Here is a 121,896-nt window from a genome sequence, read left to right on the forward strand (position 1 = left end):
TCTGAGTTGTTTCTATAGCTTTGCTACAAACATACAGCACACTGCACGTACATATTTCTGATATTTCGATTTTTTTTGAACGCCATATCCAACTAAAGTAAACCACACCACCCATATAATATACTTATAATTCAAAAGTTGTGTTGCTGTGTGTGTCCCTATGTAAGCTGTGATTGATGAGTGTTTTTTCTCTAATATGTTCTCTTTATTGACAGTAATGGGCTGATTTCAACTCGTGTTCAAGATGGCGAGAGACAGAAAGTGCATCCTCTGTGAAACAGTCCACGCCTCCAAGCAGGTAATTCACCCTCATACATGATCTACTCTATTCACATTTTGATTTAAAATCTTTTTATTTTATTTTATTTGAGAAAATGAATTTATTTTTCAATGGTGGTCAGTGTTCTACTGTGCATCTAAATTCCCCCTTTAGGTGATCAATACATTTTAATTAAACAATTAAACAAGTAAAGGTTGCAGGAAATTGACAAGTTTGGATGCCTAAACAGAAAAGCTTCATGGTCAATGTGTATCTTTTGCAGGAGATGGATGAGCATATTAGAAGTATGCTGCACCACCGAGAGCTGGAGAAGGTCAAAGGCCGGTGAGTTGTTGTTGCACTTCTCCAAAAATACACCACAAGGCCAGGTATCTAAATTACTTTAATATCACGTTAATATTTAGAAATTGATGAAGAAATTATTACTATTATAGTTTGGACTTCAAAAATTCAATACAGAATTTGTAAATGTACTAGTATTCAAATGAAAGCTTTAAATTAGTTTGAAGAGTTTTATCCAAATATATTTGGGTCATGCGGTACAGTACGTTGGCACGTGTTCCTCAGGGTTATCCGGCCAGTTGATATAGGGGCAGCTGTCTCGACCGTGGCACATATATTTAGACACAATCTCGCCGGAACAACAGGCATGACCGATAGAAGGCAACTGGCTATCTCGTGACGGCCATGTAGATTACTAAAGGTATGCGGCCTGTCGCTGCGTTGGAAGGATCTAGACTGGAGCAAATACCAAGTTAAGGGCTGGTGTTGTTGCTAAGTTACTGGGATTTCATGTAAACATTGAAATGCAAAGATGCCATATTTTGAACTGATGGTCGGGTAAATGTGTATGATGTCCTAAGTTTTGGAAGTATGATTGTTTTTTCTTCAAACGAGTACATTGCAATCGGGATAGCTAATTTACAAAGCTGCAGTTTGATACAGTGCTATATGTGGTTTGTGTGATTCCTGCAAATAAATTCATCATTAAAATTTGAGTTTGCATGTACGACTGCAGCTGAGAAATAAATGTAATTTTTTTTTGTATATTATTTTTATGCTATTATGCTTTGATAGACAAAGCTAATGCAGGATAATAAGAGACAGAGACCCAAGGGCCATGCACAAAAAAAATAATGCGGTTCAAGCAGAGAGAAGAAAAATAAGAAAAGATTTACAAGACGATACATATCAAAATTAAAACGTATCCCTGTGTCATTGGTAAGGAGATGCCAACTGGCACGAGAGGTCAGAGAATGGCAGCGGGCCATGACACAGATTTGAAAAAGAAATTGAGAAGGCAAAGTCACTACCCTCTTATCAAGAGTCACAGGATGGAATAGTTGGGAGAGGTTTTGAAGTGGAGGCTACTAGCAGCTGCAGGGGGCTCCAGTTACACAGGCTTTACATGGGGTTGGGCAGCAGGATGCTAAGGCCTGTAACACATGCTGGCCTGGATGGGTAGGGTGGGGGGCTGGGTCCTGGCTCTTGAGAGAAAAAAGTTAGCGGTCAAAAACAGACATTGCCTTCTGTAGAGTCTCAGAGCGCAGCGGACACCATCATGGAAGCGCACTAGGCTGAAGAGAGCCACCGTGCCTCGCTCCCCCCTCTCCACGCGCCCCGGTGCTGTGCTCCACGGCTGGACATAAACGGCTAAATTAAAGCCCGTCTGCTCCTATTGCCGACGATGAGGGAATGAGGAAAGGAAAAAATCAAGATCAGGAAGAATCATATATTTTTTAACAAGGGAAAATTACAAGTTAGCTTACCTCCTGATCTGTGACAAACTAGAGAATTTGGACGAGCTATCTTTTTTTAAGGATTGTTGAGTATTCTCCTCTCCTGATTTTATTTTGACTTTTAAGAAACAGAACATAGAGCCAGTTGTTGTTGTTGGAGGCTCTATAGACAAGAAAACTAAAGCAGACCAGACCGTATCAGAGCAATGCCTGAAGGAACGATTGAACGCCCGCTCTCGCCTTCCCTCCCCAGGGACTGCGGACACGAGTGCAGGGTGTGCAAGGTAACGGTGGTTAGTCTCACCGATTACGCCAGTCACATTTCCAGCCCCTCGCACAAGCAGAATGTGGAGGCTGCGGAACTAAAGCATTCTGTGAACGACCTCGATGAGGACTACTTCGATCAGGCTTTGGTGGAACTGATTGAGAAGAGAAAAGAACAGATCAGGTAAGACCGTTTTGCTATTTCACTTTTTATTATTCAAAATATTATAGGGTTTAGGTTGGGAAAAATAGTTGACAGTGTTGCTTTAAAACAACAACAAAAAAGTTGGAGTATTTCCAGAGTATATACACAGATTAAGTATGTGTGAAAAAAAATACTTTTTGCATTCTTCAATGCTTATGATAAACTGTTTTTATTTAATTATTTGTGTTGCAAATATAAGAAAATGGTTATTTTTTATATTTCAGGTTTGTTTGTTAATTGCATTTGAAACCCTGCAGTTTATACAACTTATAGAGGGCAACATTTCCATTGCAATATTTTGCAGAAACATTACAATTCTGGTCTATGTTTATAACGTTATGGTTATGATTTAACAACAAATGCAATGCTAACTGATAGCTCACAAGCTCTCGTTTGTGTGTACATACACCATGTATAGTCATATTTTGCTCCATGGTGCTCACGGGCCTGTTTTAGCTGCAGCTTCAAGTTGAGCTGCGGCTGGAGTCGTATGTCAGGTCTGCAGCCTTAATAAAAAGCGTGACGGCATACACAAAGTTCAGACAAGTTTGCTGCCCTTTAGGAATTGTAAAACAGACTGAAACCTTCACATCAGCCCTGTGAAATAAATAAATACATTGAATTGTGAAATAAATTCAAATTTTCTTTTGATATATCATTTAAATTATAAGAATGTAAAAAACAAGGCAAAAGCTGGCTTTCAACCTTCAGCTTGTCACATGATAGATCTTTTACCTGACAGTGAGCCAAGAGATGTGGTTGCTGTGGAGACTTTTTTAGATCTCGTTAAACAGATTCCACTGTTTCTGTAATGATTTTTGGTCAGTTTTCTCTTGCAGACAAGGAGTCTTAAACTTGCATTAATACATTGTGGCTACTTGAGGCAGTAGAAACAAGCTGTGAAAACACATTTGACTTTTTCAACCATCTTTCAAGTTATTTGGAAAAATTGCTTGCAAATAATAGTTTTTTACACATCTTTCCATTCATTCATGAGAAATGGAAGCCTTCTGTGGCTAGAAAGACTTGGTTTGAGCGCAGTGAGAGTGAACCAAAATAGTAAAGTTAGTTGTTGGAAAACCATAACAAAGAGCTTAAAGATGTTACATTTCTATAGAGCTCAATGGTGATGGCACAGTCAGGTGCTACTTTCACATATAAGGAGTCCTGCAATCCATTGTGAATATAAACTTTTTTTTTTTTTTTGAGAGTTAACTTCTTTGATTACTTTTGTAATTAATCACATTTGTTGTAGACATTGTAGCTCTGATACTTGGTTTTCTCAAGACTGACCCAAGAGCTTTCCTATGTCCGAATATCATTAACAAAATTTCATTATGAATGGATATTTTCTAAGATTAACTGTCTTTGGTTTGTAGAAAAGACAAGGAGGCTGCTGCTGCAAAAGTAGCAAAAGAAGAAGAGGAACGGAAGAAAAAGGAAGAGTTCCAGAAGAGGTTACAAGAAGCCAAGGAGCATTACCGGCGTGACGGTGCTTGGCAACAGCCATCACAGACAATCAATGGATCCAATCACCAAACCTCTTGGTACAGGGGCAACAGCCGGTATAATGCCAGAGAACAGGGGGCCCGGCCCTGGCACAACAGTAACCAGGGAAAGAGTGCCACCTGGCATGCTCAGGAGCCCCCCAACCTTTACAAATGGTCTTCTGCAGAGCTCTCGGGTGGGAGCTTGCACAACCAGGATCGTTCCGGCAATAGGCAGTGTGATCAGGCTGCATTATTTGGCAACCAACCAAATCGACTGCCTTGGCTCAGCAACGGGGGCAGTAGTAACGGAATCTATGGCCGAAACAATATTTCCCAGTACCCACAAAGGGGCCGGTCGAGCCTTTTAGGGGAACCTCCTGCCCATTTAACTTTTCCAAGTTTTTATACCCAGGCTCTTAACCAAAACAAGGGCATTATTCAAGGAGTTCAGCAGGCAGAACGGCTTCAGAATGGGGAGGGACAAACAGCAGAACCTGACCACAACACTAATAAGAGCTCCAAGACCTTCGGTAGCAATCCAAAGCTGGACAAGACTTGTCGCTGGTCACCATATCCAGTCTCAAAAGGTGTTGAATCTGTACCCCATAAAGATACCAACCCATCGAACTCATTAGAGAAATACCCAACAGTCCCCAAACCCCAGAAACAAAACAAGGCTCCAGAAACCAGTGCCTCGAACAGACAGTCCCGACCCGAACAGAAACCAGTGCAGTCGAGTAGTAAACAATGTGTTGAGGAGAAAGGGAAGCATAAAACAAGCCCCAAGGCCAAACCTACAGAGAGGAGTAGCAGCGGCAGTAGAGACAGCAGTTGTCATAAAGATGAACGCCAGGACTCTACATCATCGAACCCTTCCAATCAGAAAACGAAAAAGCCATCGCCACAGAAAGATTGGAAGACTTCCTCACTTTTGGGTGGAGCTCAACCCAGCAGTAAGACCTCCCCAAGTCAAGTGCCCGCACAATCAAAATCAACCACATCAAAGCAGAGTGGAGTCAGGTCCGTGGCTCCAACAACTATTGGCCCGCTTAAATCCAGGCAAGAACGTCAGCTCCCAGAAATGCTAAAGAAAGCCAGACAAATTGTGTGGGAAAAGAGGGACTCTTTAGATAGCTCCAGAAACAACAGGCTGGAGATGGCTTTGCACATTGTGGAGGAGCAGCAGCAGAAGGATCATCAACAGAGTCAGATTGGGGTGAACAAAGAAAACAGCTGTAAGCAGAATGCAGCTAAACTAAATTTACCTGACTTAGTTAGGCCAGAAAAGCCACAATTGCAATCTTCAGACAGTAGCCAGTTTCTACAATCACTGCAGGTTAGCACGTCTACCATGGAAAGCTCCGAACCGGCAGCTTCAACCAGGGAAGAAGAGGAGGGCAGGAGTAAAGTGGTGAAGGAAATATTCCCTGTGGCCCCTGAGGAAGCCATGCAAGCAGTGGAAGCTGGGCAGAGCTCAGAGAGTGACACCTCCAGAAGTGTTGAAGCACAGATGGCCTTGGATGGGTCAAATACATCAGCTCTATCCAAACCTGACCTGCCTCCTGTCTTAAAACGTGACCTCACCAAACACATCAGCTCCAAGAGTAAACCAGGCAGCCACGAGCCAAACCTGAACATCGCCAGACGAGTGAGAAACGTGAGCGAGTCGAAGAGAAGCGACAGTGAAAAGGATTCGGGCCTTAAACCGACCGTGCGCCAGCTCATCAGTTCCTCCGGGTCTCGACGCAACGTGAACTGGGATCAGGTCTATCAGGAGGTCCGGAAGAAGCAGGACAAAGGCAAAGGCATGCCAAGGTAAAGTTCTGATCTTACATTTAGAGATTGACATGATATATTGTTTAAGGATGCCCCGCTGAAAGTCGATGATTAGAATCATAGGTTGGATGCCACGCAGTCGACGTATATTCTTGAAGTTGTGCTGTTGGGTTATTTTTATTTACAATTAAGCCACAACAGTACCTAACAGATGAAAACAAACTGACAACCCGCCATCATTAGTTTATGGTGCACCCCTAAACGCATGCAGACAAAACTGAGTTTTCAAAAGATCTCCACCCTGGATGGTGTTTCCTGAATGCTCTGTTTTCAGTGATTTGCCATTTTCTTTGTGTAGATAGAAGGAAAAAAATATATAAATAACTCCAATGCACATTTCTGATTGACAAATAGTAACACTATTTCTATACTGAACAAGCAGATCCGATTCGACTGAGAAGAGTCGCGGGCAGCCCTTTCTTTTTTTAATGTTATTTTTGGTGAGCTCATTTTATGTCTTCTCTGTCTACTGTCCTCCAGGTTTGGGATTGAGATGGTGCAATGCGAACAGGAAGACCACAGCCAGGAGGAGGAAGAGATTCCCGTTCTGGAAGGTATCCAATGGGAGGCCTTGATGGACGTCTCGGCTTCCGGTTCTTCCCGAAAACGCTCGTTATCAGAGAGCAGCATCGCCCCGACAATAACCCACTCCATGTTTACATCCCAAGCGTCAAAGGAGACGCCTCTAAGAGAAACCTTCAAGACAGAGCAGCACAGATCCTCCATCTCTCCCAATGCCAAATTCACCCAAGAGAAGAAGGATACTCAGTGCCAGCAAGAGGTGGAGCAGATGCTGGGTCAGTTTGAGGCTAAAGCACAGAAGCAGAAGCAGCCGGACACACTGACCTCTGCGACAGTGAAGGCCCTCCAGCGGTCGGATTCGGTGCTCGGGGACAGTTCGGGGACGGAGCAGTGCGACGCCCAAGGAACAGGGAAGAGGCGAAGAGCAACTGGGGTGAGTGAAGGAGAAAGTAGCTGGATTTACATCACTATGCTTTTATGCACATTTTGAGGTATCGTATCAGAAAATGGTGATGGAAAAGATACATTTTATAAGAAAGAAAAAAACTAATTCGCAAAAATCTTTAGGCACGCTTGAGGTGGTATTCCAAGTATACGTTGCCTATACCGGCATCTTCAGATCTTACTAGTGTCGTTTATGCGCTCCAACCACTCGAATGAAACGCTAAGAAGCAGAATGTGACTTGTGTCTTTCTTCCTTGTAGGATGTCCCAAGTGCAGAGACGTCCAGCCTGGAACACAATAACAAAAGAAGGAAGGTCAAATCCAAAAAAGGTCAGTATCTCTGAGTTCAGTTGTCTTAATGGAATCATGTTTACAATTATATTATCGTTTTATGACAGTCAAATATGTGTTTGTATGTAGCATTTGTATGTAGCATATTACATACATTTACACTTTAAGCTAACGTAAATGAATGATTTTATTTCGATACAATTGAAATCAAGCTGAATTAAGATCACAAAGACTCCACAAAACTCCACCGACGATTCATAAGTATCTTTTGTCTCTCTGTGCAGAGCGTTCCCAGATTGACCAGCTGCTGGCTGTGTCTCTGCGGGAGGACGAGCTGAGTCGCACCCTGCAGACGGTGGACACCAGCCTCATCCAGGCCCGGGCCGCACTGGAGGCCGCATACATGGAGGTGCAGCGCCTCATGGTGGTGAAACAGCAGGTAAAAAATGAAATGTATACTACAAAGAGTTAATTATTTTACAAGTGGACGTTTTTCATTTTCTGACGGCTCGTGTATGTATTTTTCTTTTATGAAGATGACTGGAGAGATGAGCACACTGAGAAACAAGCGCATAGAGCTACTAAAAGGAATGCAAGGTAAGGACATGTAGTTATGAAATACATTAGTTTATATACAATAAATTGTCACTTTTACTACCAATGACTTCATTTGAGATTTAATGAAAAATGTGAGATTTTGAAGTTGTAGTGTCAAAACACACAAACAGTACATCACATTTGTGGCTGTTGTCCCAGAGTAACCCATGACAACCACAGTAAACACAACTGAAACTGACACAAACCGTGACATTTTTCTACAGGTAGTTGTATGGAGGAAGCACCTCAGATCAAACTGAAAGAAGAAAAGATGGATTCAGTAGAAGCTGAAGTCCCACACATGCCCCCCTCTACCGCTGCCCTTCCCTCTGTAACGTACACTGCCGCGGCCCCCAGTCCCAGTCCTCCTGCCCACCCCGCCTCCCCTCCCTCCTCCAGCCATCCATTCATGCCTATAGTCATCAAGGAGGAGCCTCAGTCGCCGGTCCATGTCAGCTCAGAGCCAGACCCTGTGGACATTATAAACCACTGCGCTCACAGCACCACTCCAGCGCTGCCTGGCCCCCCTCCTCCTGCAGCCTCTCCACCAGGTAACTACATTTGATGCCTGATACAAAATCATTGACAATGTTTAGAATGTTATACACATTAATAGACAATTGTGGGTTTTTGCCACTTGTGTCAGACACTTGAGGGAAAATAGAGAAAATGCTCAAAAAGTGTTCATGACAATAATGTGTAATGTCTTCTGATCCAGGAGCATGTGAAACTCTTGCAGAACCTTCCCTTAACTTCCGGCCATCTCCTGAAAGAAAGCCCAAGCTGCACCAAACTAACACTGACCATCACTGGGAGAACTTTGAAAAGGTGGCTTTACCAAAGGAGAACCAGTGGCAGCTCTCAGGTCAGTACCTCCACTCAGCCTAGGGATGATAGAGAGAGCGACACCAACAAGTTTATGAATTACAAGTCCAGCTCTCCCAAGACATGGTAGAGCTTCCCCAGATGGCCCCCACTGATCTAACGGTGAACTTAGATTCAGAGGAAATCCAGAATCGCTAAGGGAGAATAGAGAAAATGCTCAAAAGAGTCCTTTATTCATTTCTGTTCAGCGTTCATGGCAATAACATTTGATGTCCTTTTGATCCAGGTGCATCTGGAGTTCTTGCAGACCCTTCCCTTGACTTCCGACCATCTCCTGAAGAAAATCCTGAGCTGCACCAAACCAACACAGACCATCGTTGGGAGAACTTTGGCAAGGTGGCTTCACCCACTCATGAGACCCAGTGGGAGCTTTCAGGTTAGTACCTCCACTCAGCCTATGGATGAAATAGTAAATAAAGCATTAAAAATGCCCCCCATTTGTTTTTTAAGTTACACTCAATAGCTTTAATGGAGAATAAAGAACTAGCTCCAAAAATTACTTTCAACTTCTGTTCAGCGTTCATGACATAACATTTGATATTTTGGGATCCAGGTGCATCTGAAACTCTTGCAGACCCTTCCCTTAACCTCCAACCATCTCCTGAAAGAAATCCCGAGCTGCACCAACCCAACACAGACCATCACTGGGAGAACTTTGTCGAGCCCGCTGACTGCAAAGAAAGCTTATCAGCACAGGTTGATACAATGGAGAAGTCCATTCAGGCAACAAGAAACTCTCTCACCCCGGACTCAAAAAGTTCCATAAAGCTTCTGTCGCCTAGCAGGAGGGGCTCTGAGGTCGGGGGCGTTGTTGCTTGTGCAGCTACTCATTCATTTGAGCAACCATCTGTCCCCTCAACACTGAGTCTACCGCCCTCTCCAGGTGAACTTCGTAGTGGAAAGCGTGTGAGAAAGCTCAAGAAGAGGAAAGTATTGAAAAAGGCCCAAGGCACAGAGCAGTTTGAAAGCAGTGACACTGAGGTTGATGGTGAGATTTCAAAACCAAGGTGGCTCCGCCCACGCAGGAGACCCAGTGGCAGCTCTCAGGTCAGCACGTCCACCCAACCTACGGACGATCGAGAGGGTGACATCATAATGGAAGGAGTGGACGATGCCTCTAGGCAACTGTGTCCAATCGCCAGGGTTAGAAAGCCCTCCAAAAAAAAAATGTCGGAGCTTCCCCCGTTGGCCCCCACTGAACTAACAGTGCATTTGGATTCTGAGGAAAGCATGGAGGTCACTACAGCTTGTATGGAGTCCCACATAGACGCCCAGGTTTTAGCCTCACCACCAGCACAGATCCCCCACATCTCCAGACCGGAGCTTCAGCAGAGACTGGCCTGCAACGAGGTCTCCTCCACCAGCGACATGGACATTTGTAGATCCTCTGAGAGGTGAGTGTTCACCTTTTTAGAAACAGCCTTTGAAACTTAACTCAAGTTCCACCTTTCACTTGTTGTGGAGCTTTCAACAGCATCACACTGGAGTTGTTCATAATCCTGAAAAACTCCAGAACAAGAGAATAATTGGAAGTATAATTTGAGAATGATGATGTATGTAAGAGCCAATAAGGTACTTAATCAATAATGAATATTATGCACTTTAGTAATGTATAAATCACAAAAAAAATGCAATTAAAAGTAATGCACTTTTTTTTTTACACAGAACCAGAATTTCTAACTGCTTTTATTAGACTGCAGTTATGATCTTTTCTATGGTGTTTAGATAATAAAAAGAAGCAAATCACACATCATTTCCTCCTTTTCTCCCCCACAGTGACATGCCTTTCCCTACCACATTGCCCAACACGGTGAAGACTTCATCAGGTATGTTCACCTCTGGAGAATAATTCATATAATCAGTCAGGTCAGGAGTTATGTCTGTCTCTGTTCAAACTGCGTCGTAAATAATTTCAATGTGTTGATATGGGCACACATTTTTAGACAATGTCTCCTAGATAGACATTCATAGTATTTTACACACACATTTTGGAAAGTTGAAGAAATTGTGAGACAGCAGTAGTGGTCTCGATGTTTGAATCCATAGCCAAAGATAAAAATCGCACTGTGTTCGTAGGAACCCGAATTAGAATTGCCTTGCTCTTTCACCGGGTTAAAATAGACTGCGGAGTGGCCCAAAGTACTTTTTATGGGCAAGATATTCATAGAGCTGTTAGATGACTTTCAGTTACGATGAGAGCGTGGCGATGAACGGACACAGCTTTCTGTGAATGTGTATATATTTAAACCTGAAGCATATTGACCGCTGGTGGTCTGCCACCTCAGTGCAATGTTCACACTCCTTGGGAAATTCATTGGACACTTTTTAAATTAGGCACTTTGATGACCCACAGGTGACATTTACTGCATATAGATGAACTAGATTCTGTGTATTTGAGATTTTTAGGAGAGAGTTTATAGAACTCTTTGTATTTGTGCTCATGCTCATGTGTGTATTTCTTGTTTCACAGATGCGTCTACTGACCACGAGCACAGTGATAATGATTTGCCCACTGAGGGCGTGTTTGAAGGCCACCAGGAGGCAGTGAACGCCATGCAGATCCACAACGGGCTGCTGTACACCTGCTCTGGAGACCGCACTGTCAAAGCCTTCGACTTAGTGGTGGGTGTTGATATATGATATATAAAATAATATATATAAAAAATCTATCAGACAGCTTCAGCTAATTCAGAACGCTGCTGCTCGAGTACTCACCAGGACCAAAAAATTGGATCACATCACCCCAGTTCTGAGGTCTTTACACTGGCTTCCTGTCACTCAAAGAATTGATTTCAAAATATTAATGTTAGTTTATAAAGCCCTAAATGGTCTAGGGCCAAAATATATTACCGATCTGCTGACACGTTATGAGCCGTCCAGAGCCCTTAGGTCGTCTGGGACAGGTTTACTTACACTCCCCAGAGTTAGGACTATACAAGGAGAAGCAGCGTTTAGTTTTTATGCACCAAATCTCTGGAACAGACTCCCAGAGAACTTGAGGTCTGCTGCAACTCTCAGCTCTTTTAAATCAAGTCTGAAGACTTTTCTGTTTCCATTTTAACCTGTAATTTTTAAATGTTATTCATTCGCTTTTAAATGTTTTATTAATTCGCTTTTCTAATGTGTATTGTGTATTTTAATCTTGCCCCTGTAAAGCACTTTGAATGGCCTTGTGTCTGAATTGTGCTATATAAATAAAGTTGCCTTGCCTTGCCTATGATAAGATTTGCTTTTTAAGATAAGATAGTAGGTGAACTCTAAAATCTAAAGTATACAAAGATTTATTAAACCTGCAGTGTGTAGAATTTTGGGTTTTATTTCCTAGCAGATTTTGTAGAAAGTAATTATAATATCCATAAGTACATTTAATTTAGTGCATATGATTGCTGAGTGCTGATTTTTTTTTTTTATTATTATTTTCTCCCTTAGAAAGGGTCTCATATATGTCCATATTTCTGCATATTTTGGACCAAGGCCTGCCTAGTGCCGCCATCTTGAAAGTGTCATAGTTGGAATGCCATCAGGTGCATTGTTTAAAATTTAGAATTGTTCTTGTCCTTGAAGGCCACTGTAGCTTCTGTTATTATTCGAAAGGGTTGGGGTTACCCAGGGGGTGTTGCATTCTCGAACTTTGTAGAACTTTCTTGATGATGTCATATTACACACTGCACCTTTAAGAAATACAAGTGTAAACTTTTTTTTTTTAATATTGTATTGTATTGTAAATGCAAAGAAGCAGTGCCTCATAGAAATATTATATAACTTTGTGATGGTGACAAGTCATATTGCACATTAAAGTACTAGTACTGCACATAACAGTGACCATAATATCTCCTTTATAACTTTTAAACATGATATAGAAGTTAAAAGTACTAATTGCACGTAGTAATGAATTGAATTCTCTACATGATGTTGAATTGATGAAGAACCTTTTTCTGCTTCTGTATTTGTCTCATATTCAAAATTGTATTATTTGTTGTTTCAGAGTCATAAATGTGTGGGCGTGTTCGAGGGTCACAGCTCTAAAGTCAGCTGCCTGTTTGTGTCCGCCGCTCCCTCGCTGCAACATCGCCTTTACACTGGCTCCAGTGATCAGATCATCCGCTGTTACAATCTCAAGGTGAATACACAAATCTTCGATTGTTGAAAAATGACACCAATAATTGATTATATAGGATTTGTTGGGTATACAATTTATTAATATTATAACTGGACAGTTTTATAAATAAAAAATATGTTTACAATTTTTTTTCTTTCAAATAGTCAATTCCTGTCAATTCATTTGTGTTCTTGTCCACAGACGCGAGAGCTGGAGCAGCAGTTCCAGATGCCAGACCGAGTCCTCTGCCTCCACAGTCGCTGGAAGGTTCTGTACGCTGGTCTGGGAAACGGCACAGTGGTGACCTTTAACCTCAAGGTGAGAGATTTGCAAGTCTTTACCACTGCTACAGTAGAAGACAGACAAATGAATTGATTCACTGAGAAAGGAACCAGTTAATGAATCAATAGTGAAATCAAAGTGGCAGACCTTCTGTGTGTGTGTGCGTGCGTGGGTCGGTGTGCATGTTGAATTTCATATTTTTAATCAGTTCCATTGTTTGTTTTGCTCTGATTTTGTTTAGACCAACAAGCAGATGGAGGTGTTTGAGTGTCATGGCCCCCGTGCGGTGAGCTGTCTGGCCTCGTCACAGGAGGGAGCGCGGAGGATCCTATTGGTCGGTTCATATGACAAAACCATCACCGTGAGAGACGCAAAGAACGGGCTGCTGCTGCGCACGCTGGATGGGCACACCAAGACTGTACTCTGTATGAAGGTAGGCTGAATCTCTGAGCTGTTGATTAAAGTATCTATCTATCCATCTATCCATCTATCCATCTATCCATCCATCTATCCATCTATCCATCCATCCATCCATCTATCCATCCATCCATCCATCCATCCATCCATCCATCCCTACCTACCTACCTATCTATCTACCTACCTACCTATCAAGATAATATTAAAATATTCAATCGTCTTGTTTTTTCTCTCTCAGGTTGTCAATGACCTGGTCTTCAGTGGCTCCAGTGATCAATGTGTCTACGCACACAACATCCACGTGAGTCCTCCTGTTTATCTCTCAATACACAATAAGGGTCCGATGGCACAAAGTTGTTTAATTCCAGTGCGTGAAAATAAAACATTGTAAGAGAAGCCAAATGCAACATGCAATCGAACTCAGATTAAAAATGTTTGAGAAACCTCTTTTCCTAATGTGTATTTTCTCTCTCCTTTCCTACACAGACAGGGGAGGTGGTGCGGGTCTATAAGGGCCACAGTCATGCCGTCACGGTGGTGGCCGTCCTGGGCCAGGTGATGGTGACCGCTTGTTTGGACAAACTGGTGCACGTCTACGATCTATGGGTCTGCATCCTTAAAGCAATTATATTTGAAATTTGCTCATTTGAATTTGGTTGAAAAAGTCACAGAAAGACACCCAAAATTTCAACTTGTTTTTCTTTTCTCTCCACAGTCTCACGACCAGATGCAGGTCTACGGTGGACACAAGGACATGGTCATGTGCATGGCCATCCACAAGACCATGGTGAGAAATCTGCTTGTTACAGTGTTTTAATGCTAGCAAAACAAGACAATATATATACAGCATATAGGAATTGTTCATATATAAAATAATCATATTGAGATAAGATTATAACCAGATATGATATGTTTTTCTGTAATGTGTCATCCAGTATGAACAGGTTTTGTTGGAAAGCAGATGCTCAAAGATAAATCATTTACTAATTTTCCTTTTTCCTCTTTGTTTCAGATCTACACAGGTTGTTATGACGGCAGCGTTCAGGCCGTCAAGCTGAACCTGATGCAGAACTACCGCTGCTGGGTAAGACAATATATCATGATTATGTACATGTGGAACGGGATGAGACGCAACACTATTTGCTTATAGACACATTTTTTACCTCTGGTTCAAACTATTATTTTGTTTAAATGAAAACAAGCAGCAGAGTAAGAGCAATGTTGTGCAGTATTGCTGGTGTTAGCCCACTAGCCATCTTTCTCCTACAGCTTATTCTTTAAACTTTGTCATGTCCCACCTACTTATTATTGCAACACCACCATGAGTAACTTTCACATAGCGAATACACCTCAAACTAGTCTATTTAGATCTACAGATGTCTCCCTGATTACCAGTGATTTAAAGTTGACTTTTGTTTTACAGTGGCATGGTTGTCCGCTGGTGTTCGGGGTGTTGGAGCATCTGCAGGAGCATCTGATCCACGACCACACCAACGTCAACGTCCAGACACTCAAGTGCCGCTGGAGAAACTGTGAAGAGTTTTTCTGCGCTCGCAACAACTCAAAGCAGGTATAAAACACTTTTTTTTTACTCCACAAATTCCAAGAGTCTACTATCATTTAAAGGTGCTACGAGGAACTTTTTTATATTTTCTGAAAATTTTCACTCTGATGATCATGAATGACATGTAACAGCAAACAAGACCATCAGTGCAAAGAATGCTATTCGTATATAGTTTTTCTTAATGCCTTTGTCATGGGTACTCTCACTCAGGAGGAACGACAGTTGGCGTAGTAAAAACACTGCCGCTTTTGTCCAAAGGGGGTGCAAGAATGAACAAAAACTGAAAGTTCCTCGGTGCACCTTAAAGTATTAAAAGGAGTGACTTCAGGTTCTAAAACGTGTATATTTCTTTGTGTATTGCAGGGGATGCTAATGCACATGAAGAAACACCTTGACGAGGAGTTTGAACTGGAGCCTTAAGGGCTGCTGGAGGGAACCTAGTTTCTCCCTGGCCCTCTTCCCTATCCTGCTATCTTTACCCCCCCTGACCCTCTGTTAACCTCCCATATTGGGGGGGCATGTTCTCGGGACCCAAGTAACTTAGCAGCGCTCCTGTCGAGCCTGACGACTCCATCCTTATATGTTCGGTGTTGGAATCCAACTATAATACAATCGTGAACGGAGAGTTGGTTGTGCTGTTGTCGTTTTTTTTAACGTTCTACAAAAAAAACCCGCCTTCCCCTCTCTCCGTATGTCTTTCTAAACCGCTGCAGTTCCTCTTTTTCACTGACCAAAGTAAGAAAAAAGAAACTCAATTTTATTGAAGAAACTTCAGTGTTGCCAGTATCGGAGGCGGATTTGTTATGATGTGTTCTGTTGAAACTGCACCCAAATAAACAATATTCAGTTTGTGGATTGGTTGGCTACCATATGGCATGGGGCTAAGAGATGTTTTTATCGTTGTCGTGCAGTTGTGGTGTGTCATTTTGAGCAACCTAGAGTTTATTTTTTCCTTTTTCTTTAATTAAGTTATTTAATTGAGTTACTCACTCAGACATAATGTCATGTGAGGTTTTTTTTAGAAATTCACAGTGTAGTCTCCGTGATCAATTTCATCCGTGTGGTTATTTCTTTTAAAATGACACGATTTATTTTGAAGAGATACAGAATTTATTTCATTTTTGGTTTGGTTTTTATTTTTTTTATATATAAAAAAAATTAGTTTCTAACAACTCCTTTTTTGTTTTGTTTGCAGTTTAGGGTTTTCACTTTTTTCAATTAAAATTTTTGTTTTGTTGCTCGGTGATATGAAGGCATTGAGGGACATTGGTGCAGTGTTGTGTGACTTGGCCTGAGGTTGCCATTGAAGAAATTTAAAAATTTTGCGGTGATAACAAAACCAAGGCGTGGTGTTGTTGGCGTGTGTGTGTCTGTGTGTGTGTGTGTGTTCCTACTTCCTACATGTGTTTATCCGTGTAGGTTTGTTCTTCCTAAATGTCTACGGAGAGGTTTAACCCCGTATTATTTTCCTATGAGTGAGTGTGAAGTACGCTTTTTATAATAAAATTTGAATTTATTTCATATATTTGGGGCATCGAGCAGACTGTGGAGCTATAATATCTCCCACAGTAGGGATAGTTTTCTAAATGAAGTGTGGAGGTGAAGGAAGTTTTGAGGAGGTTGTTCGATGGAGGAGCTTGAAGGGAAGAATTAGGATTCATCTCCCATGCCATACCTCACCCCCTAAAAGCAGACAAGTTGGTAACACAATGCCAAGTCGTTTTAAAAGGCATATTCAACCAATTTTAACCATTTTGAAAAAAGCCCAACCGATGCTCTCTTTGGCAGACTTTGGTGTGGTTACAGCTCTCTTGGTTGGGCTCTCTTTTTAAAGAGATTTAGTTCTCAGCCCAGTTTATATTGACGTTCTCACAGCCGCCATTTTCCAAACGCGCCTCATCCGTTTGTTATTTATGACTAAATGAAATCGTGCAGTTTCACCTCTGACCTGGCATTCCTGAGTTTCTTCATGTTTTTCAGTTGTTATCAAAGTTGTGAAGAGATATTTTTTATGAAAGTGCAATTACAATAATTGTTGATGATAATACAATAAAAAAAATGTTGCAACATCATAAAACAGTTTTGTGTCTTCTATGTGTTGCCTTGATTTGATTTGTAGACTGATTTTAAAGGTGGAGTCTGCGATTCTGGAGAACTTTTGTTGCTCTGTAAACTGGTATGTAAACAAAGGGTATCAAGCGATCTTCAGAATCACTGACTCCACCTTTTAATTGAATCCTTATGTGTCACAATAGCAAAAGAAAATATTCAGGACAAAGCACATTTAATGTTAAAAAACAACAAAATACCACAGTTTCACATCAAATCTACTGGTATAACGCAGTCAAACCAATAACTACACATTTATTTATTTGGTTAAAATGGTTAAAAATGCAGTACACTCATTTGAACAAAGCCTAAATAAGAAAAAGAAGAAAAAAAATCACAAAAAAGCTGCAGTCCACAACCCATTAGCCATATTTTTTCAAATCCATATTTGAACCTTGAAACGTCGGTTGTTAAAAGTAAAAAAAAATAAAATAAAAAAATGGTCAGCTCCACAGTTTAGTTCTTGAATCTCATCCATCCACATGCAGAGCTGAAAGACTGGACAGTTGTTGGGGCACTGGTGGTGGTGGTGGGTCCTGTTGGTTGGAGCTGAGATGGACAAAATAAGCCTGAGTTTGTCCACAAGGGAGCGCTATCTATATAAAACGTTTTGACTGATTCTCGAGGCCCACAGAAAAGTCCAGCAGGTTTTAGTTTTATTCACAAAAATAAGTGATTAAAAACAGTGAAGTTGGGAGTGAGGGTACAGTACTATCAGTATCAAGAAGACTTGAAAAAATCCTATAGAAAGAGTTGTTTGTGTTGTGAGGAAATAAAACATGTAGCAGTGATTCACGTTGTTTATTGGCTGTCCACCAGAGAGCTCTTGTTCACTGGAATGAATACAGGAAGAGAATGCCCTTTTTGCTGCTCAGTTTGATAACAGTAGAAGAAGAAGATGACAGAAGGAGCTCTGTGAGGTATTGTGACAGAAAAAAAAGAGGTTGTGTGTGTTTTTTTTATGCCTGAGAGAAAAAAGTACCGTACAAGTGTTTTAACGTAAGGGTATCTTTAAAAAAAATATATAGACTGATATTTCAATGATAATGGAAGGACAGGAGCCAGAGAAAAAGAAACCTAGATACTAATAAGAGTCAACTAGGAACTTAGGGGGAGTAGAAAGAAAGAGTAGAGTTGCTGGGTAAGTGAAGTGAGATGAGAGCTAACGACGATCGGGCACACTGAATATTGAGGTAAAGGCTGGCAGGTTCTGGTCCTCGTGTGGAGTGGAGCTCACCTGGGTGAAGATGGGCCTTTATATCTAGGCGTACATGGTCAACTGGAGCCACTGCGGACGGATGGATGAGACATTTTTATATTTTTGAGAACTGTGTTTGTGTGTGTGTGTGTGTGTGTGTGTGTGTTTGCGTGTGCGTGTCTATGTGTTTAGAGTGGAGAAAGCTCTTACCTCCAGGACACTGAGTCGGATTGAACCAGCTCCGTCCGTATCAAAGGCCTGGAACGCCCCTGGAAAGAGAGAGAAAACTTCACGCTTTCACATGTGTCATTCAACACAATGATTATGCTTTATACAAAAGGATACCTTGCGGTTAGTAGGATTTATTTCATGACGGTAAGTGCATGCAAGTAAACTACACACACCTTGGTTTCATAGGAGCAAAATGTTAAATACAGTCTTATTTCTCCACGGTTTGTTCACATGCTATCCTCTACAAACAACTAAAGTGGATTCCAATTAAAAAAAAAAAACACTTGTAATTGAACTCAAACATGCAGAAAGTAATGTCTAAAAAAGTAGGAGAATTATCAAGGATGTTTTAAAGGGACACACACCAAAAGAAAATGTTCATTTGTTATCTGACTTACTGAACATGGCTTCGAGCCGAACCAGACAGCTGATGAAGCTGTCAAAGTCGATGTTCATGCTCTCGTTGGCGTAGCGCATGGTGATGATGTCATACAGCTGGTTGTTGAGACGGAAGCCTGAGCGGGACACAAGACACATGACTGTACAGTGACAAGGAGATTTAGAAGGATGAGTTAAAACTGTAAGTTCATCTTTAGCACAGAGTGAATGAAATGTATCCTACTGCTCTACACACAGCACTTTGAAATAATAATGCTGAAAATAACAACAAAAAATCAAAGATATGGCCCTTTAAAATGTCATGCAGTTAAAATAAGTCAGGTGGATAAACCCCCTGCTTCTGTCATTCTTTTTTTATATTTTACGGATCAGGTCCAGGCTGATATATTGGTTTGCCAAACCATAAATGGGCCAACTTTAAAATATAGCATTCTGTAGCTTTAATCAAGTTTTAGCAAATCTGTAACAGTTTTTTCTATCATTTTCAATTATGTAAATGTCCAATATATATTATCATGTGGGAGTGATCACCTGCGTCATTGACGGCATTCCTCATCTCGTAACTGTTGATGCTCCCGTACTGGTCGGCGTTATAGTGCTTAAAGATTCCCTGGAAGACAGCAAGTAGGAATTTGGTATTGTGTAAGTTATTTTAAGAAGATGGAAAAACTTTGAGATATGTTGATGATTGATAACGCATTCCCACCTGCCACTGTTTGATCTTATTCCACAGATGTCTGAACTCCTGGAGGTTGAGTCTACCTGTCCCATCCATCTGAACAGAGGCAGTTAAGGCCAAAACATCGTGAGACATATTAGAGTGGTCAATCAGAAAACAACCTGGCAAATTCTCAGTTTTGCTCAGTGAGGCCAAAACTGACAATTTGATTGTCTCATTCGAGCAACAAAACAACGTTGGCTTTCCCAAAGAAATGATGTTTAAGGTCACACATTTTCAGGAGTAAATACACACTCGGGTTAAAGGCATGTTCGAAAATGGAAATATTTTGTTGTTGAAATTTAAATATTGCTGCGTTTTGTGCTGTGAAATGAGGCCTATAGGGTTAGGCCCATTGTGAGCGACCATCACAGACCCTGCCATGGGTCTCGGCAGGTTGTGCCTCCTACAGACAACACAGCCGCCCGATGCACTCGATACAAAGGATACGTCCATCAGAGCAATCATGCTCCTGCAGCTCTCCAGACTGAAGCCCTCTGTGTTCAGGTCCTTATCTGGATGCGGAAAGTAAAGTAAAGTACAAGAATGAGACAGTTCAGGCTTAGAAAAATAACTTTCCAAACAAACTATTTGTTCAATTTAAGAATATTCCAGTAAGACACGTTTCGTAGTAGTTAATTTCACTTCAAATGCCACAAAAAGATTGTGAAAATAAATATTTTGCTTTGACAAAAAGAAAATTTAAGGTATGCATCTCATTGATTGCCAGGTGTCTCCGCTGGTGAATGCTACAGATAAATATATGACATTCTATAAGGCATTTATTCTCCTGTATGGTGTCATTGTGTGCTATGGTGGGGTATAAATATTGGAATAGACTGAACCTAAAGCCTGAGTATGTAAACATGTTGATTATAAAGTCTGAAACAGTTTAGCTTGATTGATCCAGACTCACGTTTGGTGATCACTCTGTTGAGAACGTTTTTCAGTTCGTTGGCTGTGATTTCCATGTCCTGTGAGAGCGGCCAGAGAGGTGCAGGAGACAGTGGGACAAGAAGAAGAGGAGACAGCCATTAAAATTTGATTTTAGATCAATAACTCAACAACAACACATATTCACAAACAAGTTAATAAGTTCATGTCTGTAGTGATTTAAGTGGTAGAAAAGAGGACTGCATTTTTAATAACGACCTTTTCTGTGTGTCTGTAAGTCAAACTCTCCAGTTCCTCTGTCCTTGTACTCACATCGCCGGCTATCTCCTGAAAAATCGTCCTGAACTGCTGGTCCTCCTCGCTCTCTTCCCCCGCGGAGGCCGGCGCCGGCTGAGGCGTCAGGGAGCGGCACAGTAGAGAGAGATGAAGGGAGGAGAGGGGGAAGGAAAGAAAGGAGGTGAGGTCAACATACAATGCAAAATTGAATTCATGTATAAGAAATGTTGTCTGTATTATTCAGCATAAATTATTTAGCACAACCGTTTTAATTTAGCATGTTTTAATGTGACCGCGTTATTGTATATAATGCACTGAACAATACTGCCTTTGTGCAGCTTTTATGCAAGAACAGATTTGAATTGCTTAGATACAGAATGAGGATCTGTAAAATGTATCGATTGGTTTGAATGAATGAACAGAAGAGAACTATAGCTGTTGGAGAAGAGAAAATGTCAGCCTCTTGGAGAACTGTGGAGCCCTAAGAAGGAGACTTACCACTGGATGATCGGCCTCGATCCTGTTCTCTATCTCCCTGGGTGAAGACCAACAAACAGCAGTCACCATGGTGACAACAACATCTCATCTGGAACACAAGCCTGTGCACTCCTGGGTTTACTTTGTTACAGTTCAATATGTCTGAAATCCTAAACTCAGTGTCCAGACAGCTAGACTTAAACAGTATTAATCAATAACAACATTTCTATAGTCCCATACTCACATTGGACTAAAATGATTCCTGTGAATAAAATGTGTTAGTTTAGTTCAGTACCACCTGTTGCTTCTTCCAGACAAGATTTCTTGATTTTTGTCTTGTCGGCAATCCTGGTTGTAGAAGGCGTAGTTTTTTAATTTATTTAAAATTTGGTGCCTGATGGGATTTAAGTAATCTTGTCAATTGATTATGACTAAAAAATACTGTGTTATCATTCCAACCCTCCTGGTAAATTCTGGTAGGTTAAATCTAAAGCCATGTTTGACCATTCAAAGGCCATCCTAATGAGCCATTTGCTGCACACATCCATCCCACAGCCTGGTTCAGCCCGGTCCATCCGAGTGCAGGCAGGTTTCTCCAGACGCTGTCTGCTTGGCGAAGGGGGGGGTGTGTGGATGTTTGTGGAGGCTTGAGCATGCAGTACTGAACATTTTCAAAGATTACCGGAGCATGCCCAAATCTGTAGTCGCTTGTCCTAAAAAAGATTCCATAACAGCTTCGAGCTGCGGCCGATTTCTTCCAGTTCTACAAATCAAATCGCCGTTAAAATTGTTTGTTCTTGGTGGTGACTGCACCCCCCCCCACCCCCTCCCCACACCAGGCACCCCGACAGTCAGACAAACCCCACCCGCATTAACAAACACACAGACCCACAGTGTACAATGCACATGGAGGGTGAATAAATCCCCATCACAATTTGAATTGACTAGATAATTAAAACCTGACGATCTCTTTATATGCTATAATACCTAAAAAGTACTATCAATGCAACAAATGAATTTTGTTGGGATACATTTGAATACCCAGCCCTACTTAGAAACAAAGAATCATCATCAATTGAATTATAGAAAATGATCTACAAACATATACATGTAAATAAAGTGTAACTATATTATCTTAAAACAGGTGTCAATAATCAATACCCCATCCTGCCCCCTCCCACTCACTCTGAAGTGTTCCTCTTTTCAGAGAAGACTCTTAGGATGAACTCTCCCTCCTGGTGGGGCTCGTAGGTGGAGGGGATGATGACGTATTCCCCGGGGCTCAGCCTGAAGCGCTGGGTCACCTCACGCAGGTTGATGTAAGACTTACAACGCGCCTTGGACGAGTTGAACAGGAAGAAGTCCTTCTGCATGTGCTGCTTGTTACCGTGCATCTGGAGGGTGTGTGTATGTGTGTGTGTGTGTGTGTGTGTGTGTGTGTGTGTGTGTGTGTGTGTGAGTGTGAGAGAGAGGGGAGGGGGCGGGGGTCACAATGGCAAAAGGAGGGTAGAATATGTTGAATAAAAACAGTTCCAACACTCATCAAGGGCTATTGTATAGAAATCAAAACAGTGTGTGGAGTGTAATGAACTTGCAACTGCTGCTTCACTCGGACTCGTTTCCTTCATATTCTCCTTACCTCCTTTGGCACCTGAGGAAAGACAAGAGGCAACATCAGTGTGTGTGGCATTTAAGAATTCAAATAGGGTTGGGCAGTTATATGGTAATATCACCCAACCATTCAAATACATTTTTCTTATAGTGTCAAACTTATTATGTCTGTGAAAGAACCGGAAACATTCACATCATCTGCGGTTATTACTCTATTGGCTGCTACAATGTGTTATAAAAAAAGAGTTTCAGTACAAACACTTGAACAACTTTTTGTTAAACTCTTCACAGTAAACAGCAGGGTGGGTGCACCTCGTAGATGGCGAATCCGATGGTGAAGAGGTTGGCTCCCATCTTGCGTTCTTTCCTCCTGTTCTTCTGCATCAGAGAAACCACAAAGGTGCAGAACACCTCGTTATCCTCCGGGTCATCATCCTCCTCCAGCAGACGCAGGCGGTACTGAGGGTTGGTCCAGAAAGTGTCTGCAATGTTATGAAGTCAATGTTATTTTTAAATGTTTAAGATAAGTGTTTTTCTGTTCTTTAATGCCTGGTTATATTTGGTGATATTTTTATTCAAGCATTGATATACATATACGCTATTTAAAAAAGGAGACATTCAGGCTGTTTCTATAAAATGATGGTGATTTTAGTAGACAGAAAAGAGTGCAGAGACAAGTTCCTTGCAATACACTTGATTCTAATTCTGAAAACTATGTTGATACATCAAAGGAAAAAGTGAAACATTTAGATACACCCTGAGCGATTAAGTTCTTCTGTTTATGTTGTTTAAAATCCTATTAGAAAGGAGTCAATTGTTTGTGGTACCTGGGTAGTTCCTGCAGCCTCCGGCGGAGCAGCCTCTCACCCAGCGACCTTCGTTCACAGACACGGTCCACTTGTGAATCTTATCGTCTTCCAGGGCGTCAGGGGTCAAATTACAGATCTCAATCTTGGTGTAGTTCTTCTTGAAGTCCTCGAATGCCATCCTAGATGGGTTGAAGAAGACATCGGGACATATGGTTACTATATCTACTATATCTATATCTACAGTTCAGCTCCTTTTCATCTGAATACTAATAATAAAACGTCTTCTTATACTGTATCACTGTAGTAACACACTAACACTGGTGATAACTGGTATTTGGATGGAGTTCAACACAGAATTCAAACCTGTGTTAAAAGTAAAAAATGTGTCTTTTGTTACATTCATTATTAAAAATACAATTTGCCTCCTTCACATTAGATGGCAGGTAGACATGAGATCCCGATAAAGTAAATCCACATTTCATGGCTAGAGTAAAACTGTTAAAAAACGATGTCACACGTACCAGAACTCTCCGTCCTCTGCGCTCTGGTGCTGCAGCTTGTCCTTCTCGGTCTTAGAGATCGTGGCCCACTCCTTAGAGCTGGTGAAACATAGTTAAGATCGCCTCAAGTTACAATAGAATCGGAATCAGAAAATGCTTATATAATAATCCAGTTTCACCAATTTTAGAATAGACATATAAACTTAGCACAAAAAATTAAGGACATTTCTTTGTTGTTACAATGCCTCTTGGCAATAAATTGTCAATACCGTTGAAAAGACTGTTTATTTCCCCTTTTAAATGTGCCACAATGGTAAGGAAAATGCATTTGTGGGTTGAGTAGCAGAGTTGAGTATGTGGGTTGCGCCCATGAAAAACTTGCCAGATCTTCTCTACCAATGCCAAACAGCTTATAAACAAAACAGAAATATATACAACCCTATTGCACCTTTTTCAAACTCCTACTTTGTAGGGCTGAAAATAAAACACATCATGAATCAAGTTGGTGATCTAACTCCTTACTTGTCACTCCAGGGGCCGTTCCACTCCACCTGACCCCATGGGTTCCTGAGACGCACCAGACGGACTTTAGAGTCCTTGTGCTGAGAAGGTTTACACTGTAGGAGAAAAACACATTTAAACTGTGACAGTGTATTTACTTATTTTGCTGTTGCTGGACAATTAAAAGCAGCATTAGTGACTTTCAAATGAACACTGGCTATGTTACTGTGTTCTCCTTCTCAACCACTGTTGAGCTGGAACAATTCACATCCCCTTACACACAATCTAATGAAAAATGTGTATTTATTTTTTCCAGTCAGCGAGCATGTTTACCTCCTCCACGGCCGTCACAGAGTAGGCGTGACCCTTCACCAGTCCCGTCGTGGTACGAGTCTCAAAGCGAGCAGGAACCAGGGACTGAAGATACAACCAACACAGGTTTTAGCCATTCATCGAAAAAGAGAGAAAATTTGAAGAGAGACATTTTTTGAATAAACGCTGCATTTTATATAATTATCAAATGAAAAATGATACAGATAAGACATGTCAGCATGCTTGCAGATGCAACAGACTGGCCATCCTCTCAAGTTACATAAAAATTCTCAGGTAAAAATGTCTGACTCACATCGATGGAGCAGCCCATGAGGGAGCCTCTCTCCAGAGCTTTCTTCATGATCTTGTAGAGCTCTTTGGGAGCTTCCTTCAGCTCGTAGAACTCAGTGACTCCTCCGGTGAAGTCCTCCATGGCCTCCGTGGTGTTTCCTCCCTTCAGGGCCTCGTAGGAGCCGTGAAGCCTGGGTGGAAGGGGAAGAGCATGGATCAGTCAAATAGAATACATTTTGACGTTTTTTTACTAACGCCTGTGTTTGCAATAGTTTGCGATAGATTGCAATGCTCTGTGTCTACCCGTCCTGTTCAGAGAATATACAGAAGCTACGGTGGCCTTCAAGGACAAGAAGCTCAAGTCTTTCCATAATATCAAGTGATGAGGTGAAGATGTACTGTGTATCTAGTCATTCATTCTATAGCACTTCTTGGTGCTATAGAATGAGGTGCATTTCCCCAGGACGCCCACTTTGTGCTACTGTAGAAACACGGCAGTGCAACATGGCTGCAAATAAAGTGTATTTAGCTATAAAAAAAATACAGCAACAACTTTTCTAAGTCACAAATCATTATAAAACACAATAATACATAATGCAATAGAATTTTTAAAAGTGCTATTTGTAGTAACTAACTGTAGTTGAGTCTGTTTTTTCATACAACCTTAAACACCCAGAACAAACTCTCTGCTATGTAACAGGTGGCGTAGTACTGACTTGGCGTAGGCCTTCTCCAGCAGGGCGCTCCAGAACTCGTTCCTCTCAGCAGACTTGGTGAAGACCAGCTGGTTGTTGAAGGTCGGGATGCGGTCGTCAATGACAACGTCCACCCAGTCGCCATAACGCCAGAACTGAAGGAGGTTAGGGAGGAGAAACAATACTGAGCATCATGGGATGAAAAGGATTATTTATCTGTTTGCAAATAACTTTTGAAGTGATCCACTGAGTAATGCTGTTTTGCTGGTTTCTGATTGTGTATTATAGATTGGAGACAATGTGTGAACCAGTGGTGACCCCCAAAGTTCAATGGAAGGAGCCAGTTTCGAATGACAATCCGAACAGTCGCAAAATGTTGTTCTGAAACAAGGAGCATTCTAATTCGGTTATATGGGGGTGCTAAATGTCTGATTTGACATGGATGATTACTTGGTTTCTCCCCAAAAAATCATGATACATAACCTTTCATGGTACAACAATCAGCCTAAACTGCTGTTAATACAAATTTGAAAATAAATCATAAGCTTCTAAGCTTCAATCTCCCTAGTGTGTGTGAATGGTAGATTGAGTCGCAATAAAATAAATTTCACCCCTATATCCTTTTGCCACCTAAATTAGTGGCAGTGGGAAAGGGGTACTAGTTTAAATGTTTTCGGACCTGGAAGTGGAAGATGCCTCCATAGCCCTCTGAGAAGCTCTGCTCCAGGGGAACCACACGGTAGAGAAGCTTCTCATTCAGGGTGAGACAGGCGATGGCAGCCAGCAGCCAGCAGTCACCTGGGCACAGAACATACTTTCAATCAACAATTCTAAATACACATTTTTAGTTACATTTTATTACAGCAGCCAACATAGCAGTTAGTGACCACAGTCTGCATTGATTTAATCTAATCTTGGGCTTATTGATTATTTCAACATGTGTACTTATGGAGTTCAAAGTGTGAGGCTAATAATGTGTTCAGAAAAGCACAATTCCTTTTGTTGGAAATGTGCCGCCATTGTACACTCAGAAAGAAAATGGCTGCCAAGCTAAAGAACATGTACCTCGGCGATTGTGATTTTCACACACAACAAAAACAAAGACCTAATAATAGTTGATTTTTTTTGTTTTGTTGGGAGGAAAAGACCACCGCTTCGAGCTGACGTTTGTGTTTTCCGATTGTCCAGGTGTGTGTGTGTGTGTGTGTGACAGGCTTTTAGCCGCCGGACTGGAAAACAATGTAATTTTTTCAACAGGGAATGGTTAACAGTGTCTGCCAGGACCTTTGTCCCTTCTGGTTCCCCCTTTATTTGCAGTCTGAACTGAACAACAATGAGAAGTGCTGCTGGTTGGATTCGCTTCCAAAAGAGTAAGCACAATGTGGGGAGGCCGCGGCAGGCAGAGAGGCCGTGTGCGGGGGATACACGGGATGTTTGCTACCCTGTTATCCACCCAAAACTGTGACTGTGAATGTAGAGTGGATCCATATTGTACACACACCTCACACAGTCCCGTAACACTGTCTGTGAGGTCCAAGCAGGTTGTTCTTTACCCCAACCTGCCCTGTGTGTTTTTGCATCAGTCATTGAGTCGCAGCAATACCTAAAATATGCCACCAAACAATGTCCGGACAGTAAAGAGATGTGTTCTTGTTATTTTAAGTAATTAGCATGAAGCTAATGCTCATCGTATTAATCCTCATTGAAACTTTCCTTCCCAACCCAAATCCCTTCCCTTATCTCATTTATAACAAAATGAAAATGAAGAAAGTGTCAATGTTTACGCTGTGATAGTGTTGTGATGTTATGATCACGACCAAAGTGTTCAAAGAAGCGTCATTTACCCAGATCTCCCTGGCAGATGTCTGTCCTACTGGCTCCTCCAACAACGAACTGAGGGTTCTCACAGATTTCCTGTTGACAATAATAAACAAAGAGTTAACTGCAGCGCAAGGATGGCACCAATAATTGATCACATAACCTCTTTACTGTATATCTGATTTTGTTAGTCTGAGGTCTGAAAGCTGTCATATGCTTGTGAGTAATGTTGTCTTTAGAAAGATATGGATTGAAACATCCATTAAGGGGTAAGGGGTTAAAAAAACTAACCAAAACTAAGGAATCAAAGGCATATTGACACTTTAAGCTTTGAGCGGCAATACAGTAACTTCACAAAATCCACTGTCCCATCTGCTTCTCCAAGTGAAGCTAGTTTTTCCATGCAGGTTTGATGTTGCTGTGTATCAAAAACAACAACCCTAACTCCCACATGTAAGATCCATCAACTATTTATTTAACTTTGCCATCAAATCAAATCAAACAGCATCAACGTGCCTCTCCATGTGCCAACACACCCCACTTCTCCCCTCCTACCTTGGGCCTCTTCCAGACGATGTTCTTGACCTTGTTGGACTTGTGTCCCAGCTCCTTGAAGCCCAGAGACTCCACGGTGGCGGGGAAAGACTCATCCTCAAACAGGCCCTTCCTCTGCTCGCACTCCTGCTTCAGGGCGGTAAAGTCCTGGCCGTTGAAGCGTAGGGGCTTGGTCAAAGTCCCTTCCCCGTCTCTCCTCTCTCGCTCCCGGATCAACCGGTCACAGAAAAAACCAGACGGTGTATAGGGCATCTCGTCTCCGTGGGCTTTTTTTGTTTTTTGAAAAAAAAAACCCTGGCTTTTGCCACTTGTACTAAAAGTCTTACAAGCCTAAAAACCCCTGGCATAAATCCAAACAGCTAATGCCTGATTGGTTCTGTCCTTGAGTGACGTCCCCCTCCCCTTCGTCACAGAGTAGATGCAAAAAGGTCTGGTGCTGAAAGAGAAATTCACCTCCACGTGCATTCACCTTTGCATTGACCACGCACGTACACACACACATACACCCAGAAACTCACACATCACCTACACGTCTATTTTTTCTCGCTTTCTCATTGGCTGAGCTGAACAAAGATGTGTCCCTAGCTGTGGTGCTCTGGGTGCCATCATTGTTGGGTGACACAAAGGCCAGCGGGCCGCGGCAGAGGGCATGTAAAGAGTGGTCGGTAGATGCCCTGCCTCAGCAGAAGGCATTCAAGCCCTTTAAACCTATTCTCAATGGAGCTCTGCATTGAGCAGTCTCAGCATAACTAGCGCAGGCTAATGCTACCAAGAGGAGTATCATCCATTTTTAGCACTGGTGGGAAAAGTACTAATTCAATTGATGATCAACAACAGACTGTGTAATGCCAGTGTATACTGTAACAGTGATCCTGACTCAAAGAACAGGTAACAACAAAGAATTATAACTTTCAGAGCGAAGTGAATACGCTGCTTCAGAAGACGTTTTTTCGTTTTAAATATGAACGATAAAAGAACAAAATAATCAACAATTTATAAACATAAAAATTTATATTTGTTAGTAAAATAAAAAAGCGTAAAGATTGGATAGCAGTCTTATCGAGTACTATTATTGTTGTTGCTCCTCAGCTCTGAATCAGCCTCCCGCAGAGTCTCAGAGAATCACCAAATCACTGCATAAAGATCTCAAATAAGGATTTATTTTCTTTGGCTTTTAACTTTTGTTCGATTATACATTATTCCCCCTTGATTTATATAAAATCCTCTCTATCTCTTGTATCTCCCTCTTTCTCTTTTCTTCCTCAAATAAAACAGTTTGTAATTTTTGTTTTATAAAGTGATCCTGCTTTATAATCTAATACATAATAATCTATGAAAAATGTAACAACATATAGCTTTAAAACCAAACCAAACATCAAAACCCTGCTCTTATACCCTATTTTATGATAACTATCCCTATTAAACAAAATCATTCAAGGTCTAAAATTATGTCTTATATGTGTCAAACATATGTTACAATTGTTCTTGTTCTAAATCTTTAAACATTCGCTGCTATTTCCTAGGAATTCAGCTTATTCCAGCATTTTCTATTGTACTATTTTGTGTCGCAAACATCTGGAAAAGAGGAAAGAGGTCAGGTCACCTGTCAGTCACACACAATGTTGACCTAAATATATGCATTGTCACCAGGTCATAGCTTAGCATGAGAGTGTGTTTAGAATAAAATAGGGTATGCGCATTATTTTGTGCCTTTATTCAGTGAATTTTAACTCCAATTAACTTAAAAACATTTTATTTCTCATTTATTATTAGTTGGTAGTTCTCATTAACTTCTTGTCATCGAAAAAGTTAAATACAAGTACAATACCGGGAATGAAAAAATAATCCACTTCAAGGGCAGGATAGGCAACTATTTCCAATATACATTTTTCAATATATTGTTTGAAACGGTCAACATGCCAACATCGTAAAACAAGTTTTCATTTCATTTAAAATATTTTCAATAAAGTGTTGTAATTGTACTTTGCTGATAAAAAAAAAATGATTTGGTCACCCCAGTACCTCAAATGATAGAGCGTTTACTAATAAGGCCAAGTCCTTGTTGCAGGGACTGGGGTTCAAATCAAGCCCTCGGCCCTCTGCTGCACGTTTCCCTGCTTCCAACCTATCTCTCTGTACTATCTTATAAATTATATAAATGCCCAAAACATATATTTAAAAAATAATATTAATCTGCTAGATTCACCTGACATTCTCCTCACATTCATAGCTCAGTCGATGTGTATCTCCCAGTCTGTCCCCACTCTTAGGTTCAGGTTGTTCACTGTTAGCGTACAGCAGCTCTCCTTGTAGGTAAATACAGCAGTGGTGTCTTTACAACCTGGTGATAACAAGAACAATATGTCAAGCTTTACCCTGGAATCTCTTTGTTTTCATGTATTGTGTTACTTAGAAATGCAAATACATTTCCATGAGTCTTTGTAATAACTTGTTGTAATTGTTTTATATGATCATTTCCTACAGGAGAAAATGTGATTCCCTGTCTATTTATAATGGCATTCTTCTTTAGAGATATTAAGAGATTATGTCAATGTATGGCCATTTCTGTCATAAAAGACCTAAGTAGACCTAGTGGGTTTTCTCTTCGATATCTAGTTTATTGTTGGTTGTGACAGATGCTAGGTTGTGTTTTTTGCTTGTATTGGGATGTTGGTGCATATGAGACGTTACTACTTATTCCAGTCCACCTATGAATATATTACTGTGATGTAGTTATAATGGCAGATCTCCTCACCTGACACACGCACAACCACCGTGTTCGGTCTGCTCTTCATCCCCAGGACGGTGACTGACTGAACGACAGTATCACAATCAAACGTTCCTTCTTCACTGGCAGAGCTATGAGAAAACAAAACAGGCACTTACTCATCTATATGTGTTAAGCGATTTTACATTTCAAGGCACTATCTGTGGTTCCCTTCAGCCCTTACCTTTTAAAAAATAGTATTTTTAAAGCTACAGTGTGTAACTTTTTCACATGAATGAATGTCAGTTACATTCAAGCCATTGCCGAATAAAATCCTTGCGCGATCACCGTAGGCTTACCTTATGTAGATATACCGCGAGTGTTGTTGTAAATACTCAATATTCCTCATGGGGGCAAAAGAAGTTACGCACTATAGCTTTACGCTCCTTTCACATGTGGTCTTATAGATCTGACTCACCGGCAGAGCAGACGGCCTGACAGCATGTTCAACCTGCGCAGACAGAACGCCTTGCTGTCTCGGTAGCTGAAAGAATGGCCGTCGTCCAGGTAACACTCACCATCAGCTTCTCCCTGCATCGAGAATGAACTACAGTCAAGATTTTACTTATTCAATTATACAAATGTCACTAAACTGAGCATTGATTAAACATTTATTGCAGGGTGTGAATAAACTTTGCCTCAGTACACAAGTATTACACTTAAGATAAATGAAATAAATAAATAAAACTTGTGATATTGTACAAAAAAATGTGCACACAAACAACAAATAAAATTTAACAACAAGGGAGACAAAACATAGGTCCAAAATGATGAGTTTGTGTCACTAATTTTATTCAAGTCAAGATCATGGTCATTAACCAAACCTGGTTTCACATGCTAGCCTGTATGTACCAACATCAGCCAGGTCCCCTCATGGTTTGATGCTCACCTGAGGGTTTAGGGCCACAGTGATGGAGAGAGGAAGCTGCTGATAATCTGCTGAACAGGAACCACTTCCTGTTGACCTGCAAACCACCGAACCACCGCGCTGGAACACTGGGACCTGGAACCAATTCAGTAAGATTACCATTTATTAAAACAGGGGAGGCATTATTTATTTTAATTCAAGTTTATCTTTCTTTGTTTAGATGTCTTTTATTTAACTTCTTGTTGTGTCTCAATGCAGTAATGTAAGATTCATATACTATTTGATTTTAACAGTAAAATGTGGTGGAATCGTTTGGAATCGTTTTTTAACATTCTGCAAATAAATCAGATCTTATTCTAGCACAAATTCTAAGTGTAAGCAAGTTTTCAAAGGTAGTGTTAAGAAATCACAAGAAAAACACTAACTGTGTCCAAGGTGACTGGGAGAGTCAGAGTCCTGCCTCCTTTGTACACATTTGCAGAGTTGATATCATACCAAACCTAAAAGAAACATAACACAAGCCTTCATTTAACATCCACGCTGTAGGTGTGTGGTGAACACACTGGAACATATAAATACACAGTATGTTACCTGGTGGTTGATTTACCTCTCCATATCCTGGAAGTACGATTCGGATTTCTTCAACACCTGGTCCGGTTACAGGACAGGCCAGCAGCGCTCCTCCTACGGGAAATCAAAAATACAATTAAACCAAGAAAAAAATTAAGAGAATAAAAGGTATTATTATTATATTCACCAATCATGTACTGGCTGTCCACAGCAAAGGTGCTCTGTTCTCTCTGGAACTCCACCCACAGGGGTCTGTACAATTGAACAAAATTAGCATTTCTATAACATTTTGTACAGTTTTTTATCTATCTATCTATCTATCTATCTATCTATCTATCTATCTATCTATCTATCTATCTATCTATCTATCTATCTATCTATCTATCTATCTATCTATCTATCTATCTATCTATCTATCTATCTATCTATCTATCTATCTATCTATCTATCTATCTACATCCATAATTTATTCATAAATGTATGTATCAAGCGACATGCAACATTTTATCATCATAACAAGAGAGACATTGACCTCTAGTGCCTGAAAAACCCTAACTTATACCTGCAGTACTTGCACAGACCAGCAGGTGGCAGCAGCAGCATTTACCTGATGGGAGGCAGACCAGAGGTGTGAGCCTGGTAGAACAGAGTGTACCAGTAGGGCAGCAGACAGTACCTGAGGACAGAAGAGACTAGCCTGTAAAAACCCCACCCTCCTAACATGGATCACTGACACAGAGGGGTGGAATTTTTTTTAAATAAAACAAAACAACAAAAAGGAAAATTTTGACAAACATTGGTTAAATTTGGACACCACAATTTGAGATTGAACCAAGAAAGAATAGACAGCTGCCATTTCGCCTGTTTCCCAGCTCACACTTAAAGTACCTCTGTTGGATGGCAGTGCGTATTGCAGCGGTGACCTTCTCTCCAAACAGCCAGGGCTCCCGGCGCTTTGACAGCGTAGCAGAGTGACCTCTGAAGAACGGCTGCAGAGAGGCCGCCTGGTACCAACGCACCAGCAGCTCAGGGGTCGGGTCCAGGTAGAACCCTCCAACATCAGCTGAAACACAGGGGGGGGGGGGGGGGGGGGGGATAGGAGAGGACGCTAGTTAAAAGGGAGACCTAAAATACATATTAGAAAATGAAAAGTAGTAGAAGAGTAGTTTTTTTTGTTTTGTTTTTTGGAATAACCATTTTTTTACATTATACTGCTCAACATGTATACATAATTGTTTTTGTTTAAATATATAGAAAGGACTAATAATTGAGATAAAAAAGCTAAGAGATTAATGAATGGATAAATAAAAAATGGAAGTAAAATAAAATATATATATATATTTAAAAAATAATAATAGTAACAGTAAGAGTGGTTTTAATGCAGAAACATTAGTTTTAGCAAAAAAACCTGCTGCCTTTTCACCATGCATGCCGAACAAAGTTTCCAGTTTTTCTCTCTCTCAAAACAGTCAAAGAAACGTATCCACCATGTACGTTGTACAGTAATGCTCTCACCTCCACAAAATGCTATGCCTGTCACACTAAGCGACAAAAGCATTGGAATGGAGTACTTCAGATAACCCCAACTGGCAACGTTATCACCGGTCCATACAGCTCCTGCATCCAAATCACAACAAACAGGGCAGTTTAGTTTAGGACACAACCATTTACACTTTGAATGGAATTTTATTTTTATATTCTTATTTTCCAAAACGTACCAAATCTCTGTGACCCCGCAAAGAAGGAGCGTGTGAGGACAAAGGGTCTCTCTTGTCCGTCCGATCGAGTTATCAGACCGTCGTATGTGGCCATGTGCTGGGAGCAGAACCAAAGAGATTGTGACGCAGTGATTCACTTCATGCACTCTGCCAATAGCTGTCATTAAGTAAAGCTGTACACGTCTCATAGTATAGCTTTAGTGTGTGCATTACAGTGGGGAGTTGTAGTGTCCCTTATTGGTTGAAATGTCCTTTCCCTCTAAATTGAATAACCAATTATATTTCTGCGTATGTAAAGATAAATGATCCCGTTCACCTGGTGGAAGCCGTACAGGTTGTGTAGCTCCCGGTGCTCCCAGCCCCCATGATGCACTGCGTCCTTCGGCATCGTCTGCTCTGGACCTCCGAACACAGACGGCTCATTCATGTCATTCCACAAGAATAACGATGGCGTCGATCCCTGCATTAGACACAAACACTTGTTTGCAAGTCTATGGCTTTAAAACTATGTTATATAAAAAATACATAACTTTAACTTAGATTATTTTGTCATTCTGTTGACAAAGTGTTTGTTGAAGGTGCATTAGGTTTGCAAATCTATATTTCACAGCCACATAAAAATAACAATAAAATGTGAGTATTTTGTTGCTCATCAGTGATCAGATTAGTCCTTCTGTTTCAAAGAGGTTAAACCTTTCCAATTCTTAATGATAACTTGGGTTGCATATATTCAATAAGATTGATTTGTGGTTTATTTCTAAAGTTACCTTATATTTATCCAGGCTGCACCATCTGGAGTACCATGCTCGAGTGGCTGGACTGCTGAAGTCAAGGTACGAGGACTCACCTGAGAGAGAATTAATAAAAACTCTGATCAGAAAGAAACAAAAAAACTGTCTCAAGGTCATCTTGAAGACATGTTTCGACTCACAATATAATTAATTAATTAATACTGTTTTTTTTTTTTGCATTTAAATCCTTATTATTTCAATAAACAAACATTACCAGGCCAGCATGAGCCCACATAGATCTGCCCGTCTTTCTGTTTGACAAAAAACCCTCCGTCTCTGGCTTCACGATACAGGGACCAATCAGGATCCTTCTTGATGTGGGGATCAGTTATAGCAACCAACTGAAACAATATTTACAATGAATTAGCTAAATTTTTTACATATAACAACGAGAATAAACCTTGTTAATATACAGTGCATCATCAAACCGACCTTCCTCTTCTTCTCCCCTAAGTGTTGCTGTAGGGCGACTGGTTCAGGGAAATGAACAGGGTCCCAGGTGAAATAACGTTTCCCATTTGTGTGTTCAATATCCAGCCACATAACGTCATATGGGATGTCATGTTTATCGAATCCTGCATCTACAGCCTTCACGTCAGCTTCGTCTATGTAGTTCCAGCGGCTCTGGTGGTACCCCAGTGCAAACAGAGGGGGGAGGGCTTGATATCCTGATGAGGAAAAAGGAGAGTTTTGAATCATACTGATGGATAATGTAATGGCAAATAAATTCAAAATAGTGAATAGAAGGTTAATTGTTTTCAACCGACTTATAGATTGATCGACTAATGTTTCATCAGTGTTCGTCGGCCTACATTACTGTTAGGTAGATATATACACTATTTGATAAACACTTTGTATGTTTCGTCTGCCAAAATCTTACTTCTTGAAGTAACACGTACTGTTACTTAAGTTATCAGATAAATGTAGTGGAGTAAAAAGTAGTATATTTCCCACTGAATTGTAGTGGGAATGTAGCAGAGGTAGAAGTATAAAGAAGCATGAAAAAAAATATTCAAGTAAACTACAAGTGCCCCAAACTTGTACATAGACATCTAGTATTCAGTGCTGAGTACACACCTGTAAGTTGAGCGTACTGGGAGAAGAGCTGCTGTGGACTGGGCCCCAGCAGAACCACACAGTCAATCACTCCACTCTCTGACAGCCAGTGGACGTCAGTCTGAGGGAGCAGCTGCCTAGGCTTCACTGTTTGGTCGTCCTGGGTGAGGTATGCAGGGTGTTATTATGAGGTTGAGAATGCATGCTTTCTAAAGTGCTTTCCCAAAGAATTGGTTTTTCTGTTTTTTAAAGGGTTAAAATTGTATTTGAAAAAATTGGATGGTTAAAAAATGTATTAAAAAAAGTGGCTACAAATTTACTATACAATATTTTGGAGCAGTCTAAAGGAGGGGACATTTTTGTCCTTAGGGATTAAAGTACACTGTACAAAAATCAAAATAATTTGTATTGCTAATCATTGACATAAAAGAGAAAATAATCTGCTGAAAAACTAGTCTTGGACAGACAGCTGAGTGGATACAGGACTACTACAAGTCTTACCTGATGCACAGATGGGCTGTAATGAACATTGACATAAGTCTCTGATGCATTGAGCCAAAATACACCCACAGTCCTGTTGGGTTTGTGGGCTATGAGCAGCGGCACAGACCCATACAGGCCCAGACGACTGCCCAGGTCATAGGCAAAGACATCCAGGTTATACAGCCGGTAGGGTTCACCATCTCTGTGAAAGGAAATGTGAAGATTAAATAACTAATAAAACAGATCATATTCAAACTAAGCTGTGGTTGGTGAAATGCAACTAATTATGTCTTTAAGATTTAAGATTCAGGAGTGTTTCTTTGTTATATGCACAACAATTACAGCAGCAGTTGTTTGCAATTCAATTCTTGAGTCTTGGGCTCCCTTCAACAATGCAATATAAAATAAGAAATGATTAAGAGAAACACACATTATGCCATGTTGAGTGTGCGTGTGTGTGTGTGTGTGTGTGTGTGTGTGTGTACCTGGTATCTCTGAGTTGCAGGCTGTCAGCGTGTTCTGGTAAACCGTACACATGACTATAACCATGGAAGCAAAGGTCTGAACCAATGCTACTGGGACCTACGGATGAACAAGAACGTATCTATAAAAGGTGCTACTTAAATATGGCTATTATAAAGTTAATATATAAATACGAATACAAAATATTAAGAATTTTAAAAATCTAAATTACAATATTCCTCTGCATAATGGATCATCTCTAGAAGTGTAACTGTTACTATCTACATGGCTGGATGCTGCTAGTTGCAAAAGAGAGACACATGTTCTGTGTTTTACTTTTACATAATTAATGACGGATCCGCCTTTTAAAATAGTAAAAGAACAGAAACAAACCATTAGCTTTGATATCCACAAACTCCCCGAAAGTCTCTTGCCATAATGAACTTGCATCGTCCTCTTCAAGCTATCAGTGGCAAAGTGAAAAAGAAGAAATGCATTCACAAAAAGGATTAGGCTCAATGTAAAGCAGAATTAATATTACATATTATTTTGAAAATTGTTGGTATTCTCTTACCTCACTGTCATCAGCTGTGGCTCTGAGTAAAACAAGACACAAATAAAATGTAATTTAACTCAGTTTCTTAAGGTGTTGATTTGATCACTTCCCTAAAATTGTCACATATTGTTTTATCAGCTTTATTTGACATGAATTTTCACATAGATTGGTTACTGGTAAAGAGAGCACTGACTTGTTTGTATCAGGTTGTTCCTGCAGCGTCTCGAACCACAGTTTGCCTCTAGAGTTATACGTGAGCATGACTTCTCCTTCATACAGGATCTCCAGTCGAAAGGGGAAATGCCAAACACGAACCCGGTGATGTCCCGAAGACCAGGTTAGAGTGACGGATTCCTCTGACCGACTCTTTACTCTCAATCTGCCAGATTGAAGAGAGCAATAAGGTAAACTTTTGTCTGAGCACTGCAGCAATCACACAAAGCAAAACATAGCTGAAACTATTTCACCATTATATAGAAAATGTATTATCTTATATAAAAGTTTGGCTTTTAGGCTGTATCCTTAAATTTGAACTTAAAAGATAAAACATAACATAATTACTCACAGACTGGCAACACAAAATAAACATAATGCTTTTAGTGTATCAAAGAGAGGAGGAATGGATTCTTTACAAGTGTATCTAGATATCATAATGGCTCTTACTGTTCACACTGTGGTTCCCCCGTCATCACATCTGGAACTCGGTAGCGGGGCTTAATGGGCTTCAGCTCATCTATTAAAATCCTGACAGTCTCATGTTTACAAGCTGACACAGAGAGAAGCAGTTTGGTCTGTGGAAAGATAAATGTTTTATTTGATGTAGGGTTAAAATGAGTAGTTCAGATAATATAATGAGACAATGTGTTTCATCATGAAATTGGGAATTATTTCATGCACTTGTACAAGTCTTGTTAAAATACTAACTGAGGGCAGATTTTATTGCCATTTTTGACAGTGCTAGTGTAGGCCAGTCGCAGTGTGAGTGAATTTCGCTGTTTAGAGACCTTTCAAGAATGCATCTCTTTCTTTCATTATAACAGTGATAATGCCATGTACAATTGTAGCCCAAAAAAACAGAAAAATTACCTATTTTTTTAATGTCAATAATAAATGGTGCTTTATTCCAGTGCTGTGAATAAAGGAATGGATCATCCTTGGTTTTGATTTACAGTAAACCTGGTGTACAGACCTTTGTGTTGGGCTCCAACAGTTCAAAACGTGCCGCCTTCTCTGTGAGCACCATGCTGTCCAATAGGGCTCTGTGCTGTAAGACCTGACCCTGGATCTGTCGCCTTCAAAGTGAATATAAAAATAAAAAGTGGTAATAATAAACATGTAGCCTACTCGACAAGGCATCAATACATTTCAGTGATCCTGCGTAAAGCAATCGTTGATGAGGTTATGTGTTGCAATTAAAGAGTTATTTGTGAATAGAAATTATGAGTGAGAATAAATGCCAAACATACTTGTAAAACGCAACATCTTCACTCTTCTTGAACTTTTCTTTGGCTTTCTCTTCATCATCAAGGGCAACACTGAGGAGCAAGCAGAGAAAACTTAATATAGGCCAATTTAAAAAAGGAAATATACATATCAATGTCATAGGCTATACCAGGCATAGTTTGAGAAGCTTTCTCCGGGCTGTCCTAAAAGCTTTTACACATGTCCACCTTTGTACAGTACAAATACATAACTTGCCACTCCTTCAGAGTGTCTGAAAGAAGCATATTGTTTATACCTAATATCAGGTTCGCTCACGTCCACCATTTCGAGCAGACATACACTAGAAGCTGTAAACAGTCGGTCTGAAGTCCTCTGGCATCCGCATTAATTATATTTCTTCTTTGTGTACATGTAGCATGTGTTGACAGAAGGATCAGACGAAAGTGACAGCGGCACAGGATGTGATTGACTTCCGGGGGGGATTTTCAAACTAAACTTCCTGCTGAAGCTCGACTCTTGACTACAAATGTAGCCCTGTTTTTTGTGTGTAAGGCTAAAAATGTGGCCTTAGACAAGAAAACAAGGCTGCATTTTCCTTTTATCTTCAAGCTTGGTTCAAAACTACCAATGTAAAAAATAATAATAAATAAATAAATGTAATAGATAAAAATATTAATTGCATAATTTACCCTTGAAGGAAACATTTTAGCTTTAGTAGCCAATATAATTTACATAAAAAAATCAAAAGTTCATTAGAAATTAAAGCGTACATAAACATAATCCATAAAGGTGAATTTTCTGTTTATGATTCTCCGAGCTAAAAGCCTTCCGCGTGTTTCTATCGCCCTCTCGCGGTGACTGCGTTGTACTACAACAAGAAACTACCCCGGAACTGGAGACGGATTCAGGATTGGGGACTGGCCGTCTGACATGTTAGTAGATGCTCAAATGAAGATGCCAGATTCGCAGACGCCGCGTTTGTCATGTTTGCTGCTTCTTGCTTTAGTTCTCCGTCCCGGGACAGCGGCAGAAGTGTCAGTATGGACGGTGGACATAAACTCGGTCAGTGTTACCCCTTTAAAATATCTTGTATTGTAGGATATGGTCATTTCTTAGCCTCTCGTGCTAAATCTTGTAGCTAACTAGCCTCCTAGCAGCAGTACATTCCTTGTAGACTCTCTGTATTTGATGTGGCAGGTCTGGTTTTACCTGTGTGACTACACATGCGGAACAAGATAGCTTACATATCTCTGATTTAAAATCCATATATCTGCCTGTCAAAGAGGGTGTTAACATCTTACTTGATAGCAGTGCCAATGTAAATATGCTACCAGTGGGATTGAGTGAAGGCAGCTCATCTGTCACTGGACGTAACGTTATTTACTGTTAACTCTGCAAACAGACGCATAATAAAAAGAAAGGGAGACCGTTTAGTTTAGTTTAGTCTTGACAGAAAGGGTCGAGGAATATAGGCCAGTCAGTGCCAATTTATAGAAACTCCCTTGGTTTCTTTACAACTGCCAACTGTAGCAAATGTTGCACGGACTGCACCAGAACAAAAAGATGTGTTCTAGTTAATGGCCCAGCCTTTTAGCCAGAAGCTAGAGGTTTATCATTAATACAAAATAAAATAAAAATGGGAATATGTTATTGTGTGTGTCAGTTGTACCCTACACCCCTTGTAGTTTGCATTTAGCTCATGAAAAAAAGCTGTTGCACACACACACACAGTCGTTGACTTTTAACAGTTTATTTCGACCAGTGAAAACACACATTCACTCATATTTCCATCACTTCTGTCTTGCGGTTTGTGGATCCATTAAAGCCCTTTTGCCAGATTGTAGTGAATATTGTTGTATTATTATTCACTTTGCATCATCTTTTGCTCCTCCTGAAACTGCCCTCCTGATCCTTGATGATTTGTCACATTGCGTGAAGTGGCTCCACTCTCTAGACATGATTGAGTGCTGCTCACTGAATGGTGAGATGTAACAAACCAATTCGTCACTCTTGTATTTTCAGACCCAGGAAGCTGTGTTTCCAAAGACCCTGTACGCCAACACCACCATCTTCATGAGGTGTAAGTAGTCTGATCTCTTCAGTCTTCACGTGAATTTCTTTCAAGTTTGTTTACTAAATTCCATGTAAGTGGATTGTGACATCGCATGAAATACATTATGCAAACAATGAGGCTACTTCCTACCCCTAGTAATTATACTATACAAAGTGCAAAGTTAATTTGAACAATAGGTGGAATATTTACCAAGACATTAATTCAGGTGCTACCAGAGAAGTTGTGAGACACATGGACATAGCACTCACAAAACATCCAATGTAGTGTTTTTCCATAAGCGGCACATTTCACTTATCAGACACTTAAAATTAAAAGGCTGAAACAAACACCATCCAATTTTGTAAATTGGATTTGACAAAATACATCAACACATTAGTACAACATGCACATGAGTTGTTATGTACTTAACTCTGCCTCTCTTTCTTCTGAAATGTTATGCAGTGCCTGGGGGAGGATTTGCATTCACAACCTTTTAGTTTTTGACCCAGTTACACTTAACCTCGAGGTGGTTTGTGGTTAAAATAGGGAGAATACTTCGCACATCTGTTTCTTGACAGGTGGGTAGGAGAGGCAAGAACAGATCCCAAGAAGAATGTTGACTCCTGCACACTGTCTAACTGCACCACTTTTTTTTGAGTTACTTTACTGACTATACGTCTTTTCTCTCTCTACAGTCCAGGGTGATGTAAGCGCGTGTGATAGAAACCTGGCCTTCAACATCACCTGGTACCTGCGCTCCTCTGTCTGCTACAATGAGGTCTTCAACACACCGGTGAGTATTGACTTTTGTCTGTTTGTGTCTGAGTTTTTTTTAGCTGCTGCTTTTATGCACAACAGTTTAAACAAAGTATACACTAGATGCCGATATGAAACACATGCAGATTTTATTGTTCAGTATATTCATAGTAAAAAGGCACTCTTGTTCATGAACTTAAATGTGACATACTAATTAAATGAGGTACAACTCCTTGAATATACACATCCCCTTGTTGTAGTTGTAATAAACTGACTACACAATGTAATGTGCTCTCATTTTGCAGTACAACAAAGCCATGAACATGTTTGGTATGGACCACATGTTGAAAGACGGCTGGAACGGCTTCTACAGTCAGGGCTACATGTACTTTGACAACTGCTCCTCCCTCTTCCTACCCAAGGTGTGTGACCAAGACAAATGTGTCTTATCTAACAACAACCTCATGTTTATTAGTGCAGTGGTTATTTTAATGTCCGGGTATTTCAGGTGACTTAATAAAACAAATATAAAAAAAATTATTTTCTTTACTCGCTTAGGTGTATTACCCAGATTTCAACCCATACCAGCCCCTCACTAGCCCAAAGGTGAGTCACTGGTCAAGCAGATTTACATAGGTATCACCAAATAGACCATAATATATCAAATGTGTATCTGTGTGTGTGTTTGTGTGTGAATACAACCTTATTTAACATTGCCAAACTGTATGAAGCATTATTGTTTACTTGTTAGTGCTGTCTGTTCATCACCTTTACAATTTGTTCTATGTTTTGTTTAGAGTGACCCATCCAATCAGAGCTATATCTGGCCCGACAAGCCGGTAAGAACGTGTTTTTATTAGTCTTATTGTAAAAGCCTCCCTGATACTTATAAACAGTTTATGTGATGGTCCAGTCCAGTTTGAATACACTACCAGTGTAGAGTTACGTTTTATAGATACAGAAGGGAGACATTATCTGGCACTGCACACTATGGCTTTATTGTTCCCTGCACCATTTCAAAATGCAAATTTCAAACATGAGGCTACACATCCACAGCTGTGTCGGCTCCGACCGACTGTAGCTGCAGCATTGGGTTGTGCTTATTGCTGGAGCTAGTCTTCAGTTGCAGTTCTTTCCATGTTGCTCTACAGTAGCTGGACTGTGACGACTCTTTATTGCTTCTACTATCAGCCTTGGTCCATCGTAACAATCTGAAGCCACAGTCAGAAAGCGAGAGCAAATTTAATGCAAAGTTAGGCAAAACACAATTCCTACCGTGACCTTTCTGGGGCTTCGTATTACGATGTCAAACTATGACGTCTGAAGCTGTCAGTTCTACTGCTTTTCCGATGTTAAGGTCGTTGCGAATGCTTTTGGTCTTAACATTTCTTGATTAATGGGAGAAAACTACAATACTACGGGGCCTAGTGGTTAAAGAGCGTACCACATAGGCTCAGTCCGGACCCAGGTTTCTAATCTGACCCGGGGCCATTTTCTGCATGTCATCCCCCTCTCTCTCCCCATTTCACCTCTGCTCCTAAAGACTCCTAAAAAATATCTTGAACATCTTCTTGCAGGATATCGGTGCAGTGGCTAAATCCTGGGAGGACAGTCCATATCTGTTCATAGTGAAGGTGCAGCCTTCATACCGCAGAGTGGATGATGAAGACATCGGGGTGGACCAGCTCAACTTCGCTTTCACCAGTGAGAAACGGCACTATATATTTTTTCTTTTTTTTTAACATCTGTTAATTGATTATTATTAAAAAAATATTGTAAATTATATTACAAAACAACAATACGGACATACACAAAAATACAACATTGGTGTATTGGCGGTGACACATACACACAAAAGAAAACGATTAAGGAGTGACAAGTTACAATGAAATAAAATATATGGCACTCATCATTTCATCTTAAAAGCTATAGAATTTCACACATTAATTCAGGATAGTTTTGTAGGGATTAAGCTGAAGTGACTTTCTTTTTCTTTTCCTCAGTGAAAGTTGAGATGAAAGGACCACATGACTACTCTTCTCCAGCAGACTGGCCCCTCATGATGGTATGCACTATAAACTACAGTATGTAAAGAGAGGGTTGAATAGGACAGGATTGATATTGGTCTTGGGAAATAATTGCAAAGTCTTTGTATGCAGCTTAGCACTTCATGAAAATGTTGGCTTTATCCAACATCTAGATTTTTGGTTTTAAAAGAGATGGAAATGTACACATAATTAGTTCGATATTGCCAAGTTTACATATTTATAGTATTTGTATATAATACAAAATTATAGTTTTAATGTAAGTCATCAACTGGAAACGTTTCATGATGATATCTTTAACTAAAAATGTCTACCTTTTGAAACTTCAGTGTCTCACCTTTTACTGTGATTTTAATACAAAGCTGAACACTTTCCCTCCCTTCCTGTCCCCCCCCCAGTTCTTCATGGCTATGTGCATAGTGTACGTGCTGTTTGGGGCTCTGTGGCTCTTCTGGTGCGCCTGCTACTGGAGGGATCTGCTACGGATACAGTACTGGGTCGGCGCCGTCATCATCCTCGGAATGCTGGAGAAAGCCGTGTTCTACTCCGAATACCAGAGCGTCCGCTACAAGGGAGACTTTGGTTGGTTGATTTTTTTTACGTACATTTATTTGCTTCTGTGTGCTTTAATGTTTGTTATGCTTTTGTAATCTTTGTTTTGTTTTTGTCTTAACAGATACAAGTGCTGTGATATTTGCTGAGCTGCTCTCTGCACTCAAAAGATCTCTAGCCCGAATCCTGGTCCTCATTGTCAGTCTTGGCTACGGCATTGTCAAGTAAGTTTACTCTTTTAAAAACTGACCTTTTGTCTCACTTCATGTCTCAGTACTTGAAAGAAAACTGTCATAAAAACAATGGACTTTCATAAAAACAATAAATATATGTTTATGAGTTGCTTGTTATGCTCCCGTTTTATAATTTCTTGGTAAAATTGACCCTTTTTCCCCCTCCTTTGTGTAGGCCCAGGTTAGGTACCACAGTTCACAGGCTGGTAGCAGTCGGCCTTCTCTACCTGCTCTTCTCCTCTGTGGAAGGTGTTCTAAGAGTCACTGGTGTAAGTATCAACTATTAATAAACTCACACTCTCGCTTGGTCACCACCCAACAGCTATCATTAAAGTCTAATTGGAGTAACAGATGCCATGTAGGACGCAGTGACAGTGTCCGATAATAATACACACGTTTATCGACGTTAATAGCTATTGTTATTAGTTTTTGAATGTTTTGTTAAATAAAAATGAATTGAAGACACACAGTAAAGCTGGCTACCTTGGTATTCAGCCTTGTCACCTGTCACATTTTTGATGCCCAGTCGCTAGCGGCAGTAGCCGCTAACTTTGTGACTACTTTACAAAAGAATGCTTTTATTTTGAAGCAGAGGCAGTATGGAATGTTTGGTGTGTGTGTGTTGGTGGGGGGGGGGGGCTTGCCAATAAAACTAATTACTTGCAATTAATTAACACTAACAAGGATTGATTTCTGAAGAACCATAATGCTCAATTTAAAGGCCGCACTCTGTACTGTTGCAACTGGTTATCTCCAGATGGCAGGGAGATGTAACGTCTTGTGAAAAAAAGATCTTTAAAGGTGAAATCAATAGACCACACAGGACACACTTATCTATAGCAGCCGAACCACCCAGAAATACTGTATCCCAAAATATACCAAATAGATGAGAAGAGAACAGGCTCTTTCACTGTTGTTTAGGACACCATTTGTAATTCCACTGAGCCTTCATTTATAGTGTGTGTGTGTGTGTGTGTGTGTGTGTGTGTGTGTGTGTGTGTGTGTGTGTGTGATTGATTATCTTTGTGTGTGTGTGATTGATTATCTTTGTGTGTGTGTGTGTGTGTGTGTGTACACAGACACATGTAATATAATGAACCCTCTGCATTTCAATGAGATAAGACATCATCTGTTGCAGCCTCCACACGCTAATTGAAGTTGATAGGGACTGGGTATTTTATTTTACATAAAGGTCTTGCCCGGCGCAGCTTTCAAGGCACTCTGTATAATCAAATTTTAGTTTGAGCAGAGGAGACCATAAAAATGGAGAGATAGAGAAAGAGAGAAAAGGAGAAAGAGAGGGAGAGAGAGAGAGAGAAGGTTATGCATTCATTATGTGGGAGGCATACAAGTGATGATAATAGGATATGGCAAATTCAATTAAAAGTGATTTGTCTAAAGTGGCCAAAGAAAGTGCAGCAAGTTCAAGAAAACACAACAAAGTTATTCAAACCAACATGAGATATGAAACAGAGTCAAGATTACACAAGATTATCTTATGTTTAAAAATGGACAGTCACTTCCCTTATGATTAAGGACTTATTCTCTCTCTCTCTCTCTCTCTCTCTCTCTCTCTCTCTCTCTCTTTCTCTCTCTGTCGTGTTTACACAGACACACACAGACACATTTGTAATGCTATACTTGTGAGTACATTTATTGACATAATGCATTCCCTAGCCCCTAACCTTTATCATCAAAACTAATGGCCTAACCCCAACCCTTATACTAACCCTTATCTAAACCTTATTCATACTTGAACCTTAAAACCCCATTTCTATCCCTCAAACAGCCCTTTAAAGGCCTGTTCCGAAGTGAGAACTGGCCAAAATGTCCTCACTTTCCAAAAATGTACTCAATCTTAAGGTCTTAAACTCAAATTAGTCCTCATAAAAATAGTTTTTCAAGTACACACGTACACACAAACACACACACACACACACACACACACACACACACACACACACACACACACACACACACACACACACACACACACACACACACACACACACTGCTCTCCTCTAGGCTCATGTTAAATCTTATTTTAAAAAATTCGACTCTTGTCTTTGTCTTCCAGAGCTTCTACGGGACGGTCGCCCTGGTGGCAAACCTCAGCCTTTCCCTCATCGACTCCTGTGTCATGTGGTGGATATCCTTTACCTAAACAGCCAAAAAACGCTACTTGTGGGGGGCTAATACTGTTTGCATTTTCATGCCTGGAAGATACATATAAGCTTTTGATTATGATCATTTGAACATATATACTACATGTTTCTCCTTAATTTGAATCTACATTTTCATCAGTCTGTCTCAAACCACTCGCCTCCTGAAGCTTCGCAGAAACATAGTGAAGCTCTCTCTGTATCAGCACTTCACCAACACTCTCATCTTCTCTGTCCTCGGTGAGTAGCAACCACCCTAAGATGACTTGCCTCATAGTTGAGCACTTTATTTTTTAATTAGATGCTAAATTATTTGATCATTTTGACGGGAACTCCACTGATTATACGTATCAAAGTATGTTTGTGGCTGTTGGGAAAAAGTTGTGGTTCTTGAGGGAGCTCTTGAGTCAACTTTGGTTTAAAAATTATAAAAAATCTGGGATTGCCTTATTTATTAATAAGAAGTGAGCTAACCTGACCTCTGTGGCCCAATCCTTATCTCTGCTTGAAGGTAGTAACCCCACTACCCCAGGCTACATTAGCATATACTAGCCTTTGTCCGAGGTGAAAGACACAATAAACGTTATTGTCCCCTTAGGGAAATTCGTCTTGGGACTCAAAGGCTGCACTTGACAGCTACAGTAAAACAACCAACATATAAAACAAAGAATACAGCACCAGCGGTACCAATCACACAATAAATTCCACATAAAAGTATTGCACACATCCCGTGGTAAAAACATATTGCTCGTAACACACATTGCCCACACCCCATAGTAAAACACATGTGCAAATGTGCACAGTAAAACACAACATGTGACCTGTAATGTTTCAATCTTTGTTTTTAATCTATTAAAGTGTAAAAATGAATTTGCATATTGGCCATCCTGTTGGCTGGAATAACCTTTTCTAAACTGATTCCGCTGACGATGGGATATTTCACGTGCATATTGTTTACAGTCGTCATAGTGAGACCGGTGTTTACTTTGTGTCCACAGCTTCCATCATCTTCATCATCTGGACCACCAAAGTCTTCAAGCTGGTCGAGTGCCAGACGGTCAGTTTGTATTCTATTATTGATTATTGCACTAATTTTTATTATTTTTATTTATTAGTAATATAGACAGGAGTTTGACAAACTTTGATGACAGGACTAAAACAACAACAACAACAACAACAAGTGAAATAAAGATACATACCAATACATAAATGATAGTAATTGTGTTTTCTTCGTAATACAGACGTTATCTAACCTGATAACCTGCTACTCTATATTCACTCTTTCCTATCCTATCTAAAGGGCTGGAGGGACTTGTGGGTAGATGATGCTTTCTGGCGTCTGCTCTTCTCCACCATCCTGCTGGTCATCATGGTGCTGCTCCGTCCCTCCGCTAACAACCAGAGGTCAGACTCACTTCAAGCTTTAATGACACAATTTCATGTTATAAAGATGTGAGTGGCAACAGCAAAGTTACACATCTAAAAATACAACTGGCAATAGAAACCAAAAGAAAAACGTGTACAAACTGCTTGGGGAGGTCACATCCTAAAGATGAATTTATAAATGACTTATTGTTCCAGTCCAATGTCGTCGTCTTTTGAGTCCTGTATGTATAGAGTCCCATTTCTGTCATTTTAAGTTTCAAGTAGACGTATTTTCATTTCTGGTTCTGTTTTATCTCAGGTTCTCCCATTCTCCTCTGATTGATGAAGATGATGATGAAGAAGAGGCCAAGGAACCCATGCTGAATGAAGCTTTTGGTAAGACTTAGCTAAGCCAATAATCGCTTATAACACATATTAATTGATGATGTCAATTTGATTCCAACCGTCTTCTTTATTTTCCACAGAGGGAATGAAGATGAGGGGCTCAAAGCATGACACCAATGGCTCCCAGAAACTGTTGAGTAAAGAGGTGGGTGGTCTTCTGTCAACATCTCTTTTTCTTTTATCCATTTATTGTTTTTTCACACTAAAGGTAATACTTTTGCATTTCTGAACCCTGCTTTTAACAGGATGAAGACCTAAAATGGGTTGAGGAGAACATTCCTACAACTGTTGCTGATGTGTAAGTAAAGTACATTTACTATAAAGATATACTGTTAATATTCAAAAGGCCAGGATGTATAAATATATTCACTGCCTTACTCTGCTTTTTTTTCCTCACATACAGAGCTCTCCCTGTCATGTTAGACGAGGAAGAGGTAAGTGCTCCTTTCACTATCCCCGTGCTAGTCCCATGATCTCCACACACACATTTTCTTTGTATTTAAAATGCTCCTGGCAATGCCTTCTACTGTTCTATTATATTATTACTCAATCACATTATTGTACATTGATTTAATCAGTGTTCATCTTTTTTCAGGAAATCCTGAAAACCAAGATGGAACGATCCAAAATGGAGTAGAACTAGAAGCATAGACTGTATAGAAGTAAATGATGGAATATTGATGTGAGAGTTGAAACAAGGCAATTTCACTGAGGCAGCACTGAATGCGTTCTGGGTGATCTGAATACCAAAATAATGTGGGCAAAGCCAACCGTTCTCTCTGGACACTTTACATTTTTTTTATTTTTGTTTAACAGGTGTTATAACCATACAGTAGTATATATTTGAAATTTAACAACCTGGTTATTTTATATATATTCATTGGACAAGGGACTTCTATTTGGCTTTTTTATTTATGCATTTATTTTTAATTTAAAAAGTGGGTTTATGTTAAGGTCAATATAGGCATTTTGGAAGGGTGACAATACCCAAATACAGTATGGCCAAAAATCAAGAAGTAACTGGGCATTTTGCACTGTACCCTTGTGGAAAATAGAGTATGACCTCAGGGCATGGTTTGTGAGGACTGATGCTGAATCTGTTCAGTTAGAAATGATGGTGGTAGCCTGGTTCAAATGGGAGGGACACATGCTGAAAACACCATGTGCACATTAAGATTATATTGAAGCCGACACTGAGACAGACACTTATCCTAAAAGGTGTTCTGTGCCATAAACTAAACAAATACAAAATAATGTTTCCAGATTGTGTTGGCAGCATTGACTTACACATGTAATGGGTCATAGGATGGCATATATATTTTAGGTTGAACAGAGAAAGCAACAGTATTATATGATTCAGAAGTCTTAACAGGATAACTAAAAGGATAACAATCTTAAAATGCTTTTACCTCACCAGTGAAGATTTCCTGAGCTCATGTATTGTAGCTGCACCAAGAAAGTATATCTCTGTCTTAATGTTAACACATGGCTAACTGAGTAATCCTGAAAATAGAAATCAATAAGCTAATGTTACTCTTTGTAAACACGGCTGCATCAGTGATTGTTGATACTTGAAGCATATCACAGTTGTAAGGGTAAAACGCTCTACATCTGTCTTTTTTGGGGGAGTTCTTGTGTTAACTGAAAATGCACTGTTTAGTGGCCTGGAGAATGTAAGGACCCCTTTGGGCATGAAACTCTTTGAAAGCCATCGTAAACATGGTGTTGTCAAAAGTTTCAAGTTTTACTGACAGTCCTCAGTGGGTGGCAACAATGTTTGTCTCTTACTTAATAAAATTATTTCCAGCTCACTTTAGTAGAAGCGGTCACAAGTTTGAAATTAAGGATGTTTATGTTCATCTATATAAAAAGTAAAATTGTGTAGCTTTTTCATATAACAGTTGTGATTTAGGTCCACTTTTCATGTTGTCAGTAACGTGAAATATATATATTTATTTTTTCACAAAAATCATTAATAAGCCTCACGCATGTGGTGTGGGCCTTAATTCAATATTTACTGTATGTATGTTATCCTCACTCCCTCATCCACTAACTGGACCAAAGTTGTGTTAAGGTCCTCACCCAAAGACAGCAGCACAGGGTAGTTTAAAGACAAACAAAACAAACACACTTGTACATGCTAAATTCAGTTTAAGATTCCTTTGAGCCTATCCCATTCACACTGCAAAATAATCTTGCCTCATCCGGCAGAATTATACCCCCCGTCCTTGTGCAATCTACTGCAATATATGTAGATATTCTAAATTCCTTAATTTATGTTTTGCTTTTTTTTAAATATATTTGTCTATGTCTTGTTGAGGAAGTTTTATTTTAGAGAGATACTAAAAGCCCAATTGTCTGGATGTGAGTCTGCATTGTAATGTGAAGCTGATGATATTGTATGGCTTTTTGCGTATGTTCTGCAAATAAAATTTATATTGAAACATAATAATTACATGTCCAGTTGTTTTATGTTCATGATAGACACATTTCTTTTTTATTTCTTTTCACAGAACACTTGTGTGACTTTAAGAATGATATTTTAGTTCCAGAGATGCTGAGCATTCCAAAAAAAAATCTACTGTTTTATTAACACTGTCACAGAATGTACTGCAACAAATATGTATCCCTATCCTAATTAAGACCATAGATAGTATTATACAAATATTTTTAGATATAAATCAGTGCAACCCAATTTGAATACTTCCCTTCCCCCCCGCCACATGAGACATGTCACTCATTCAGTTATAACATCTCTTAAACAGAAACTGTACTACTGTTTTTAAAGTAACATAAATACATTATCGCGAGAGTCAAACAGGACCAATTAGCAGTAAATACGAGTCACTGCACCTTTAATGCATTCCTCGTGAGTGCACTGTCTTCTGTCACGTGCCTGTCAAACCCCATTGCCTCGCGCAGCCGTCGTCTACACAACAGAGGAAGTAGCGAGAAGCTAGCCAGACGAAACGAAAACTTAACTGCTACCACCAATGCAGGGTTTACTATTTGTGTTACTTCTCACTGGACAGAATAACTGAATTATTTTGCTCGCGTTTTCAGTTGCCATGGAGTGAGAGGATACGATGTTATGGAGCGGTAGTCGTTGCTTGCTAACTTCCATGCTAACAGGCTAACGATCAGCTGTTGTTTTGGTTGGAGAGATAGCTTTGTACGCCAAACTGTATAGCATTACAGAAGTGTTTGCCACCAGGTTTACAAGTGCAGACTTCCCACTATTGCCTTCCTGAAACACTGGACCACTCACTATTTTAATGGCGACTCATGAAGGCGGACCGTGACATCAGCGGTCGGTCAGTCAGCTGTTGTCCGACATTCGTGCAGTACGTGTCGGATTCTTCCACCAGAGAGAGTCCGTCTGTAACTAAATAAGCAATATATCTTCAAGATGCATGACGCCTATGAACCTGTGCCTATTTTGGAAAAGCTTCCTCTTCAGATTGACTGCCTTGCGGCCTGGGGTAAGTTGTTGTTGACACTTCATGTAGCCCACAGCTAAAACCTGTTTTATTGTTTGACATTGAGGTGGTCCCTCTGGACGTCTATTGATCTGCACTGCAGCCAAGGTGTAGTATTTCATGATCTGTCACTCAAAATATGAATTCAGGAACGTTTAAGCATGAGTGCCTCTAAAGGCTATGTCATTAATGTTCTATGTTTATAGGTAGGTGTGGGACAAATGTGTTTTTGTGATGCAGTGGCTAGGAGCAGAGGCTTAGACACATTTCGCAATACGGGACAATTAAGAATATATAATCATATCTAATCTTATCTAAGATTATGCCATCATTGACATGACACTTTTTATTCACAGCTCAGACTTTCACTGAAACATTTTTATGTTTTATAACATAACTTGTCTGAAATGACTGACAGCATCCTTTGCACTGTTACACCCTGACTCTCTTGACCCAGTGCCCTACTGACAGACTTTTTCCCCTCCCATATACCAACTCTGACTATTTACATTACAATAATGTACAATTACCTCAATTTAAGTAAGTGTGATACATTAACAACACACATCGTTATCTGAAAACTGATCATCTTACACATTTATTATCATTATGTTCCCTTCGCACAGTTGTACAGCTTTTCTTTTTAATAGTTAATTGCACATATTATATTATTATATTCTCTATTGTACATGTTCTAAATGTATTCTTTGAATTGCTTTCCTCTATTATGTCTACATTTATAGTGCATTTATTGCCATTAGACTACTTCAAATTCCTTGTATGTCTACCTAATATCTAAACATGTGTGTGTTATAAACTTGATTGTGATGAAGTTTTTCTCTTCCCTCAGAGGACTGGCTGCTTGTTGGTACGAAGCCCGGTCATCTTCTTCTCTACCGGATAAAGAAGGATGCAGGTATAGAGCCGAATGGGGATGTGTGATGCAGTGGTGTATTTGCAGACCATCTCAACCTTCCGTTGCCTGCTTCAAATAACAGTTTTCACTCTCTCTCCTTTTAGGCACCAACCGGTTTGAGGTGACACTGGAGAAATCCAATAAGAACTTCTCAAAGAAGATTCAGCAGGTAGATACAACTGCAGGATGAGATTTTGACTGATGTTATTTATTATGTTATGTCCCAACTCATATCCTTCCAGATTCTTAGGACTACCTACTGTGTTGCCCTGTTGTTATTATCAATATTAGGACTTCAGTCTCAATTTGCCTCCCTCTTTATGAACAAATCTGTGAATCCCACACACCTTAAGACCCATTTGTATCCTAACACTCCCTGGTAAAGTTGGTTAAACAGCTGAGTGAGTGTGTCCTCAGCCAATATGTAATGTACTGGTATTGTTCACATGAATGTCTGCTTATTTGCATATCTTATTCTTTCTACAGCTTTTCGTTGTCTCGCAGTACAAGATTCTTGTCAGTCTTTTAGGTAAGTTTCTCTCCCTATGTCTGTATATCATCAAGTCTTTGTATATATATTTTTCTTGTGCATTGGCACAACATTTTCTAATGGTCTTTCTTCTGCAGAGAACAATATCCACGTCCATGACCTGCTGACCTTCCAGCAGATCACTGTTCTGTCCAAAGCCAAAGGAGCCACGCTGTTCGCCTGTGATCTCCAGGTCAGTCACAGTCCCACACTCAGGGTTTCAGTTAAGGATTCCAGCCACTGAACCTGCAGTGTCCTTACTGTACAGTTCTGCTATCATATTCATGCATCTATATGAGGAATTTATCCCTAAATCTTTCTGGTGAGAATAACTTAATACAGGTATGAGGCCTTGGATTGTCAAACTAGGCCAGCACATTAACATACTACAAGCATTTTTTTTATCAGCTCTGTATATAAGGGTGTAACATATCCTTGACAAGAATAAAACGTGTTAAGATGTTTGTGGTTATTTTTATGCAAAGCTTGAGTGTGTGTTAAGAGTGTATTGGCTGTTTTCGTACTGTATAAGGTATGAAGTTAACAGCAGCAGTATGTTTGATAACTATTCAACAATAATGTAAGATGCAAACAATTTGTAATAAATGGACTGCCTTAATCGTACAGAAAACTGGCATCATTCTCAAACAAATTGGTTGCACAGTCAAAGGATAACAGACATAACAAGGATCCTATTACTTCCTCTGCTTCCCCATGTCTGTGTGTAATCCTCATATTTTCCCTGATCTGAAGTCTTAAATTGTATATTTTGTCTCCCTTGTCTTCAGCAAACCAGCACAGGAGAGGAAAGGTTGAGACTGTGTGTCGCCGTGAAGAAGAAGCTCCAGCTTTATTACTGGAAGGACAGAGAGTTCCACGAACTGCAGGTCAAATAAGATATATTTCAGTTGTGACTCACTGGAGTACGGCCCAGATTTAGACTGTTTTTCCCCCAATCCTTTGACATATTTAGACATGTTAATGTTTTTTTTGGTCTGTCAGGGGGACTTTGCTGCACCAGATATTCCAAAGTCCATGGCGTGGTGCGAGAACTCCATATGTGTTGGTTTCAAGCGAGACTATTACCTCATTCGGGTATGAGTATTATAGTAATATTTTATTAAATTTTATTGCTTATAGGTTTTAGTTTCTATTTCTATTATTTCAACATGTTCAATACATTGATCAAGGTTGATTGATTGATTGATTGATTGATTGATTGATTAATTTAAAAAAAACTTGCACTATCTCCCCTGTGGACCAGATGGACGGCCGTGGCTCGATCAAGGAGCTTTTCCCCACCGGTAAACAGCTGGAGCCTCTGGTCGCCCCACTGGCTGATGGGAAGGTGGCGGTCGGACAGGATGACCTCACTGTAGTGCTGAATGAAGAAGGTGTTTGTACCCAGAAGTGTGCCCTCAACTGGACCGACATCCCTATAGCAATGGGTAAGAAAGAGGCTCAACGGCCCTATAATAATATGAAAACATTTCTATAGTCTTTCATCATATTTCTTCATCAGATTCTACACTTTGTTATGTTTTAGATATGTCCATTTTATCCATTTTCTTGATGTCTTTGCAAGAGGTACAATATATTAGATGATAATAGGAACTGACAGCAAAGTCAAAAGGACACGTTCATATCAGTAACAAGAGACAAAAATCCTACTGCAGCTTTATGTGTCTTTCCGGATAACACAGAAGCTATTTTGCCAAAATGTGTCACCCCTGGCCGTCAATTTCACTAAGGGGGGAACAACACTTTTGTTTTTGTCATAACCTTCTTATCTTTCTTTCTAAACTAAAAACTAAAACTCGCAGCATGACACCACATACTTTCAGTTTAGTTTCACACACAAATGAGATAGAATTAGCATCTAAAATATCGAAATTGGGAACCTTTCTGCACAAGAGTGAGCATTTGAGGTTTATCTCCTTCCTCTTTGGTGGTTAAGAAATGTTGATCATGTGTCTGCCTGGAACAGTACAGTCACACTGATTGAGCAGGTTTGTTCAAATAGCAGTCACTGGATATTAAAACGAACACCTGATGAAGCATTTGGCCTCAATACTCCCACTGCTTTGTCAGTAGTCTTTTCTTTTCTCTAAGAAACTATTCGCTACCTGTCTGTACCAGGGGAAAAAATCCAGTGTTAATACAAACCCTAGGCTCTGTTAACAGCCATGTTGATATGGTGGGTCCCTTTGTTTACATACCAGTTTACAGAGCCTAAGCTTTCCTTCTTCTGTGCAAAGTATTTCTCTCCGATCATGTCAGAAGAGAAGTACAATTTTAGATCATATCACCTTTTTTGTTATCCTATGACTAAGACACCACAGGTCTGGGTTATGATGACAGAAGTTAGTTTTTGCAAAAGTGAAGCAAATGAGTTCTCACGTTGTTTCATATGTTCCTATCCATGCTATCCTATTCCATTCCATTCTCTTTTTGTGATCAAATGTAGAACAATATAAAAGGGGGAAATGAAGCCTCCAAGCTGCAATTTTTATACAGTTTGCAATTTCCTTGTTTTGATGTAGTCAACATTGTGGCTTTGGCGGGCATTATGAGGATGAGTGCTGGTCAGTTTGAAACATATCTATCTGACCATCCTTTGTATACATGGCTATAGCAGAGGGCTCAGGCTTGTGCCCTGTGGGTGTAGTCTGTCCCATATCCACAGTCCAACCTAAGGCCGGTCTAAATGGCTGGTCTCCGGGTAGATTTCCTGCTGCTTTAGCCTCAAGGTCTTCTTGCCAAAATTGCAACTGAGGCAAATGTTTCTAAGATACAGAGTTTAGGTTTAGGTGGACATCAAGACTTTCAAAAGTTGTAAGTTCTGAAACAATAAGGATCGGCAGAACATTTATATTTCAACCACTTCAAGTTGTGATGAAAAATATGCCATCCATTAACTAGGTCCTATCAATAAATATATATATTTTTTTGCACGCAGGAACACAGCTAGGATTAGTGATTTTGGTCCTTCTTCTCCAACATTAGGATACGCAGCTTCATTACTGTTTTGGCTGAGGTGCATGAAAAACATTTAACGCTTATTTGTTTCCCAATGTCCTCAGAGCACCAGCCTCCGTACATCATAGCCGTCCTCCCTCGGTACGTGGAGATCCGGACCTTTGAGCCGCGGCTGCTGGTGCAGAGCGTGGAGCTGCAGAGACCGCGCTTCATCATCTCAGCAGGGTGAAGTTCTGTTCTCTCATTAGGAATTTGTAGTCTGTGTAGAAAAAGTCATTCATAGTTAAAATATTTTTGGTAGAATGTGAAAGTTACTTGGTTAATACTATACATCTATAATGAATAGTGGCATTTTGTTGGTTGCTACAACTCTAGTTCATAAGCATCCTTAAAAGAACATCCTGCGTGATTGGCTTCTTTCATTACTCTCCCTGGTTCCTATTAATTACAAAGAAATCCCAATTTTCTCTAATATCTTTTTTTCCTCTTATCTTCCACAGGCCAAATATTGTGTACGTCGCCAGCAACCATTTTGTGTGGCGCCTGGTGCCCGTATCGATAGCCAGCCAGATCCGGCAGCTCCTTCAGGACAAGCAGTTTGAGCTGGCCCTACAGCTGGCGGTGAGCGGCAAAAACACTGACTTCACTATCAAATTGTATTATTAAATTCCTCAAGATTGAATTAGTGCTTCAGCCCAGCGGTTATGGAACATTAAAATAATTTGTCTTGATTAGGAGCTGTACGTTGACATAGTAACAGGCTCAGGCTATCGTGTAATCTTTCCAGGGGCATTTCCAAGAATGGAAAAAAGGCAATTCATATGCTGTTCACATTCATTCTTCAAGTTAAAGTTTGGGTCAGCTATTCTGGAGAACACATATTGACAAAATCAATTTTTGTCAAAATGTAGCAAGCAACATGCCCCGTGTACAGAGTTTAGCCGTGTATCAACACCAGATTTTTATTCCAGCGCACACACAGTATGGACAGGTAGCAGATTATGAGAATATATTCTCTGATTTTGACAAAAAAAAATTGACAACAAGCATTCTAAAGAATCACTGACACCACCACTAGAGGCATTTTCCTGTAGCGTAATCATATCTTTTTCTTTTCTTTTTCTATCTTTTTCTATACATTTTATTCCGGCCAGAAGATGAAGGATGATTCAGACGGTGATAAGAAGCAGCAGATCCATCACATCCAGAATCTCTACGCCTTCAATCTCTTCTGCCAGAAGAGGTTTGATGACTCCATGCAGGTGTTTGCCAAACTGGGCACAGGTAAGGAATGTTTTCATCCCTTGATTAATGTCTGTTCAGGCCAAATTGGTTAGACAGAGACTTGGATCAAATTGCATGTGTTGCAATATTAATTTGTTTCAATCTGTAACACATAGTTGCATTTCACTACACTCTATAAAAAGCTCCTGTTGCTCATACACATTGAAAGCAAATATATTTTGTACTGATAGTTGTGATCTTATGTTTATGTATTTTAGCATAATAAAGTGTAATATGGACATTGGTTTAAACATTCATTCCGTATACATTTTTTATTATTGAAAGCAAGAAATCTGTTGTTTTTTGTTAGGAATATTTATGTTGATGGAATCATTTGTAATATTCAATGATGTCCCATATAAAAAAAAAAACTAAAGTACCATACGTGAAATACAATGAGACAATATTTCCACGCCTCCCCTGCAGATCCCACCCATGTGATTGGACTGTACCCAGACCTGCTCCCGTCAGACTATCGCAAACAGCTGCACTACCCCAACCCTCTGCCCACTCTGTCCGGGGCAGAGCTGGAGAAGGCTCACCTCGCTCTCATTGATTACCTAACTCAGGTGTGTGTGTGTGTGTGTGTATGTCTGTATGGTGTTCCTTAAAACAGAGAAAATAGATTGTGGAAGTAATACAATTTGTAGGACTTTTTTGGCTATTTTGCTTCCATAACATGTATTTGTTCATACTAGTGTAAATAAAAAGTCCAAAACACCAATGTTAAGTTGTTATATTATAATATCTTGTCGTTTGTGTCTTTATATTCCTCTTCCTAGAGGAGAATTAACACAAACCCTAGAGTCGTATAATAAGTTATAACACAAGCATATTAAAGATGAGGATAAAGATGATTGAGGTACACATTTTCTTTAATTGTCATTACAGAAACGCAGTCACCTTGTGAAACAGCTAAACGACTCTGACCCTTCTACAACCTCTCCACTGATGGAGGGAACGCCCACTATTAAGAGCCGCAAGAAACTGCTGCAGATCATTGACACCACCCTGCTGAAATGTTACCTGCACGTAAGGACAACACTATCTTCCTCTTCTTTATTCATGTTTATTGTGATTTAACATTTCAAATAAACTAAAAGATTTTAAAAAATCAGACAAGGAAATGGGCAAAAATTGTGATGTTGCAGGTAAAATACATCTGAGTAGGTAGCATATGGGGAAAAAGAGATCAAAACAGTTCACAATCAGCACATGTTACAGACTTTTTACCTCTTCAGCTGTTCTCCTTTCTCTTTCCATTATGTCACTCGTGTCATCATAGTTTTGGATTCACAATGAACCATGGTTGTCATTGAACCAAATCCAAATGTTTACATTTCATGATGAAAGTGAAATTGTCTCTTATGAGCCTGCCAATGTTCAGTTCACTGTCTTCACTTCCAGCAAAGTACTGCCGTATGACATCACAAGAAAGTCCTTCCAAACACTCTCACGTTGCCAAATGGTTTCTTTCTTTGGCAGCACATTGGTAGATTAACTTTAAGGTACTGAAAACTCAGCCAAGGTTAAGAGTATTGTGACTCTTCTATAGTAGCTTACTTGTAGCTTCACTTAAGTGGAGATGAGGTGAAGATGCCCGGGAAAGAAGGCAAATCCTTTTCTTTTCAGCAGCGAATCTGTCCGTCAAACCCAATCAATGTTTGAAAAGTTACTCTTGTTAGAATGAAGAATGAGATCACAGATATGAGCTGCCAAAAGTACGTTTCTCTGCAGGATAGCTGGGCTTGTGTTAGGGAGGGATAAAACAGTGGAGTTGGTCATTTAGAAAAGCCAGTTCATAGGGTTTGTGCATCCAGGATATATGCCACCAGATGATTCCCTTGAAGGTATAAAGCAATATTTAATCACAGAATCTTCAATGACAGAACAAGGCCAGACTGTATGGATAACCTTGAAAAGACGAGAAATCCTTTAAGATGATGTGAGTTTTGTGCCAAGCATCTGCAGCAGATTATTTAAATGATAAACATACTGTGTAGCAGAGAGGATGATCTAATCATTGAAGTCACCTGCCTGTAGCCTTTAAAAAACACAACTTTACTTTAAATCTATAGTGCGTAACTTTTTCATATGAATGCATGTCCGTTACATTAGAGCCATTGCCAAACAAGTTGACACAGAGTTGATTAAACTCCACAAAACTCTCTGTATTTCTCAGTATAGTAGCGTTTATAAACCAGTGTCACTTCCTGAAAAATCCCCAAGAAACGCCCAAGAAATGTTTCAGTTGTTGATTCTACTGCTAAGAAAAAACCTGGACGTACAGCAGAAGGAATAAAAATCCATGCGCGATCACCAAAGGCTTACCTCATGTAGCTGCACCGACAGTTTTGTTGTTATTACTCAGAATTCCTCATGGGGGCGACAGAAGTTCCGGACTATAGCTTTTAAAGGAGTTGAATGGATTAAATATTGAAATGCCTGGTGTCAATGTTTTTATTTATTATCTCTTTATTAGACCAACGTTGCCCTGGTGTCGCCCCTCCTTCGTCTGGAGAACAACCACTGTCACATCGAGGAGAGCGAGTACGTCCTGAAGAAAGCCCACAAGTACAGCGAGCTCATCATCCTCTATGAGAAGAAGGGCCTGCACCAGAAAGGTAAAGGCTCTGCTCTGATGGTCAACCAACTGTGCTGCAAAGCTGATGACTGTATTATGAATGAATGAATAATTAAAATTCAAGGATTTCTATAGTGAGTTATACAACATTTACAATACATTTTAATGAAAAAATTTAATTGGTTCATACATGTTAATGCATCAGTAATGATATTAGACTAGTATAACATAATACTATCACTGAGTCCCTTTTACTTTTGCTGATGTAAGTATATGCTTTGCTGCTAATATTTTTTTTACTTTTACTCCAGTCTCCAGTATTTTTACAGAGTGCTATTGCTGCACTTAGAGATGAAAACTTTTCAGCTTTTCACTTCAGAGAATAATTTTCCAAATTTCTGATGTAATGAGTTTTGTATCGAAGTGGGATATTAATATTCAAAGAAAAGACCATCAAAGTTTGGTTTATCTGTTGCAGGCCTCGGCTTGACAACTCAACACATAACAATAAAATACAATGAAAACATCTGCTCGCAATTTCCCTTTCAAATTGAATTTTGAATTTGGGCCTTAGCATTTAATGACTGATGACTTGTTGCCAGAACTACATCAGCCTTTCTAAGCGCTCTCCTCATTACCTCCCAATTCAAATACAAGAGCCAATTGAAGCTATGGAGATATTAGGGATGGTTCAATTGGGTGTCTGTTTTGTACTTTAAATTGAAAAATCCAATAAATATATTTTGGGTTTAAACTGAATTGTTCCATTATGTTGAAATTCAATAGATAACAGTTATGTTTATAACAACGCTGCAATCGGGGCCCATTGTGCCTCCACACAGGTTATCTATGAGGAGGTTTTCCTTTATGTGGTCGACATGCCCTCCTTGTATATCAGAGCTGTCGTTAACATTGTGTGTTTTTGGCTGTAGAAACAAAGTGACGGCAGATTTTGGGCGGCCCTCGCTGCCCCATATGGTTTTAATCGGTCTGCTGCTATTTACTGGTTGTGATGTCATGCTAGTCAACTCTGCTTCCCTTTCTCTCTATTTGAATTCAAACCAACTGTTTCCCGGCCACCAATTAACACTGTTTGCATCTGCTTTATACAGTTTCTGTCGACAGAAGAGTTGTGTAGTGCAGTGCAAAACCAGACTAGATGACATTTTGTTTCTTTCCATCACTCAGACTAATCTCATATTCTTTCTCTCAGCTCTGCAGGTGCTGCTGGACCAGTCGACCAAGGCCAACTCTCCTCTGAAGGGCCACGAGCGAACTGTGCAGTACCTACAGAGACTGGGTAAGGAGAATGATATATATAGTGTGTATTATGTACAGGTGCTTCTCAAACAATTAGAAAATCATGGAAGAGTTCATTTCTTTGCACATAAATTTAAGTATTTCAACCGTTTCTCTTTCAATTCAGACCATATGGTAAATGGACTCCACTTATATAGCGCTTTGGTCTATATGGTTTACAGCTCCATGGAAATCCAAAATCCAGTATCTCAAAATATTACAATCTTCCTTTTTTTGTTTGGTTTTATGAGATATTCGAATATTTTGAGATGCTGGATTTTTTCTTTTTTTATGAGTTGTAAGCCATAATAATTCAAATCAAAACAAAAAAACTGCATTACGTTTCAGTTGTTGAATGAAAATACTGAAAAAACATTTACACAATATTTTTATTTTTTTAGGTTTCACCGATATATCATATGTATATACTATACTCACTCACGGCTGTTTTAACTTAGAGCGTCAAGGTTGTCATCTCCTAGATATGGTTCATTTGTTAGGGAGATTTTGGGGAAGTCTCTGAGAAAACGTTCACCCTGATTAATGGTGCATGTTGGAGAACGTGTACCGTATTGCTGCCAGATTTTCATGCCTGGCACTGTATGAATGAGCAGTTTTTCTACCATATGTGTCAGTATTGACTGTGTTACTGTTGTGCGAATGCTTTATATGTGTGCGCCCGTGAAGCCAAGATAACTCCCCAAACTCACCGGCTATTTGGCAGTTAGAGTTTCCGTACGTGTGAATTTTTTTTTTCGGCTACACAAAGGACTTTTTATTTCTTGAAGATGAAGGATTTTCTTTGTTTCTTCTCAACAGGGTTTTCCCAAAATGAGGTTAAACTCTTGAACAATTCAGTAATTTGCCTGTGAAATGAGGCAGAGTGCGAACAATTGGCAGAGCTTTAATTGGATAGAAGTAGCAAGGCTTTGTGGATTAGCCCAACACACAATAGGCAATAAAACAATAACAGTCACTAATAAAATCATCTTGATAATTTTTTGATCATATCATATTTAATAATGAGTAATATTATAACGTTATTATCAAAATACTTGCAAAAAAATTTATAATTGATTGACCAATTCTTGCAGCTCGTCCACAATGATCCCTCTATAATTTTAGAAAAACAAGCATGTACCAAAAGAAACTCATACTGTATTTTGATCAATATTGCAATTGCAATTTTAGGTTTATTATAATTTATTTTTCAACTCACTAATTACGGTTACTTATTGCTGATATTGATGAGCTTCCTCTGTGAAGTTAAGCTGACTTCCATCATGTTATGTTCCCCACACAGGAGTGGAGAATTTGGGAATGATCTTTGAGTTTTCTCCCTGGGTGTTGAAGATCTGTCCCGAGGACGGCCTGAAGGTGGGACACACACATTTTTTTTTTTTTTTGCATTTTCAAGCTTTATGAGATAGTACAGAGTTGAAATGGGGAGACACAGAGAGAGAGAGAGAGAGTGAGAGAGAGGGGGATGACATGCAGTAGAGGTCCACGGGTCGGATTTGAACCCGCGACCACTGCGACGAGGCCTGAGCCAACATGGTACTCGCTCTATCAACTACGCCACAGGAGCGCGCCGGGACACAGACATTTACACTGAATGTTGACAATGATAATAAATACTTTCTTTGTAAAAATCTAACTATACTTTACGTCCACTTACCATTAAGATGTTATAAAAATCCCTCCTCCTGTCCAGATCTTCACAGAGGACTTGACAGAGGTGGAGACTTTGCCGAGAGACAAGGTGTTAAACTTCCTTAGAGAGGGCTTCAAGGAGCTGGCCATCCCATACCTGGAACACATCATTTACATCTGGGACGACAAGGGCTCCGAGTTCCACAATGTGCTGATCCAACTCTACCTGGAGAGGGTCCAAGGCCTCATGAAACAGTACCTCAACTCACTGCCAGAAGGTACGAGCAAGAGGAGACTTAAGAGTTCATTTAAGTTGTAGTGAAGTTTAGAGTATTGTACGGGCACTTAGACGGATACAAGGTTTTACAGACACTTGTTTTTTTACTAATTTGAAAATAGTGTCAAAATAGTGTTTTTCCACACATAATTATTTTCACCCCAACACAGATTTAATTAAAAAGACAGATTAATACTAACAATTCAGTCTTCTCTTCCTTGAAAGGGAAGGGAGAATACTTTAAATCAAAGTAAGACATTTCCGTGTCATGAGCTGCAGGGTAATGTGACCTCCAGACTTTTGGAAAATCAGTATTACGCCAAAAGAAGGTAAATCTACTCTTTGGTATGATCTTCATTTGATAACATCATAAATTGTATCTGGGGTCAGTTTGTCTTTGCTCCTGATCCAGATAGTTGTCTCTCATTGATTTGCTGATAACGTCTGTGTCATGAATTATTATGAGGTCTAGACATCTCACATTGTGATAAACCTCTCAGACAACACAGCTACATTTTTGCAGGGATGCTCATTGATATGCGTGCTGTCTCTATTTAGAACTTAACGTATAAGCTTTATTTGTTTGCATTCCGTAATTATGAAGCATATTGCAGTACATGGGCTGTGATATGAAGATATTGTTTCTCTGAGATTATTGGGATTCTCAAAAATGAAATAGGACTTTGTTTACCATCGTAAATTATATTTTTTGATTGCAATATTACAGGCCTTTTTCAGCAGCAACTCTACGATACATATTTATTTGTTTTTTATAAGTAAGGCTTTATTTATATAGCACTCTTTAGAACATACAGTTGCAAAGTAAGTGCTTTACACACAAAATGTAAGTGACCGGGGAAAAAGAGAAATGAAAAAACCTTGCAATGGATATAAAAACACAACATACAGGCAAAGAGACTGTATTTCTGTATCATTAAAAGTGAAATACTTCCCTGTTCAATTCAAATGTTCCCTGTTGCTTTCTTGTAAAAAGAACAACATAAAAGTTACATGTGCTTTCAGTATTTCTTAGCAAAACATATTGTATCACTGATCCTACAAAAGTCCATTTCCTTCCTTCATAAAATATTTACAAAGCTGAATATCTGGAAAAACTGCATTCTGTACATCTTCACTGTCTGCTGATCAGTGTGAAACCCTTGGCAGGATGTGAACCACGCCATCCGCATGCTTGGACATGTGCGGCCTCGTGGGCGTGCACAAAATAAGCAATACTTTTTTTAAAGATTGGTCAATAGTGCAACTAGTTGTAAAAAAAAAGTCTACAGGATACTGTTACATCAAGGATTATTTTCATTTTTTGCCATTTATATTCTCAATCACTTGAATCATTGTGTATTCATCAAATTTAAGAAAATCCTCCTCACAGTTTTCCAAAACTAAAAGAGTGATGGCTTTCAATGACTGTTTTTTGCCGCCCAACTTTCTACAACTTAAAAGAAAATGTCAAATGTTGTTTTCTGTGTAGACGCATAATTGAAAGGTCTGTTCTGTTGTAGGAGTTCCAGCTGTTACCGCGGGGAAAGAGGAAGGAGATCTGGGAGAATACAGAAACAAGCTGCTGTCTTTCCTGGATATTTCTACCAGCTACGAACCAGCCAGACTCATCAGCGACTTCCCCTTTGATGGTAAGAACGGGCTTTTACACAGCGGACAGAAAAAGATATCTCTTTTTACACCAAGAAATGAGATGTTTTATGATACATCACAGACATCTGTAGAAATGGATCATTCATCAAATAATTTATACATTAACGGAAGAGTATTATGGCCAGGGGTAAGAAAACAAAATGATAGGAAGTTATTTTTTCTACAGTATTATTAATTGAACTGAGAGGAATATGTTCAACATCTTAAAAGATTTACCGCAGTCTTGAAATGTCAAGTTTTTTTCTTGGAATTTCAACTTATTCTCAACAATTCAACTTTTTCATGAAGTGCATAAAGACAAAAAAAAATTAATCTAATGTTTTCTCTCACCACTGGCCCTTATATCTTCCATATTTAATTCACTTGCATATCAGATAAACAGTGATTCCCATATGTCCCATGTACACTTGTTCTCATTTATTGGGGAAAGTTTGAGGGAATTTCTATATGTCAAAGCCACTGCCGTGAGACTTGACCTTTTGACCTTGTTTTCGGTCTCCCAGGCTTGCTGGAGGAACGTGCTCTGCTCCTGGGTCGGATGGGCAAACACGAGCAGGCACTTTTCATCTACGTGCACATCCTGAAAGACACTTGCATGGCCGAAGAGTGAGTACTTCTGTGCAAACAACACAAAATCCTGCATAACAGGGCGGGACATATACACCAACCACTAGCCTAATGTTAGCCAACTCAAGCAGCTACTTTAAAGCTATAGTGTGTTACTTTTTTCATATGAAAGAATGTCCGGTACATACGGAAGGCTTACCTCGTGTAGATGCGCCGACAGTGTTGTTGTAATTACTCAGAATTCCTCACTGGGGCGACAGAAGTAACGCACTATAGCTTTAACTATTGATGAGTAATTCGTTATTGAATATAAAAGAATCCAAAAAAATACATTTGTGAAAGTTAGTAAGTTAGTTTCTGACCTAAAATCATGTTGAATATAAGCTTTTCTCTGTGTTCTCTGCAGGTACTGTCACCGGCATTACGACAGTCTAGTCGAAGGGAAAAAAGATGTAAGTAGCTTTCCGGAATTGCTAACTTTTCTGAAAAAGAAGTTTCTTATTGTCTTATTCCTGTTGGATTTTTTTGTGCGTGACCACTTAGATTTTATGTTCATCTGTTGTTGTTGTTGTTTTATGACCACTTCTTTAATTTTGTCCGCTCTGCTGCTTCCTGTTAAGTGCCTTTGTATCTGCAGAAATTACTATAAAAATATAATGGATTATTTATGGCCCAAGAGGCACATTTCTGCCAGTTCTTCAAAAAACAACAAGAACTAATATCTCAGGCATGATGGCTGATATCGTCTGTTATGTTTATAAAACGGTGGTTGATTCTGCGGCCAAACTAGACCAATATTAAAATACTGAGAATGAATGAGTAAGCATTGGATTGGAAGGGGGCAAAAATCAATGAATCATTAAGAATCCTGCAAAGGTCACAAAGAAATAAGATCCCTGTTTGGACAGGGAATTTTAAAGGAATAGTACGACATTTAGGAAATTTGCTAATTTGCTTTCAAGATACACATATTTTCTCATTAGATAGGAATCCTAAGATAGCTGACGTTTAGCTTACCTTAACATAAAACTAGGAACTGATACAACTATAGCCTGGCTTTGTCTTTAGGCAACAAAATCCATCTACCAGCCTAACTAAATTTATTGATTAAATATATCTTGTTCTTTTTAAAACTGTCTTTTTCACTTCAGTAAAGTGCATTTCCCGCGTGCTGAACTGCTTCTGCATGTAAAGTAAACTCAGCATGTTTTTACTCTATTCTTTTCCAATTTTTAATGAAATCTTAAATCAATTTCTTTGAATTATTTATAATCTAATAAATGTTTTCTCTTGTAACTTGGCAAAAATGATATCTCGAGTTTCTATTTCTTATCGTTTTAATTCAATAAACCTGATTTTGATTCTGTAAAGGCCCTTCAGCTGTTCATTATTGCCTTGCATAACATAACAAAACATTCCTATGTCTCTCCGTGACAAATGTTAAAATGAAAAGATTCAGATTTTTGAACACCATTAGGAAAAATGGACTGCATATAAAAAAAAAGGGAATTTTCGGCTTGTAGGTTATAGGTTGTTTGTTCTCATGTTGTTTTTCGGCCTTGTCTGAATTTTTTTTATTTAGATATGTAGGTTAGGGGAAGTATTAACATCTTATTCCTTGCCTTTCAGGTGTATCTGTCTTTGCTGCGGATGTACCTGTCTCCCCCTGACGTGCACTGCCTTGGGCCCATTAAGATGGAGCTGTCAGAGCCTCAGGCCAACCTGCAGGCTGCGCTACACGTACTGGAGCTGCACCACAGCAAACTCAACACCACAAAGGTAAACGACGGTAAACAGAACGGGACTTTAACCTCATCACCATGGGGATTAGAGAACACACCCCCAGTCTAATACTCTAGAATAATTGCAGTCTGATCTGTTTGGAGTATAGCACATGTTTACAGCATTGAAAGTGTGACAGTGCTGGGTGATGTGTCAATCACACGTTTGACTTTAGTGAGAGAGCTTTACCATATTATGATCCAAACACACAGAAATATATTTAATTGTGGATTTCTACTCTTAACTGCTCTCATAAATCACCAGCAATAAAAATGAATTAAAAATGACGTCTATGTTAATTTAATTGGAATGGACATGGGATCTGAACGGTTTAAAGTCTTTTGACACATGCATGAAAATCTGTGCATTTAAATTCAAATTTTCCACACAGAAGACTCCATTCAATACTACAAATGGCTCATTTAGACAGAAAGCCAACATTAGTTTCTAATTCAGCCCAGGGCTTTACTATCATGAGTTAACTCTCTGCCATCACTTACATTTAGTAATCATTGCTTATTCAGACAGGAAGTGACAGGGAAATAGTCGTCTTGTTTGGGCCGGATAAGTACAACATGATTAACGATGACACGCGCTCACACAGAATTAGCCATTTGGCCTTTGGTGTGAAATTTTAAAGCAGCGTCGGAACTGAACGGAGCACATTTTTTCAGTTTAGTTTGTTTTTAGAAGGAGATGAGAAGGGTTTTGCACTGTCGGGGGCAATCAGGCTGCTGCCTTTTGTGATAGAAAAAATCCAGTGACCTCAAAACAGGATTAACACCAGGCTGCTGATCTCCCTCTATAAGCGTCTTCTGCTTTGCCATGAGAATATCTTTGAAGACACACTTCTTTCATATACCTGGTTCCCCTACCTGAACCAAAACAGCAAAGAGTTAATTGAATAAAAGCCGCTCTGTGCAGAATTAGCTCATGACCTATTTTTGCTTGTTGCCGCTTTCTTGTAAAGGAGATATGCTTTAAGCCGTGCTTTATTCATTATTTATTCAGTTCAGGTGTTTAAAAAAAAATCAAGCTGCGAATATTCTTTCCGAACAGTCAACATGGAAGGGATTGTTTCTGCTTTTCTTCCCTATCTGTATCTTATCTTCAAAGCAGCTTCACTGGGTTGCTGTAATTATTTAATTAAATTAAAAAACATGGCTGTTTATCCGTTCTGGGTTGTATATAAAATGCAGCGTATCAGACTGTGTTGTGTCTGCGATGTGAAGCGGATGTGATTCTGTGTGAACGGCATCGCTGATCTGTGTTCAGCAACAGACACGTCTAATTAGGAGTCTGTCAAGGGGAACACGACTGGGTTACATGTTTAGGTTTAGAGCTCTGTATTCTGTCTCTCTCTGTGCCACTCTGCCTCCCTGCACTCCCTTACTAACTTTAATGGCGCCCTGCTTCCATTTCCCCCTGGCCGCACTCCTAGATTCTGCCTTGTCAAGAAAGAGTGACAAGACATGACTGTACAACATTTTAAAAGGCATGCGCTGTGTCCACTAGGCTACAAAGGCGATCCATGCCATCACATATACAACGTGTTACAAGTCAAACAACTCTTTTCTTGTAGGCCATCAATCTGCTCCCAGCAAACACCCAGATCAGAGAGATCCGTGTTTTCCTGGAGAGCGTCCTGGAGGAGAAGGCTCAGAGGAAACGCTGTGACCAGGTGCTGAAGAGTCTGCTGCAGGCTGAGTTCCTCAGGGTGAGTGCTGCACATTGACTCTACAGGGTCCTCATTGGTTTACATTAGGGGTGTAACAATACATGTATTCGTACTGAACCGCACAGGCCGTACTGTACCGAACTGCACCGTACCGCAATACGTAATTATGGCGTAAATAGCGTCAAGATAATGTAAATATTCCTAATGTACAGGCTTGTTTTGATTGCAGTGCAGAACTTGCACTTTTATTTGAGAAGTATTTCATTGTATTGGAGACCTTGGTTGTTTGCAGGCAGTATTTTATTTTCTATCGGAAAAATACCTATAGGCTGCAATTGTTGTAAATGGTGAACGCAGTTTTTTAGCATCTTTCCTCTTAACTGAGAACCGTAACCTACAGAACTGAACAGTGACTTCAAAACTGAAATACGTACCGTACCGTGACTTTTGTGTACCGTTACACCCCTAGTTTACATGGTGGTTCAAGCAAAGATCATTAAGCATTTCACTTGTTACATCTGATGTAGTCAACCAGTGCTAATGTGTTGTGCAATAAACTGTAAACTGCTAATCTGTTTAGTCTAGACTTGAGGCGTTTTTTGACAACAGCAACATTTACATGAAGTCATCAACAGAAAATGAAGAGATGTAGTTGTGGTTTCATCATGCAGTTGTTCCCAGCCTTTTGTGACCCTTTAAAACAAAGCACTTTCTGCTCACTTTCTGCTCACTGCCTCTGGTCACAGGGTGCATGTCTGTTTGGTCTATCAGTTGGGAGCAGTTTAATTACAGGATTGATTTTTCCATGTCGGATCCTTTAAATTGAGTCCAACTGAAATGAAGCAGCATTGTGCTCTCTGTACGTAGATGGAGAAGTTGTTTCCATACAGACAATCAAACCTTTGCATGAATAAATCAAGTAAAATCAGTGATCCATCAAATGAATAGACAGCAGACTGCTACAATACACAACAACAGCTGCATTATCTTCATCTCATCTGACATCAACACGTCTTGTCGTGCGTCTGAGCTTGTTGAACAAGCCGCCACACAAACATTAAAGGGCACCGCTAACGTCTGTCACCTGCAAATGTCACAGGGGTCTGTTGAGATGCTAGTGCCATCTTTATACTTTAATATCAGTACACAACTGACGGAAGAGGCCACGGGAGTGAAAAAAATAATAATTCTGAGATGTATTTTTTTTTTTCAATAAGCACTTTAAGAAAAAAGGCAAAATGTCAAGAAAGAATTGGACTTAAAATTTGAGAATAAAGACAAAATGCAGAGAAAAAACTTGAAAGTTCAAGAAATGATTTTGACAGATTCCAACTTCCGGGATCAATCACCCATAATATAAAAGTTATTAAAACACAAAGGATGCATCTTTGCTATTGTCATGAGGCAGACAATGGGCTGACAATGGGCTGACCTCATTCTGTTTCTCTGTCTTCAGGTGCAGGAGGAGAGAATCTTCCACCAGCAGGTGAAATGTGTCATCACCGAGGAGAAGACCTGCAGAGTCTGTAAGAAGAAAATCGGAAACAGGTAACAAGCAATAAGCTTTTAATTCTTAGGTATCACGTTTTTTCAACTCTTTGAAATCGTTTTTATTGCACCCCTGCATTTCCCTGAACAGGATAAATCTTTGATTCTTAAATCCTGGAAAAGTAGATTTTTGAATGTTGTTTTTCTCAGCGCTATTGAAGATGATCATAAAAATCCTAATCATTAGGTTGTAATGGGAATGTCAGTTTTTAGTAACACCATCTTCCATTTTATATCTGCGATCTCTTTTTATGTGTCTTTATGTGCGATTTTATGCCTAGAACAGCTGTTAATTTCACACACTGTTGATTTTTCAGTATAGTTATTTTAATTAAAAGCTTATTTATCTGCTGTGTTGCTATGCGTTACAATCCTACCAACACTAAGGCATTCTCTTATTTCTCTTTCTATCTCTCAGTGCGTTTGCCAGGTATCCTAACGGCGTGGTGGTACATTACTTCTGCTGCAAAGATCGCACCGCGTGTCCCACGGAGCAGTAACAACTCCACTTTACCATGACTGTTGTTTACTCCATAAATAATCCCCACTTCCTCCCTCCATAGCAATGCGTGGACATATTTGAACTACAAATGCATCAGAAGGTTAAAAAGTACTCTAGTAAACTGTCTTGAAAAGGAGTGCTTGAATCGAAGGCACTTTTACAGAGCTATGAGTACAGACATTTTTTTTTAACCTGAGTTGACCTTGGAGCAAAGTGTTGTTGCTACGCTGGACCTTCCTCGGCAACCAAAGGCTGCAAAGTTCCACCTTTCTGTCTGTGCATGAAGCAGCTGGAGGAATGTCTGGGGGGGGGGTCGCTCAACAGGAGGGAGAAATACAGAGAATGATGGATGGAAGACATTTTGAAAAGCATGTTTCGCTTTAACGCTAGAAGGGATTCGCCGCCCTACACGCCGCCACTGGAAGGAACTGGACGCTACGGCAACACGCCCAGAGGAAGAGGAGCTGTTACAACAGGAGTTAATGCTCAGTGCTTCGCCAGGAGATGATCACAAGCCTCTGCTGTTTGTTTTTATTCTCTCTCTCTCTCTCTTCCTGCCTCTGTACGGAAGAGCATTAGGGCCACGGTAGACAAAAGACAGACAAAATTAGAGGAAGGCGTTTAAAAAAAAAATGATGCACTTTGAAAAAAAAAATAATAATCCAATGTTGAATGTTTAAATTCAACATGTCATGACTGCGGTAAAGTTGGAAAGATATTGAAAGATTCAAACTTCCAATAACTCAATAGCAAAACTTTGCTACAACCTCATTTTTTTTTCTGAAACAAGACCAGTCCTCTAAGCTCGACTAATAACTGCACCGTGTCAGAGTGGAGGTTTGGATTGTTTTGCGCTTCAATGTTGCACTTATTAGACGGCGCTCTCGTCTCGCAGACCGCTGCACATATAGAGCAATGTTATTAGTCAAGGAAGAGGACGTCTGGTTTCAGCAACAATGGTTTGTAGCCTCATTATCTGCCTTATGACTATAGTGAAGAAGCATCAATTGGGTTTTGATAACTATTTACTTGTGAGTTATTGACACAGGAATTTTTCAACTTTACCGCAGTCTTAACCTATCAAGTTGATTCTTGATATTGTATTTCTACATTGTAATTCTCCACATTAAAAAAAAAACGTCCTCCTCTTTTTCTCTCTCTTTTTTGGCCCTAATACTCTTCCGTAGGCTGTCACTGTCTCCCACTCTTACACTGTCTAGGCCTCAAACACGCTTTATACGCCATACACGCCCTGCAGAAGAACTGTTAAATGCCTTTTGTGACTCTGAAGATTGTACTTACAGTGAGGTCAGAGGTCTGCCGCCATTTTTTTTTTTAAGCGCATGTGCCGGTACTGACTTAGCAAAACAGCAATCGTCTTACAGTGTGTTTGTCTTTTTTTGTATTTAATTTAAACCTTTGAGCTGCCTTCTCCAACTAACATCATCAAATCACTGTTAGTGTTCTCATTGACTGTCTTAATAGTGTATGAATGATTGCTAACGGACATTATCATCTATTTAATTATTTTATTTTAAGTTGTCGTCTTTTGTATCATTTTTTTCTCCCTTTCCAGATATTAAAATTTTTATGAAGAAAAAAAACCCATTAAAAGTGCAAATATGTAAGTTCTGAATTTCAATATAGTCACACAGAACTTCACCTTAACTTATTATTATTATTTGAAAATATAATTAAAGAGCTGCAATGATTCAATGATTAATCAATTGACAATCAATTAAAATGTTTCAGTGATTATTCAAGCAAATGGCTAAAACCTCTCAAATGTGACGATTTGACAGGATAGTTTGTAATATTTGACAGTAATTTAATGAATTTATTTGTGTTTTGGACTGCTGATGATAGAAGAAAAAACAAACTAAACATGTACGAGAAGTTCGAGAATTTCCTTTATAGACAAATCGATTTAATTAAATAAACAAGCATCAGATTAATCCATAATGAAATTAAGAGTAAGTTCTAGCAGTGGATTTGATTTATATTTTGGCAGATGAAAAATTTTATTAATTTAGTTGTGTTTTATTATGGGAAAAAACAAAGTGAAGACATCACCATGCGCTTGGAGGATCTGTAAATTGCTTAATTTTTTTATTTTAAACACTTAATGACGAATCGAAGAAATAAAAGAGGCAAATTAATTGATAATGAAAATACTCCTTAGTTACTGAGTTCATACAGTAGCCATCGTAAGCTACTGGCATTACCAGATCAAGTACAGATGTAGCACCAAATCACCTGAGTCTACTGAATTGAGCAAAAGTGTTTTTTTTTACTGCTTAAGGATGAACTTTTTATTCGTACGAAAACATTTTGTTTCTTCTTTCAAAAGTTCTACCGTCTCGCTTCTTAGACACAAAGTACAGCACTTTAAAAGTGGATGGATGTTGTGTTGTATTATTTATTGTCAAATCCCACATCCACATGAGGAGGAACTTAAAGTAACGATAAATCTCTGCATTTAAATGGCAATATTGTTCTGAAAATGTTTCTGTTAACTGTTAGCCAAGGAGGTAATTCATAAAGCAGGACTCCTCCAGTGATACAAATGAAATACAAGCAATGAATGAATGGATGTACTGTATGTGTGTAGACAGAGTTATGGTCCAGAACGAAATTGTTCAGTGACACTATGGACACTTGACTTTTGTGACTTATTCTCCATTTTTTTTTAACCACTTTGTTTAGGTCTGAATGGTTTGGAGAATTTCTTGCAGCATTTTTAAGTTTAACTTTGCCGCAAGTTGTAGCATTATCTGCATCTCCTAAAGAATCCCCCTCCCCCCTCTACTGCACACCCTCTCTGCAAAGACTGTTTCTGAATAACTTGTTTGTATGTTTAGTGGGGTACATTTGTACCACAGTGTGTAAGCATACAGTATAAAGATTGAGAGTGTTCATTTGATTCTGAGAGGTGACGTGTCTGTATGTCCCTGGCTTTAATCAGTAATAAAGAATCATTTCCACTTATGTTTGTGTCCTTAGGTGTGGTGATTACACTTCTTCTGGTATTTATTATGTTAGTGATTACATCGTATTTTTGCTTATACTTAGCTGTTGCAGAAGGGGTGTTGTTATACACTTTGAAATTGCGAAAAAAAAATTGGAAGCCCTGTAACGCCAGGAGGAAAAGAAAATGGTTACACTCCACTTTTTCTATCCATGGACAGTCAGCATCCCCATCTCCTCTCATCTGGAAGTCCTTTTCCAGGATAGTCCCATTATCTTGGGGGCCGAGGCACTGGAGAATACCCCTCACACACTCACTCAATCACACACACACACACACACACACACACACACACACACGCCCCATAGTGAATAGAGAACACCCCACACTCTTACTCATCCTGCTAATGGACTTCCTACACTGAGCCGGGCCAGCTGGAGTAACAGAATCACAACAGCCCTACTGCTCAGCAACACGGTTAGTCACACACACACACACACACACACACACACACTCTCTATCACTCAATCACTTGCTCACTCACTCACTCAATCACACACACACACACACACACACACTCATAGTGCTTTCTACAGCAGGGCCTCGAATGGATCTTGATGACTCCTCTAGTCTTGGCAAGGAGACACCATCCAGCCTGAGATCTCTGATAGCCCAAACCCGGGGTATGTGTTTGGCTGATAGAGTCATCACTGGAGCATTTTAAGGACTCCAACATGATCGTACAAACGTCCCCTGTGACTTTGAAAAAGCAATGTCCATGAGGCGAGGAGAGAAGCAATGAATAATTCATCGTGCACCGATTTATTCTTGCTCTCTCTTTAGGATTGGGTGTGAACGACTAGTCTGTGTCTGTGTGTGTGTGTGTGTGTGTGGGTGCGTGTGCATGTATGTGTGTGTGTGTGTTTTATCTAGGATGTTGTAATGTCTTGGAACGGTGCACCAGTGTGCGAATGGAAAAGATGTTGCCCAGTTTATACCCCGACCCAGCTCAGATTCAAGTGCCTGCAAAGCTGGCAGGAAGCAAATATCTCCATGTTTTTTATGGATGACTTATTGGTGTAAATACTGAGCAGCTCATGATGATGATGAGTCATTGTATCACATTGAAGCTTCCATATCGTGTGGTTTTCTACATGTGTGGCGAAGTCGGTCTGTTGGTCTGACCACTGCGATCCAGACTGAAACATCTCAATAACTCTGCCATTTAGATTTTGAACAGACTATGTTCTGCAGACATGACTTTTCCTACACCGCCACCATGAGGTCACCATGGTTTGGTTTTTAGGGACATTTCTAGACAATTAGTCGATAGGATTTCCATGACATTCTGTACAGACATTCATGTTCAAACAATCATACAAGGAATCTGAGTTGTCCAATACTTTCTCAGCAGTACCCTACCTTGTGCAAGGTCATCCCCATGTTACGATGGCTCATTGTTCCCAGATTTATATATGGCACCCATGGGACATTTAATTAATGTCGTATTCAGGTTTAGTTTGGGATTGAAAAAAACTGTTGTAAAGTAAACCACACTGACTGGTTATTGATGATACATTCATGATGTGTTTACTTACCTGATTGATTCATCTCTATACAACTTGGTTGAGTTATGTTGTGCACTGCACTCACTTAGTTGAGTGGAGAAAGTAGTTATTTTATTAACATCTGTTGAGGTTATTTTTTTAGGCCTATATTAAGATATTTGAATCTGTCTCTTCCAAATAGTTCCCTGTACTTGTATTGAACTTTTAACCAAAATTCTGTGTTTTCAAAGAATCTCTTGGTCCAAAACTTACAATTTACATTGTTTTCAATTCTCTGTTTTTAAACTGAAGTGTAGCTGCTCTGTGAATAACTCAGAACTGGATGACAATTTACTTTTGGGCATTTACTAGCGATAAAAGGAAAAGTCCCACAAAACACACAACAGACATTGGCCTACTGTGTGTTTAGGTCTAAATAGCATATATTGGCATGCTAATATGGTGAAGATGGGAAACTACATTATACCTGCTGCATTAGCATTGCCATCATGAGCATGTGAGCATTGTGTATACAGCCTCACAGAGGTGCTAGTACTGTAGACTTGTTTGGCTTGTGTTGTTTTCTGTTCCCTGTTAATCCAAACTCTTCCAGGCTGCAGCTTCAGCAATAATTTTCACAGTTTGCGGATTGAAGAAAAGCTTTTATGCTGAATCTTATTCTTCTCTGCCTGTGGATTATACAATCACAGACTTACAGTGGCACAAGCAGACACTGACAGCTGGCTGCCTGCTAAGCCACAGCAGGGGCACGACTGGGATATTAATATCCATTTCATAGAAAGTACAAGATGTTTTGAATCATAGCAACATACAGTATATTTCCTTGGGGATCTCTTACTCTGTATGTTTTCTGATTATGAATATTGACTTCACAAGCATCTGTTCATCTTGTATTATCTAACCAATATATAATTGTTTCCCTGTGTTCATATGTTAGTGATGTGTTTGTGTGTGTGTGTGTGTGTGTGTGTGTAAACGGAAGCTGCCTCTTTTCTTTCCTCCTAATCCCCTTTATGCCTTGTAACAACATGGGCTTCAGTGGCTCCCATGTTGTGCCTCTGATGATAATCTACATATTGAGAGTTTACAGTTTTTTTCTCCATATTAACACTCACGTTAAAGCTATATTGCATAACTTTTTCATATAAATTAATGTCGGTTACATTCAAGCCATCTCAAAACAAGTAGACACACATTCGATTAAGGCGCCTATCAGCTCCACAAAACTCTCAGTATTTCTCAGTATGGCAGCGTTTACAAACTGGTGTCGCCCCCCGGACACTGGCGCAGGAGCTCAACAAAAATCCCAAGAAGCTCCCAAGAAATGTTTCAGTTGTTGATTCTACTGCTTAGAAAAAACCTGGACGTATAGCTGAAGGTATTAAAATCCATACACTATCACCGACGCAATGTAGCTTTAGAAGAAACAAGAGCTCATAGGGTGTTTTTAATCTCCCCAATCCTTTTTATTCGCCAATGTTTGTTCATGGTTTGTGTGAGTGTCAGCCCAGGTGAATGGTGGTGATTTATAACAGGACACACAGGCGTTTAAAAGGCTTTGATGATGTCAGCACTTAAGGTTAGTGTACTTTCCTGCTCACGAGTGTCTGCATCCTGGAGCTCCACCCGTCTGTAATGACTCGCATTAAAACAAACCACAAATGATGCTTTGTTCCATTGGACGTCTCACGGAAAACTACTGTAAGTTGCTTTTATAAAAATGCAGTTGTACTTGTTTTAAGGGTTTTGTGTTACCGTAACTTGAAGGAAGTGAAAAACAGCTGAGGAGGATGTGGATTAAGTTTCCTGGTCCCCGTATACACAAAGTATTTACACTGGATCATTTTTCTGTTTCTTGATAACCGGCCAAAAGTAGAACCTCATGTTGTTGAGTTATTTCCAACACTGCAGCTGCACTTGACCTTGTTATCAACGATCTACAACTATGAGGCTGTTTGTCAGATTTTTATGATGAGTTTGGTCAAGATCAACGAATAAATGCATATTTCAAGAAGCAGCTCTTTGCACCGACGTTCAACAGTCACATAGGGATCAAATCAATATATCATAGAAGGGGAATACATGGTGAATTTTAAAATCTTAGTGGGCCTCAACAAACCAGCTTCCATTTATTGTTCATTCCACTCCAATAAACTTTAACATAACTTAAGTTTAAAAAATGTTGACAGTTAAATTTGAATTGAATGCTAGAATAGCTTATCATAGAAACTGCTCATGGAAAGAAAAACCTCCCCTATGTAGACATACTTTTATACCTTCTGTTTAGTTAACTCTAGAGCTCATTATAACAGTTACGGCGCCTGTCAAGAAGTACTCTGGCACATAACTCCTTGTAAAACAGCTTCTGTTTTTTACACTTTGGTTTTCAAGCAAATAAAAGATTTAGAGGTGCTGGTATAGGTGTACTTTGTTTCTTTCAGACAGAGCAATGCTAGATGTATTCCAATAGTGAATTCCCCTGTTTACACTGTTTTACCTAAGCCTACAACCTTAGAAGACATTGATATTGATCATCTCACTTAAATCTCAGCAAGAAAGCAAACAAGCGTAATTCTTGTCTGGTAATATAAGGACCAATTGAATTTATAAGGAATTACACAGCTAAGACCAAGCCCTTTCGAAGCCTTTCATTGCCAGAGACATATCAGCACCCATAGAAATAAAATACAGTGTTTGTAACAGAAGAAACTAACAGATGGACAGTTTGAAACATGATGAAGAGTGTTTTGTGAAGTTTCTGTGGACATTTTTTCCCTTTCTGTGAAAACTTGTCATCATTAAATCCACTGTAAATCCACTAGCTGAGTCTCAGAGGGAGGTATTAAGTTTTACAGCCTCCTCTAAAAGCCGCACAGGGAGGGCCTCACGCTCAAAGATCTTGGAAGTAGCATGACTTGAAATCTGGAACGAGGTCTGATGTTAAAAAGACTAGAGTTGACTCCCTCACTACTCAAGCTGCTTATTGTTAACAGTCCGCTCTGGTCTGCAGCCGAGCATCATGGGAAAACTGCGCTCGGCTCAGTCCATCCACATTGAGACAGGAGCTCGGATGAATTCCTGCTAGCCTTGTGTCTGATCTCTGACACTTGATGTTTGCATAACACGCATTCAAACAGAAAGACACACACACACACACACACACACACACAGACACACAGCTCACACACAGACAGACAGCTCACACACACAGAAAACACACACACACAGATGCATACTGACGAAATACGCACAGAACACACACACACACACACACACACACACACACACACACACACACACGCAAAACACACACAAGACTGAACTTGAACATCACTCAGTTCAATGATCACTGGTTACAGCCGGGAGGCGATTGGCTGAGTTTCCACTGTTATCACTGTGGAATTCCATACGGGCTTACAGTGTGTGTGTGTGTGTGTGTGTGTGTGTGTGTGTGTGTGTGTGTGTGTGTGTGTGTGTGTGTGTGTGTGTGTGTGTGTGTGTGTGTGTGTGTGTGTGTGTGTGTGTGTGTGTGTGTGTGTGTGTGTGTGTGTGTGTTGTGCGCGCTGGTATGACTGTGTAAGTCTTTGTTCACTTTTCTGGATTCACCGTTTTGGCATAGATGTCTGAAATGCCAGCAGGGATCTCGGCAGAACTAAGAGGATGGTGACGGTCTGTGGGTGTGTCTGCGGCAACACACAAAACACACACACACACACACACACACACACACAGCTACCATCTTAGTTACTGCCAGGCCTGCCCACACAAATGGCTAGGCCCCTGAAAACCTCCAGTCAATGGGCCCCCCTTACCCATTACTCCTATCAACAATGAGTGTGAGTGTGCTCATCCCTCAATAAACACATACATGTATTTGTAGAGAGACTAACTATCTTATCAACCAGGGACAGTTGGGGGAGCAAGGGCTCATTATTATTTTAAAATAGTAGCACATTTCAGACTTAGCCCAGCATACCTACCAATTTATTTTGATTCCCTGACACTCACACAATTGTTTAACAGATCAACAGATCTCTACAAAATAATCATTTCACACAGAGACCTTGTTCTTCTTTAGTATTCACTAAAGCAAACAGTTTTTTCACAATTTGCACGTTGTCTATGCTACTAGTTTCTGGTAAGATACATTTACACTAATTGACTGCACCAAATATTGCACTTTTTTGTATTTCTGCACATGACATTAAACCATTTGAAATCTGTTGGTGGTATTGTTGAAATAAATAACACTTAAAAAACAACATCAACAACAAATTATTCACACACAAATGAAAAAAGGCGGTTCTCTACATGAATAACCAAACCAACTTACCCTCAAAACTATAAAGTTGGCCTATGTTTGGTTGCAACATTTAGGCTTAGTTCATTCTCCTCTCATCACTGCAAAAGCACTGAAATCATTACAAAAAAAGTTCTTAATCTTTGAATTCAAATCTGTTTGTTCAATTATTTCCAACTTCTTTGTGCCTTGTGTCTTTCTTTGCATTAAGAACTTTTTTAGAAACAATACAGAAAGCAGGACCTTGGTGGTTACGGCAATAATTAAAACAGGATGATGCTGCTCGTCAGCTTCATTGTGGTATGACCCGTCTGGTTGGTCAATTGGCCAGGTTTCTGAAAAACTGGTCAGACTTGGCTGGTCGTGTCAACCTGAAGACTTATGTCAAAGCCTTTAGAAGGTATAGTCCCCAAAGGGAAATTCTTTTTCACAAAAATGTACATTATGTGGAGAGAGAATTTAAACCTGTTTGTAGACTCAGGAAAATGACAGAGTAACTAATGTAGAAGAACTACAAAAGGTACCCAACCTGTTTTTTCATGGGGTCCAAATACTTTTCACAACGACACCCAGACACAAGTAGCAGGTAGGCCTACATGTGTCTTCCGTGAGCAGGAACGACTCAGGAAATATAATCCAGCCAAAACTGTTTAATATCAAAACCCAATCTTGTCACCATTTGGCACACAAAGGGTTTATAGGATGGATTATGTTTGAAACAGTTACACTCCGCTGTGCTCAATCTGAAACATTTTGAACATTTCTGCTTTTCTACTGCTTTTTAAATGGCCGTAAGCGGAGCCGCGGCTCTGTGTAAACACCCAACTTTGAATAGATATTAACATAAATATCTAGAAATAAAGATTAGCTTAGTGAGGTTCTTGGCTTCCAAAGACCATGGGCCCCCCAAGTGGCTGGGCCCTAGAAAGCCTTCCCACTTTCTACCCCTAATGGGCGGCCCTGGTTACTGCTACTGGATATTTTGCTTTCAAGAATCATAGATTTTGACACAACCCTTATGAACTCTTGTAGGAGGATTCTCTTTTCAAACAGAAAGGTCTGCAGTCCTGATCATGACAGAAACCTTTGGGCTGGGACTCACAGCAGAGCGCTCACACTCCCACACTCTCTTGAGAACTGCTTCCAGTTTGACCATTTGTGTGCTGATAAATTCTGCTTTAAAAAAGGATCATTGTTATGGAGTTTGTGTTTGAGTCCCTGATAAGCTTAATAAAACATTTCTCTAACTTGTTCTTAGAATTCAATTAGTAATTGTAGTAGTAGTAATAGTAACTTATACATTAACACATGCAGTAACTAAGCCTCTTAGTGCTCATTTCAAAGGGATAACCCTTTTCTTCAGTCCATTTCTGCTGAACTTTACAATTTCTACTCGTTTTTGTTTGATCAGCTTGTTATGATTAGTCTGCAGATTTTTGATTAAAAACACTCAACAAAGCAGTAAAAACAGGCCAACTTTCTAGCCCCTATAGTTCCCTGCCAGTATATTTAACTTTGGAAAGACTCCGTTCCCGATGACATGGGAACGTGACTGTCTTTCCATGAGTCTCCGGGGAGGGTTTGTTGACACGAGCGGTCGACTGACCCTGCTGGAAACTCTGCATGCAGCCTCTGGTTTCCTCTCTGCGCCCACTGTAATCTTGACTTCAGCCAGAGCCAGTGTAGGGCTGGGTTACCACCGGGTCCACTGAGTATTCCCCACAGGGCAGCCACTACCAACACCTCCCCACGCCCGCTGTGCTGTGTGTGTGTGTGTGTGTGTGTGTGTGTGTGTGTGTGTGTGTGTGTGTGTGTGTGTGTGTGTGTGTGTGTGTGTGTGTGTACTATCCTTGATAAAATACACATTTTTTTTTTAAGATATGTTTTTAGTTACTGTATTTACACTTATTGACAGTTGAGGATTTCAAGTACACAGTAGAGTGGAAATGGGGAAATCAAGATTCAAGAGGTGTATGTGTCATATGCATAAGAATTACAGCAGAAGACATTGTTGGCAATGACATTCTTAAGCCCCAGGCTCCTTTTAACAATGCAATAGAAGAGAACAAAAGTGAAGAGAGCAACACCTGAGACACAAATAATCACAAAAGTAGTGCAAAGACACAGTGCAGATAAAAAAGTGTAGAGATAAGGTGCACCATATAGACATAACGTAAATTGGAATGCAAAGTTTAAAAAAAATGTAGATGAAATGGAATACTGTACGTGGAAAAAACAATAAAAATAATAACAGTTGTGAAAAAGGATTCATTTCTTTGGAGAGAGATGGGGATGACATGCAGAGAAGGACCTGGGCCAGAGTCGAAACCAGGTCCGCTGCGATAAGGACTTAGCCTCAAATGGTGCACACTCTACCCACTGCACCACAGGAGTGCCCCAAGATACACATTTTTATGGACTTGCTTTTATGTGATGCCGTCTTTTAATCATTTTTCTTATTGTCTTTTGCCCTACTGCACCTTTTAATTGAGATATGTGTATTGACTTCTAGTATAACTATATAAATATGTGTATTTCATTTGTATGTGCTTTTCTATATGCTCAGCCAAAGCACTTTGTAAAGTACTATTTTTAAAGGTGCTATGCAAACAGAATTATCATCATTTTCCTCTCCTTGTCTGAGTGTGCAAGGACTTTTTCCTCTGGCTTTTGGGCGTTAGCGTCTCTCCCACAGATAGCACAGTGACAGCAGCAGCCCCGCGAGAGGCTCAGCCCTGTCCGTACAAATGAAGACAAATACATCACAGCCGTAGGCCAGATGTGGCTTCGACCCCCGTGACCTTCCCCTCTCTATACACACGAGCTGAGAGCGCTGGAAGATGTAGTTTTAGCTGACGGGACTCTCTCGCCATGACGGCATGGGAGAGAGAGGCGGTTTACATGTATGGTGAGATTAATCTCAGAGTGCAATATTTCAGAGAGACAGCGCACAGAGACACAGTGGATAGATGCATCGCCTGCCTGCTGCCTGTTAGACGCTTTGATTTCAATTTCAAATTTAGATTTTTCAGTGTATTCACTTTTGTTAAGTTTAACATGTGAGAAATAAAATAATAGAAAGATAAATTTAAAAAAAATAAAAAAATAAACCAATGTAGCCTAATAAACCAAAAAAAAATATTTAACCAATTTAACGTGTCCAACAAAGAGTACAATATACATATATTATTTAATGTATACCCCTTTTTCGAGACTCTAAATTAAAGCTATAATAAGGAACTTTTTCATATAAATGAACGTCGGTTACATTCAAAACATGGGCAAACGAGTTGACACAAAGTTGATTAAGCCTATCGGCTTCAAAAGAAAATCTCTGTATTTCTCATAATCATATACTCATTTAAACTGGTGCAGGAGCTGAACAAAATCAATTCAAACGGATGATGATTTAACAACATTTCAACATGGTTTTTTAGTGATACACCTTTCATTGCTGTTGCTTGCTATTGCATTGTTCTTTCTACTGAAGATAGCTGGTGAAATATAGTGGAGAAAAGGCCACGTCGATATCTCTTTAGCAGCCAGGGAGTTCGATTTAGAGGGAATGTTGCAGCAAATCTAAACCACCATCAGTAAATGTCAGGAGTGCGTATAACCTCCATATAACTGAGGATATATGTTGTCCTTTAAAATGTCCATATTCAGTTTGTTCTGCAGTGTGTGATATTGCTCCATATTTCATATTAAATGTCACACAGTCACACAGTCACACTTTAAACACTTACTTACAGTCCAGGCTTAGTGCATTGATACTTTTGCCTTTATTTGTTTTTTAATGTTTTCCTCTGGCTACATTTGCTTCTTTTTAAAAATTGTCAGAATCAAAGAGAAAGGCTCGCATTTATAGATTAAACTCGTTGCACCAACATGTCATAATCATACAACAAAAAGTCATTCATATGACACCTGTCCGTACCGTGTGTGTGTGTCGAAATAAAACTGGTGTTAATACACAACTTGGCTCTGTAAACGGGTATATAAACAAAGGGTATGTGATGGCCCCCTTTGTTTACAGTTTACAGAAAACAAAGGGGGGCATCCGATAGTACGGCAATATTCACTGGTTCTGACAAAATGAATTTGTCAACATACATTCTCCAGAATTTCTGACTCCACCTTTAAAGTCCTAAATGGTCCTTTCTTTTCACACCACTGCCAAAAACCCTAAGTATATAGGAAACACATGTGGCAATTAAATGCAAAGTTACATTGAAACCAATGAAAGTTACCATGCATGATGCTTCACCCCAGAATACTTGCCTGATTGCATCACAGATGAATGACATAATAATAGTCAGCTGGATTGCCCCACCCCCCCCGTATATTGATTTGCTTGTACTCATTGCTGTCTCATATCTCCCTCACTGTGTCTGGGTCAGGTTTCTTTATGTTCCTGGTGAAGGAAATCTTTGCATTCTTACTTGGTGATGTTTGTGGCGGCGAGCCCAGCTGTGTGGATGGCAGCCACACACACACACACACACACACACACACACACACACACACACACACACACACACACACACACACACACACACACACACACACACACACACGGTATGGTGCTGTTAGGTGGGGTTGGATGAGATCATACTGTGGGCTATGTTTGTTTTGTGAGTGTGTGTTTCTTCTAGCAGAAAAGATGAAGAAAATGAAAAAAGAAAATCCAGGCTCCTCAGCTGTGTGTGTGCCTCTGGGGTGTTAGTGCTCGGCTCTGATTTCTTCTCTGGCAGTTTACAGGCCATTATGGATTTTTGGGAGCGATAGTTCCAAGTCCTGTTCTAATATATTCAGACATTTCTTAACCCCTTTTGATTCATGCCTGCTCTGAATAAGTCATATAGTAACAGAGGTCATTTGTGCAAAAATCCAGAATGAACTTGAAGGAGTTGAATATTCATGATGCTTGTGTTCAAAGGCTGCGAAGGCTCTCTTGCTTGGTGCTCTGTGTGTAAGCTGCAGGGTCCTAATTTAAATGTGTTATTTAAAATACATAGGCAGAATAATGAGTCCTCTTATACAGTGAGGAGTACATGTGGTGCAGTTTTCATTTTAATTCTGGTAGGATGGAAGAAATTAAAGATTTACTTCAATGAAATGAACATACTGTCTCGTTGACATATGGTGGTATTGCAATGCAGGGTGTTTAAGATTTTAATTTGACAATGGTTTCATTTAGCTAACTACTTACATACAGAAGAATCAGTCCCTAAAAACAAATCAAACTGCTTTAGGCTATGTTTATCTATTAATGTTTATCATAACAATGCATCATCATTTAGGTCTATCTATTTATCTGAAGATGGCAAATGTATGCATGGAGCAATAAGTAAAATAATTCCCTCTCCCACCACTGCTTTTAATTCAGCCATTAGGTCTATATCATATGGATATTTAGATTTAGACCAGGGGTAAGGCTTTGTTAGCCTGGTCCAACCAGACCATCGTACTTCATTTAAAGTGAAATGAAAATTGAGAGAAAGTAGGTATAGGCGGGCGGAGCCAGGCTAAGGCTTTGTGTTGTAAAGAGAAAGAGGTGGGGGTCCTTTAACTGAAACCAAGCACAGCCTTTGATGACAGGCGTGGCGAGTTAAAACAAAGGTTTACAAAGTGAGTCAAATGTTTGAATAACCAGAATAGTGGAGAAACAAGTCTCTCTCACCCCCTCCTCTCCTGTGACTGTGTGACACCTAAATGTGGCACAGCTGCTGGATGCAGATTGGACATCCTCTCCTCCTTGTAGCCAGGGGATGGATGGGGGTGTGTGTGTGTGTGTGTGTGTGTGTGTGTGTGTGTGTGTGTGTGTGTGTGTGTGTGTGTGTGTGTGTGTGTGTGTGTGTGTGTGTGTGTGTGTGTGTGTGTGTGTGCGCGTGCGTGTGTGTGTGTGTGTGTGTGTGTGTGTGTGCGCGTGCGTGCGTGCGTGCGTGTGTGTATGTGTGTGTGTAGACTGAAGGGATGATATGACTCGGCGGCGCTAGGACCGTGGCTGTGTTTAGTGCGCAAATCCCAGCAAGAGAAGAGCCTGTTCGAGGAGAGAGAGAGAGAGAGAGAGAGAGAGAGAGAGAGAGAGAGAGAGAGAGAGAGAGAGAGAGAGAGAGAGAGAGAGAGAGGCACACTATACTGCCTCCTGCCTGCCTTGCTGCCTGCCCTGTCTCTCTTGTCTAGCGCTGTGCCAGGGACTCAACGCATCACCGGTGGAGGAGAGCGGAGCAGGCTGCACCTTCCACCTCTCGGGACCATAGGACGGACCTGATCCCAGCGGCTCGCCTCCGGAGCCCGCTCCATATGGGCTCACCATGCGCAGGATACGGGCCAACGCCATCGCGATTCTGACCGTCGCGTGGATACTGGGGACGTTCTATTACCTGTGGCATGACAACAAGCCCCAGTCTACGTCGTCGTCTTCCTCTTCGGACGCCGGCCGGGGCAGGGGGGGCCTCGGCGGGCAGCAGAAGGGGGTCTCCGGTCGCCTGGAGATCCATCGGGACGACAGGACCATCCCGCTGATAGTGAGTGGTGGGGGGGAGACGGCGAGCTGCAGGAGAGTGTGTGCTGCATATTGATGTACGCGTGTAGCGTGTATAGCCCACTGTGTGTGTGTGTGTGTGTGTGTGTGTGTGTGTGTGTGTGTGTGTGTGTGTGTGTGTGTGTGTGTGTGTGTGTGTGTGTGTGTGTGTGTGTGTATGTAACCTGGCGTGATGAATATGATGGTGAAGGTTGTAGCCTAGTGATGATGAACAGCTGGGTGTCACAGAGGGGAATTTGATACGCTGCTTTGTTGGGCACGTATGGCTTTGAACACGCACCGTAAGCAATATTCACCATTACACCATTATTATTCTACAGGCGGTAGAATCTACAAGCCTGTTTATGTTTGTCGGTGTGTGATTGTGTGGGTTTCCCTGCCTTCCCTTTCTCTCTCTCAAGTCCACGTAAGAGGCTTTCCATAAGTCGTGGCTGTGCCTGTGCGTCGTTGGGTGCGCACGCCTCGTAACACCATATTATGCTGATGCCCGAGACCTTTCTTTAGATAGCACATGTGAGTGAGTGCGAGCGAAAAAATGCATACTCTATAACGCCTGTGCTGCTGCACCTTCTCGCTACTCGGTCTGTCATTAAAGGGCTTGTTTCAGGCAGGTCAGGTCTGTATTTGCCCGGGTGTTCCCTGGGTGATGTTGTTGTCAATTTGCCACCACCTCTGGTAAATAGAGTAGGTGCGGAGGTAGATAGGTAAGTGGTTGGGTTGGGATTGCTCTAACCTCTCCACGTTGCAACACACAGTCTATAGACACAGTCTGAACAGTGTATGCTGCTCCTGGTACTATCTGGGTCAATGCCAGCTCCACTGCAGGAGGTCTGCTTTATAGGGCTGCAGGGTTGTTCTGTTGCATTTTGTATAGCAGTAAAGAGATGTGGCGCCTGTCTATTCAGTTATTAAACTAAGTAAAGTGAAGAGGATAATGAAAATAATAGTTAAACTTCTTGCTGCAACTCATGATCATTTTCATTATAGGTTAATCGGCTGACTATTTTCTTGATTAATCGAATCGTTATGACGTGTTCAAAGACCTTGTTTTATTCAACCACTGGTACAAAACATGACCATGTAATGAGTTTATCATCATATATAAGCAAACAAAGCATTAAATGCTCACATTTGATAAGCGGCAACCAGCAAATATTTTCAGAGCTTTACAAGAAAACCGATTAAAACGTTGCTTGATTGTTAGTTGTTCGTCAATTTTCTGCCAAGCCTCTTAAAAAATGAATCCATCATCGCAGATGTAGAGTAAACCTTGCCTATTTTACTTTTTTGAATCCCGTGTACCCGACTTTTCAGCCTTAAATAAGACTGAGACATAACGATTCATTAAACATATGAGTGAGTGAATTGTCCATGAGAATAGGAGATTTTTATGGCAAAACCGCAAAAAATCAATTATTTGCTGAATCAATTAAAAAATGCAGCCGACAGTATATATCCAGTTGTGCTTGCAGGAGACAGGGAGTGTAGAAGAAATACAACTCACTGGAGCCTCTTTCACAATTTACTACCAGACCAATAAAATGGTCTCAGCTGTGGCCGGGGATGTGTGCCAACATGTCAGCATGTATCACTCCGGCAACAGAACATTCATTAAAACACTGTTCTCAAAGATTGAATAATTCAAGGGCAAACGCCAAAACGGTGGAGCTGTTGTGGCATTTATGATCGTGCGGGCCTGGCTTAGAGTGTGTCTCCATGTGTGTGTGAACCAACAAGGAAGCTGTGGCTTGATTGTTTATTTGTTTGTTTATTTGGATCACCATTAGTTTCAGCATATACGCTAGAAGCTGTCCTCCCTGGGGTCCTGCAGTTTACATTGTGCGCATACAATTTATTTACACAATCATATTAATCACAACACACAAACATTGGATTTACACCATATCACACAAACACAACGCTACACAGTAACAAACATTTCTACTGACTCAATTGACGGAGAGGTACAGCGATTCTAGAGACCGCTTGTTGTCAAAATCACTTTTTGTCAAAACTATAGGCTATCTCCTCACGATCCGCTTGCTGTCTGTCTGTGTCTGCGCTGAAAAAAAAGACAGTGTTCATACACATCCTAGGCTCTGTAGACGGGCACAATGCTAGCTATGGTGGGCCCCCTTTGTTTACATACCTGTTGTTTACATATCCGTTTACAGAGCCTAGGGCAGGCTGTATATTAACAACAGATTTTTTTCAGCACTCTCACAGAATGGCCAGGTAGAGGATCATGAGGAGATATTCACTGATTTTGACGAAAAGTGCTTTTGACAACAAGCATTCTCCAGAATCACAGACTCCACCTTTAAGCAAGATAGGCTAAATAAGGGGAACCACAAACAGATGTCCAATCACTTTGGATTTGAACGTTTTCAGTTGAACTTTAAAAAAAAACAAGCTTTGGTTTAGTGAGGTTGTTCACCTTGGTCACCAAACGTCTGTCGTTTGTTCTGGTAATCTGACCTGCAGCTCACAGCCTGCCAGCTCGGCCTGCACAGTCCAACAGTTCAACATGATTCAGACAGACAAGCTGATACAGAGAGGAGGGGGGAGGTCTGTCTATCTGTCTTTCTGTCTTTCTGTCTGTGTCTCTCTGTCTGTGTGTCTGTCTGTCGGTCGGTCTGTCTGTCTGTGTGTGTCTGTCTGTCTGTTTCATGTGTGTATGTCTGTCTCTCTTTCTGTCTGTGTCTCTCTGCCAGTCTGTTTGTCTGTTTGATGTGTGTATGTCTCTCTGTCTGTCTGTCTGTCTGTCTGTCTGTCTGTGTATCTCAGTGTACACAGTATTCCTGTCTGTTTATCTGACTTTCCTCGTGTCTGAATGTCATTCTCTCTGTAATATTTATTTATTTTTTGTTTCCCATAACATTGTAAACAAGCTCACAATAGCCCTCACGGCTTGATGTTTACATAAAGTCATGTGACAAACCTTTTTAAACATAATTGTCCCATCAATACTCTGGAATAATGTCTCAATAACTTCTCAGTATGTCAAACAGACTGTTATTTGCTTACTGTAAAACTGTCTCCTTTTATACTTCAGCTGGCTTTATTTGCATGAGAGTCCAAAGATCAATATTCTGATCTGAATAATCGTGTGTGTGTGTGTGTGTGTGTGTGTGTGTGTGTGTGCGTGTGCGTGTGCGTGCGCGCGCGTGCGTTGTGTGGTTGTGGTTGTGTGTCTAGGTCACTTTATACATCATTCTTACTCGTGTCATTCTTCCATTACATCCTTTCTTTTATAGTATTTTCCCTCCCTCTCTTTTTCATTTTTTCCCTAATGGCTTAGACCTCCTTACACCCTCTTTCTCCCTCTGTGCTTCTCCCCTAAGCGTGGACTGTATCTAAGCCCGTTCATTAGCAGCATTTGATTCACTAATGACATCATCTTTGAAATGTGTTTGCACCGGCTCAACTTACTTCTCCCCTCATTTCCTCTGTTGAGTGCTATAATGCCCCAGCAACACTTTCCAGCCTCTCTCTATATGAACATGAGTGTGTGTGTGTGTGTGTGTGTGTGTGTGTGTGTGTGTGTGTGTGTGTGTGTGTGTGTTTGTTTGTGTGACTATTTTGTATCAGTCACAGTAATCATGGAGTCTCAACCTTCATATCCACATCCAGCTAATCCTCAGCTTTCTCTTGCTACATTTTCATATGTGGGGTCAAGTTTTTTTTACAGGGCAGGTGCAACAGTTATACAATTGATATTTTCAGTATTTGCCTCTGATTTGCGAAGGCTGGCATGAGTGCCCTGGCTTTAGACCATTACCAGTACTTTCTTTCTTTTCTGACTAACTCCGCAACCATTTTTGGATTTGCCATGTGACCATATGATCTCTTCTCAAGAGAACTGGGCTAAATGTACCGTTAAAAATCTTGTCTGGTCGAGGATTAGCTCCTTTTTCCGTTAAAGTAACACATACAAATCTTGAAGGTATTAAACATCCACCACTGTTGCACAGTTTGGTAAATTCACCCTAACACATCACCTCTTTTATGTAATTTAAACTTTGATTATAATTCGATTTTTATATATTTTTTTGTATTTCATCTTACTAAAGCTATCTTTATATGATGTCATATCTGTCGACGTGTCCATAAGTTTAGATAAACAGAAACAGGGGTGGAAGAAATATTTAGGTCAATACCGCAATGTAAACATAACCCAAGTAAAGTCCTGGTTTATTCACACAGCGCCTTTCACAAACAAGGCGATTTAAAGTGGTTTACATACGACTTAAATGTCATGACGAGAAGAAACACAAGCCAGTTCAAAGTGTGTTTAATAGCATTTAAGATAGGGAAATAAAAGAGAAGATAAAAAAAATGTACTAGAATTGAATAAAACAGACTAAAATGTATGATATCAAGTACTAAAAATGTCAGCGCATTGCAAGATATGAATGCTAAGTGTGTCATATATGGCATAAAATCTACTTAAAATATTCATATTTGAGCATATCTTTGTGGCTTATTGTAAAATATGATGAAGCGTATACTGTTGCACATCATAATAATGAATTGGATGGATGGATGGATGGATGGATGGATGGATGGATGGATGGATGGATGGATGGATGGATAGATAGATAGATAGATAGATAGATAGATAGATAGATAGATAGATAGATAGATAGATAGATAGATAGATAGATAGATAGATAGATAGATAGATAGATAGATAGATAGATAGATAGATAGATAGATAGATAGATAGATAGATAGATAGATAGATAGGCCTAAAGTCTACATTTCTGGCTTGTAGAGTAAAACTATTTTTTTTGTAGGGCAAAACTAACTGAAAATTGAAAAGCAGAGCAACATAGTTTTTTTTGCTTGGATAACATGTGCATAAATCTTGAAGGCCCTATGTAGGACACAGCCATCATCTGTCAGACATACTTCCTCAGAATCAGGCAGTTTTGACTTGTATGTGATTTTTTTTGGGGTCTTTTTAACTTCAGCTTGAGCGAGCTAGCAGACAGACGTGTTCCATCTTCCGCTGGAGCTTCATATTTAATTCAGCGTGCCGAGCATCACACTGCCTTCTGTTATTTTTGTCTCATTATCGTCAAAGTACTTATTTTATTTAGTCATGTTGATACTTTTGGGTTACCAAGAAGTATATAAAATACAAGATCTGGAAAGCTGGTCTCAGCTATGATACAAGTAAAAAGCTATATTTGCTGTATAATAGCTCTGGTTTAAGTGTTTTTAAAGGTTATGGTGGAAGAAAATTGTGTTGCTGATAGATTATGGCTGCTGCAAAAATATCTCAAATATTCTAATGAAACACTTCCTCTCCTCGCGTCTTGTTATAAAAACTTTCTCTGTCGTTTCAGTGTTTTTGGTTCCTGCCAGAAAAACAGCTTTAAGAGCAGATGTGCCCAACGTAGGCCTGTAGCCCTGTAGCCCTGTTTAGTGTCTGCTCCAAGGTGGTTTGGAAAATGCTATCAAAATGCTTCACATATGGTAATGAATACGACTTTGGCACGGAAATGTGCATGTTTGTGTGTGCAGTCAGCGTCACTCCTAATTCCACTATTCTATGTTTGTCTGTTTCTTGACGCCTGTAATGTTCTCACTGAATTAGTGTCAGAGGAATTTAAAATCTGCTCTAAAGCCTTGTGTTTTGGTTTTCAGGTTAGATTTGATGGATGCATCTCATTCTTTTTTTCATGTAGCTAATGTAGTCGTGCTGCGTGGGCTGTTGTCTCCACACTCGTTTAACTTGAGTATAGATAGACCATGCAGGCAGTGATATGCCTGTGTGAAATGAGTCATGTTTTTCGGTAATTGAACATTATCATTAAGCACTTTTACCGTGGCACATCTCTACGTGTCGAAAGCAAATGAGATGTGGAGTAAGGTTGGAACTTGTATTGCTTGATTGCAATTAAGTAGAGATGCACTTGAAGTAGGCAGAGAGGTCAAGTTTCATTTCACAGATGATTGGAGGGACGACAGAGAAGCGTGTTGACGGTGATAAAAAAAAATTATTTACGCTCCAATTAACACACTTACTTTACACGCACTCGGCTAATGTCAAGACCTTTCTTTACGGATCTAACTTTAAGCAGTATGTAGAGACTTAAGCGGCATAATGACGCAGACAGGGTGTTATAATGTGTGACAACCGTATATGTATAAATAACTGTGCAGATTTGATGAGGAGGAGAATAGTATATAATTGCATTGGTAAGGTCAACATAAGCTTCACATGAACTGTTGCAACTATTTTCTTTCAAATCAAACTAAATCAATTAAAGTGAATTCAGTTAGAAGTGTACTAAATAGATACTGACTATGTCTTTCTGCTGTTTGGTGCTTTTCGGGTAGTGTAGTGTACTTTTAATTCTGTAAAGGTAACACAAAACCTGCGCACTAAAGACATGATTGTGTGTGTGTGTGTGTGTGTGTGTGTGTGTGTGTGTGTGTGTGTGTGTGTGTGTGTGTGTGTGTGAATTCTAAAAAATGTCCAATGTTTTTCTTAAGATTGAAAATGACGTCACTCTCACCTGGTCATAAGATTTTCTTTTATTATTTTAAAGGTGCTCTGAGGAACTTTCACTTTGTGTTAATTCTTGCACCCCCTTTGGACAAAAGCATTAGTGTTCTTACTAGCTGTTGTTCCTGGGTGAGCGTACCCATGACAAAGGCATTAAGAAAAAACTATACAAAAACATAATTCTTTGCACTGATGGTCTTGTTTGCTGTTACATGTCATTCATGATGATCAGAATGAAAATTAGACTGTTTTTGAAATATTTAACAGTTCCTCATAGCACCTCTAAATCCCTCCGCTACACCAAACCTTTATTGAAACAACACAGAACAAAGCTCCATCCATCCTCCATCCTTTCATTTTCTCCTTCTTCCTCTTTTTCTACTATCCGTCCATCATGTTGTTGCTTGCTTATTGAAGAGGGCCTGCTCTCATCTGCACTAATATATTCATAGGCTTCCCACTCAGGGGTGTTACAGCTCCTTGAGAGGGAAACCTATTAATTACTGTGTACACTCCGATACGCAGAGCTGCCCGTCATATTTCCCTCCTTGTTAACACTGACACGGTGACCCGAATACCAAGGTCGCATTTACATTTTAATCATTTTGGCTGGTGACTTCTGTCAAGAGTGAGTGCTTTTGGGAAATCAAAGTTTATTTCTCGGATGAGTGGTGTTTCCAATGCAACCCAGCACAGAACCGTAGCAGAGGACTTATTGCACATGGTTGTCAGACTTTTCAGACTTTGCCTAAATATATAGAGGAAGTGGAACACTTTTTTGGGGGTTGAATGTGGTCTGCGGAGGCTCAGGCAGCAGAGTGGGTTGGCCATTAATCTCAACGTTGGTTTTTCTGGTTTTTCCCATCTTTTCCTGTCCAGATATCAGAGTGTCCTTGAGCACTGAACCAAACATTCTCAAAATGGTCATGCCAGCAACTTGGCATGCTGTGTGTGTGTGTGTGTGTGTGTGTGTGTGTGTGTGTGTGTGTGTGTGTGTGTGTGTGTGTGTGTGTGTGTGTGTGTGTGTGTGTGTGTGTGTGTTTGTGTGTGTGTGTGTGTGTGTGTGTGTGTGTGTTTGAGAGAGAGAATGACACTCGAATTGTATAGTTCTTTAATCGCATAGGCAGACAATGTCATTTATTAGTCAACAGGAACTTAATTATGTTGAAAAGAAAAAGAAAATATTCCATTGTATCAAATGTGTTGTCTCTGATATCAGTATGCAGCAGACATGTAGCACAACAGTCTTCATGGGAAATCATCAAACAAAAGTAACTCTAATAATTCTGATTCTACCCCAGGCAAAGTTTTTATGAGAAAGGTTTTTTTGAAACTTATTCAAACAGTGGAATGTAAAAAAATTAAATGGTATTAGCACAAAGCATCATACCCATATATCCCGTTTATGAGGATGTTGCATGTGGCACGGAGCCATATCACACAGTTATAATAGATGACAGAATAATAGTTTGTTTAGCGAGGGAGCGGAGTGTTGACACCATCAACAACTCGTGCTGTTTTGTTACACCCTCTGTATGTTTATTAGAGCGACACAGTGTGTTTGAATTTGTCATTTCAATCCCAGGACAATATTAAATATTAATCATTTATTGTCTGTTTAACTTTCTATTTAGATGTTGCATAGAGGTCACCTATTATGCAAATTGCACCTTTTCATGTTTTTTCAACAGACTTTCAAAGTATTGGAAAAAAAATACCTCTCCCTTTTTATCCACCTCCCCTTATGACATCATAAGTGGTTATCATGGACACTGCACCATGAAAAACATTTTCTAGAAACTCAAATAGTAATTTTGAACCTATGTGACGTCTAAATATTTTCCTTGTTTTCCTACTGATGTTAACACAACTGCTTGTCCCCTGTTTAGGTGACCCAGTCCCTGCGTTCAGAGCAGCACAGCCTGCTGTTGGGAGGCTTCGATGAGAAGGCTTACCTCTCAGCCAAGCAGCTGAAGCCTGGAGACGACCCGTACAGAGACCACGCCTTCAACCTGCTGGAGAGCGACCGGCTGGCCAGTGACAGAGCCATCAGGGACACACGACACTACAGGTGAGAGGGAGGGCCCAGGTGCTGACTGTCTCATTATGTAGATAAAGGACTAGTCTTGCTTGAGCTTTCTTGTTTGGTACAAGGTGATATTTTTTAATTCAAAAGTCTGACCCTGAAAATAATATAGTCTAATAATATAGTCTAACTCCTGAAAAATGTAAGAAAACCCATTAATGTAATAAAATGTCCTGGCTGACATTAAAAATTCAAGATAATTGTAACACAGTATTGGGAATTTATTACACTTTTTTTTATGATTTCTATTTCTATTGAGTTTTCAACATCCATTTTGCACAAACATACACAAAATAAAAAGGACGCAAAAACAAACAAAACAACTGCATGGCATGTAACTACATTTTGATCAGTTTAAATGCCAAATATATAACATTTTCATGAGTTAACTTATAACATTATCGGGTGCTACAATCTCTACAACTCTTTCTTTAATTTCAACTCACAGATACCAAGAGGCTTATGTTGAAACTGTTTCAGTGGATGATGCAATCATTACCACACCACAACTTCAGAAAATATGTTACATTAGAAGTGTCTTTGGTGGAAAATAGAAAAAGATTTTGAAAAAAAGATATGAACTTTTTACCCTAACAATGACTTTGTGAACATGTGTGACATTTTTGCTCATGGTTTATTGAGCTTTTAATGCTTTATAGCTTAATTTTTAACCAGAAATGATTCTAATACACGGCCTGATTATTATTATTATTTATTTCTGAAAATATGAACCTCATCTTGTGGCCTTTTCCCTGCTCCGAAATAAGCTGAACATTGTGTTGAAATGTTTGTTTAGTTGAGCTGCTGTGTTTAAGGTCAAGAATCAGCCCTCACTCTAAATATATTGGTTTGGTTGTGTTTAGGGCGGCAGCTTTGTGTGTGGTGCACTTAAATCCTCAAAAGCCTGAAATAATTAAAATACACTTCCAGATAAGGGTCTAAAATATTGAAGTGACCAGTATTGTTTGCTGTAGGCCTAAGTGTTATTTACAAAAGGGGAGGCAAGGCAAGGCAAGGCACATTTATTTATATAGCACAATAGACACAATTTAGACCACTCAAAGTACTTCACAGGGTCATAAAATACATCAAGATTAAAATACAGGAGGTCACATTAGAATTCAAAAACCTCTTTTACAGTGTATACAGTATGTCCATTTAGTCCTTTTAGGTTAGCCTGAACGTGTTCATCCCTGTTGAATTACTTTATCTGTTCTTGGCATAATATTGTTATAATATATCAGAGTGTTCATCAGTTTATGAATTTCTTAGACCAAAATGTTCTTCTTTACTGTAAAGCAAGAACAAATAGCAGTACTTTTGTTTGTTGTTGTTGTGAACAGACTATCAGTAGCCTACATTTGTTTACAACAGCAGAATCAGTGGTGTGTGTGTGATATTTCTTCTTCATGGCTTTTGTGCTGTGCTCCCAGCGACAGGAAACAGATTAAAGCAGAGGGTTCAGAAATCTGAGCAATAGTTGCCTGGCAACCGGATATTTCCATGTCACTACAGCAACAATTGTGAGGCGATTTCACAGGGCTAATCACAGCTGTCCAGAAACACTGCCCGGTTGTGTGTGTGTGTGTGTGTGTGTGTGTGTGTGTGTGTGTGTGTGTGTGTGTGTGTGTGTGTGTGTGTGTGTGTGTGTGTGTGTGTGTGTGTGTGTGTGTGTGTGTGTGTGTGTGTGTGTGTGTGTGTGTGTGTGTGTGTAACCACAATATGACAGAAGTGTAAAACAGTATTAACACGTACAGTACATGTGGTTTTTGTAAGCAGTAAGTAGGCTTAGTGGTTGGATGGCCTAGACTAGAGGAAAGAGGGGCCGACCAGTAACCATGAGGTCGCTGGTTCAATCCCTGAAACCGGACATGAGGGTGTTGGTAAAACTAGTGGTGGCTGGTATTACATCTACAGTGTCCACCATCTCTACCATTGAGTCCTGGAGCAAGGCACTTAACCCCAAAACTGCTCCAGGGGCGCTGTGGCTGACCCTTGGTGAGGAGTGTAGTGTCTTATGAGGGGATATGTGAAAAGACAAATTTCATTATAGCCTTGTGTTCATTTACCAATAAAGCAACTTAACTTAACTTAACTTAACTGAACAGCTTAATTCTTCTCCCTGCAGGTGTGCCTCTCTGAACTATGACACGGACCTTCCCTCCACGAGTATCATCATCACTTTCCACAATGAGGCTCGCTCCACTCTCCTACGCACCATCAAAAGGTAACAAAGTCAGTTAAACACTGATTCACTGTACATATACATGAACATTTATTCATTTGTATAGCACCTTTCTTAACATTGATACTACAACTGTATTGTTCTCTGATCTCCACATCTCTTATCTCCCTCCCAGTGTCCTGATGCGAAGTCCTGCATCTCTCATTCAAGAGATAATCTTGATAGATGACTTCAGCTCTGACCGTGAGTTTCTGTCTTTTATTATTGCCTGTTAATGCTTTGGTTGATGTGTAGCTGCCATTGAGCAGACAGGAGCTCCGCATTCATAGACCGTAGAGCCCGTGACGGGGGATAGTGTGTAACCAGGTCAGACAAATATGAAGGTACAAGCCCATTTAATGCCTTACAGGTCAATAGCAACACCTTAAAGTCGGATCTGACATGGACAGGATAGGAATCATTTGTAGCTACAACAGGCAGGTGTTTTCCTTAGCAACAAAAAGCCAGCAGACACAGGTAGCTGGTGAGGCGTTTAATTACCAGATGTTTCTCTCAGGAGGTGGTATGACTGAAAACAGAGCTAAGACATACATTTACGTTCCTCAAGAGGACAGAAACACGACTCTAAATGAATGATAATGTTATTCTGTGTCTGCTGATGACAAGTTTGCTATGAATACGTGTGATGTAAATGTCAAAGAAATGTTCCAGCAAATGAGACAATATAGGACCAAAAGACCACATATTAGGGAAATACAGGTGTTGGTTAATGATGTAAGATATCACACAAAATCCGAATCGGCGTTGAGAGCATCCTGAGGATTTGATCCCTTTTGTATCTAATTACTAATGCTGCTTAGAGGATCAAAATGCCTTAACAACACAGCTGCCACAACAGCAACCGGTCTAGCTTTCATGTATGTAAGTGCATTAGTGTGGTCTAATTGACCTTGACATTTAGAAAAACAGCTCAGTTCACAGCAGCATATAGTGCTGGTTATGTTTTTATGAAGCTGACCATGACGGTGCAATCAGAAGAGAAAACCATATTTCATTCCGTAATTTCTCCCTTTTTGTCAATGACATGAGGTCATTCTGCACACTGTCCATAGCGCTTCCTCTAATTGCCACCACATGAATCTTGTGTGTTTGTGTGGGAACAACACAACACAACACAGCGGACTACTACATGTGCTGTTTACTCACAGACACAGACAGACACTGGCATGCTAGGTGCTGTGAGAGCTGGCCAGACATCCAAACAGAAGCAGTGGGAGATCTGATAGCTTCACTAATGCCCTGTTTAGTCTCTCCTCTGCTGTTTACCTGTGCCAACCTTGAAGTGGCAGGGCTGTGAGCTTAGCGTGGGAACAGTCCCATACAGTAACCACTCTGTTTTCTTGTCCTGAAGAAATACTGGCCATTTTGGTAGAAGTTCTCAGAATATATTATCAAGTGAAGCTGTTAGAAAACACACTTTGGTTTCAGTTGTGTGGGTTTTAGTTTTTGACAGTGAACCAATATGGCTACCTCTTGAGTCTTCACTTCTCTGTAAATGCTCTCCCCGTGCTGCCACTTTCCAACGCTGTGTTTTAATAAAAGTCTAAGTAATCCCCCATGAAGAAAAGTGAAATTAAACGGCTGCGGTTTTGAAATGCATGAGGGCGAGTATAGTCTCCAAAGCCCACAATCACTGCATGATGTTAAATGAACATGGATTTCTTTTTCGCATTCGAGATGCCACACACACACACACACTGTGAGGAGCAAGCCAAGGACATTTAGACTGTTTTGTTTAATCAGGAGTTGCTTGTATGGGTTCTTTTTATACAGTCCATTCACTGGTGATAGAGCTTACAAATACCACCACTAAAGCATGCACTCTGATATGGATTTGTATGTTGCATTATTTTTCGATTGATACAAAAACCACTTCAGATCCCAGCCTGATCAAGGCAAAAAGCTGAATTTACTTGAGAAATAAAGCATGATATAACAACAGACAGTCAAGCTTGAAGTGTATCTGTGTTGAGAAACTTGAAACTTAAAGGGTTAGTTCACCCAATTTACAAAAACAAAATAAGGCTATTTTCTCACTGAACATTTTTATTTGGCCATGCTTTGCAAAGTTCGAATTGTAACAATATATTTGTTTTTCTTTTGCTTTTCCCAAATTCTCGGAATATTCATGTATATCCAGACGAAAAAAACCTTTCTTTATTTTAATTTCATTATCTTTGTAGAGCAAAACAAAACAGTTACATTAATGTATGTACGTCAGGGATTTGTGTCAGCTGAGGCAGTGAGAGTGGCCGGTCAGTAGAAGTGACCTGACGGAGAGAGGAGGCGGTAGGGGGATGACGGGAGGGATCATCCTGCCTAAGTGAATCCTATTAAGGCTTGCCTTAATCAGGACACCGCCTTAACTCAAGGGCAATGATCTTTAGTCCAGACGTCAACCTGTGACTCAAACAGTGTCGAGACAAAAATAGAACCGGGGTAAACACAACTGTTCTTAATCGTGCACTTATTTAGCGTCCAAGAAATCAATGGTCAAGACAGAAAATTGGCTATGACGTGGCACTAATTACATCTGTTAAACCTTGTTCCACATTATCTTATTTGTTTGTTGTTTGATTTAGTTTTCATCAGCTGGGATAAGTTCTTAATAGTTTTGTTCTGCACTGCATTATAGTATAGAGCCTCCTTTATAATTAAGAAATATCAATTTACTTTTATCATTTAATAATGCTTACATTGTTTGGGGGGGGGGGCATTTGATGGCATATTCATTTTTATTTATAATCTTACATTCACCTCCACATAGACCTCAATTTGCATTTTAAATAACATAACATTTGTCATGCTTAAATATGTTCAAAATATGCATAACCGTATGCAGTTGTGTGCATGTGAATATATAATGCATGCAAGCGCACACGCGAGCACACACACACAATCTGGCTGAAAGTATAACATCTGCTCAGTGGGTGTGATCTGTGACTTTTTGTTCTTACTCCCTGAGTGGTTAGAGCCCCCCTGCTTATTACCACGCACACACACACACACACACACACACACACACACACACACGCACACACACACACACACACACACACACACACACACACACACACACACACACACACCAGCTGTCCCCTCGTTAGGAGCAAAAGTAAAGCACTAATACACCCCTGATCTCTCACACACGTCCCCCGTGATACGACATTTTGTGTGTAAACAAACAGGTTTGTACACACAGCAAATTTAATCAAGCAGGATTAAAACGTGTCATGTCTGTTTCTGTGAGCATACGGTGGTGTCACAGGTATGGAGGGGGGGGGGAGGGGGGGCTCATTGATCTACCCACAATCCTTCAGCGAGATCACACCAATCATACTCACTCTCTGCTGCCAATGCCAATCCTCTCAAGGTCATGTGTTTGTACCTGTCTCTGCATATTATTAGTTATGATGTCCGTCTGTATGCATTCAGGCGAGACACTGCAGGCAAAATTAGTTCTTTCAAGCACTGGTCAATTTGAAACGTTGTCTGTTTTTCTTGCATAACATTTCTTATTTACTAGTATAAACAAAAGGTTGAAAATGTTTAATTGACTTAACTTTGTCTGTTTATATATTGTCCTTTACAATCATCTTAAACGGCCATTATCTCAAAATTAGTTTTTGCTCTGAACCAAAATTCTCAACTTCTAAAGCACTTACATCAACTAAACTTTCCATAATCATTCTTATCAGCACTATTCTGAAGGTTATTACAGAAGAATTTAATCATGTGTTGTTAATTGTCTGATATAAGAGTTAGATATTACCAAATTTAAATATGTATTCAAACATTTCTGAAAAAATTTGAATACAAAAAATTATTGTTTTAATGACAGTAATCAAGTGGCAAAGTGTCAAGATGATATCTATAAATTCAAAATGTTACTCTATTCACCTGCATTGTCTCAGCTAAACTAAAAGGGTCTGCGGCAGAGATTCCTCTTGTAGACAAAAGAGGGTGGACGATGGGAATGGGCTGCTAGGTTGATTTGTTTATGGAAAAAGGAGGTTTAGAATTGAATTATCCGGTGAAATGAAGCTCTTTTGTTTGAGCACTCAGTCACTCTGTGCCTTTTGTGTTTATATGGTTCTAATTATTTGTAGGAAGGGTAATGGAGCACTTGATGGATGCTGTGTTCGAACGTGATGTGTTTAGGTGATATCATACTGCGGGGTAACTAGAGTGGTGTAACTAAGTGCACTGAAAGGTGGAGTCAGCGATTCTGGAGAACGCTTAATGTTAAGATCACTTTTTGTCAAAATCAGTGAATATCTCCTCACAATCTGCTACCTAATAAAATATATTGTTAATACACAGCCCAGGCTCTGTAAACGGGTATGTAAAGGGGGCCCACCGTAGCTAGCAACATACCATCTTACAGAGCATAGGCTGTGTACTAACGCTGGATTTTTGTTCAGCATGCAAACAGTACGGAGAGGTAACTGATCGTGAGGTGATATTCACTGATTTTGACAACAAGAGTCTCCAGAATCACTGACTTCACCTTTAACACATGTGCGTGTGGCAGTGTGGCGTGCTTTGAGGTGACAGGTTGGGAGATGAGGGATGTTTTTTCTCAGTGTGTGTTCTGCTTCCACCATAACATCCCTTCTCCTGTGCTCTCTCTCTCTCTCTCTCAGCTGAGGACTGCCAGCTGCTCTCTCAGATCCCCAAAGTGCGCTGCCTGAGGAACGGCCGGAGAGAGGGTGAGTGTGTGTGTGTGTGTGTGTGTGTGTGTGTGTGTGTGTGTGTGTGTGTGTGTGTGTGTGTGTGTGTGTGTGTGTGTGTGTGTGTGTGTGTGCGTGCGTGTGTCTGAAGCGACCAGAGGGGGACAAGGGGGAGATAGGAAGGAAGCAATTTGGTTTAATGGGAACGAGACTGGGATTAAAGGAGCTGTTCGTGGTACAGGTGTTTTAGAAAGTCCAACATGAAGGCTTCACTTTAACACACAGTATCTTGGATAAAGAACATTCAAAGTCAAGAAGTTACAACCACAACTCATCAGCTTGACATGAATACAATGCATTAGAATGGTATCATAAAAGGAGGATTACAGTCAAATGAATAATATCATAAATAAAAGCTATATAAAAAAATATGAACTCAAAAAGAAACTGGTGATTAATCCCTTTCTGTAGACAATGTACAAACCTGAAATTAGAAATGAATTTGGATATCAACTCACTCACATTTATTAAAATGTCATTCCCACAATAAATACTATGAAAGGACAATATTCAGCAAAACAAAACGCCAAAATAAAGAGCGCCAGTGCTTTGTTTGGTGTGTAACAATACTCCCTCTCTCACTCTGTTTGTTGCCTGTGTGTGTTGCTGCTCCCACTGCAGACTACAGACTTTGTTTGGGCTTACCAACCACATGCTGACCAAACTGAAGCATAGTGGATTTAGACTAGTGGTTCCTCACTGACATCTGAAGTACATGAGCTGTGTGAGTGAGATCAAGATAACGTTAAAATAATCTCTGAATCCATGTCGCAGAATGAACCGTAACACTTAATCATCTAAATCTTTTTGTCCGCTTTTTATATTTATTTTATTTTAATTTAAGTCTTTTTTTTTTATTACAATAAAACAAAGACACATACACACAATACACTTACTTTGTTAGCTTTTGATACTTATGTTTTTAACGGGATGACCCAAACAATACAGACACGTAAAAAGAGAAATGGATTGCCATGTCCGCGTGACTTTTCGTATCGATTTTAAAGAGTTGATTTCCAACGTTTAACAGCTCTTAATGCTTTCACACCTTTTGGCTTAATTGACTTTTTCTCCTTTTAACGTGTTAAACTGCTGCCTGAGGTCATCAAGCATTGGAGCGTTAAATGTGTCCACGGTAACAACCGAGTAGGCAAGCTTCTGTTGTCATAGACACATACATACCGATAAATATGGGACATGCCACATCTGAAAACAGCTTGTAACCCAACTTTTTAATATAGTTTTTATGTCGTGTGGTATGTAAACAATTAGTATTCTTATTTCCTTTTTTGGTATCGTAAAATTTTGATTATTAAATGTTTGTTGACAATATTTTTAATTAGTTTTGTGAGTATGTTAGGAGTGCGTTTGGCTGAATCTCATGTACGAAAGTGGCTTTACAAATACAGTCTAGAATATAATTCTATATTTGCATAAATACATCGGTTCTGCATCCCTGCTGATGCTGACAGATGCTTTGGTTGTGCATGAATAAAATGAATGCTGAGGCACAGATACAGATATACTCTAATACAGGCACAAGACTCAACGCTACTCTTTGCTCCACTTTCAAAAGAAAAAGGACAATTAGCTTTTTAACCTTTTTGATTTCAATCATTTAATACTATTCCATATTTAACTGTGGAACAAAAGTCTTCAGATGATTAGATTCTTCTTTTGATACTGAAGCAAAGAAAGGCAATTAACCTCCTCCACAGCTCTCTGTGTTAAATACAAATGACTGTGATAAAGAGTAAACACCTTTATCTCCATTCCTCTCCTTTCTGTAGCACTTCTTCTGTTCTTAACCTGGTGTTCCTTTAAAATAGATTTAATTCTCGCCTCCAAAATAACACTATTTTTTTTTTTACAAGCTATTTTAAATAGTTGTTAGGGTAAAAAAGTATGACACATTCTGGTGTCTACTTCAGACTTATCCAATTAACCGGGCTCATTTCAAAAGGGCTGTTGGTTCTGTAGAAGCTTAAATAAATGTCAAATGTAAATATCCCGGGGGTGCCTTTAGCTCAGTTGGTAAGGCGTCCCCCTCCCGGGCCGGGCCCAGCAGCGGTCCCGGGTTCGATTCCCGGTCGTTCTCTGCATGTCATCCCCTCTCTGCCCCATTTCACCTGTCTCTCTGCACTGTCAAATAAAGCATAAAAATGCCCAAAAAATATCTTTAAAAAAATAAAATAAAAATGTAAATATCCCAAAACCTCCTTAAAAAAAACCCAATAAGTATTAAATCATTTTGTATATTGTTCTAGCTCTTGCAGGCAGATAACTGATGAAACTGAGGCAATGTGGCCTTTTTAAATGCAATTTAAATGGAACTGGGCAGCTGAAATTAAAAACATCACTTGTAAACATAACTTGTAATCACAAATCTGTTTCTGTTTTTGCAATCAAAACTGAAACTGAATTTTCATTGTAGAAGTCATTCATTAAGAACAGACTCCAGTCGTTCAAATACTGGACGTCCATAAAGTTTCACTTGCAGACAGTTTATAATAAGAATATGAGACAAATACTCATTAGTCTACATTATGATAATTACTCAGTAGCCTCTGTTGTTTGACCCTTCCTGCCTGGAACAAAACCACCTCCTTGAAACTCTTGCAACCAGTTTCTCACAAAGGGTTTCTGTGATACATTTCTAGTTTCCATGGCAAAGATGAGATCATTCAAGCGATGTCATTTTTATAAATAGCACCTTACAAGGGTGGAGGATTCGTTTATTCTTTTTACAGTTTGATCAAATTTAAATTGACTACGACATGTCCAATCAGTGGAGTCAGTGCATCTTCAATAGTGAACCACAATGTGCTTTAGTTTTAATGCCAGCAGCCCCTTTGCAACATTAAAGGTGCAGTCAGCGATTCTGGAGAATGTTTGTTGTCAAAATCAATGAACATCTCCTCACGATCCGCTACCTGTCCGTACTGTGTGTGTGTGTGTGTGTGTGTGTGCTGAAAATAAAATCTATTACTATTCAGCCTAGGCTCTGTAAAGAGGTATGTAAACAAAAGGGGGGCCCAATGTATTTTTTTTTCAGCGCGCACACACAATACATAGCTTATCGTGAGGGGATATTCACTGATTTTGATATCCTCACTAGCATAGCAGCAGCATCTAATTTAATCAATGTGTAGATATGTGTTTAAGTCTTAATTGTAACTCCTTCCCTGTGCTTCCCTTCAGGTCTGATCCGATCCCGTGTGCGAGGGGCCAACACGGCCTCGGCCTCCGTGCTGACCTTCCTAGACAGTCACTGTGAGGTCAACACTGATTGGCTGCAGCCCATGATCCAGAGGGTCAAGGAGGTACAGAGCCTGCTGTCAATCACACTCTTACAGTTACACACACACACACACACACACACACACACACACACACACACACACACACAGGACTGTTTATACTTCTTACTGCTCCTTTTGGACATTTTAAATTGGTTAAATATTTTGTTTTGTTTGTTCATTCATTTACTATGTTTCGTTTATTTATTCACAAAAAAAAATTATCTTCGTTTTATTACTGTTTTCTGACAAATAATCAAACTAAACTTAACTAAACACATGCACATACAGGACATGTGGAGGTGGAACATGCAGTTGCTTTGTTTTTTTCGCCCGTATGACGTAATGCTTCAGGGGGATGTTGCTCCTTTTCAGGGTATATTTTATTGCCTGTGATGTTATACGTTGGAATTGCGTGTTTCGAAATGAACACATAATTTGTTCAGCTAAGACATTGAAGTTGTTACCAGATGTCACACTCCACTGTGACACCTGGCTACGGTGCTGTTTCCCCAAAGGATTCCGTTTCCACTTGACTGCTTTTATGTTTTATATTATATGTTGTCTGTTTTTGTGCTGCGGCTATGGTTTGTGTTGTCGTGGTGACGGCATTTCGTCTCGCTTCAAGGTGGAGTAAGGAATTCTGGAGAGAGCTTGTTAAAAATCCGTAAAAATCTCCTCGCTATCCAATTTCTGTCTGTACTATGTTTACACAGCAGTTAACAGAGCCTAGGCTGTGTAATAACGCACGCACAGTCCTGACAGGTTACCAAACGTGAGGAGAAATTCTCAGATTTTGTATAACTGAACAGAATCTCTGACTCCCCCTTCAATATCTGGCATGCGAATGCTAAATGTGAACAGGATGAAATGCAAAACCAGACACTTTTCATTATCAAGGGGATTTTAGCTCTTCGTAATTTTTTATTTCACTGGCATTTTTTATTGGAACATTCAAGGAGGGCATTTTGACCCTCGCTGTTTCTGTCCCGGTCTGCTTTTCTGAATCAATTTCACAGAGTCACTCAAGCAAAAGCTCGCACAGCAATGTAAATACACTTACATTTGCAGACATGAAGGAAGCGTCTGCTGCAGAAATGTGTGCAATTACTGAAGCATGAGTGTGTGTGTCTGGTTAAGAGAGATTTAGCTGTGGAGGAAGAGAGAGAGAGAGAGAGAGAGAGAGAAAGAGAGAGAGAGAGGGAGGGAGGGAGCGAGAGAGAGAACAAGAGAGAGAGAGATAGAGAGGGGGAAAGAGAGAGGGGGAGAGAGAGCGAGAGAGAGTGAAGGACCTTCATCACTCACTAATGAGTAATATGTTGGCGGCCTTGTCTGACATTACTAACCTGTGTCTGGGCTCCAACCAGCACAGCTGCTGCTCCACAAATCCTTTCAATCCCCCGTCACAGGCAAACACAGTCCCACATGACTCTGCAGCAGGAGCCGCTTTGACTTTATTCTTTCTCACGTACACTCACGCCCAGACACTCAGACAGATCTATAGGTACTTCTAGAGTGTCTAAGATGTATGTCTACTCCATTTTGGTTTTAAAGCCTCTGCAAACCTGGTCTAAAATAGTTGGGTGCCTCAATAAGCTTTTTGACAAAAAAAAACAGGACTGTTTGGGCGTGGCCGTTTCAAGAGGTCTCCATGGCAACAGTCATTGTTTTTATAGAAAGTGCGTTGCAGATACCTCATGTTGTGATTGGTTCAAAATAATGAATGTGTCATAAGAGCCGTAGCATAGCCTGTGCCATCTAATCTGAATTTCTGTCATGTTTATCAAACTTAAATGAAATCATCTTTAATTTGGATAGATGAATCGACTAACTCTTTTCAGATGCCTATTATCATGCAACTAACTCCCAAAATGACATAGTTAGAAGGATTTTGTGGATTTGGGTTTACGGGGGCTTTAAGGAAATGCTGCATCAACTGGCTGATTCCCTACAGCTTCATATTTACCATACAGACGTGATAGTGGTATGAATCTGTTCATCTAACTTTTAGCAACAAAGTCGGTTTATCTCCGAAACATGTTGAACTATCCCTTTAAAAAGAAGAATAGCAGTTTATTTACAGCATAAAACTTAAGCGGTTCTTTGCCGAAGGTCAGACGTCTGATGCGTTTGGAGAAAGTACACCAGACTATAACCCAAACTACTAAAAACACTCATTGTAAATCTCCTCACGCATGCAACAAAACTCATTTTCACAAAACACATATTCAAAAATCCCTGCCTTATACGAACAAGACTTCTCAATGTTTTATTCAGAAGAATCCTCACATTGGGAGTGGATTCACAAAAATATATATATATATTATTTGTGACTCATCCAGTTTACATTACAATCTTTTAGTCTGGCATTCACGAGAGGGCGCCGGGCTCAGTCATAATTCAACACTTCCTCGGTTCTGGCTATATCCTGGATTTATTAGCCTTTCCCCGAGACCAAGGCCCTGGGTTTTCTAAAGGCAGGAATACTGATTGAATATCACAGTCCAGTCTGTTTCTTTAAGGCTACATAAGGACACTTTTCATCTGCCAATATAGAAGGAGCAATTACAAAACGGCTCGATTCTAATTAGTAATGAAGCACCATTAACGAGATATCCACTCACAGACGTCGGGGGATTTAGATATCTAAGTTCAGTGGAAGGTGGAGAATATCATTTTGCTCTCCACAGCGACTCTGAGAGTGACATTCAATATCTCCCGGGTGACTTAAAGCTAAGAGTCATTAAAATGTTTTGGACCATGGACTATAATTATAATGTGCTGAAGAAATGTTGCTGCAGCAGTTATACCATGGTTATGTAATAACTAATGCAGTGGCCCCCTAAAAATGTTTATTGTTGTTTTATTGGGATGATTTGAGGGTCCTGAAGTAATCAAACATACAGTAATTCAGAAGAAGACATAAAAATTAGAGTAAGGTCTGAAAAAGTGTACATAATATTTGTGTTGCAGAAATGTGTTTTATCTTCTTTCATCCTATCCTGTTAATCATTGTGCGATTCTACAGCTATTCTACTTTGGAATTTTTCCTTTTTATTATACATAATGTAAATGACTTCACTTTTCCAACTTGTTGTGCAGTAGAAATGCACAAAATTATGTTTAAATTCCTTCATCAGTAATCATTAAAAAGCAGCCAGATGTGAGGGACAAAATCGCAGCTCTCTGCACTAAACATTAGTGGAGTAGGCTAGATGTTGAGAGATCATTAGCGACATCCGTTTTGGAAGCGTGTCCTCTTCAAGCATTAGCAAATCACAGAGGCTCATTAAAAAGCCCCATAAATGTGTGTTTGGTGTGTGTGTGTGTGTGTGTGTGTGTGTGTGTGTGTGTGTGTGTAGGTGTGTGTGTATGTGTGTGTTGCCTAAAGCTGTTGAGAGCATCACTTTCCAAAATGGCTCTCTGGCCGAGTGGCATTTCACACTCGCTCGTCCCCCGCACACTTTGGCGCAGTGAGCACAAAGTTCACCAGGGGTTCAAAATCTGAGCAAAGAGAGGGACCGCTCTAATTGGAAACCATCATTTAAGCTGTACGCACACACACACACACACACACACACACACACACACACACACACACACACAGATATGCCGTAATGGGCCAGCAGCAGTGTTGGCACAGACACACATTCGCAGACAGATGTGCAGAGGTCACACACGCAAACACCCACACACACACACACACACACACACACACACACACACACACACACACACACATGCACACTCTCTCACATACATACATACATACACACAAACAGATGGACAAACTGTTTTTGCACAGACACAAATTCATGGTCAGATGCAGAAAACACACACACACACACACACACACACACAAACCACACACACACAGCAGTCAACACCGTGTTTACTTTAATGGTTCATGTTACTTCTCCAGCAAGAGGCCGTTTATTTTTCACAGTTTATTTAGCATGAATCATTATGAAATGTGGGAAGTGAGAGGTTTGCCAAACGTTGTCCGTTTCAAACACTTTAATGAACCGTGTTAAATCCATCTGTTATGCTTATGTTGTACTTTTGTTCTGCGCAATATAAACTGTAACAACTTTTCATAGTTTGATTTTTATTTCTCAAAAAATGTCACACTCACACATACAAGCATTACAAACTTACAACACAGCTCCAACAACTCAGAAAAGGTAAGGGTTAGAGTCCACTTCATGTATTTGTACATTTGAACCTGTTTGAGTTCACTATAAAGATGGAGGTTGACAGTAAACATCTCTGCTCCAATCAGACAATAAATCAAACATTAATCCTGAGTTCGGTCACATATTCAAGAGGGCAACTCATTCATTCCCCCCAGAGCACAAGCTGCTATTTAATATTCATTATTCAAAGAAAACTTCATAGCTTTCACTTGATCTTAAGGAATATTTATTTTTCATTCAAGTTGTACTCTGTCTGTGGCACCTTTAAAAAGACAATCTTTTTACAAGGTCAGACTTCAGTATTCAGAGATCTGAATGTGATATTGCACTTTTTATAGGCTACACTGACTGTTGGCTGAGTTATATGGTAGAGGTCAGAACTTTTAGTATTAAGAACAACTTAAAAAAGATGTAATTTCCCCTTGAAGACCAGATATTACTTTTAATACTTAAAGTACATTTTGGTTGATTTTAAATGCATACTTTTACCTCTGAGTTACGCTTTCAATGTGGAACCTTTAAATGTATTTGTATTCTTACAATGTAGTATTTTTACTTGTACTTAAGGATATAAATACTTGTGGTTAACATAAAAATTCATTTCTGTAGCTGGAACTGCTATCATGGATGAGTGTGTGTTTAATAGTTTGGTGTTGTTGTTAACAATCTTTCTATCTATGATGTATGTAATAGATACAATATGTAAGAAATATTAAAAAATTCTGACTTCAACCTATTGTTAATCCCAATGTTGCAGGGCATCTTAAACAACATATAAATATTATTTCAATATCACATTTTTAAACGCTGTCTCAATGATAACATGTCTGTGTCCTTCTCTTCCATACAGGACCATACGCGAGTGGTCAGCCCCATCATAGATGTCATCAGCCTGGAAAACTTTGCCTACTTGGCTGCGTCTGCTGATTTGAGAGGAGGTCAGGGCCCTATACACACACACACACACGCACGCACGCACGCACACACACACACACACACACACACACACACACACACACACACACACACACACACACACACACACAGACACACAGTAACAGCAGCTGATAATAACACACAGCTGCAGTCAAGGAAAACCCCTGTTTCAGATTATATTACATCACAAATCCCCGCCAGATCCATTCAAACCCCATGATAGAAATTCCTAGAGGGATTAAATTCAAATGTGGAACTAAAGTGTGTGAACATTTCAAAGTTGTCCTTCCAAGAGCAGTGAGTTTTAAGACAAGCGCTTGTTGCTGATGATTGATAGGAAGTGGTGAGCGATTTGAAATTTTCAATCACGAAAATGAGTTCAGCCAAAATCAGCAGGGTACTCTTATCTGCATTCTTGACTGCCTCAGGACTGAAAAATCGAGACAAATTGGTTGTAAATTCAAACCTGCCGTATCTGATTTTTTTTTCTTCCATTTCTCTTCAGGATTTGACTGGAGTCTCCATTTCAAATGGGAGCAGATTCCCATCGAGCAGAAAATGGCGAGGAGCGACCCCACAGAGGCAATCAGGCAAGCCCACAAACCTCGCCAACCTCCTCGTCCTTTTCCTTTATAGTGTAGGGATCCATAGTGTCAGAGTATTGATTCCAAACTTAAAATAAAATCATCTTAGTAAACACTCATTATGTATACAGTATGTATGAAGTATTATGGACACGCATAAGGATGTAAGCAGAAACTGTTCTGACACAAAAAGCTGAAACAAAAAGATTTTCCATTTAGGTATTCTTTCCCTTCAATGATCAAAGACTACAAAAAAACTACTCTGCAGAATTAGAATTAATCTTCTTCACGCTTATAGAAAAACCTCTGGGTGCTAGAAATGTATCTGGCCAGTCTGAATAGAGTTATTAGTAATAATAATTAGAGTAGTAAGTAATTTATTTTTCTCTTTCCTCTGCAGGACTCCAGTCATCGCTGGTGGGATCTTCGTCATGGACAAGAGCTGGTTCAACCACCTGGGACAGTATGACACACACATGGACATCTGGGGAGGAGAGAACTTTGGTGAGATAGTGTATTAATCTTCACTTGAATCAGAATAATGAATGTCCTCGAGTCATTGACCACCGGCATGCTTTTCAAAAAGATATTTGGTATCTCAACTATTGGTCTTAGAAGTTCTGTATATAAGAAGTAAAACTTAAAATAAAAGGAGCGAATAATTCTTTGTTTTTTGTTGTGGTGTGGTGTGCTTAGTTGGTTCTTGACAACTTCAGATGTGTTTAGAATAGATGCAGCAGAGGTCCAGCAGCCCGCTCTCCAAAATAACAATTGTGTCCTTGGAATTTGCAAGGCAGCAGAGCATTCAAATGTTCCCATACAACAGTTTTTTATTCCGCTGATTTACAACTTATCGCTATCTGCTGAATACAAATGTAGCAAGAGAACTTTGCAAGGACGTTATTGGGAAGGTTGCGGATCAGACAGTGGAAGTTTTACAGACAGAGAAAAAACACTCAAAGCCCTAGAAACCTGGTCTAAAATAGTATTATTATATTATATTATATATATATATTATATTATAAAACTTAGTTAAAAAATAATGCTTTTTTCTTACTGTCTAGACCGTTTGACAGGACTGTGTGGGCGTGGCAGTATCAAGCGCTCTACATGGTAGCAGTCATTGTTTTAATAGAACGTTTGGGCAGTGATATTTTTGCTGTGAAAAATACTTTCTTCAGAGCATAGCCCGCCTCATCACAACCAAATTTCTATAAAGTTGATCAAACTTAAATGATATTATCTTTCATTTGGATTGATAAATATGCCTTACTCTTTTCAGATGCTTTCTCTCATGCAACTAACTCCCCAAATTACATAGTTAGAAGGATTTTGTGGATTTGGGTTTACAGGGGGGCTTTAAGAAAAAACGTCATACCTACGTATATACTTGACATCATTCCATATCCGTCCCCCCCTTACAGAGCTCTCATTTCGGGTGTGGATGTGCGGAGGAAGCCTGGAGATTCTTCCCTGCAGCCGCGTGGGTCACGTGTTCAGGAAACGACACCCGTACGAGTTCCCTGAAGGCAACGCTCTCACCTACATAAAGTGAGTGGGTTTGAACTGTGATAAACCTGACATACTGACATCAGCCGCAACAGTGTTATTATTACACCGCCATGCAATTTACCAGACGGCCAAAGAGAGGTTAATCTTTGAGTCAGCCCCCTTGAGAAGTGTCACGTGCCTCAGAACAGTTCAGTGTGAAGTTAACTGCCTCGCCGGGCAAACTTGACACACGCTTGGAAGTTTTGAATCAAGCAACTGAATTTCTTTCAGTTTTCAGATAATCTTCACCCATAGGCCTACATTGTGTAACGTCAAAACATCTCAACCCCTCAACTTAATATTGTAGTTCTTAGTGTTTCTGATACTGACTGAGATTTATCTTTATATAGTTGTTAACTGAGCTGCATTTTTTGCCCCGCAAGAACGAGTAGACTGATTTTTAGCATGCAAGGCAGCAAACCTTAATCGTCAACTTTCAATGTGTCTATTAGGTCTATTACGGTAGTTGCCACAATCAGTTGCCACAATGACATACAGAGCAAATAAAGTTACGTTTCTTGCATCCTTTTGGCTGTTCCCCAAGAATATAGTTTATAAAATGAGAATGTGTACATGTATAAGGATAGGCTTGGAAATACTACTTTAGTCTTATATCTATATTCTTTTTTTCAAACAAAACAGATTGGTCTGAAACAAGCCAAAGTCAAACTGTCTCACCTACTGGTTTTCTCCACCTGCAATATAATTTGAGTAGGATAGAATTCCTCATGGAGATGGGGTCGTTTTTTTCTCCTCTTGTTTGTGACACCATTATATCATTAAAGTAGCCTATAGGAATGCCAGCAGTGTGTCATTACCGTGTGTGAGCAGGTGTTGTGTGTGTGTGTTTGTGCAGGAACACCAGGCGGGCTGCTGAGGTATGGATGGACGAGTATAAACAATACTACTACTCTGCCAGGCCGTCAGCCCAGGGCAAGGCCTTTGGCAGGTAAGTCCGTTTTAACTGTCTTTGCTTGGCGGAAATCTTATCTTAGCATCCCATCTCTCTCAATGTGTAATTCTCTTTTTCCATGTTCTCATACTGTGTCTACTTGATCTGTCTCTTCAACCTCATGTGATTTGTGCCCGTAGCATCTCAGACCGTCTGACGCTGAAGCGGAAGTTGAACTGCAAACCGTTCCGCTGGTACATGGAGAACGTCTATCCCGAGCTCAGGTAATCCTGAGTTCATTCATACAATCTGAAAAAGCCTGTTGTATGGAGGCATGACATTTAAATACATTGAAAGGATACAAAATAGTATTTAGAATTTTTATTTATGTCTGGTCTTTCACCAAAGAAAAAAAGTATTATCTTGTTTAAAAATTCATCTACTCGTTGTTAAATCGAACTTTTATGAATATACAAATGTTTTTCATTTCAAAAGTTAAATTGCTGTTCATTTTCAATGTCACTAGAGGTTTTAAGATTCCACGTCACACTTTGTATAAGCTGTATTTTGGACCATGATTGGACGGTTGAAAAAAGAGTTGCAATGTCCCAAAATCATCACAGTCAAGGTCAAAAATCCCGTAAACAAAATACACAGTTCTAAGTGGAGGTCCACAGTCTGTATGCAGATCTTCTTGGAATTTGCAAATGATATCCATGCCTGGCCTGTAGCTACTATAACACTGTTCAATGTGTTCATATTTATTTAGTGCTGTCTTTCATGACACCAAAGGAGGGCAAAGTGTCCTTCCAAAAACACCATTAAAAACCAACAAATGGAAAATACCGGTGAAGGATGGAACCCTAACCCTTGGCTGTGTGTAGAGAAAGAAAAGAGACAATTATAAATGCAGTAGGAATATATTTTTCCGAGCACTTTAATCATAAATAATCTTATAACCCCTTGGTGTCAGTTCAGAACCAGTGATCTAGATATACCTGATTTGGATTGGAACCTTGCATCAGATTCGATTTCATGACTCAAAATAACTGCGGTCTCTTGATTTAAAATTGTTTATTTTCACAAAGTGCATGTTGTAACAGGGCGCGTTAGTGGTCGGTTCATCCACTCAACGGTGTCGAGTCAAAATCGATCCATCAATCCATGGTTAAAAGCCCTTCTAGGGACGGGCATTGGAAATTAGCTGTAGTTATAAAATGGTGTGAGGCTGCACAATGGAGATTGTTTTTTTGATCTATGTGGTAGCATCAGCCTATTAAATAAAAATTAAATTAAAAATCAGTTCTTTGTTGTTGTTGTTATAACACATATAAATGTCCTCTCTCCTCTCTCAATGGTTCCCTTCAGGGTCCCTGAGCAGGAGGCAGTGTCCAGTGTGCTGAGACAAGGTGGTATGTGTCTGGAGGTCTACGGGGCCGAGAGTATGGGCCTGGCAGAGTGCAGGGGCATCGGGGCCAACAGGCCACAGGCACAGGTCAGGACTCTGCTATTACCATACTCTAGACCTCTGATTCTGTGCAGTAGTGATGATAAGAATGTCACACAGCTTGGATGGTTAACAAACGTTATGACAATAAATATGTATTCTGAGGTTACTCTGACAAATCATCTACAAAAACGGTTGAGTTAATTCCTTACTCAATTTTGTTATTTTATTTATTTGCTTTGCTATTCATTCATATCAGTTCATTGTGACATAAGAACATATATATATTTAGGCACAGATGTGTACTTATAAAAGAAAAAAATATTAAATAAAAGCTAAAGTTCCTCTGAAAATTGAACCAGGTTATTATTTCTGTGTTTTGACAGAGGTGGGAGCTAATCGAGCCCCTGCTCCGGCAGCAGGATCACTGCCTGGCCATCTCAGCCTTCACAGCCGGGTCAAAGGTCAGGATGGAGCCCTGCAACTCTAAAGAGCCCAGACAGGTAAGAAAACAAACAAAACATTACATTTTTGAAAATACTTTTTGAGATCTTCAATACTTTTAAAAAGTGATTTATAGAGAGCGATTCTGTGAAGTTATTCGGTTGATATAAAGCACTGGAATTCTCGTTAATCTTACACTATCAGTCATTTTAACAGAAGGTCTTAGTTCTTTCCAAATGATAATCTAATTTGTCCTCGAATGATGGCAAGTTGTCTTATTGCACAGATGCAGCTTATTGAATATGCAATAGAACAAGCGCTCCCATAACATCAACCCCACCCTTCTTAGTCCTCCCCTATTTTGTGAATATCAAACGCCCACATCCCCTATGGACCCACAACTGGCTGCACGGTTGATGTATGACACAGAGAAGCGAGTTATTAACTGCAACCATGTGTGTGAGTGTGTGTGTGTGTGTGTGTGTGTGTGTGTGTGTGTGTGTGTGTGTGTGTGTGTGTGTGTGTGTGTGTGTGTGTGTGTGTGTGTGTGTGTGTGTGTGTGTGTGTGTGTGTGTGTGTGCGCGCATGTGGGAGTGTGCGTGTGCGTGTGTGTGTGTGTGTGTGTGTGTGTGTGTGTGTGTGTGTGTGTGTGTGTGTGTGTGTGTGGGAGTGTGCGTGTGTGTGTGTGTGTGTGTGTGTGTGTGTGTGTGTGTGTGTGTGGGAGTGTGCGTGTGTGTGTGTGTGTGTGTGTGTGTGAGTGTGTGGGACTCTGGCCAGGCCATCCTCTCTCATCTCTCTGCAGGCTTATAGCAATCCTTTGAGAGTTTTTTGGGATTGTGCCCTGACAACAAGCGAACCAGTTTCCACAGTGGGAGACATTTTTGGACTCTTTGTCCTGAGTGTTTGATCCCCTAGAAAGGAAAAAAAATAAAATTATTTTGACTTTGCACTCCCTAACTGAAAGAGTAGTGACGTCATTCACTATGAGTTATGATAGCATCTTCTTTGAAATTGCAAATATGTAGGCATGGCATGCTTTGACATTTAAGCAAAACTTGGGTTAGATTATAGGGAATGTATTGACGTAACTCTGATACTTAGGTAAGAATATGTAGGGCCACGAGATTTGAAAAAATTTGTTTTAACTTTAATGTTTTTAACTGTCGAGTTTATTCTCGACATTGTATTTCATCTATATTCACAAAATTATATTTCCGATCGGCCCTTATATTCGTCTGTATATCCTTGACCTTTATTCATTATTAGTATAATTTTTCACTGATCACTGCTACCCTTATAAAACAGTCTGGAACATTTTTGCAACATTTCATTTGCTCAGCATTAATGTTTCATTAAAATTTACAGTTTTGTTTTATCCATAAATTCTTCATTAAATCCCGAAAGTATTTTATTAGTTTGTGTTTCATTGGGGAGATTATGTTCAGTGTTTTAAACGCTGGCCCAATAAAAACACATTTCATAAAATATGCTTGGCATGAGGCAGCAATGTTTCCTGGCTCAAAATGTTTTCCATCGGCAACTTTATCACGAATAAACTTCTGTCTGTATTTGCCTTCAAAACTACATGACGTAAACTTAATGTAACCATTGTTGGTGTTTTCATATGGACATTTCACTTCCTCCTTGTATTTGCTGCATACAATGTGCACTTTTCAGGCAAAGGCACACACACACACACACACACACACACACACACACACACACACACACACACACACACACACACACACACACACACACACACTTAACAATATATGTTTACTGTATGTCCTCCACTGGGATTTTAAGATCATTCACCTTGAGCCCACCACCATAAGTGCTCCTTTTCTCTGCTTTTCCTAAGCCTCCGTATGTGTCCAGAAATCTGCACTTGGCGTTCTCAATCCCTGCTGTCACCTCAAGTTCAGCTCCAACTCTTTAATCAACAAACTAATAAACCAAAGCACTAAGGTTACACCTGGTGATTTATAGAGCGCCCGTTTATAGGGAACAATCTCTCTCTCACTCTTTACTTCGGTCTCAGGTTTCTTACCGAACTTGCTCCGGCACTTTTGCACTCAGTGAGTATAGACACACACAGGGGGAAATAATAACAGATTTATGGAGAAAAATATCTAGCCGACTTGTCACTCGGTTGAAATAACGTTTCCACAGAATGTGTTTGTAGAGAAAGAACTGGAGTAGATCTGGCTCCATTGGAAAACAATCCATATATCTTCCTTTCATTTATTTTTCAGAATATTTTTGAAACGTGTTTTTGACCTTTTTTTTTTTAGTTTATCAACCTTTATCTTCAATATATATCATACAAAAATCACACTTTCTCTCTTTTTTAATCCCAATTTATGGCCAGGATATCAAGTATGAGAATAATGGCCATAAGAAAATCAGAAAATTCAATTTTGCAATATAGTGGTCATGTTGAGCTTATAACACATATGAAAATACAAATTTGTAAGAAAAAATCTTTAGTCTTATTTTCCATTTTTTTTTTGTAATAATGGAAAATACAGATAAGAAATTGCAATCAATTCATATTTTACAGGCATATTGTATTTTGAATAAAACAGTCCCATTTTCTTTTTTACACAAATTATGAACATTACATTTGAATTAGAATATCCTGTGAATCATTAGTGGGAGAAGGAGGGTGTGTAAGTGATGGGCATAAATAGATATCAGGAGAAAATGTACCATCTTTCTCACATTATATTTTACAGCCCAGTTGACATTATGAACCTGATTGGCCTTTGGGTGATAAGCCAACTCTAAAGTACCTCCGCACATTGTTATTGAACTTCACTTGTGGAGGAAGTGTCCAGATGTATTTACTTAAGTACTAGTCGTTATGCTGCAATGTACCCTCAACTGCCAGTTTATTAGATGCAATAAAATCAAACTAATACAACAGTCCTGCAGTAAATCCTGCCACTGTGAAGTTTATATTGTTGAGAATATTTTTAGGGAGGGGATGGTTCAACTTTATGATAATTTTGAAGGCTGGGGTTTGTGGCATTGTTGAATTATGTAGCGTCATCCTGAGGCAAGTGTCTCTAATATTGAAGCTATTGAACAACAACTTATTTATATCAGAGGCTAGAGTAAATAACAGAAGCACCTCTCTGTATAATGCAATACTATTCAGCATCAACGCAATAAACTTGGGAAAAAATGACCACAAAATCATCAAACTTTCAACAAAAACGGAATATATTGACTTTCATCAAGTTGGGATTAGACCTTGATTAGCTATAGCTAATAAAAAACAATACACCATTATACATATTGACTGATTTATGTATTGTTTTGAAAAGTAAATATACAATTATTATACAAGATATGATCACATACAGATATAAAGAATAAAGCCAGTGATAAAAAGGCTAGCCTGTATTGGCAGCTATGAGTTTATTACAGATCATGTATCGAATCAAAGTGTAAATAAAAGTCAAGATAAAAAGTATACATGAGAGAAAAATGGCATATTATAGCATCATATATTTTATTATAACTGAAGTTAATGTGAAAGTAGCATTTTAGTTGTGACTTTATATATTGCTGCGTAGGTTAAACTTCAGCAGTGCAAGTCATATTTTTGGTTATCTAAAATCATAATTTCATAAATAAAACTGTCAAATAAATGTAGGGGAATAAAAATGTATATTTCCCTCTGAAATATAGTGGGATAGAACATAAAAAAAAAACTTTATGGTCCATTTATTTGACAGTTAAATCAACTGAGTTACATTCCACAGTTTCTGAGCTCGGTATCAAATGTCAAACAGAACATTTTATCAGCGGAAACAAAAGGTTTCTTCTGCTGTGTGTGAGACGGCAGGCTGCTGGGTGACTGCAGCTCTGAGTTCAACAGTTCAATCATTCACGTGATTACTGTCATCCAGGTCTGACTCAGTCCATTACTCATCCACTTGATGAGCCGATACACGTCAGTTAATATGAACGGAGATGGAGAATAATACAAATAATACAGAGAATGTGCAAGGAAGGACAAAGAGTAAAGGTTCACAAAACACGCAAACACTCACACAGACTTATGCACATATACAAACAGTCATGAATAAATGAATAGTTTATTTCAGTCATAATTGTTCAGGTACAAACTCGACAACTTGTGTTCATGTACATACTGTATCTGTTAACATCAGTTCATTTCACCCAATTTAACATTCACACAATCACAATAAATGTGTCACTTACATAATTCCATAATTTAACTCCCAGAACTGAAACACATCTGTATTTTGACATTGGTTCTCACTTCAGATATGATGCATCCTGCAGTCTCTCTTTCACTTGCTTCCTAAACGAACGCACATCCGGCATGTGCTAGCAAAGATCTTTAGGACAGATGGCACTGTTGTTGTAAAAACACTACCGCTTTTTCTGTTAAGTGGCCGCTAGAATCAACAAAGGTGAAAATGAGCCTGCATGGCTAAATCTGGCACATTTACATGTTGAACTTTGGTGCTCATGTTTATCAATGTGCGCTGTCCCTTCTAAATAAAGAAATCTAAAAAAAAAGACAGAAAGTTCCTCATAGCCACTTTAAATTGTGTAAAATAAAAAATAAATTAAAAAATGACGGATGAATTCATGTTCTCACCATCTTTTCTCTCTTCTCTCTGTCTACAGAAGTGGAAGCCCAAAGGCACGGCCCTGCAGCACTCGGTGAGCGGCCTCTGTCTGGACAGCCAGTCCCCGACGGGCCCCGTGGTCATCACACAGTGTCGCCCCCAGGCGGCCAGCCAGACCTGGGAGCCACAAATCATTACCTAAGGGTAGAGAGAGATGGAGGAAAGGAGCAGATTGTGTGGGTGGGAAAACACAATCTGCACTCTTGTCTGTCTGCCTTTCTGAGGGCTGAAAGGAGTGAGAACTGTACGATTGAGAACTGTACGATAAAGAACTGTACTTTTTTTGTGATGTCAACTTCAAGCCCCCTGCTCGTTGTGTCTTGGCGAACGAGAGAAAACACATCGCTGAAAAACATTTGAAGGCCTGGCGTCTGAGCCAAACGTTCTGAGGTCGTTTGTGTACAGCGCTTTCATCCCCTCGCGGATGCTGCAGTTTCTTCTACGTAAATCTAAAGCTTTTCACTGAAAACTGTTGCACATCTCACTTTTTTTCTTTCGTCTCTGTGTCTACTACCCTGGTCGACTATTTTTTTGCTTAAAATTGAAAGGAGTGGGAATGGCCCTTGAAGCAAATGGGTGCGTTACTGCTCTGTAGCGAATGTGTTGAGGCGAAGCTGACCCACTTTCTAAGTCAAAGTCACTGCTTGTCTGGTTGCCTAGTCTTGGGTTGAGGCATGTGTGATGACTGCGTGGACCAGGGCAGCTGTATGTATAGCCAAACTATAAAAAAAAACATCTGAGCTTTCGTTCTTTTTATTGCAGTCTTGAAAGCACCATGCAAAGCACCATCAGGAACATTATTTATTGTTTTGCATGGTCAGACCCAAAGAATGTTTTTTTTCTTGTCTCTCTCGCTCTCTCTCTCTCTCTCTCTCTCTCTCTCTCTCTCTCTCTCTCTCTCTCTCTCTCTCTCTCTCTCTCACACACACTCTCTCTCTCTTAAAAAAAGGTTTTATGTAAATAATCTGAAGCAGATAATGGTTTGGTTTTTGTGTAAAGTACTCTATATGTTGTTTCGAAGAATAAAATGTGGTAACAAAGGAATTATTGTTATTGTTATTTGCAATATGTTGGAATTTTGTGCTGTTTGGTCTTGCGTGTGAATTGTGCATCAAACACAACTGGTTCCCACATTTCAAATACACGTTTGACAATGTGTCATTTTGTATTGAAAATAAATGTTTACAGTAGAAACATTCTGAAGGTCGAGTTCATTACAAAAACGATCGGCAGTTAAATATTTAAACAGCACCCACTTTTGATGCAACTATTCCACAAATATTTGTCATAAACATGTCATAGAACACATTTTGAATATTCCAGCTGTGTGGGTCGACAGGCTAGTCTGTTGGTCCAGCATGGGAAAGTTCAACATCTCTTATATTAATTGGCACAAACATCGAGGATGAAATCTAATTTTTCCACTTTGGTTATTCTCTGATTTTTCATTACGTGCTACGGAGTATGAGGAATTCTGAGTTATTAAAAGAATACTATCAGCTCATCCACACAAGGTTATCCTTCAGTGATCGCACATGAATTTTTCACATTCCGCTGCACAT

General features: G+C 39.8%; 6 protein-coding genes across 8 annotated transcripts in view; 4 read left to right on the forward strand and 2 right to left on the reverse strand.

Moving 5' to 3' along the window:
* Positions 1–16,930, forward strand: part of znf106a (zinc finger protein 106a) — a 19,527-nt gene extending 2,597 nt beyond the window's left edge. Inside the window, exons 2-24 of the mRNA XM_080042592.1 lie at positions 216–298; positions 543–604; positions 2,273–2,467; positions 3,868–5,793; positions 6,295–6,769; positions 7,041–7,110; positions 7,356–7,510; positions 7,608–7,668; positions 7,893–8,219; positions 8,387–8,533; positions 8,780–8,929; positions 9,107–9,947; positions 10,330–10,379; positions 11,024–11,175; positions 12,539–12,673; positions 12,854–12,970; positions 13,176–13,367; positions 13,590–13,652; positions 13,838–13,957; positions 14,067–14,138; positions 14,364–14,435; positions 14,775–14,921; positions 15,279–16,930. Of these exons, the coding sequence (XP_079898718.1) occupies positions 245–298; positions 543–604; positions 2,273–2,467; positions 3,868–5,793; positions 6,295–6,769; positions 7,041–7,110; positions 7,356–7,510; positions 7,608–7,668; positions 7,893–8,219; positions 8,387–8,533; positions 8,780–8,929; positions 9,107–9,947; positions 10,330–10,379; positions 11,024–11,175; positions 12,539–12,673; positions 12,854–12,970; positions 13,176–13,367; positions 13,590–13,652; positions 13,838–13,957; positions 14,067–14,138; positions 14,364–14,435; positions 14,775–14,921; positions 15,279–15,335 (5,640 nt within the window). The 5' untranslated portion in view covers positions 216–244 and the 3' untranslated portion in view covers positions 15,336–16,930. The remainder of the gene's footprint in view (positions 1–215; positions 299–542; positions 605–2,272; positions 2,468–3,867; positions 5,794–6,294; positions 6,770–7,040; positions 7,111–7,355; positions 7,511–7,607; positions 7,669–7,892; positions 8,220–8,386; positions 8,534–8,779; positions 8,930–9,106; positions 9,948–10,329; positions 10,380–11,023; positions 11,176–12,538; positions 12,674–12,853; positions 12,971–13,175; positions 13,368–13,589; positions 13,653–13,837; positions 13,958–14,066; positions 14,139–14,363; positions 14,436–14,774; positions 14,922–15,278) is intronic.
* A 1,269-nt stretch (positions 16,931–18,199) lies between these two features.
* On the reverse strand, positions 18,200–28,561 carry capn3a (calpain 3a, (p94); the record flags this gene model as incomplete). Of its 2 annotated transcripts, none has more annotated exons than XM_080042532.1 (21): positions 18,200–18,312; positions 18,433–18,491; positions 18,852–18,968; positions 19,384–19,462; positions 19,559–19,627; positions 20,021–20,085; positions 20,487–20,544; positions 20,777–20,854; positions 21,239–21,275; positions 22,403–22,611; positions 22,857–22,868; positions 23,141–23,310; positions 23,656–23,816; positions 24,159–24,236; positions 24,660–24,754; positions 24,972–25,055; positions 25,264–25,432; positions 25,958–26,091; positions 26,616–26,734; positions 27,781–27,850; positions 28,310–28,561. In XM_080042532.1, the coding sequence occupies 21 exons, from the start codon at positions 28,559–28,561 to the stop codon at positions 18,286–18,288; spliced, it is 2,142 nt and encodes a 713-aa protein (XP_079898658.1). In that variant the 3' UTR covers positions 18,200–18,285. The 2 variants fall into 2 exon arrangements, with proteins under 2 accessions (XP_079898658.1, XP_079898657.1); XM_080042531.1 differs by having other exon boundaries at positions 20,729–20,854.
* Positions 28,562–29,916: 1,355 nt separating this feature from the next.
* Positions 29,917–39,453, reverse strand: ganc (glucosidase, alpha; neutral C). 2 transcript variants are annotated; one of them, XM_080041790.1, is made up of 25 exons: positions 39,319–39,453; positions 39,047–39,115; positions 38,770–38,872; positions 38,244–38,371; positions 37,774–37,959; positions 37,599–37,620; positions 37,418–37,487; positions 37,048–37,144; positions 36,581–36,764; positions 36,101–36,239; positions 35,456–35,691; positions 35,238–35,364; positions 35,000–35,079; positions 34,549–34,692; positions 34,233–34,329; positions 34,030–34,131; positions 33,403–33,577; positions 33,122–33,190; positions 32,702–32,766; positions 32,552–32,628; positions 32,370–32,444; positions 31,966–32,079; positions 31,495–31,607; positions 31,065–31,168; positions 29,917–30,650 (listed from the first exon to the last, which is right to left on the reverse strand). In XM_080041790.1, the coding sequence occupies exons 1-25, from the start codon at positions 39,345–39,347 to the stop codon at positions 30,541–30,543; spliced, it is 2,715 nt and encodes a 904-aa protein (XP_079897916.1). In that variant the 5' UTR covers positions 39,348–39,453; the 3' UTR covers positions 29,917–30,540. The 2 variants fall into 2 exon arrangements, 1 of the variants encoding a protein (XP_079897916.1); XR_013845215.1 differs by lacking the exons at positions 29,917–30,650; positions 31,065–31,168; positions 31,495–31,607 and having other exon boundaries at positions 32,014–32,079; positions 32,536–32,628.
* Positions 39,454–39,947: 494 nt separating this feature from the next.
* On the forward strand, positions 39,948–50,722 carry LOC307261545 (transmembrane protein 87A-like). The gene is made up of 20 exons (XM_080042114.1): positions 39,948–40,085; positions 41,046–41,103; positions 41,772–41,869; positions 42,138–42,254; positions 42,391–42,438; positions 42,630–42,671; positions 43,410–43,536; positions 43,836–43,897; positions 44,276–44,459; positions 44,554–44,653; positions 44,838–44,931; positions 46,740–46,811; positions 46,956–47,064; positions 47,823–47,881; positions 48,125–48,228; positions 48,509–48,585; positions 48,675–48,739; positions 48,840–48,892; positions 48,998–49,028; positions 49,190–50,722. The coding sequence occupies exons 1-20, from the start codon at positions 39,954–39,956 to the stop codon at positions 49,229–49,231; spliced, it is 1,674 nt and encodes a 557-aa protein (XP_079898240.1). The 5' UTR covers positions 39,948–39,953; the 3' UTR covers positions 49,232–50,722.
* Positions 50,723–51,570: 848 nt separating this feature from the next.
* Positions 51,571–74,291, forward strand: vps39 (VPS39 subunit of HOPS complex). Its single transcript, XM_080041815.1, has 24 exons — positions 51,571–52,076; positions 52,924–52,989; positions 53,094–53,158; positions 53,476–53,518; positions 53,617–53,711; positions 54,307–54,405; positions 54,521–54,613; positions 54,783–54,966; positions 56,602–56,722; positions 56,998–57,118; positions 57,655–57,781; positions 58,208–58,350; positions 58,673–58,813; positions 60,264–60,405; positions 61,579–61,665; positions 62,968–63,041; positions 63,379–63,595; positions 65,115–65,243; positions 65,769–65,871; positions 66,239–66,284; positions 67,462–67,611; positions 69,197–69,331; positions 70,749–70,840; positions 71,259–74,291. Exons 1-24 carry the CDS (start codon positions 52,004–52,006, stop codon positions 71,338–71,340), a joined length of 2,628 nt encoding a protein of 875 aa, XP_079897941.1. The 5' UTR covers positions 51,571–52,003; the 3' UTR covers positions 71,341–74,291.
* An 11,915-nt stretch (positions 74,292–86,206) lies between these two features.
* On the forward strand, positions 86,207–121,378 carry galnt16 (UDP-N-acetyl-alpha-D-galactosamine:polypeptide N-acetylgalactosaminyltransferase 16). Its single transcript, XM_080043089.1, has 15 exons — positions 86,207–86,708; positions 95,135–95,316; positions 97,460–97,558; positions 97,692–97,759; positions 102,223–102,288; positions 105,511–105,632; positions 110,655–110,742; positions 111,246–111,330; positions 111,725–111,828; positions 112,749–112,875; positions 113,732–113,824; positions 113,968–114,051; positions 115,136–115,262; positions 115,601–115,717; positions 120,333–121,378. The coding sequence occupies exons 1-15, from the start codon at positions 86,496–86,498 to the stop codon at positions 120,474–120,476; spliced, it is 1,719 nt and encodes a 572-aa protein (XP_079899215.1). The 5' UTR covers positions 86,207–86,495; the 3' UTR covers positions 120,477–121,378.
* The last annotated feature ends 518 nt before the right edge of the window (positions 121,379–121,896 follow it).

The sequence above is a fragment of the Ammodytes marinus genome, assembly GCF_949987685.1.
Source record: "Ammodytes marinus genome assembly, chromosome: 15".
NCBI classification, from domain to species: domain Eukaryota; kingdom Metazoa; phylum Chordata; class Actinopteri; order Uranoscopiformes; family Ammodytidae; genus Ammodytes; species Ammodytes marinus.

Bases quoted from the DNA above. Each gene is read 5' to 3' on its own strand.
- ganc (XM_080041790.1), bottom strand. From the start codon at position 39,347: ATGGTGGACGTGAGCGAACCTGATATTAG. The intron at 35,080-35,237 runs GTAATGTTTGTT...ATTCTCTCTCAG, and splicing joins TGTGGGCTCATGCTGGCCTG to GTGAGTCCTCGTACCTTGAC. The intron at 32,080-32,369 runs GTTAGTGTTTTT...AATTGGTTCCAG, and splicing joins TCCCAGTCACCTTGGACACA to GTCCCAGTGTTCCAGCGCGG.
- LOC307261545 (XM_080042114.1), top strand. From the start codon at position 39,954: ATGTTAGTAGATGCTCAAATGAAGATGCCAGATTCGCAGACGCCGCGT. The intron at 41,870-42,137 runs GTGAGTATTGAC...CTCATTTTGCAG, and splicing joins ATGAGGTCTTCAACACACCG to TACAACAAAGCCATGAACAT. The intron at 43,898-44,275 runs GTATGCACTATA...TCCCCCCCCCAG, and splicing joins CAGACTGGCCCCTCATGATG to TTCTTCATGGCTATGTGCAT.
- vps39 (XM_080041815.1), top strand. From the start codon at position 52,004: ATGCATGACGCCTATGAACCTGTGCCTATTTTGGAAAAGCTTCCTCTT. The intron at 54,614-54,782 runs GTATGAGTATTA...CCTGTGGACCAG, and splicing joins GAGACTATTACCTCATTCGG to ATGGACGGCCGTGGCTCGAT. The intron at 54,967-56,601 runs GTAAGAAAGAGG...CAATGTCCTCAG, and splicing joins CGACATCCCTATAGCAATGG to AGCACCAGCCTCCGTACATC.
- galnt16 (XM_080043089.1), top strand. From the start codon at position 86,496: ATGCGCAGGATACGGGCCAACGCCATCGCGATTCTGACCGTCGCGTGG. The intron at 97,559-97,691 runs GTAACAAAGTCA...TCTCCCTCCCAG, and splicing joins CTCCTACGCACCATCAAAAG to TGTCCTGATGCGAAGTCCTG. The intron at 115,718-120,332 runs GTAAGAAAACAA...CTCTGTCTACAG, and splicing joins ACTCTAAAGAGCCCAGACAG to AAGTGGAAGCCCAAAGGCAC.